The sequence below is a fragment of the Dermochelys coriacea genome, chromosome 9 (genome assembly GCF_009764565.3).
Source record: "Dermochelys coriacea isolate rDerCor1 chromosome 9, rDerCor1.pri.v4, whole genome shotgun sequence".
Lineage (NCBI taxonomy): Eukaryota > Metazoa > Chordata > Testudines > Dermochelyidae > Dermochelys > Dermochelys coriacea.
The window spans coordinates 78,009,643-78,132,775 of NC_050076.1; the positions used below are offsets into that span (position 1 = coordinate 78,009,643).

Below are 123,133 nucleotides of genomic sequence, written 5' to 3' on the forward strand. Positions count from 1 at the left end.
TGTATGATAAACCCATTGTTTCATGTTCTCTCTGTGTGTGTGTGTGTATATAAATCTCTCCTCTGTTTTTTCCACCAAATGCATCCGATGAAGTGAGCTGTAGCTCACGAAAGCTTATGCTCTAATAAATTTGTTAGTCTCTAAGGTGCCACAAGTACTCCTTTTCTTTTTGCGAATACAGACTAACACGGCTGCTACTCTGAAACCTACTTTATATCAAGGTGACCAAAATGGAATAAATATTCCAGCTTTGCTTCATGAATTCCATATACAATGATATGTGTGATTTGTGTTCATGTGTCTCTTGATGTCTTAAAGCATTCCGTTACTAGTAAATATAGGGAAATTTAAGTAATGTGTATGGAAAGGTGAGTATGAGAACCAATCAAGTGTCCAAGTCAGGAAAACCCTAGAGTTAAAGTTTCAATTACAGAATTAATGCAATTGTATAGAACATATGTAATATTTTCTATCTCTGGTTCAATTGTTACATTTAAACTTTTACACACTATTAGTTCCTTAATCTAGATCATAAAACATACTGGGGCTATGCAGAGTGGCTCTGTCAATATGAATCTTACTGTGACTAGGTGAACTCACGCCACACTGGACAGGAATGGGTTAACTCCTCCTTGCTGGCTGAGGAAGCCCCGCCCCCAAATCCCTACTGAGCATGCCCCAACTCCAGTACCAGTATAACAGTGAGCAGCTTAGCTCAGTCTGGGCTGACTATCAGAGAGGAAGGATGACCATTGCAGGCTCTAGAGCCATGGCATCCCCCAACAGGAGGAGCCAAGACCCCAGCAGAGATCCAAATACCTGTGGACATGCTAGGGACTTCGGAGCCACTGGAAACAGCCTAGGCAGAGGATCCTGGGAACCCTAAAGCCACCAAGGTCACAGATGCAGGAGTCGAAGTAGGCTGGGGAGGGACTAGCCATAGTTCCAAGTATGGTCAGTGTGTTGCAGCTGGATCCCAGCTGACTCAGTGGTAACATCACTTGCTGCTGCCAGGAACCTGGGCTGGGATTCAGTGGGATCCCCCTACTCCAGCTGCCACCCATCTCCCAGGTGGTGGCCCACTGCCCTGCAAATCAGGGTAACTCTGACTCTGGCCTCAAGCCTTGCTGCCTGGTGAACCAGGGTAATCCTATCAACTTTAGTCCTTAAGTCTCACTGCCTCATGGTACCTTTGAGGGGCAATGGGCTGCTGTCAGGGGTCCTCTGCTTGGTGTCACCATCCAGTATCCTTGTTTTGAACCTGTGACCATCACTCTGATCCCTGTTTTCCTGTTAGTTGCCTCAAGTATTCAGTTGGAACCTGGGTCCAGTGGTCCCTTCCACTAGGCTGAGGGAGGTGCCTTTAGAACACCTCCCACGTTTTTCCAATAAGGCCTTGTAGTAAAGGGCAGCTTGAGGGACAGGGTGAATTCACCCTGCACTGGATGGAGACCTCCCACCCCATCACACTTACATTTTGGAATTTCCTGGCTTTTGAGCCTTTCTCATTGGTTCTATCGTGGCTCTGCAAAGCAGAGCACTACAACTCCCATCTGTCTCCTCTCCACCGCACTTCCCTTTTCCCTGGCCAGGGAAAGGTCCTGAACCCGGTAGTAGCTTGGGAAGGCCCTAGGAGCCATAACTGAAGCTGCCTGTGGAGCAGGCTGTGACTGTTGGACACCACAGCTGGGTGCAACGCTCTGTGTGGGATTTACGGGGGAGCAGCAGTGGCTGGCCAGGAAGCAAGTGCGTAGGGCCACAGTGGGTCTGGCTTGGAAACTTGTAGGCTCCTCATTGCTTGAATAGAGACTGGACTGGAGAGGGAAACCCAGGCACTAGGACTACCTCTTGATTGGACTGCCTCAACATTTACCACTATTGCTCACTTTCAACTGTAACCGTTTAAGCTTCTGTGCCTACAGTGTCTACAACCTTTCCCTTTCCTGATAGCCCTAGTAAAACACCCTTTCACTTACCCATGTATCTGAAAGTATGTCTACACTTGTCATAAATATACAGCAATGGGTAGCATAAAATCTCTCCTTACATGTAAACGGTTAAGAAGCTCAGATAACCTGGCTGGCACCTGACCAGAAGGACCAATGGAGAAAGAAGATGCTTTCAAATCTGGGGGGGATGGGGGAAAGGCTTTCATTTGGTGCTCTGTGTGTGTGCTCCCCAGAGACAAAGGGAGAGATCAAGCAAGTAATCCAGCTCCCATATCTAATATTACAGAAATAGTAAGGAAATGTTAGAGCAGTGGTTCTCAAAGCCGGTCCGCCGCTTGGCCAGGGAAAGCCCCTGGCAGGCCGGACTGGTTTGTTTACCTGCTGTGTCCGCAGGTTCGGCCGATTGCGGCTCCCACTGGCCGCAGTTCGCCAGCTCCCAGCAAACTGTGGCCAGTGGGAGCCGCAATCAGCCGAGCCTGCAGACGCGGCAGGTAAACAAACCGGTCCGGCCCGCCAGGGGCTTTCCCTGAACAAGCGGCGGACCAGCTTTGAGAACCACTGAATTAACTTGTGAATTGCCCCTGTGCTAAGAGGAAGGTTTATCCCTGTTTTTGTAACTTTAAAGTTTTGCCTGGAGGGGAAATCCTCTGTGTTTTGAGGGGGGGTTTTTTGTTTTTTTGTTACCCTGTAAAGTTATCTTCCATCCTGATTTTACAGAGTTGATTCTTTTATCTTTTTTTTAAAATAAATTCTTCTTTTAAGAACCTGATTGATTTTTCTTTGTTCTTAAGATCCAAGGGTGGGTCTGTGTTCACCTGTACCAACTGCTGAGGATATTATTCTAAGTCTTCCCCAGGAAAAGGGGTGTAGGGCTTGGGGGAATAGGACTCTAGGTGGTCCTTTCCCTGATTCTTTGTCTAAATCACTTGGCAGCATACTGTTCAAGGACAAGGTGGAATTTGTGCCTTGGGAAAATTATTTTAACCTAAGCTGGTAAAAATAAGCTTATGGGGTCTTGCATGCAGGTTCCCACTTCTGTACCCCAGAGTTCAGAGTGGGGAAGGAACCCTGACAACACTACAATAGAAAAATTGTGGCACTGAGTCTCAAAGCCTGGGTCAGTTGACTTAGGTTTTCAGGCTGAAAATAGCGGTGTAGACATTCAGGCTCGGACTCTGAGACCCGCTTCCCTAGCTCCAGCCCTAGCACAAATGTCTATGCTGCAATTTTTAGTTCCCACAGCTCAAGCTCCGCTTGCCCAAATCAGCTGATCTGAGTCAACCCCGGGTATGCCACAGGTCTTTTATTGTAGTGTAGACATATCCTGAGTGGTTATTGGGACCCACCAAGGCTAGTGCCTATAAGGCATAGTTGCAAAAGCACCTACAGTGTTTGCCTCTGAGTTGCAGTACACTTGGTATGCTACTGGCCTCTGGTTTTGCATGTTTCATCTATAATTTTGTGGATTTTTTCCTTCATTTTTCCTCTTTAAATGGTGTGGTGTAGTGTTGCTTTTTAATATCCTAGTTAATGTAAACACACACCATTTAGGGTCCTTCTGGGTGAAGGGTTCTATATTTAAATCATGGTGTTATAGTTGTTTTGCTACAAAATTCTATATATAAATACAGAGCTATTTATCCAAGGACCATAGGGAGAAGGCAGCTACATTGTATCTGAACAATAGAAGCCAATGTTGGCAAGATATGTTTTATTTTTCATCCTCTCCAAATACACAAAAGGTCAGTGTTCATTTCATAACAGGTCCTCCTATTTAGGAATTATGGCCACTTTCTCTATCAGAACGAGGCTTTAAAAATAACTCCACTGTAACCTTATAATAAAGCCAGGGATTAACAGACCCTGTTGAATGACATTGTGAAAAAAGGCCAGACCTTCACATTTTTACCCCTGCCCACCTATCCTAATCTTTGCTAGATGTCATATCATCTTAGCCTGATGAGTGACACTGCTGTGAGATGTCACACAGGCAAGTAAAATTCTGCTGTAGTAACCCAAGTAACCACAAATAGAATAGTTGAAGGGAATACTGTATTAGTTTCATTAAACAAAATTCTGTATATCTTTTGCAAAACACATTTTGTGGGTTTGCTTGTTTAGTTTTGCTTTTTAGCATTTTTTGTCACTGGCTTCAGTTGAGTAGGATTAGGCCTTCACTGAGGAACCAGTCCTACAAATTTTGACACATGACATGAGTAACGTTATGCTTGTGAATAATCCCATTGAACCCACTCGTGTGTAAATATTTGCAGGATCAGGCCCACCATGTAAAAATATTGTTCAAATTTCACAGCTGCAAAGGACAGGAATCCTAATGGTCCCACAGAATATACCAGCCATCTTCTGTCTCTGAAACAGTTTGATTCAGTATTGCCAACCCCAAAAGTTCAAAACTCCTGAATCAGGCTCACCAAAAATCATGAGTGGCTTTAAAATCATGTGTAAAAAATAATAAATTTGGTGTCTTTTTATTTGCCTTCTGCTTTTTGAGCTTTTAGGTTGCACTGGGGTCACAGTTTGAAGCTTTCTCCACAGCCACAAGGTCTAGAACCGTACCTTTTCTCTAAGAATGAAGGCTGAAATCATTACATATCACTCGACTCCAGGAGCTGGGGCTTCAAGGAAAATAATAAAATAAGGAGACTCGTGACAAAATCATGAGTTGGCAAAATTGTTTTGAAGCTTTCTCTTCTTTAGAAAACGGCTACCTTTCCCTGCTGCTATCTCCCTTCTCTTTTCAAACATTGTTATGGCACAAGTTGAGCCATGAGGTAGGGCTATTGAGGGTATGTCTACACTGCAAATATAAACCCATGGCTGGCCTGTGCCAGCTGACTCAGACTTGCAGGTCTCAGGCTGAGGGTTTAATTGCACTGTAGGGGCTTGGGCTTGGGCTGGAGCCTGGGCTCTAGTACCTTGCAAGGTGGGAGGGTCCTAGAACTCAGGCGCAGCCAGAGCCTGAATAACATGGCAATTAAACAGCCCCTTAGCCTGAGCCCCATGAGCCCAAGCAGCTGGCATGGGCCAGCTGCAGGTTTTTAATTGCAGTGTAGATGTACCCTGCCTATCTGCTTTCTGTTTCTCTTCCCCATTCTTTTCATGAAATGAATCGTTGATTTGTCCATCTGCACTTTAAGCAATGTGGGGGAATGGATAGCTCAGGGGTTGGGAACTGGATATGCAGTCAAGCTATGAATCACTAGGTTGTCCGTTTAAATTTGGCCCTTATTGGTCCTGACCAAAATTTGCCACCATCTGATAGCTATGCAGCAGTGAGCATTAATTGAATTTGGTATATTTTGTTTAAAACATGCCCATCACTGTAGTTCTGGGGTCCCAATATCTGGAGTCTCAACCAGTTCTCATTGTAAGTGGTGTCCATGTCACAAAACTACCTAGCTGGCTTATGTATTTACATAGTCCACATTCCTGTAGTATTTGAGTGCCACACAACCTTCAACATACTTGTCCTCACAACACTGCGTGAGGCATGGAAGAACTATTCGTCCATTTTACAGATGCGGAAACTCGGGGCACAGAGGCTAAAGTGCTCCGAGTTGCAACGCCTAACTAATTTAGGAGACTAAATTGCAGTTTCAGAAGGAATTTAGGCACTAAGGTGTTGCAAAGCTGAGCTCAGCCATGCCTAAGTACCTTTAAAAATCTGGGCCTAAGTGACTTATCCTAAGTCACACTGAAATCTGTGGTAGAGCAGGAAACTGACCCTGGGCCTCCCAAGTTCTAAGCTAGTCTCCAAAACTTCTGCAACATCCTTCCTATCAATCCCACTTTCCAAACTGGTACCATTTTGGCAGTCTTATCAAGATAGCATGGCTATGGAAAATGAGTACCTCCTCAGCCCTTCAGGGGATCCATCTGATCAGGGTTGAGGCACAGTGGAAGGGCATTGTGGGGAAAGCTTTCACTTGTGTTTCTCATGCTTTGCTTTACTTTTACTATGCCAGAGCCTCAGCTGGTGCAAACTGGTGTGACTCCCTTGACTTAAATGGAATTACATCAGTTTACAGCAGCTGAGGTTCTGGCCCTCAGTCTCCAGCACAGTCACTTCAGCCTCTTTCATGAGCACTAAATTCACGTGAAAGTAAGAAAAGTAAACAATTGTGTATTTTCTAGAGAAACTTTATACAGTGTATATCAAAAACGTCATTTCCAGCAGCAGCACTTACAATATGCTCACAAGAGACACTCATAGGAAGGTAGCTCAAATGTTTTTATAGCAAACAAAGATAGGGAAGGCCAGATTTCTTCCCCCTTCCCCCTCCCGCCTTTCTTTCCCATACACAAAAGGGTCCTTATTCATGTTAATAACAGGGTCTCTCACATAGCAATCAACTCTATCAGCCAGACGGTGGAAGGAGACTACAGATTCCTCATGCAGAATATCACTGTTTGGACTTTTTCAGCTGCGTTCAAGCATGGTAAACCAGATTCATGATTCTCATATTATATCCCCATGCTAATTTTTCCCCTACTGTTACTCACACCTTCTTGTCAACTGTTTGAAATGGGCCATCTTGATTATCACTACAAAAGTGTTTTTTTTCCCTCCTGCTGATAATAGCCCACCTTAATTGATTAGTCTCGTTAGAGTTGGTATGGCAACCCCCATTTTTTCATGGGGGGTGTGTGTGTGCGCGCGCATGCGCACGCACACACACACACACACACACAATCTTCCTACTGTATTTTCCACTGCATGAATCTGATGAAGTGGGTTTTAGCCCACGCAAGCTTATGCCCAAATAAATGTGTTAGTCTCTAAGGTGCCACAAGTATTCCTCGTTCTTTTTGCTGGTACGGACTAACACGGCTGCTACTCTGAATGCTGCAGATGGTGAGGACTAAACAAATGAGTGGGCTGGTTATAATGGGTACACAGAATATAACTGGGCCAAACCACAGCAGCACTCTAGTACATTTTCCCCCATACCACTGCAATGAAGGAGATCCCAGACATCCCTCCTCTGACTATGAGTTTCCTTCTTTGTATTATTCACTGATATACCTTTTAGCCTGAAGTGCTCCCAGATTCTTTATGCTGTGTTGTGCTTTTTAACTGCATCAGAAGGCTTGCATTACTTTGGCCCTGAACTTTGTGTAGCGATATAGAGTAGTGCAAAGTGGATGTAAAATGCTATCCTGCTGATTTCTTTAACCCACTTTGCATTAATGCAAATAACTACACAAGGTGCAGGGCAATGGTCGAGAAGATCCAGACTCTTTTAGGACACTTTAGACAAAGCAGAACCCAGTTTGAACCCAAACAGAGTACTGGCCTCCAGGATTAGATCAATGGAAAGAATGAAAAAGGGATGGAGGCAATGGTGCAGAATGAGATTGTCACGGGAGAGACCACTGAGAAGGGGAAGTTGGTTGGGGACAGCAAAGAAAATACCAAACATGAAAGGAATATTACCCTGGAAAAGCATTAAAATAGAGAACTAGAGAGAGGCAAAAGAGGAGAAAGAGAGAGGAAATAGAACACAACAGTGAAAAACTAACATTAAAAAATGTCAGAGATCTGACACAGTGTTTAGGCTGATGGTATTTCACTAACGTATCCCACCTTTCTAGGTTTCTGAGGTATGGCGTTGTTGATGGGGTGTAAATCGAAAAATTTCCCTTCTCCTCTTGTTTAGGCGATTAAGTTAATATGGCAGCTTGAGGGGTTTTTAATTGAAATGACACAGGGGAAGTAGTTTTTCCTCCCTAAATTTTAAATGCGGGATGATTCAGAACAGGAAGTGGCCAGAACAATAGGGGAAACCTGAGTCACCTGACAAGGTAGAAAAACTGCACAAATACACAAAACAGGAAATAAAAGAATGGGGGGGGAAGGGAAGAGCATCACCTTTCGTTTAAAAAAAAAAAGGAGTACTTGTGGCACCTTAGAGACTAACAAATTTATTTGAGCATAAGCTTTCGTGAGCTACAGCTCACTTCATTGGATGCATTCAGTGGAAAATACAGTGGGGAGATTTATATACATAGAGAACATGAAACAATGGGTGTTACCATACACACTGTAACCAGAGTGATCAATTAAGGTGAGCTATTAATAAAGGTGGGCCATTTCCAGCAGTTGACAAGAACGTCTGAGGAACGGTGCAGGGTGGGATAAACATGGTGAAATAGTTTTACTTTGTGTAATGACCCATCCACTCCCAGTCTCTAGTCAAGCCTAAGTTAGTTGTATCCAATTTGCAAATTAATTCCAATTCAGCAGTCTCTTGTTGGAGTCTGTTTTTGAAGTTTTTTTGTTGAAGTATTGCCACTTTTAGGTCTGTAATCGAGTGACCAGAGAGATTGAAGTGTTCTCCAACTGGTTTTTGAATGTTATAATTCTTGATGTCTGATTTGTGTCCATTTATTCTTTTATGTAGAGAGACTCCAGTTTGACCAATGTACATGGCAGAGGGGCTAAAAAAGATTAACATGGCTGCTACTCTGAAACCTGTCATTAGGCTTCAATACAGACTGGGAGTGGATGGGTCATTACACAAAGTAAAACTATTTCCCCATGTTTATACCACTCCCCACTGTTCCTCAGACGTTCTTGTCAACTGCTGGAAATGGTCCACCTTGATTATCACTACAAAAGGTCCCTCCCCCCGCTCTCCTGCTGGTAATAGCTCACCTTAAGTGATCACTCTGGTTACTGTGTATGGTAACACCCATTGTTTCATGTTCTCTATGTATATAAATCTCCCCACTGTATTTTCCCCTGAATGCATCTGACGAAGTGAGCTGTAGCTCACGAAAGCTTATGCTCAAATAAATTTGTTAGGCTCTAAGGTGCCACAAGTACTCCTTTTCTTTTTGTGAATACAGACTAACATGGCTGCTACTCTGAAACCTTTTAGCAATGTATCACTGATGCAATTTCACTGGCAGTTCACCTAGATTTGAGATTTAGAGCTGGTTTGGAAAAAGGGACCCATTTTTCCACAAAAATTTTCATTACAAAAATTGACCTTTTTCTTGTCAAATTTCAAATGGTGGGATTTTTTTTTTCCAAGTAGCTCTATTGAGATTATAAATTTGAGTAAATTTCTCCTTTCTCCTTCCCCCATTTCAGAATCAGCTGTCGTACTTTACTCCATTTCTCCACAAGGGTGCTGCAATTGAGCTTCACATAAAGTACGTGTAACAGCAAACAAGCTTCAACCCTTGCCTGCCACTGGGCTCCTTTTATTTTGATTTGAACCAATCTGCTCTTTCAAAATTCTCATTATCCAGATTGGAGATACAGAGGGTTTGATTTTTCACTACCTTTCAATTTGTTTAGTCATTTACAGCTGTACAAAGTGAATAAAAAGTGTAAAACACTACCAGTCCACTTCAGTAGTATTTGATTCCCACTTTGTAAAAAGAAAAGGAGTACGTGTGGCACCTTAGAGACTAACAAATTTATTTGAGCATAAGCCTTTTCTTTTTTGCGAATACAGACTAACATGGCTGCTACTCTGAAACTTGCCACTTTGTAAAGTCATTATTTCTATGCAAGGAGCAAGGCAGTGGTGAATCAGGCCTGTGGTCTTCCTTGTTCAAGTCTCTGCTTTGATTCCAGAGCAAGTCAAAGGTCCTGATTCTGCTTTAAATCCAGGGACAAAGATGCCAATTCTGAGTTACATTCCTCCTGCCCCATGCCACTCTGGTGGAATAAGCAGAAAGAAGGTGGCTTAATCAGCTTCCTGCAAATTCCTTGTATAAGGAGCTTCCCCAGATGGTATAAAACCAACATAGCCAGCCCTATAATACTTCCTCACAGCTCCCAGTGCAAGAATGTGCCAGAGGGCAGTGACATGCAAACATGTATGCAAGCCCTGGGGAGAGTTAACTATCACATTTTTGGGAAGAAATCTGTATCTGAAAGAACCCACTGGAAATGGGCCATTTGTCAATAAAAGTCAGGCATCAGGAACAAGGAAATGGGGTGTTGGTGGAGATGGGTGAAATGAATACTCAGAAAATATTACTTCATGTCCCTGTGCATAGCAAAAACGAGCATCCGAAAGAAGTTTTGATGTTACTGTCAAAAAGCAGCTATCTCCACTGTTGGCGATGGGCTTTATATTTTAAGATGAGAGGCTACATACAGAGGATCAAATTAGGGATGATATAAATGTTAGTTTCACATCAGTAAGTGGGTGCCAGGGAATCCATGTTCATGCAACTTCAGGCAGAAGAGGGTGTAAGTCAGAATTGCAAGGCACCAGCTTTAATTTTCACCTTCTTACCCTCCCTCTTACTTGCTTTTCCTCCTATATCACTAAGTTCCAGCTCCTCTGCATCTACATTATACCCACTTAGATTCCCTAAGACTCAGAACTACTGACCAATGTGTAATTTATACCTCACTTGTGAATTTGGCTCACTAACCTAAATTCACTGCTGGAGTAAGCAAATGAGAATATATTGATTTCAGTATATTGCACCTATTTATGCCAGTGGTAACTCTGCCCCAAGCATTCTGGGCCTGATTCTGAGCTTATTTCCACCCATGTAAAATCAAAGTAATTCCATTGACTTTAATGGAGTTATTCTTGATTTACACCAGGAAAAAGAGCGATATTCTGACACTAGCATGCTACAGCTAGCTGGAAAGAAGTCTGTGAGGTATGATTTTACTCTGTACAAAAAAGTGCAGTGCAAAGTTAGCCATGCTTTCTATAGGATTTGCCATAGCCAGTCTGTTTGTTTTTTCATTTGACTTGTATTGTTTTTCTTTGTCGTAAAATTACCAATAAACACTGGCTGTGTTGGAATTAAGCTGTATCTGACTCTTATGTGGGGCAGTTGCTGGCTGACACTTTGGGAAGTGGTTTGCCTGTCCTGCCAAAAATGTTGAGATTTCAAAAACTCTTGCTGCCTGAATCGGGACAAAAATTTGAGATGTCAAATGTTCTTACAACCAATAGTCTGGAAAAAAAAAATTCAGTTTGGGTCAATCAACATTTTTCATTTCATTAATTTGAAAATGGTTCATTTCAGTGCTGACCGTTTTTACTCCCTCTGCACCCCCGCCTATAATTAGCTTACATTTCAAAACAAAAAGTACCAGAAACAGGATTATTTTCATTCCCATAGCTTCATTCTGAGAGCTTCAAAACTTGTTAAAAGAAATGTTTTAAGTTGAGAAATTCATCAAGACCACACCTTTCCTGCAAAAAGTTTTGGTTTCAACGAATAAACATTTTCCAATGAAAAAAAACATTTAATTGAAAAATTTCCAACCAGCATTACTCTAGAGTGCGCCATTATATTTGGCCAAAAGTCTGAACAGTTTGTAGCATTTCTTTATTTAAGTATATACACATTCAAGGATCTGCAAAGACAGAAGAACTGGTTATGAGTTCTCTCACAAAAAGCACTGTCCTCTGGATTCTGGTAGGCCTTTTCAGATAAAAACAAAAAAAAGTTATTTGAGCATAAGCTTTCGTGTAAATTTCCGATGTAAATGCATCCGATGAAGTGAGCTGTAGCTCATGAAAGCTTATGCTCAAATAAATTTGTTAGTCATTAAGGTGCCACAAGTACTCCTTTTCTTTTGCGAATACAGACTAACACGGCTGCTACTCTGAAAAAAAAAGTTAGTGTTTTAATTTATAGGGCTTTATTTTGGTCAGAAGTCAGATTGGCTGCTAAGTATCTGCAGCTGGTCATTCAGATGAATAGCTCCTGTTAGCCAAACACTTGCAAATATTCAAAAACAAACAAACACTCTACCTTGATCTCATAGGGATCCTTTCAGTTGTGTGAAGGGCTTCAATCCACCTTTCTTCCTTCATTTTAAAAGCTGCTGTGGTTTAATTTGTTTTCTGTGACTGATTGGCAGATCTGTGTCTGAAACTTCAGAGGAGTCACTCTGCCTTAAGCATGCTCAGCAGAGTTGTCCATCATTGTTAAAAGGGCATATGCCCTATGTGAGGTAGAAGCTTTGACAGTTCCAACCTCTGTAGTTTCAAAGGTCTGTCCTAAAGAGTGACAAGATTTAGCTTTTGCTTCTCATGCTTCCTTGGGCAAGGATGGAGCTGCTGCAAAGAGCCAAGGCTTAATTTACCAAATGGATTTCTTGGACAGAGCCCGACTAAAAAACTACAGCTTTTCAGTGGGACTCATTTAAGCTTGAAGTTCCAAAATAAATAACATTGGGGGTGTAAAAAGAAAAGGAGTACTTGTGGCACCTTAGAGACTAACAAATTTATTAGAGCTTAAGCTTTCGTGAGCTACAGCTCACTTCATCGGATGCATTTGGTGGAAAAAACAGAGGAGAGATTTATATACACACACAGAGAACATGAAACAATGGGTTTATCATACACACTGTAAGGAGAGTGATCACTTAAGATAAGCCATCACCAGCAGCGGGGGGGGGGGGGGGGGAACCTTTCATGGTGACAAGCAAGGTAGGCTAATTCTTGTTAACTGCTGGAATTAGCCTACCTTGCTTGTCACCATGAAAGGTTTTCCTCCTTTCCCCCCCCTGCTGCTGGTGATGGCTTATCTTAAATGATCACTCTCCTTACAGTGTGTATGATAAACCCATTGTTTCATGTTCTCTGTGTGTGTATATAAATCTCTCCTGTTTTTTCCACCAAATGCATCCGATGAAGTGAGCTGTAGCTCACGAAAGCTTATGCTCTAATAAATTTGTTAGTTTCTAAGGTGCCACAAGTACTCCTTTTCTTTTTGCGAATACAGACTAACACGGCTGCTACTCTGAAACCTGTCATTATTGGGGGTGTATTTATATTTTAAAACTATTTGCAGCATATAGATTCAAAATCTAGTCTATATAATAAACTAGTTAAAGAACAATAAAGCAGATGCTGTATGCCATGTTCAAAAGTTGAACTTTGTTCTTTTCCATTTAGAATAGTCATAAATGTCTGAATGTGTCATTCATATGGTGGCTAGCTTTAGTGCAGCTAGAAGTTTTAGAACAAACGAATAAACTGAACAGTACTAAGTCACAAGGACCAGATGGTATTCACCCAAGAGTTCTGAAGGAACTCAAATCTGAAACTGTAGCACTACTAACTGTAGTATCTTAGAGACTAACAAATTTATTAGAGCATAAGCTTTCGTGAGCTACAGCTCACTTCATCGGATGCATCATCGGAGCTGTAGCTCACGAAAGCTTATGCTCTAATAAATTTGTTAGTCTCTAAGGTGCCACCGGTACTCCTTTTCTTTTTGCGAATACAGACTAACACGGCCGCTACTGTGAAACCTGTAACTGTAGTATGTAACTTTTTGCTAAAACCAGCCTCTGTACCAGATGTTTGAAAGGTAGTTAATGTTACACTGCTTTATAAAAGGGACTCCAGAGGCAATCCTGGCAATTACAGGCCAGTGAGCCTAACTTCAATATCAGGCAAATTGGTAGAAACCATAGTAAACAACAGAATTCCAACTCCATGCATCACAAGTCTATTAGAATTCTTTGAGAGAGTCAGCAAGCATGTGGATAAGGGTGATCTGGTGGATGCAGTGTGCTTGGATTTTCAGAAAGCTTTTGACAAGGTCCCTCACCAAAGACTCTTAAGGAAACTAAGTAGTCATGGGATAACAGGGAAAGACCTCTTATGGATCAGTAACTGGTTAAAAGATAGGAATAAATGATCAGTTTTCACAACGGAGAGACGTAAACCATAGGGTCCCCCAAGGATCTGTACTGGAACCTGTGCAGTTCAACATATTCATTAATGATCTGGAAAAAGAAAAGGAGTTCTTGTGGCACCTTAGAGACTAACACAATTATTTGAGCATAAGCTTTTGTGAGCTACAGTTCATGGTCAGGGTCAGAACCCCATGCTTCAATTTAGAAAAGGGATGACTAAGGGGTATATGATAGAGATCTATAAAATCAGGAATGGTGTGGAAAAAGTGAATAGAGAAGTGTTGTATATCCTTCCACAAAAACCAGGGGCACCCAATGAAATTAATAGGCAGTGGGTATGATACAAACAAAAGGAAGTACTTTTTCCACACAAGATACAAACTGTGGAACTCATTGCCATGGGATGTTGTGATGGTGAAACTGATAACATGGTCAGGGTCAGAACCCCATGCTTAGGGCAGCGCTAAACCTCTGACTGACAGAAACTGGGAGTGAAAGATGGGGTGTATCACTCCAACTGCCCTGTTCTATACACTTCCTCTGAAACTTTGATTCTGGCTACTGTCAAAGACAGGATATGGGCTAGATTGTAAGAACTGCTATGCTAGGTTACACCATTCTTATAATTTTGCCTTGAAAGCTTTATTGAATAAATGTACTGTTTACCTTCTATAAGTAGCTTTATACAAAAATGGAAGCTAAACTAAGAGAACTTCACAGAGAGTCTTGTCTTAGGACTTCACATAGGACACTCGTGGGGAAAATCCTCCAAAGAGTGAGAGAGGGACCAGGAAACCATACAAGCTGAACCTTGTGGAGTTTCTGCAAATGTTCCATCAAAGAGAGGGTTTTGGGTGCTCTGGAACTGTGCTTGCAGCCCTCAAGGACTCTGGGAATCTTCAGTGAAAGGAAGCTCTAACCCTTTGGAGGGGATGCATCTCTGTATTACTCTGTGTAGCCCACTCCACCTAGGACCATGAGTCCCTGAAGACACATACTGCCACTGGCACTCCGCCCTCTGCTAGGGAACAGCAGGAAGTAGGATTTAGCATTGCTCCTAGGCACATTCATTTCCAGGCAGATATCTACTCTGAATGGTTGGTTTACAGGAGAATTGCTTCAGATGGGCTTATGTGCACTACTAGAGAGGGGCAGTCAGGCAGCTGCACCTCTGCTTCCTCACCCCACACTCACTGCCATGCCTCTGACCCATTTGCACCCTTCTACCCATATTGATGACAAGAGCCTCCATTACTTCTCCTTAGGATTCTTCTCCTTTTCCCTTATCAATAAAAGTAATTGCCAACTATATCAGGATGTAACATCACTCAGATGTAACCAAGAGCACAGCTTATAGCACCAGGAAGGGTAGCAAATGTTAAATATCAGTTCCTGAACTCAGACAGATCACTGTACTTGCATATAACCATTTCATTAAAGATTATATTACTGGACAGTGACACACTGGCCAAGTCCCTGTCCCCATATTGACAAGAATTGGAATGATTTGCCAGGCCTCTGATGCAGTCACCTCTTTCTCCCTGGTTAGTGTTAAATGATGTAGAGATGACTTACCTCTAGGGTCCATTAATATGTGAATAGAAAATTGTTTGTCTTTGGAATAGATCAGAGTGCACTCAATGGTAGGCATGTTTCAAAAAGAATTTAGCTGTGAAGCAAACTCCTAGGCGTTCGTCCAGGTCTTTAGCCTCTTGTGCTCCTTTCAACTTACACAGGATGAACATTATTTTTTGTATCACTAAGCTAGAGCCTCAGCTCGTGTAAACATGTTAGCTCCATTGAGATCAATGGAACAATGCTTATTGATACCTGCTGATGATCTGACCCAATGTATACAATCAGTTTATTTTAAGGATCCAGGCATCCACAGTGTGGATTAATATAAGTGCTGTTGCCTCCTGCATTTCTTATGGATGGTTTATGAATGAGTATTTTTATGTAGGTGTGCACTACACACAGCCCTGATACACAAGTTCTATCACAGACCCAAGAGAGGGGGAAATTTTGTTAGAGATCCTTGTTAAAATATTGGCATCACCATGAAGCTATGCAAGTGTTGAAAAATGTTAGTGCCATGTGCCCAGTTCCTAAGGCTTGAAATTCAAAGAAGATACCAGCCAGCATGACAAGTGATTTTTTGGAAATGTGTACCTTCCAAACCGAGTTAGTTATGCCCAAGAATGAATGTAAGTAGCAGTTTTTAATCAAGTCCCATCAGCACAATATCTAGCTATGCCTTTCTGTTCCCCCTTCTCTTTCCCAGAAATATAGAGTTGTGCCCTGGCTTCCAAGAAAATGCTAAGAAATGCAGAAAGCAACATGCATTAATGATTTACTTAATGCAAATCTTATTCCACTTTCTTTTTTCCCATTTTCTTGTTCATTTCTTTATTTTATTTTCACTCCTTTTTCCCCTGCTCTTCTTTCTGTTCTGATTGGGTTTTTTAAACACACCTTTAATCTTTCATTAAATATTAATACTACAGCTTGTAAGATATTTTCAAATTTCAAAATTTGCTGATGAAGAAAGGCGACACTTTTTTTTTCAAAACCTTTTTCCATTTTTGACTATCTGTAAATAACACCCACCCTTCCCACCCACCCCCATCCTCCTCCTTTTACAGGCCCAGCCCTCCTCTTGCTTTTTCTTCCTTTTCCTCCCAAGCCCTGTTTCCCCATTCCCCCTGTTTATTGTTTTCTTCTTTTTCTCCTTTACCTTTTCTGAGTTATGTCTCTCCTCCCCCATCATTGTTCTGATCTTAATTCTGCTCCTTTCAACTTATCCTCCCATCCACAGATCCACTTCTGGATCCAATATACCGGTTTTAATGCCCCCCTGTGGTTCTGCCTTCATTCTGAAGTACCAGAAAATGCTCTGTGCATCTGAATACTCCCACGGTGCCTTGGAAGCTTGAGAAACATGCCATGGAAGAATTCCAATTACAGTAGGCATCAGGGTACAGTATCAGCAAAACTATGAAGGACATAAGAGCCAAGTACTGGCACCAGGAAGGGTTGCATGGCTTATGGATGGAGAAGTGAGATAACTACCGGTTTTTAAATTGGAATCGTGGTGCTCAACCCAGATAAAAGAGATGGGTGTCACTCCTGTTCCTGTAATCTATGTCTTTGATGCTCAAGTACAGCAAGTCAGTAACCCTCAGATTCTTATGCATATCTTCATCTCCTCTCATCTTGACTAAAAAGCAGTGTCTTAGGCTATAATTTCCCTAAATTCCATCTCTTCAGATTCCATAGACTGGTGTTTCCTGCCTTTTCATGTTCAAAGAAACCTGATCATCAGTCCTATACTCACACAATTCCACTGGCTCCCCATTAATTTCAAAATCCAGTTCTCCTTCCTTGTTTTCAAAACCTGCCATATACTTTTCCATCCTATCTTATGATTCTTGTCCCATCAACCTTATATCTAGCACCGGCCTCCTCTCTGTCCCTCAATGGAGACATGCCACTGTTGGTGCCAAACCTGGCTTCTGTGCAGCTCTTGCCATCTGGAATAGACTTCCTGTAGACTCAACCTCACTGACTCTCGGTATCATTTCCAATCTCGGCTGAAAACTTGTCTTTTTGTCCCTTGCCATTACCCCATAAAAGTTTGCATACAAGATGCTAGGCAGCAAATATGCAATCATTTGATTTCTGCAGAAATCATTTGATTTCTGTTAGCTCTCATACTCGAAGCAATTTGAATTCTAAAGGAAGTCTGGAGCTTGTGGAATGTTGGCAGGTTTTTAGGCCTTTAATCGTAAGGCTCACAAGCAAATGGCAGTGATTTTTGTAAGCTTTTCTGTGAGTGATGTTGTTTGCTAGAGTTTGAATTACCAGAGAACACCTTGCTATGGTATAACCCACATAAAATGCATTTAAGGAGGTAAATTAAGACAAAAAATAATTTAACCCAACAACAACAAAAATGAAAAAGGAATTTCCACCCCCGCTAAAGGATAGGCTTATTATCTATCTACAAGAGGATCCAATTCCTTTTCCTAATCAGGGCGGAGCTCCGAGACCATGCAGCTTTCAGTGCAAAGAATGTCAAGTATTCACCTCTAGAGAACTTTTGTATTCTGCATATCATAACTTTTATGCTCATGATGAGGAATAAGACATAACACCAGTAGCCATCCCTTTTCATGTCAAGCAGGTAAAAACTAAAAAGTTGGATCTTGGGAAATACTTACTGTGCATTCAAAATAAAGTACTGTAGGTTCTTGCTTGAAATTGCAAAATTTATTTTATACAATACATTTTTCTCATTAACATTCTTAAATTTTAAAATATCTTGATGTACCTTTTTCAGAGAGTCTCCTAAAAATTAAGGGGATATCTTTCACTTAAGAAAATAAAATCCTTAGGGCAGCAGATATGCTTCACTGTAGATGAGTTAGAGCCTGTGAAGTAATAAGATTCCTGAGACTGAGTGCTGAAGATTCCAGGAATTCTCTCAAAGCCGATATGATTAACCAGTCTTTTGTTCCTAGTCAACAAACACATCATGAAAGCAAGGCTGTTTTCACTGGATGCTGTGACTCTCTCACTATCTTTCTGAAGTATATGAAGGGCTTAAATTTGTATAGATTTATGGCTGCTCTTCTGGATATTAGAATTGCCAGTGAAATAAATAAGTTCTACATAAGATATGATTCAACATTCAATAGTAGTCACTTTCCCTCCAAATCCTTTTAATTGATATTTTAATATAGATATAAATGTAAGTACCTTTTAAATGGTATGATAGTGAGAGGTGTTGAACACAGCTACTCCAGCTGACAAAAACAGGAACAGCCAGTACTCAGCACCTCTCAGGATCAGGCCATTAATTTAGAGAGAGAGAGTCAAAACCATGGACAATGTGTAAGTGGGAGGAAAGCACTGTATGGGATTTATCCAGCATCGCTCTATCAAAAGTCAAAATTTTTCCCATTTCGTCCCCACGTAGAATGTGCTATGGGTCCAGGTACCAAATCCCATGGGTTTCTTGGCGTCCATCAGAGGCCAGGACATCCATTAGACTGAGGACAAGGCATCCAGATCTACACCACAGAGAGATAAGTAGTTCTGTAGGTAACCAAGTTCTAAGGAACCAGGTCCTTAAATTACAACTCAAAATTAATAGGAAGGCCGACAAAGATCACCACAAGTACTCCTTTTCTTTTTGCGGATACAGACTAACACGGCTGCTACTCGAAAAAAGATCACAAAGTGTTCCTTGAGTAATGTGTTCCTTGCAAAAATCACCCTTTAAACATGCAGGCAGCTTCATTCTGCAGCAGCTGCAGTTTCTCAATTGTGTTTAGGAATAAAAAATAGCATCAATAAATTAAAGGGAAGTCACAAATTCACCCCAAACTTCTACTGAAGTCTTTCAGTACCTACTTATGTACATGCAAACACACACAGAGAAAAGGGTAACACTTTAACAACTTTCCAAATGTGCCCCATCATGCATAAATTTACAGGAGATTGTATCCATTCTTTCACGGCTTTCTATCACAACATTAACGGTTTTTAAATGCAGTTTTTAGTGGAAAGTTATTAATCATTATTCAAAGGACCAATATGACTAGAATTATTTGTAATGCTGTTTTTTTCTGGTGGACTCTGCATGTTGAAATAATTAATTAGTTACTTACTGATTCAGCAATCAATAAGACCAACCCTGATCTTCCTTCACCCTGACTGGCTATTTGAAAGGCATCTGGCTAGGGTAGCTTATTTTAGTGTTGATAGCTTAGTATACCAAGCTAATCACTTCAGACAATAGTGAGAGTCCCTCTGTACAGGGGTTCCTAACACACAGGAAAATTTTCCTCATTCATTAAAACAGAGATCGTTGATCTAAGCTTAATATAGTGGAAAACACATTAATTCACTTGTCAAGTGCTGCTTATACATAATAGACTTCACAGCTATCTATGGATACTCAAGTTACAGGGGAAAAAATCAGGATATATGTGCAGATTTGCATAGAACCTTGTCTCATGTACAATGGAATAGCAGATAGAACTTCACCTACATATTTTTATTTTTTGCATAAGCCTCTGATCACTGCTGCACAAAATGTACCTTGAATGTGTCTATGATTTGGAAGTGTGAGCTGTCAAGTGGAAGTAAGTAGGAGAGAGCAAAAATCATTGCTGCAATGTTTGTGAAGTAAATGAGATGCTGAATAATTTCCTTCTAACAATAAGAAAAGGAGTACTTGTGGCACCTTAGAGACTAACAAATTTATTAGAGCATAAGCTTTCATGAGCTACAGCTCACTTCATCGGATGCATTTCAGGAAAGCTTATGCTCTAATAAATTTGTTAGTCTCTAAGGTGCCACAAGTACTCCTTTTCTTTTTGCGAATACAGACTAACACCTTCTAACAATGACTCTTTCAGAAGAGAACTTGCTGTATAGTTTTTCCTGACATGACAAGACTGGGGACAAATCGCTGGTGGTCTTCATCAGAGCTCCAACTGAATGAGGATGGGCATGAGTATGATTAGAACATGGGTCTGGAAGCCAGAACACCTGGGTTCTATTAATAACTTCCTCACTATCTTACTGTGTGACTTGGACAAGTCATAGCACTTCCCTTTGCCTCAGTTTACCCAATTGTAAAATGAATGTAATACTAATGAGCCCTTTTAGGTAATAATATTATGACTGCTTATTCCTGTTAGAGAGCTTTACAGTGTTAAACTCTTTTGACTTTTTTATGTGCTAATGTAACCCACATATCCACGTAAGTGGTGGAGAAGATAAAATATACTGAATCCCATTCCTGTTCATCATCTTGATCAGCTGTGACAGGCAGAAAAGAACTGATATGTTCTCTGTCGGTCAGTGGTTAGAGTCTATAATAAGTGCCAGATTATGTATATATTTTACATCCATCTGAATTTAGGGAGTGCTGTCTGGCAAAACATCAGGCGAGTTGGGAATTTGACTATCTAACCGGCTCTGCCTTCTGGAATTATGTCTCTCAGGGCTTGTACTTGTACACACTAGCACTTATGTCGGTATAAAGTATGTCATTCAGAGGTATGAAAAAAACACCCTCCTCCCCCCGCATCATAAATTACATCAACCTAAGTGCCAATGTGGACAGAACTATATCAGCAGGAGAATGTCTCCTGCTGACATAGCTACTGCCCCCCGCAGAAGTGGATTTATTATGCCGACGGGAGAGCTCTCTCCTGTTGGCATAGAGTGTCTGCAGTAGCACAGCTGCAGCAGTGCAGCTGCACCACTGCAGCAGTTCTAGTGTAGACTAGCCCTCAGTGAAAGTACCTCCCAGCAAAGTATGAAATGCAATATCATAGAGTCCTAGCTCTTTTTTTCTTACAGTGTTAACTAGTCCTAATAAAAAGCCACACATCTCACAAGGGTAGTAAAGAATGAAGAGAACTGTAAATTGGCCTGCCAGGTAAGCAACAAAAACAAAGTGTTTTCTTTCCTCAGGTGAACAAGTTGTCAAAGACAGGTGGTTAAATTACATGTTGTCAAGGCCAGCTCCAATTTTCATACTCTTCACTTTCTCCCCATTGTATTAGACAGATACTGTACTCGAGCTTCCCTGCCTTCTTAGGCACTGCAGTCTTATTCATCTGCTGCTGCTACACTACTCCTACCTAAGCACATGTATAGTAGAGTTCAACAGGACTACTCATGGATTCATAGTCTTTAAGGGCCAGACTCTCACCTGAGTATTTGCAGAATTGGGCTTTAGACCACTATGTCCTAACAACTCCACATGGAAAGACTCGCATGTGGGGACCAATTTTAACCACATATTGGGCTCCACATGGGCATAGGGGCCCACACTTGCAGAGCAGTTTGCAGAATAGTCTCTGGTGCTTCCTTTGTAAATTCTTCGGGGCTGGCACCCCAACTTCATTTGTCTATAAAGTGCCTACTCAAGGTGACCAGGTGTCTGGTTTTCAAGCAGGCATGAATCCTGGCAGCTCTGCTCAGAACTGCTGACCGGGCCACTGACTATCCGATTGGTGCTGCTGCACAGTAGGGCTGGCAGGCTCCCTGCTAGCCTCCATGCCGTGCAGCTCCCAGGAAGCAGATGGCACGTCTCACCTCTGGCTCCTACGCGTCGGAGCAGCCAGGGGGCTCCGCACACTGCCCGTGCCCCAAGCGCTACCCCCACAGCTCCCATTGGCTGGGAACCATGGTCAATGGGAGCTGCAGGGGCAGCGCCTGCAGATGGGGCAGCGTGCAGAGCCACTTGAAAGTGCCTCCGCGTAGGAGCCAGAGGGGGGGCATGCTGCTGCTTCGGAGAGCTGCTTGAGGTAAGCGCCACCCAGAGCCTGTACCCCTGACCCCTTCCTGGGCCCCAACTCCTGCTTGAGCCCCCTCCCGCACCCTGAACCCCTCATTTCTGGCCCTACCCCGGACCCTGCCTCCCCAGCCCAGAGCCCATACCTCCTCTCACACCCCAACCCCCCCCCCCCAACCCTCTGCTGCTTCCGAGAGCTGCTTGAGGTAAGTGCCACCCAGTGTCTGTACCCCTGCCCCCTTCCTTGGCCCCAACCTCCTGCCCCATCCTCGAGCCCCCTCCCGCACCCTGAACCCCTCATTTCTGGCCCCCACCCTGGACTCTGCACTCCCAGCCCAGAGCCCCGTCCTATACTCCGAACCCCTCAGTTCCACCCTCCCCGCCCCCAGCCCGGGGTCCCCTCCTGCACCCCAAACCACGCCTCCCTGGCCCCACCCACTCCTACCCCCTCACTCCTTGAGCCATCCAGGGGAAAATGAGCGAGTGAGGGAGCAAGAGCGGGGAGAGTGAGCGACAGAGGGAGGGGGATAGAGCGAGCGGGGGCAGGGCCTCAGAGGAGGAGTGGGATGGGGGCGGGGCCAGGGCGTTCGGCTTTGTGTGCGTAGAAAGTTGGCAGCCCTATGCCTACTGCACTGTGGGAGCTATACAAATAATGAACACCAGTCTGTCAACCGGGTCTTATTGCAGACCTCCATCTTCCTCTGTCCTTCAGTAATCTTATTTTAGGGTTGCTCTTAGTTTTGTAATACTATGCCTCTGAATGTACAATTATGTATCATCACAGTCTCTGATTATACTTTCATCTACCTTCTCATTATAATTTCAGGGTTGTTGTGTTTTTTTTTTTTTTAATTATAATCTTACTTGAATTAACGGGTCCCAGAAAGAAGTTGTTCTCATTTGGAACGTCCTCCTCCCGAGTCCTTTTTGCCGGATTGAACGGCTCAGACTGGAATGCGGGTATCATTATATTGGTTGTCGCGCCCGGCCGCCCCTCCTTCTTGTTGTCACGCCTCGAGCCGCCTGTACCAGCTGCGCATGCGCAGTGCCCGCATTCCATCATGGCGGAGCCGTTTAGTGGCGTCTGTGGGCCTTGGCGGCGCTGAGGTTGGGCAGTGGTTACGCTCGCGTCGCGTCCCGCCTGGTGAGTGGCGTTACCCCAGCCCGCCGGCCGGAGGGACTCCCTGCCGGGCACTGGGGAAGCCGGGCGGCTGGGGCAGAGTGGGCGCTCCCCAGCCGGGGCGGTGCGTGCGTGCGGGGCCAGGATCCCGGGGGAGGGCGCCATGGGGCCTGCTGGGGAGGGGGCGTGCGAGGGGGGTGGGGCGCTTACTGGGAAGCTCGTGGGGGCAGGGAGCGCACCGTGGGGGTGTGGGGGCAGAAGGGTGCGGGGAGGGCAGAAGAGGGATGGGGGGCAGGGAGCGCACCATGGGGGGACAGAAGGGTGCAGAGGGCACCGGGAATGGGGGGGGTAGGGTGTGGACCGTGGGAGGTGGGGGGCAGGCTGGTTGGGAGCCCACACGGGGGAGCGGTTACTGACATTTCTCTCTTGTTGCGGATATCTGTCTCCTCCCCCTTTTCCGTGGGGCAGGCAGGTGGGGTGCTGGACTGAGGCCATAGTGAGGTCCCCCCTTTTGAGAAGGGGGTTTACTCCCACGAGCCCGCCCCCATCTCCTCCGCAATGTGTCCCATACGGAGCCAGCTGGAACATAGATAGCCTTCCTGTTGCCTCCCCTTTGATATCTCCGGCGAGTCCCCCATACTTCTCCCCTGCTACTTTCCGTTTATTTATGTGCGGGGGGGGGAGGGGGAATGTCAGGGTCTGGAGTCCCTCTCTTTCCTCATCTCATCCCCACCCCCCACCCCTCTCCGGCAGCCGGCGCTGCTGCCTGCAAATGCCACGTCGCCTTCTCTACTTGTTCCCCTTGACTGGAGTGATCAGCAAATAGAGACTGAACACCTCCCTCAACCTCTCTCCTCTGGGTGGGAGGTGGGCAGGTCGGTTCTCCCATCTGATCTATGGCTAGTATCGACCGTGTTTTACCCCTGCCCTGTACCCCTCCAGCTAGGGGCAGCCGTGAAGGTGGGTATCCTACTGTGGCTACTTTTCAGTGTGATCCTATTATTGGCCTTTTAACAAAAGGCCATTGCTATTACTTTAGTGTGTAGTGCTGGTGCTTGGGATTGGGGGCCTCCAGGGACCCCTGTCCCTGCATTATGGCAACTTTCCTTCCTAACCTTTTGCAGCAGGCGCTTTATGAAGTGAGTATAGTTATAATCTTTTCAACTAATCCTGGGTGATACATAGCTGGCAGGTGTATTTAGCTCAAACTCAGAATTTATTTCCTGTTTATAACCATTCTTTGTCTGTCTGCTAGCTGACTTCTTATTCCTGGATGATTTTAAAACTAAAGATAGGTTCATCTTTTGTTTTTAAGCTTACTATTGAGACTCCTATCTCTGAATGATGGAAATATTATGTGAAGTCAGTGTATGTTGTATTTTTTAAAAGAACTAGAATTTTTCAATTTCCAGCCAGTTTCTTTGTGTTTTAAAATCCTTTTCTTTCTAGGGCATTTAGATTTTACTTATATCAGAAATCATTGCAAGCTTTGCCCAAAGCCTAAGTATTAACATTGACACAGAAAATAATGAAATTTGCAGTAGAACTACAAGGTTGTGTATATCTTAGGTATTTATGTAAGTCTGCAATATCAGAGTGCCTCGCAATCTTTTAATGTATTTGTCCATGCAACATTCTGTGAGGTAGGGAAGTGCTGTTATCCCTATTTTACAGATGTGGGGGGTATGAGGCACACAGATATTGGCCCAAGATCATGCATTAAGTCTGTGGTGGAGTATGGAATTCAGGTTTCCTGAGTTCCAGAGTAGTGCCCTAATCATTGAACCATCCTTTCTGTATTTTAAACCAATAAAATATCTTTGGATTTATGTACTAAAATTGACAAAATAGTAGTAGTTTATATGCTGTCCAGTGTCTTGATCAGAAAAAAAAAATTCCCTATCCCTGCCTTCCAAACGCCTCAAGTAAAAGGCAGAAAGGGCATGTTGGTAAAGGGATAAATATGAACAACAGGAAAAATGGTTGTATTTCTTGAGACCTAAAATTATAATATATGAATTTTTGTGCCTGTTGGAAAATAGCTAGCTGGTATGCTCTCTTCCCTTCCAAGACTTTGCCTCACTGTGTTCCAAGTCTTGCAGTCTGTGGAATCCTTGCATTGCATTGTGATCTCTTGTCATTAGATTGGGTCAAATTAGTCTGATATTTCATAATGCAGAGTTGAAAGGTCTCCCACCAGTTTGGCCCTTCCAGTAGGGTAGAGGAAAGTGTAGTGAACATTTTCCCTTGTATTTTAACCTGTAATTTTTAATTACAAGATTCTGTGAAAAGATCCCTTGTATTGACCATCTTAAAGTTTCTTGGAACAAGCTATTACAAGTAGATCACTCACTTGTTGGTTCAGGATTGTTGCAACAAGATTTTCTTTTTCAAAAACTTGGCCTGGGCTGCAGTTAGGCTGCACCTTGGCAATGAATCTGAATAATTATAACTTTCAGTAAATCTGTAGATGATATGCATATTTCAAAGTAGTTTTCATCTTTAAAGTAATATTAAAATAGCTTATTTCTTGTCATGCCCAGCAATTAATTGTACTAAAGCATTATACCTAACAATATTTTCAAAGAATTGACTGTTGGAATTACTTGGAACAGTAACTCAATGTGCACACTTTTTTAGAAAGAATAAAGATAACTCTGTCTACACAAATGTGTTTCCTGCTCTAGTCCTTGATCACACTCTACGTCCCTCTTGAGGTTAATTTGAAACCAACTTTGCCACAAAGTCAAGCAGAATATTTTAGGACATTTTAAAGTGGTTTGGGGGTTTTTTGTTTTGTTTTTTTGGAGGGGGTAACATTTTGTATTCTGTTGACTGTGTGTGGGTCTGTCAATATTAATACCACTCTTTATCTATTTTTTGGAAAAGTTTTGATGAGACCTTTAAAACCCAAATCCTTTCTGCACTATGTAGACAGTAAAAATTCCAGTGCACTTTTCATAAGAGAATTTGTCCTGTTGGCCTTGGCAATGCTCTCCCCCCGCTCCCGCGGTAAACTCCCACCTATTTTGTACAGTCACTGCATTTCAGTTGTACTATGTGTTCCTATAGCATATGGTTGTCTGTATACACATTGCTTGAAAAATATTTTGGAATTCTTCTTGATAAAACATTGTATCTAAACAAAAATATGCATTTGTTTTAAGTTCAGAAAACTGGAACTCTAATACAACCATTATTTAGTGACCCTGTGATTCATGAACTTAGAAAACTTAAAGTCAACTACAAAAAATACATTTGGAATGAAAAGTTCTGGGGATACTTTTCTGTAACATAAATACTTAATTCCACGTAATTAAGGGAGACTTAAAAATATGCCTCTGAAAGGAGGTGTGTGTCCTCATATTAATAAGGTTATGATGTAATCTTAGAGACTTCAGAAGGGAATCTTTATTTTAATGATTATGAATACCAATACCAGGTCTCTGAATCAAATTATTGCTACTAGAAAATATAATGTAATTGTTGCAAAATTCCAAGTCCTGTTAATACTAGCAAAATAACTTCAGATTTTTCCTTTCACTTGTTTTCTAGTATGCAATATAAGGCAAATTCTGATTAAGTTTGCCCAGGTCAAGATGGTTAGTTTTCAGCTGTTATCTTTACTGCAAGCCAGATCTTAACTGAAAAGTTTTGGATTCCTGAGTGAGGAGCACACACTGAACTCTTTATTACATTCTTGAAGAGCTTATTGTAAAAGCAGCGATAATTTATTCTTTCAGTGGTGCTAACACAATCCTTTCTGTGTATCGACCAGCATAGACAGACCACTGGCTCGGAGCCCTTAGTCTATTTCCAGTCTTAATGTAAATCTACTATTGTTCTGTCTCTCTTGGATTGATATAGAAGCTGCCTCAGTTTTCTGAGGATTCATTTTTTTCAGTATTTAGATCTGGATCTTAATCAGTATATCTGACTAAAATTAACTTTTTTTTAGAAAATCATATTAGTAATCCAGCATTTGCAAAGACCTTGAAGTGCTTTGACTCTCATCATATACATAAGGGCAAGGAAGTTTTAATCTTTTAACATACATACTCTTTGGAGGTTGGAACTTGCTGCCAGATCCATCGCTTTATTTTATTCCAAGTAAGAAGCAGTTTCTTGTTTTGTAGACTAACCTGAGTTAGATAGTTTTAAATTTAAAAGGACTTGGTTAGACTTCATTAGATACTTCTGAAAGGGCACTGTCAACTTTGGTATAGTACTTAATTTTGGTTCTATTTTTCTTAACAACTGTATCCATTGACATTTGTTGAATACTCTTCCCCTATCTTGAATGTAACATGTCTGCTTTTAAAAGCTTCAATGAATGCAGTACCTTCTATTGGAAAGCTTTTAGTAGAGTAATTTTTGTAGTTATATTTTAGTTTGTAGCTATTGAGCTAGCACAAAGAACACATTTTCTAGGCCACACAAGTAGAGAAATAGTTGATTTTTCTTTACATTCCCTATCAGATAAAATATTTTCAAGGTAATTCAAATTTGAAGAAATTTGCTTTTACTTTATCAATTGATTTTTAATCTTTTCCAGTTTTTTAATAATCGGACAGCATCTTTAATGACTGGGGCCTTAATTTCCAAAGAATACATTATTCACTAGAACATCTTAATTACTTGGAAGTTATTTTTTAATACTTACATAATACTGAAACTCTTAGCTTCATAATTGAGCTCTTAACATGGACACTATGCTATTAAATGTATGTTATGTATTTTTATATATACACAAACACAAGGTTGTAGTGTCATTCTGTAACTAAATATAACTTATACTCCCGTGGGAATTCTGTGCCAAAAAAATTAAAAATTCTGTGCACGATATTTTAAAATTCTGCATATTTTATTTGTCAAAATAACACGATATAATCATGCCACTTTCAGTTATTTTGATAATTAATTTCAAAATACCTGTCAGCAAGTGTATGTGTAACAATACAGATAACAAACAAGATTCAGGAAATGTGGTTTGACAAATAGATTCCTTACTAGGCGTATTAGTACATCTATATGGCTCCACAGAACACATGGCAATATTCATATTTCCATTATGTCAAGCACAAAAAACTTTAAGGGTGTGTCTACACAGCAAATAAAATAATGTCTGGCCTGTGCTAGCCGACTTGGGGCTCGAGATGCGGGGTTGTTTCATTGCTGTGCAGACATATGGGCTCAGACTAGAAACAGAGCTTTGGGACTTTCCCACTCTGCAGGGCCCTAGAGCCTGAGCTCCAGCCCAGTACAGTCTGGGTGCAGCTGGTTGGGGCTTGGTGGGGTGGGGGGTTTGACTGCAAGGGTAAAGGTCCAGATGTAGGGGGCTAGGAGTTAATGGGAAGGTCTGGATGTATGGAGATTGGGCAGATGCGGGGACAGCTCCCTACACAGTGATTCCATCCTCCCATGGCTGGGGAGTGAGGGTGGCAGGAAGCAGGATGTGTGTGTATGCAGGTATGCGGTGCTTTCTGCAGCCATTGGAGGTTCCTCGGTGTGGGTTTGACCCACCCCGGGGAAGAGGAAGCCCCATCCCCCCCTCCAGCCAGCCAGGACTAGCAGCTGGAGCCTGGCGCAGGGTAGGAACCACCAGGTGAAACATGCCCTGCCATTCCACAGCTCCAAGTGCAACTCAGTAGCGAACGAGGGACAAAGTTTCGCACACATGTCCAGCCCCACCCCCCGAGGAGGTGATTTACGTCTCCCATAGCTGCTCTTGACGTGCCTGCTCAGGACCGCTGCCCAGAATGGGTGTTTAAATCAATTATTCTGCAGGGAAAGAGTAAAATCTGAGGGGGACATTCATTCTGCGCTTGTGCAGTGGTGCAGAATTTCCCCAAGAGTAAACTTAAGACTGCCTGGGTACTGAGCGTCATACACAATTTGGCTGGCCTTGGAATTTATTTGCTGGTCTTAATAGAGTTGATCATTGGGTGCTCTGTGATGCCTTTCACCTGTTCTACCAAATGTGTGCAATGTTTCATGTCCTTTTTTGATGTCAGGAAGTCTTCAGAGGGCTACTTTCATCTTAATTTTACGTAAGGAAAACCTGAAGTACATTATAGTTGTGAGTTGCCCAGTTGAGCTTGCACTGTTAAAATCAATAGGCACAAGACCAAGTCAATGGTGAATTAATGGTAATCGGAAATAGGACCCTTCTAGTCTTATGCCCTGTTCTGTTCTGTGAATCTTAGTCTTCCTGATCATATGGAGCTGACAGTTTTCTTCTTCAAGTTGTTTAGTAACATTTTAAAGTGAAAGAATGTAAATGAGTGTCAAAATTTTTAAATTTGGGACTTGAATATTTCTTATTTGGAAGAAACTTGGATGAGTTATGATCCAACGAGTATATAGAAAAAAACATAACATTAAACACTGATAAATGGAGAAGATGAAAGAAAAGGGCATTAAATGTTTCTATGTAAACATTGATTCAATAGTTAATAAGTTTAGAAACTGTTTTAATAGACTTTTTTTCAATCAGCATTGTGACTGACAGAATAGATATCAACGGTTTAATTAGGAGCAGTGTGGACTTACCTTGTTTATGTTGGCATTAGGTTCACACGCTTTCTTTGCTACCTGGTGTTATCTTACTGGAGACTTGCATAAGTGGCATGTGGATACAAAAAAAAAGTTAATATACAGCAAAAACTATTTACCTGCCTAAAACAGAATATGTGCTGACACACAACAAGGAAATATTTAGTCCTAATCAATAATAATATATCGATCAAATAACTAACTAGGTGACATTTCAGATTAAAAAAAATATATATTTCTAAATAGCTTTGAGATTGAAGGTTCCGATCAAGTTTAAAAATAAAGATGAATCTGCATAAACTGAATTCTGTTTTATGTCCAGTTTTTCTACCTGCAGCAGGGTTTCTTTATTAAAACAGTCCAAACAATGAAAAGCTAAAGATTCTCATGGGTTGCTTTCTCTTATTTATAACTCCATAAGATCCCTGAAGAAATTACAATAATTGTTTCATGAAAAATCTGTAGTATTGGAAAAGTATTTAGAGATTTTTCTGTCTCTTTTAATTTTAGCTTGAGATGAGGATAAGCTGTATGGGCCACAGTTCTGGGAACCAGTGAGCTAGAGTAATTTTTTTTTTTTAATGGGTGGAAAATAAGTGCAGCATAAAACGTTTTTGTGAAATGCAGAAGAGCTTTCTGATGTATAGATGTACACTGTGTAATTTCTTAACTCTTCCTGGAAAGTTGAAAGGAGTATGTCTTGAATCTGTCATCTAATGTTTGCTGTGGGGTCTGAATCTAATTAACTGTTCTAATAATTATAAGCACAGAAATGGATAATGATGGGAGAAGAAGACACTTGTAGAAATGCTATACAAATTAACATCCACCAAAAAGCCATAGAGCTATATGCTCTTATGTATCACCACTTGTAAACACTCTACCCTTTGATATGTTTTCAAGCACTTTTATTTGGTATATAGTGTTGGCTGCAAACAGCATACAGTGATGCATTTTATTCTCTTGGCTAGTACAATTGTATGATTTTCCTCCTCTCCCCAGCTCCAGACACACACTTTTTTTCTTGCATACAATGAACTTGCATCTTTCAGTAAGGTATAACAGCTACTACATGCTGTTTGTTAAAGTGAAATACCGGCAAACAAAGTTGCTGTTGTGATAGTCAAAGTATGATAGTCTTTTTGTTTCATTTTCAGTTCTTGATACATATTTGTGTTTTTGCTGAGTTAGTATTTCTTGAGACTTGTAGAATGGCTACACATCAAAGCCACATTTCATACTTTGTGACATGCCATTTTGATCTTTGTAAAGTGCTACTGCTCTGGGAAGATTCAATGAGCAATCAGTATAATTTGTTTCATTACCTTCCAAAGCAGTAGATGGAACTGGAGAGAGAACACAAGTTGGCTCATGGAGGAAGAGAGTGGTAGGTTGCAGGAAAACTGGAAGATAAATAAAAAGCAGACATCTGGGAAGGGGTACTTCTGTTATAGAGAATAGTTAACTTCTCCCATAAAATGAATAGGTGGTTGTATAGGGAGAGGGCCATCTTGAAACACCCACAAAAGAGATTTTTGTATGCTAAGAACTCTTTGGTAGCCATGCCTTGGTATGCTGTCCTTGAACTAGGTAGTTATTACTTCGTCAGGCGAAAGACATTTGTTAAACCAGATGTTAAGCTGACTGTTATAAATAAAGTAACATAATGATTATACGTATCTACTGCTATTTAATGCCCTACAGCAAATATCTTCAACACTGATAGCTCTATAAAAGGGGTTTGTTTGTTTGTCTCTGCCTTGTGGAGGTTTAAGTGAAGTCAGCTACTTCCTTAATCTGTACTGTAAATGTATTGCTCTAATTAGGATTACTGAAGGACTGTGTTACTGTAGTTATTTGAAAGAACAGGAATCAGGTAGCATTTAATATTTACAAAGATATAAGGCTATAAAGGTTGTGGTTTTTTATTTGTTTTACCAACCAGAGATTCTAAATATTAAGTAGAGTGGATTTAAAAAAAAGTACAAAAGTGTGAATTCAAATCTATTTATTTATGTTACTAATTCTTTCCTTTCTTCCCATTGATAGTCTTAAATGGTTGTGCACTGACATTATCTAAAAGGTTTCTCCAGCCATGGAAATTGTTAAAACATGGAACATCTATGAAAATGAACTTGTATGGGTACAACAACAAATAGTAATACTTTTGCTATCTGAGGCATAGGTATCTTAAATACAGATTTAAGATTTTGTATAACTAACCTATTAAACATTAGGTTTGAACCGCAGCAACCCCAATTTTTCTGCACAACACTCTCGATTCCTAGCACTCAATCTTTACCAGAGTGGAAAGAGAAACAAAAATCAGTCATTGCTAAGGATAAGATTTTGTCATGAAGGTCACAGAAGTTATGGATTCCGTGACTTTGAGACCTCCGTGACGTGTTCAGCTGGGACTGGAGCTGTCAGCCAGTGGGAGCCCAAGAGCTCCGAGCTACTGGCCCCAGGGCTCTCAGCCAATGTGGGTGGCGGGGGCCCTGGAGCTGTCATCCATTGTGTCAACCTCCCTTACCCCACCCTTAGCAGGACTCTGGCTCTCAGTCCCCCCCACCACACCACCCCTGCAGGGCTCCTCCTTCCCCTCCCTCTCCCGTTACCTTTTAGTAAGAGTCCACAATCAGGTTGCAGGCTTCTGTGAATTTTTGTTCATTGCCCATGACCTGTCTGTGACTTTTACTAAAAATAACTGACTTAATCTTGGTCATTGTCAAGAATATTTTCCCTTTCTGGTGATTTTAAGAAAAGCGGATAAAGAATAGAGGTTTCAAGTGGGACATACTCAATCAAAATTGGGAAAGCTTTCACACTTCATAAATCTGTCCTATGTACTGTTAGATTTAGGGCTTCCCTTCACACAAAGTTGCACTGATTTAACTAAAGTTATGACTACATGATGTGAGAGCATCCACAAACAAAGCTGAACCAGTTTAACTAAGTCATTTTAACATTATACCTTTTAGTTATTGTGTGTGTAGACAAGTGGTTCCCAAACTTGTTCCACTGCTTGTGCAGGGAAAGCCCCTGGCAGGCCAGGCCGGTTTGTTTACCTGCCGTGTCTGCAGGTTCGGCCGATCATGGCTCCCAGTGGCCGCGGTTCGCTGCTCCAGGACGATGGGAGCTGCTGGAAGCAGTGCAGGCCGAGGGATGTACAGGCTGCCACTTCCAGCTGCTCCCGTTGGCCTGGAGTAGCAAACTGCGCCCCCTGGGAGCCGTGATTGGCCGAACCTGTGGACGTGGCAGGTAAACAAACAGGCCCGCCCCGCCCCGGGCTTTCTCAGCACAAGCAGCGGAACAAATTTGGGAACCACTGGTGTAGAGAGCAAGCCTTAAACTGACTTGCTGGGCAATCAAACTGGGACATGATAGTTTAAATATCCTTTGGAGGTTTAGTAAAAAGGTGTGTTTTTGTTTTTTCCTTGTTTTGGTGTAGCAAGGCAGTAAACACTAAGATTTCTCTTAATTTGCACCAAGGCCTGTAATTTTTTTTATTTGAAGCATGAAACTAAAGCAAAGCATGCTTTGTAAATGAGTTCTTACACTGGAAAAGTTTGCATCTGAATCATAAATTGACAGTCTAGACAAAGCACATTTCTGATTCCCATAAGCAGACTGACTCAGAGCTAGCGGAAAACAACTTTTGCTTTTTTAGTGCAGATGGAGGCCTGAAAACAAACTCCTGATTGTATTAAAGCTGTGAAGCCCTGTATTTACTACTGTTTTGTTGGGTTGGAAAAGAAGTGACTGGTCTCACCAGTTTCTTAATAGAGAACCTTTCCTGGGATATGATTTTTAATGATCTGTATGTTTCATTGTTCCCTATTAGACTGCTGCTTCTCTTTGTTCACTTTTTATTGAGTTAACATATTTGACAGTTTCATCTGAAAGCATTTTCAAAAGTTTCTTGTCCTGTAACTTTTTAATCCTCAAATACTCAACCCAAATTAATATCCTCCTTAAAGTAGACTTAAATCAGCTACTTTGTGGACTTGAATGTGTTACCTTGCCACTTGGGTTTTCAAATTAACCACTCATTAGTGCAGGAGAAACCCTCAGAAGCACTTCCATGTCTTTTCTGTACAATGGGCTAGTCTGAATAGACATACTCATTACCTTGAGACTGTTTCCAGGCTTAATAAGCAATATATTGGGTTGTTTAGTTTCAGACAAAAGACTACCTCTTCCCCAGGTACTAAAGAAAGAACTGGTAGCTCTCTGAGTGAGCAGCACTTGGTTCTTCTGAATGCAAATTACCTTAGAAAGGATTCAGTTTTACCTGTGTTTCTAATGAAAAAATTCACTCTTTTTCCCATTTAAGGTCAAATTTTTCAAACATGGGTGTTTAAAGTTAGTTACCTATGTTAGTATCCTGGAGTTCAGAAATTCTAAGCACATGCAGCTCCTATTGAGATCTCATAAGGGATCAGCATTCATCCAAACATTTTGCTTTTGCTGCAGAAACCTGTAGCCTCTGGAAGAGGTTAAAAACCTGCTGCTTTTTTGGTGACTGAATAAGGTCTGACGTGTTACTGTTGTTTGTATTGGGATAGCAGTCATGGACTGAGATCCTCTTGTGCTAGGCACTGTAGAAACACATGACAAAAAGACTGTCCTTACCCCAAAGAGCTTACAGTCTTGTCTGTCTAGAGTTGCTTTAATTTTAGGTGCAAAGCATTCAGCCTAACAGTTTTCTAAGTGTTCTCAGCCAATGCTGTGTTCATGGTTTCAGCTGTTGTGGAAGTCTTTTACAGACATTTTCACAGTCTTTGTTCCCTATTTGCTGGGTTCTTCATTCTCACCTTCTGTCTCTAGCAATGGCTCTGTCTTTGTGACGTAAATCTGCAGTTTTCTAGCCCAAGTCATTCATTTGCTTATCTTTGGACAGTTTTGTCTGTTTTTCCTGCAATTCTTAAGGCCATTTTTTCAGATTTAGATATGAGATATATATGTAGGATTTCAAAGTACAGTGTTAACATACAAATAAAATGGATTCCTTCAGGCCCTAAACATCCAGAGCAATGCTTTGAGATCTAATTAGCCTATTTTTACATAAGAAATTACCTTTAATTGTGTTAAATAAGTTTAATGTACTAAGTGTTAAAGAATTCATGCTTTATAGCTTCAGGACAGCATTAACTGAACAAGTTAGCTGATGCCAAAACACCTTGTATTTCCAGCAAGTGGAAAGAAACAGACTATTGTGCATTCATCTGTTTAAACACACACACACACACACACACACACCCCCCCCCCAACAAAAAACACCTGTAGGTGGAACACATCTTAATCCCATTGCTCCTTGTAGCTGGAGAATTAAACACTCTAAGAGCCCAATTCTTCAAGGAGTAGGGTATCCTTAATTCCTGTTGACCTAAGTGGGAATAGTGCATTTCAGAAGCCACTTGGCTCCTTCATAGTATTGTGCTCTAAGGATGGGCTCCACAAAGGTACTTAAGGACCTAAATCCCATTTTCAGATACCACTACGACCCATAAAATTCCCTCTTGGCTGCCTCCTAACCCTACAAGTACCTAAAGTCTCTTGGTGCCTAATTTTTTTCCTCTGGGCATCCATGCTGCAGTCGGGGTGAAAGTAAGTCTAGGGACTTACCGGTACAGGGCTGGGCTGGGGCTGGCTTTGGGCCCCGGAAGGGGCAGGGCAGGGGGAGGTCAGAGCCAGCCCCGGCCCACCCTGTACCAGCAAAGTGCCTCCTTCCTCCTCCCTGGGGTAACAGTGGCAGCAAGGGGCTCTGGCAGTGGTTTAAAGGGCCCTGGGTGGTAGCGGCGGCCGAGCCCTTGACCCTTTTAAATCATCCCCGGAGCCCTGCCGTCGTTTGCCCCAGGCCCTTTAAATCGTCCCCAGAGCCTGCCAGAGCCCTGGGGAAGCAGCGGTGGGGCTCCGGGGATGATTTAAAGGGCCCAGGGAGCCGCTGCTGGGAACTGCAGGCCCTTTAAATTGCGCCTGGGGAAGCTGTTCCACCCCGGTACGGCACACTGGCTCTTGGTGGTACGCCGTACCGGGGTATACCGGTTTACTTTCACCTCTGGCTGCAGTCTCACTATAGGTGCCTGGGCACCTATCTCCTGCCTAAACCCCAGAGCGATTCATAAACTGGGAAAGATAGGCGTTTGGCTGCCCAAGTCTTGTGCAGGGGCCTGATCCGGTAGGCAGCCTCTGAGTATGCCTAGCAGATTGGACTCCTCAGACAAAGTCATACAAAACAGGTGGAGGCGGAGGACAGAGGAGGAGCTCCCATATAATGTTTAGCCTAGTGGATAAGATTCCCACCTAGGATGTGGGAGACTCCTAGTTCAAGTTTCTTCTCCTCCTGAGAAGAAGGGATTTGAACAGGGATCTGCTATCTTTCAGATGAGTGCTCTAACCACTAGACTAGTCATTCTAACTCTTTCTCTGGCCTAAATAATACTTAAGTATTCCATTGTTCAATAAAGTGGAACAACTTCAATAGAAGAGAGGGACCTCAGAGAAGTCACATCAGAGTACTCCATAGCCTAATGCAGAGGTTCCCAAACTTGTTCCATCGCATGTGTGGGGAAAGCCCCTGGTGGGCTGGGCCGGTTTGTTTACCTGCTGCGTCCGCAGGTTTGGCTGATTGCAGCTCCCAGTGGCCGCGTTCGCTGCTCCAGGCCAATGGGAGCTGCCAGAAGCGGTGCAGGCCGAGGGATGTGCTGGCCACTGCTTCCAGTTAGGAAGTTAGGTGCATGCAATATAATAGATGTTCGTATTATATAAGTTGTATATATGAGCCTGATGCTAAGTAAATAACCATTTAGTTAAAATATAACTAATGGGGATGATCCTTGATGTTGCAAAGGTATGGCCAGTCAACTGACCACCTAAATCTAACTTAAAAAAAAAATCTAATAAGCTTCCGGCATCAGCTTGCATCTGTGCCTCATTTCCCCATCTGTTGATGGTACTTCCATTGTAAATCACTTTGAGATCTACTGGTCAAAAGCAATGTTAACTAGCTTTTATTTACTTAATCCCTGCATAGGTTTATAAATTGCTTCAGTAAAAGGATTACCCTTTGAATCCATATGATTGAAAATTAATTTCCTTGGATTGGAGCTCTCAAAGTGTCAAGGACATATTATAAATGCAAGGGAGTCTTCCTAGTACCAAAGCCATTGCTGATGTTGTTTCTCTGGTCCTGTCTACGCTATAGGGAAATCAAGTTAACGAAAACAGCTTTTAAACATATTTCTTTCCAGAACGGTGCCAACACAACTTTTATTTTTGTACAAAGTCTGGAACATGGCCCATGAAAGGATTTGTAACACAATCCTTCTTTTTGTATATTACCTGGGGAAACTGTTTTTTGGAAGAACCATTAAAAAGCAACAACAGAAGTTTCTCTATGCTGTTGTGGTTTTCTGCATCTCCAGGTACTCTATTTGTTTAAAAGCCTCCAACAAAAGAATGTTCATAATTGCTATCTTGGATATGCTTCTGAGCAGTAGCACTTCCTATATGACTGCAGCAGCAGTAGAACTCTCAAACTATGGCCAGCATGTGTTTCATATAGCTTCTGGTACTGTCGCATGGAAAGTAATTCTGCACAGGAGCATCTTGCAGGTAGTACTAACATAAATCACTGTGGCATTCTGCTGCTTATTTGGGTATTAAAGGAGGATGAGAATAAGTTAAACAGCAGGGTTCCTACGAGAATGTACTTAATATAAAGCTGTGTAGTCTCTTTTGTAAAGAATCTTATATTCTGTCTCTGGAGTTAACTTTTTCCTTTTTTCCTAACACTGAGGTCTCCCAGCCTGAGAACACAGGCCTAAATTATACAGTATTTTTTCCAGTTGTAAATATAGAAAATGTTTGACTGTACCTACTTGTTGGGTAAGCCCTAAAGAATATTTTCTTTGTCTGTCAATTCAACTTGTGGTGCCTTTTTGGCTAGAAGCCAAACTTTATACAAGACAGGGTATAGAAAAATTCACTTTGGTATCATTCTGAATTATTTCCAAAGATTTAGTAAAAACATAAGAGCTTTGAACAAATTAGTGTTATGGAGAGGTGGTGGTTTCTTCAGAACTAAAATTGTAACTAAGCTTCTGTTAAAAGCCTGATTTTTAACACCCTCTCTAATTTTGCCATAAATAAACCAATCTGCCTAAAACTTCTCATGTGTGGTCTTGTGGCACAGGAGAAATATTTTAAAATTGGAATGATACAACAGAGTGTCTGAGATCTGACTGATGATTGAAAAACTGGGAATGTATTGCAGTTTGTGAAATGTTTTCTATCTCAAAATAGCCAGCTCTGTAGTAACTCTGAATTTCTTCTTTTGTTCTCACTGAAGACTGATTTTTGCCTTTTTTTTTTTTTCTTCTTTTTTTTAAGTTTGGAGTTGTTCCATGGCTTGGACAGGTGTGGGGTGTTTGAACCTGTAAACTCCAGAGGTCATAAACTCTGCTGGCAGGTAATACTAGATTTAAGGTATTCAGAAGTCAGGACGCCTCAGTAGAAATTGGCAGGGTGTCCTGTAGAGTCCCAAAGCAAGTCAGGAAACCCCAGCTCTTTGTCTGCCTCAAATGTAGCAATTTCATCTACATAAAATTTTCACATGTCAAAGTTTATAAGAAGCTTTTATCCAAAAAAAAAAATAAAAAGCTCTAACAGTCTTTAAATTCGTTCTAATATACATGATAAATTATTGGGAATGGAGGAAACACATTGGAAAATCAGAAATATAAAATATTGCACACCAAAAAATCAGAAATATCTAGAAAATCTGGAAGTATTTGAGGTACCAATCCCAGGTATCTCTGACCCCTTAGAAAATTTGGCCTTTTGATTTTTTTCATCCAGATTCCAGCTACCTAAGAAACTCTACTATCTAAATGTAAATTGTAGTTTCCCTGCTTTTAATTAAGGATTGCAGACGTTATTTTCCTCACCCCTGTTGCAGCCCAGAGACCGCATCCTGCTTATTCCCATCCACCCGTGATCCATGCAAGACCCAGTCCATGTCCTCCACTACTCAAGGAGCTAGATACTTCATTAGCCTCCCAATAGGTTAGAGTTGCCACATTACAAATAAAGACTGGAGTTTAAACTCCATTCTCACAGCTATCTGGATGTAAAAGTGACAGATTTTCTTTCTTTCCTTCTCACCATAACTTTACTCAAGACAAAGCGGAGATAAATACCATATCATTATTTAAATCAAGATCTGATGTCTGTTTAAAAGCTAGGTTCTTGTTCCATCTGAAATTAAGGGCGTGGTGAAAGAATTACTGGATGAAATTCTATGGCCTGTTACTCGAGATCAAACTAGATGATCATAATGGCCTCATCTAGCCTTAATCTATGAATTCATATGCACAACATGAAAGAATTAGTGTCTCACTTAGTGGGGCTGTTCTGCAGGGAAATGGAAGACAAGTGGCAATGAAAGGGCAGAGTTATTGTTGGTGGGTGAATTCAAATGAGTATTTCTTGGTTGGCACATTTGAAGTACATTTAAATTGCTCTTCTTTTTTTTTTTTTTTTTTTTTTTTAAAAGACAGGAAATTCAAAGTTAGGGATAAAAACAAAACGTATTAACTATAATCTAAGATGTATACAGATCACTCTAGCAATCTATGTAGTATTGTAATTAATTTTTCACTGTTTATGCATCCTGTTTAGCTTCTGCTCATTGCTTTATTTGCATAGTTAAATTTGATTTGTTTAATCATGCTCATTTCTTGAGACTTATGCTTTAATAGGAAATCTCTTTACTTTTTCAGAAATTTGTTTTTAGTGTTTGTGAAAAATCTTCTGCAGATCCTAAATGTTGGGTCTGAATTATCTAGCATCTCATTTTAAATATAATTTGAAGTGCTTGAAAAGTTTGACACCTATTAGACAGAGCCAACATGAAAGATTTGAGGGTGGCCTTTTATTAGTGAGGTCCTGGGCCAACATTGTTGTTTCTTTACAAAATAAAAATCACAATGGATCACATGAGACTATGTATATGTGTGTAGAATTGTATTGCTTATTGCCAATAACGTTAAGTCTGCTGAGACCCACTGGAACACAGTTCCATGGTTTTCTCAAGGACATGTGGTGCCCTTCTGGGGAGACTTTTGGGTATTGGGAAAATATTTTGATGTGAGTCCTAGTCACTGGGTCTAAAATGTATTAAATCCAGAAATAAATACTGATATAGCATCTGAGTCCAACAAAAGGCAATTTATATTTTTTTGTTTATACAAGACTAGAGGAAAAAAATCCATACAGACATTGAGTATAAACAACCTTTTTTCCTTGGAATATGCTAATTTGCTTTCTCTTCCTTCCCTGTCCAATTACATTAAAGTAAATACTGTTACTAATTAAGAGCCTTGTACATGCTGAATTCTTACTTCAGGTGTTAAGATAAAAGTAGACTACTCAAAAGTAGCATGAATGTTCATAAAAATTAGTAAAATTATTTCTATCAGGAAAAATCTGATTCAAAATACAGTACCAGCCCTGATAAAACAGCTGTCAAAAAAAGCACTGCTGCTTTTCTGTGGAGTGTTTTTCCCAATTTGTTTTATTAGTTGTCACTTCTTTTCATGCAAAACTGACTGTTCTACTTTCTTTAGACCATTAAGCTGTGAATATAAATGACTGGATTTTCTCTGCTTTTACAAGTCTGCCTATGATTTTATAATATCCACATTGCTTTTCCTAGGAGATTTATTTCACTATAAACTTGTTAATTGTTGTAAATTGTTGCCATGCTGTTGGTGTGTTATACCAGTTGTGAACTTTTTTATATGTTGAAAACAAATACAAGTTTTTGCATAAAATAAGAGGTGTAATATCTTGTCAAGGAAAACTAATAATGACTTCATATCTTAGCTTCTTGTTTTGATGGCATTTCCATTATACAATCCCAATGGATATAGTTTTAACAACTTACTTGGCAAAAGACTGATTTTTTTTTTCCCCTTAATCTTAAACACTACCTATTAAGCTTAGATACCATCTGTTAACTGATATTTACCATTTCCTGTATATTAATATTGCATATACATTTTTTACTTTTTGATTGAAGTAAAATATATTTAAAAACTTTTTTTTAATTTTTTTTACAAAATGTTCTTAAGTAAAGAATTCCATAGTTGAGGAAATAATATCTAGTGTAGGGGTTCTCAAACTTCATTGCACTGGAACACCCTTCTGACAATGAAAATTACTACATGACCCCAGGCCGGCGGACCAAAGTCTGAGCCCTGCTGCCGGGCTGGCGGGTCGGGACACAAAGCTAAAGCCCTAGAGCTTCAGCCCTGGTGGGAGGCCTGTAACCTGAGCCTCAGCACCCGGGGCTGAAGCCCTTGGGCTTCGGCTTCAGGCCTGGGTAGTGGGGCTTGGGCTTTGGTCCCGAGGCCCAACTAGTCCTAAATGCTAGCTCTGGCGACACCATTAAAATGGGGTCCTGACCCAGTTTGAGAACCGCTGATCTAGTGTCACTTCACTGCTATCCATTTCTTGTTATCTGTGTGGTTGCTACATTTTCCTGTTTATATAGCCCCCCCTCACTCCCACCTCGCGCACACACTTTCGGACTCCTTGTGTTCATTAAAGCATTTGGTAATACTGAGCCAGAGTCGGTGGGAATCCATAATAATTGTAGCAGCGTGTTAGAGGGAGCAAGAGAGAAGGGAAGGCTGGTGTTTCAGCCGTCACAGTCTCTGCATTTTCCCTATATCTGGAAGTGAGGTCAGTCACAATGCTACATGCATCCAATGAAGTGGGTTGTAACCCATGAAAGCTTATGCCCAAATAAATTTTAGTCTCTAAAGTGCCACAAGTACTCCTCGTTCTTAATGTTATATACCGTATTTGTTTTGTGGGAAGCTAGTCATATAGACTTCTCTCTGTTTTTCTTAGAAGACTTTGTAATAGAGACTGCCTATGGAAAATGTTGCTTTCTTTTGTAACTTTTCTTTTTAAATATGATTACCTGAATTATACCATCAGAATATTGAATTCCTCAAGTGTACTTCTGAGGGAAAGTTTAAATATGAAACATTTTTTACCTACTTACTTTTTACCTGATCTTCTAGTAGAGTGAGTCTTTATGTATCGTTATATATTATTCATACAACACATAGGATATCTAAGCATAGCTGCTTCAATTCTGTGTAAACAGTAATCCAGTATTCTAGAATTCAGCTCTTGGGAGGCTGTAGGAGAATCTTCCTAAGTGTTAATTTGGCTGGCAGTCTCAAAAATGCCAGTGTTCAAAGGGACTGAAAACTATCTTAGAACAAAGCAGCATAATACAGAAGTAAATGTGTGATCATAACACGTACGTATTATAGTGCACTTAATCCGTGTAGTTAAATGAACTACTACACAAAGTTGAAACAAAAATGTGAGGCTTGCTGATGCTTGTTAAAGTATTGTTGAATGCAAACATAATCAAATTTCTTCAGTTGTTTTATCTTCAATAATAAAGTCTACTAGAACCAAAGATACTCAGATACAAAAGTTAGAATATTTGATTTAATTGCATTTTACTATTTTTCACTTTTCAAGCACAGTTGCTAAATTTTAGATGCAATTAACTTCAGCTACTAAAGTTAAAAAAGAATATGTACTGAAAATAACTTGAGTAACTACTTTTAGGGATGAATAACGCATTTTGATGTCTTACTGATTTTAAGATTCTGTTACCAAAACAGTACTGTTGATGGCTTGTTTGTGGGAAGCACTGCAGATTGGCAGACTAAATCAAAACTCTGTATTTCTTATGGGTATCAAAAGAATATAGAAGCCTTGTTTCTTATTTTAAAAAATAGTAGAGTGCATCTTATACCAGACTTTTAAACCATACTCCAACTAAACAAAGGTTTGGAAACAGATCCTCCAATTAGTACATCATTTGGAAACCTCTATGGAGAAATGAATCTGGCTAGAATTACATTTGTAAAATCTAATTTTACTAAAATTAACAGGTTAAATTGCATACTGACTTGAAAACCTACACTGTACGGTGACAAAGTCCTCGAAAATGTAGCTACTGCCCATGGATTAATTCTCAGAATATGCTTGTGACATTCCCTAGGGTACAATCTGGACTGTTGAACAACTGTCTCCTCAATTTTCCAAAATGAGGTGCCTTTTACACTGCTTCGCTATGAGAGCAACCACTCCTGGTGTGCTCTCACACAGCCTCTAGCATGTAAATTACTCACAGCAGTGGTATTTGAGTGCTCTAGCCAGCCACTCCTGAATTATATTACAGAGCTACACTAGCAAATTCCAAGTCCCAGACTTCTCCCCAGAAACGTGCTTCTTGTGCTGCCCATTACCCTCCTGGACAATACAAGCCCCTAAAAAATCCATTAAGAGAAAATGATCTGCACAAACCTTGTTATCGCAAATGGAGTTTCCCAACCAACTTCAATCCAAACACACACTGTTTAAGACAAAACAAGTTTATTAACTACAGGAAGATTAGATTAAGTGATTACTAGTAATGTGGCATTAAAGTCCGAATTGGTAACAAAGAAATAAAAAGGTAAAACGCAAACTAATAACTAACTTAACAAGCTAAGTGACTTCTAAGTGAAAGTCTATCTTACCACACATTCTAGGTGTTTTACTGGCTGAATCTTCCAGCCAGGATCTCTCCCCAACCTGTTTCCTATGTACCTCAGGTGTTGTGGTTGCTGTGAGTAGACATAAAGGGAGAGATGATTTGTGTCCTCTGTTCTCACCTTTTATAATTATTTTCCTCTTTGAAAATCATCTCCAGCTGAGGTTCAGGACACAGTCTGTTTGCATGAGAACCTCCAGCTGTTCCATTGCCAAAATGTAAATTTCTCACTTACACCCTTCTGCCACAGAATGGCTGCTTAACTGGGTGATAGTCCATTTGATTATGCTGAGACCTGGCTGGTGTCCATTTGCCTTTTGTCTTTGAGGAACTGTGTTTGTGCCTGCTTTTCTAAACTTGGAATATGTCTCAATAATGTCTTTTACGTGCAGTGTTGCCACACCTATTTTATCAGAACAATAATGATCAACACATAGTTTTTCAAATGATCCCTCACAAGGCATACTTTGTACAAAATCAGTTGTTTTGTTGTAAAAAGGGTGAATTTAGGGATACAGACTGTCACAATGCTTTTGCAACTCAGAAAACTACAAAATAGTGCAATCCATTATGCTTTCAGATGGAGTTAGTTTCCTGCTTCAGGTCGACTTAAATCATAATTTTGGAATTTGTGTATTAGTTCATCTTTTACTAATAGTAAAAGGGTGGCATGTGGATTTATTCAGTGAAAATAGCTATCCCAAGCCTTACAAAAACTAATTTTTACTGAACCAAAACTTGGATTATTAAGATAATAATTTATCAAGTTAAATTATTGCACTATTTCATTGCAGTATTGGCCAACAGACTAAGCTAGACTTATTTAACAAATTTTGTTAAAATAGCATATCCCACCAATGACACATGGGGTTGAAGTTTTGGAAAGTAAAGTTTCTTCTTTGAGTGATGGTCCTTGTTGGTGCGCATCATGCGCCTAGAACCACTGAACTTGAAAGCATTGTTCATTGGTCTATGCATGCACCCTGGCTCACATCATGCCTCTGACCAAGGGGATAAGAGCAGGATTGACGGACTGCCTCTCCAGTTCCTTCTCACCACTGCATGGTCTGGGTCGGAATCTTTAGTGTCTGCAGCTTTGACTTCATTTTACTAAATAAGAATCATCTAGTTCGTAAATAATTTTTCCTGTTTAGTATTAGATTAGTCATGCAGGGAGTCATGGCTTTATGCATCGGGGTTCCCTAGGGAGGTCCAGAATACCATCGAGGACCTCCTCTTCGATTAATCGTACCTCTTCAATAAAAGACGGATGAGTCCCTCCATACCTTGAAGGATTCCAGGACTACCCTCTGCTTGCCGCACGTGTGCCCTTAAGAGGAAGTTTCACCACCACTCTGTCAAATCTAGACACATGGATCAGCAGTACTATTGCTGCCCTTTTCCAGTCCTCTGGGACATTAACTATCCCCATAAGTTCTTGAAGATAATTGCTAACAGTTCCAAGATTGTTTTCACTGGTTCCTTAATTACCCTGTGGTGATTTTCATCAGGCCAAGCCCATTGGCATACATCTAACTTATCTAAATATATTTCTTTTCCTATTCTGATGTGTTCCTTCCCTAGCGTAAGCTTTGTTCCAAACTGTTAATGTAAGAAATACAAAGTTGCAGCACTTAGTACATGGGGTCTTGATTATAACTGGTGCCTCTAAACACCACTGTAATAGAAGTAATAGGGCTGTGAATTCTTACTATATACAGTATATAATCAGAAAAATTGATTTGGGACACCACAGGACATGAGGGATTAAAGGCTGAAAACTTGTATTTTACTACGCTGATTACTTTCATGCTGCAATAATGTAGCATTTTAAAAATAGAAGCACACCTTCAAACTTAAGAGCATTCTGAATTAAGGCTGCCACAACACAGTAATATTTATATCTGAAATTTCCTTGAGGTTGCAGTATTCCCCTAGATACATTATTTTATGTTAGAAGTTTGAGATTGAGATAGAAACTTTAAATATTTATTTGAAGTTGCAGGTGTTAGGATAATTTGTATACAGATTTTTTGCAATTTGATATTTTTATTAATTATTTGAATGCTGTTTCCTTAAGGGTTTTTTCTTAAGTATTTATTTCCATCTTCTGAGATGACTGATTCTTAGATCAAGGACAGTCTTGCAAAATTTTGGATGACTCATGTATGCTAAATTCATGCTATGGATAATTTTAATGACTTAGCTTTAAACCACTAAAAACAGGAATTGTACAGTGTAAGCCATGTGACTTTCTTACTTTAAGGATTGCTAATGGCGACATTAAAATAGTTATTTTAAGTGGAATAATGATATGCAATCAGATATCAATACATTTTTGTTTGCAGCAGATCAAAAATATCACTGAGTGAATGATTTATTTTATTCAGGAAGCAAGTAACTTACTAATGTAGGCATGCTTAAAATAAACTTTGTGGGACAATTTCTGCCCTCACACCTGTGCAGTCCCATTTGTTCTCTTAAAATTCCCTTGCTAAAAGCACAACTAAAAGATGTTTGGTGTCCTGTGACATTATTTTTTTGTATTTGGTAGTGTTTGATATTTCATAATATGCTGTGAGAAGTTTAAAGTAGCTTTGAACTAAAACTACTACTATGTCAATTATCATGAGAATGTTTTCAGTTAGATGCTGTAGGTCTCTTTGACCTTGTCTACACCAAGGATTTCAGGGATTTCTCCCACTTTCACTGTAAAGCTGCTCTGAACAGGGTTAGATGTCATGGTGAAAAAAACTATATCAGTCACTCTACTTTAGTGCTCCCACCATTGCTACTGTGGTGTAAATGCATTAAGTCCTGAAATAATCACAGGAATCATTTTTCCCCAATATGGAGTGTGATGCAGCAGACTAAAAGAGAATTTACTATCGTACCCTGAGTTAACTCGGTCTATGCAAGATTGCTAATTTAATAAACTGAAATACTCAAGTCCGCATTGTAGTAATCTGTCTAAATTGTAGAAGATGGAGAGGGAGAAAGAAATGTTAGCTAAATGTAATACAGCATTTCCTGTATCCTGTTATCCTATGAAGCACATTAGACTTCATAAATATACAGTAGAGACCCCAGAACTGTACAGCACTCCTCTTCTCTTCTCTAATGTGGCCACCCCAGTCCAGTCAGTAGTCTTTCTTGCTATTAATTTTGATATTAACTTTTTGATTTATTTTATACTGCCCCAAACTTTACATTTTCAATGTGTGGCAGACATTTCTATTGATAACAGGCAACTGCATTGTAAAAACTCCTAGAGGTTTGTACCACCCTGTGAGCTAAACTGGCAGCTTAGCTCCCCCTCCCAACACACACAGCAAGCAGGAGTCTGGGGGAGCAGCTCCAAGGCAGAGGGCAGGAGCAGCACATGGCAGTGGGACAGCTGAACTGCTGGCAGTTGATAACCTGCTGGGCAGCTGCTGCACGGGGAACTTAGGGGAGCAGGGAGCTGATGGGGGGGGGGGAGCTGCTAGGGGGGCTGCTGGTCCACCCTGGTTCCAACCACCCACCAGCTAGCTGCAATGGGCTGCTCTTCCTGCAAGCAGTGGACAAAGCAGGTGGCTGCCAAACAACATTAGAAGGAAGCATTGCACAACTTTACACGAGCATGTTCCCTAATTGATCAGCAATGAAACAACATTAACTGGGATGACTTTAAGTGAGGAGTTCTTGTATTTACTTCTGATTTCTACGTGATAGTGCTCTTTCAGTTTAAAGATGCATACAATGAATTTCAGGATCTTACTTGCAGAAGTAAGGTTCTGTATGGCACAAGTCTGTTCCTTAGCATCACGCGCAAGAAAATGTTTTGGGCTTTTAGTGTGTCTAATATAGTGGGCCTACAGATACACCCAATAAATATTGCTTCAGATTAAAAACTACTAAATATCCTTGGAATTACCAATAATTTGTGTCTTGTGGTTTTTTTTTTGTTTGTGTTTGTTTTTAAAGTTGCAGTGATTTTAAAAGTGGCTCTTCTAGTAACTTTTGTCTCAAATTGAAATGACTTTAACATCTTTGGGATATTTGCTTTTTTGTGGAGTAAGGAAGTCTGATATTTTGTTCTTGGGACTTTAAAATGTTAGTGAGTTGATATGAGCGGTGTCAGTAAAGGAACCAATTCATATAAAATCTTCTTCTGAAGAGAATCTACGCTGCTATAAAGCTACTATATTTTTCTTTTCAAAGTTTTGATAGACCCTTCATGTGAAGGGCAAACGTCTATAAAAGTGAGGCTAAGAAGAAAGTTATTAAAATAAAAATAGCACTCTAATCTTGATTCTATGTTTTCATTCAGCAGGTGGTTGATGTGCAACACTGTCAACGAATGGTCATTTTAGCCATGATGGCCGACCAGCCACCGCCATTAGAAGCCACACCTATAATGAATGAAGTCCCACTTCTACCTCATATGGTTAATGGGGACAGCATACAACAGGCAAGTACACCTGTAAAACTAGAATGCATAACAGTCAGTTCAGACTTTGCCTACTATGACATTAATTGCCTAACAAGCTAATCGGAGTGATGCATATTTCAACACTGCCCATAAATGGGCTATGTGCTTTATAGAGCAAGTAGAGAAATTTAGTTCTTGTACTGACAATTTTGTTTGAAATCTCCTTGAAAATTGGGGCATTAACAGGAAATGGAAGGAAAGTCAGAGTAGTACTGATACTCAAAATTAGAGTTTTTCTGTTGCTGTCTTCAGTCTAACTTCAGACGCAAATATGGAGAATGGAAAAAAATCACTAAGCAGCTAGAAGGTTATGGAATCATGAAAATAAGAATTGTTAGCATTTAATTTCAGAAAGGGAAACCACAAAAATGAGGTTAGTGAAACAGAAATTAAAAGGTACTGTGCCAAAAGTAAAATCCCTGCAAGCTGCGTGAAACTTTTTAAAGACACCATAACAGAGGCTGAACTTAAATGTATACCCCAATTTAAAAAACATAGTAAGAGAACCAAAAAAAGAGCCACCGTGGTTAAACAACAAAGTAAAAGAAGCAGTGAGAGGCAAAAAGGCATCCTTTAAAAAGTGGAAGATAGAAAAGAGCATAAACTCTGGCAAATGAAGTGTAAAAATATAATTAGAAAGACCAAAAAAGAATTTGAAGAACAGCTAGCAAAAGACTCCAAAAGGAATAGCAACATTTTTTTAAAATACATCAGAAGCAGGAAGCCTGCTAAATAACCAGTGGTGCCACTGGACGATCGAGATGCTAAAGGAGCAGACAAAGATAAAGCCATTGCGGAGAAACTAAATGAATTCTTTGCATTGGTCTTCACTGTTGAGGATGTGAGGGAGATACCCGAGCCATTCTTTTTGAGCGACAGATCTGAGGAACTGTCTCCAAATTGAGGTGTCATTTGAGGAGGTTTTGGAACAAATTGATAAACTAAACAATAAGTTTCCAGGACCTGATGGTATTCACCCAAGAGTTCTGAAGGAACTCAAATGTGGAATTACAGGACTTCTGTCATTTAAATCAGCTTCTGTACCAAATGTCTGGAGGATAGCTCATGTGACGCCAGTTTTTAAAAAGGGCTCCAGAGGTGACCCTGGCAACTTCAGGCCAGTAAGTCTCACTTCAGTACCAGGAAAATTGGTTGAAATTATCAAAAAGAACAAAATTGTCAGACCCATAGATGAACATAATTTGTTGGGAAATAGTCAACATGGTTTTTGTAAAGGGAAATCATGTCTCACCAAGCTACTAGAATTCTTTGAGGGTGGTCAACAAACATGCAGACAAAGGAGATCCAGTGGATATAGTGTATTTAGATTTTCAACAAGCCTTTGATAAGGTTCCTCACCAAAGGCTCTTAAGCAAAATAAGCAGTCATGGAATAAGAGGGAAGGTTCTCTCATGGATTGGTAACTGTTTAAAAGATAGGAAACAAAGGGTAGGAATAAATGGTCAGTTTTCAGAATGGAGAGAGGTAAATAGTGGTGCCCCCCAGGGATCTGTACTGGGTCCAGTCCTATTCAACATATTCATAAATGATCTGGAAAAAGGGGTAAACAGTGAGGTGGCAAAATTTGGAGATGATACAAAACTACTCAAGATAGTTAAGTCCAAGGCAGACTGTGAAGAGCTACAAAAGGATCTCACAAACTGGGTGACTGGGCAACAAAATGGCAGATAAAATTTAATGTTGATAAATGCAAAATAATGCACATTGGAAAACATAATCCTAACTATACATATACAAAGATGGGGTCTAAATTAGCTGTTACCACTCAAGAAAGAGATCTTGGAGTCATTGTGGTTAGTTCTCTGAAATCATCCACTCAATGTGCAGCAGCAGTCAAAGTGAACAGAATGTTGGGAATCATCAAGAAAGGGATAGCTAATATGACAGAAAATATCATATTGCCTCTATATAAATCCATGGTATGCTCACACCGTGAATACTGTGTGCAGATGTGGTTGCCACATCTCAAAAAAGATATATTGGAATTGGAAAAGGTTCAGAAAAGGACAACAAAAATGATTAGGGGTATAGAATGGCTTCCGTATGAGGAGAGATTAATAAGACTGGGACTTTTCATCTTGGAAAAGAGGTGATTGGGGGGATGTGATAGAGATCTATAAAATCATGAGTGGTATAGAGAAAGTAAATAAGGAAGTGTTATTTACTCATTCTCATAATACAAGAACAAGGGGCCACCAAATGACATTAATAGGTAGCGGGTCTAAAACAAACACAAAGTATTTTTTCACACAACTTACTGTCAGCCTCTGGAACTCCTTGCCAGAGGGTGTTGTGCAGGCCAGTGCTATAATGGGGTTCAAAAGGGAGCTAGATAGATTCATGGAGGATAGGTCCATCAATGACTATTAGTCAAGATGGGCAGGAATGGTGTCCCTATCCTCTGTTTGCCAGAAGCTGGGAATGGGTGACAGGGCATGGATCACTTGATGGTAACCTGTCTGTTCATTCCCCTTGGGACACCTGCCATTGGCCACTGTAAGAGGGCAGGATACTGTGCTTGATGGACCTTTGGTCTGACCCAGTATGGCCATTCTTATGTTCTTAATAAGCAGTAAAGCTTAGAGAGAATATTTTTCACTAGACAAAATTGATTGCTTTATTGTAGAATTACAAAATCAATGGAAGAAAAGTGTGTGTTTGGATTTAATAAAGCATTTGATTATAACAAACTGTCTTAAATATAAATACCAGTCTGGATTAGAAATTGGTTGCATTACCATAAAGAAACAATAATGTTGGAAGGAGGTGTAGTAGGATATAGCAAGGACCAGTTAGGTTGGTGATATTTAATATCTTCGTTAATAATCTACAAAAAGGAGTTCATAGCACACTAATGAAAATTGTTCATGCTAATTTGGAAGGAGATCAGAATATCAGTGAAGACATAAGAATAACACGAGTGCTTACTGAGATTAGAACTGTAGGCAAAAAAATGATATTCAGCTTGGTAAAGTGTAAGCTAGTACATCTAGGGAACACTAAACTAGAAGTGAGTTTGCAATTGGATATGGCATTCTAAAGGTTACTGCATTGTATTAAATATAGTGGTAGTGTTATGTGACCTAGAGATTAGTCTTTGTACACTTTTAGTGTGACCACACTGGGAAATGCTATATTAGGTTCTGGACATCTCATTATTTTAAAGATATTGATAAACTAGAAAGTGTTCAGAGAAGGAACAAGCAAAGGAGTATGTTATACTTTTACCAGCAGAATTTAAATAGGGGGTGTGGATTTGGGGAAATTTTAAGAGTTTATATCACACAATAAACAAAAACTAAAAGCAGATGAACTAGCCTACCCTAGCATTTTAGCAAGGTGAAATCCCTCTTTCTAGACGCTCATCAGCTGAGAGAATATTCAAATAGCTGATGCATCATGTTACACCAAGAAAATAGTAAATTGAAAGTTAGTGACCAATTGGGTTTCAGGAAGACCACCAAGAAAGGGAGATTCCAGTAATTAAAGTGAGATGGTTTTCTGTGTGAGCAGGGAAGAGTGGGATTTTGGAGGTGCTGAAAGGAAGAAACGAATGATACGATTTGAACACAGCCTGACTGAAGAATAGAAGAGTGAAAGATAATTACCAAGCTCTGGCCTTATGTGACTTGTAGGATGGTGGTTGTTTCAGCAATAGTGAATAGGAGAGTGGGAAATGTTTTGGAGGAGGAATAACTTGTTCCGTTTGCGCCATGTCAGGTTCAAGTTGACAGCAAGCTTTTCAGAAGGAAGCAGAGAGATATGTGAGTTGTCAACACAAAGTTGGTAGTTGAAGCTCTTAGTGGATGAGATCACCTAAAACAGAGATGCCATCGTTGTTGGATTTAAAGCAGCCCAGCATCATGTCTTAAATTATGTAGCGATCCCTGAGGCAAAAGGTAGGTAGGACCGGGTGCTGCAGAGAAATCCTACTGCTGTAAAAGCTGTAGTAGCTGTTGTTCCCTAATTTGTGGCAACTGTTTTCCTCAGCCGAGTCTTCATGCAGCAGCGAGCCATCAGGAAAATAAAGAACTCTAGTAGGTTCAAGAGCTTTATCCAGCTGGAATTTTAACTTCATCTACAGAGTTATAAAAAAGATAATCAGATCATTGGGGAACTTCATCTCTGCTTCTCATTGGTTGAGGAACCCATGGTACTTGAAACTAAAAAGTTTCATTCTACCTGTCCATTTTGGAGGACTTGCTGACTGTCTGATTTACTAAGATCTGGCATGTTTTACATCATAGCCATTATGTGGGCGAATGTCAAGAATGGATTCTCAGAGTTGCTTTAGCAATGACTTATTTAGCATCTGCACTATATTTAGGAGGAAAATATTTTTTGGATAATGTTGCAAGATTAGTGTTTAACTATTCCAGCAGCAACTGACATCTGGTGTGTCTTAAACTGGGCTAGGCAAGAGGCAGAATGCTAGTTATTAAAAGTCTAGTCTGTACTGATTGGACCCTACAGAGAAGTATGTCCTTGTGGGAGCTGCTGCATGGATTATCCCAGGTTCCAGAAACCACTTGGTATATAGAAACCAGTTTAGTTTAATCCTGAACACTGTCATAATCCTCTCTGTGTAGGATATCAAAAACTTATTCTGAAGGTGTTCCTGGCAGCCACTTGCTTTGAAGAGTGAATGGGAAAACTGAGTGCTGATTCCTGCAAAGAGCCTTAAGCTTATATTTTAATGTTACAGTTGTTCTCTGGACATTATCATCTTCCTTTTCCCATAATAATTGATGCAAATGAGAGCAGATTATACTACTTAGTGCATCACAGATTTGTGTTATAAGGACTTGAGGTTTTAGAATCCTGGTATCCATTCCCTCTGCATCGAAGGCTTAAGAGGGCAGACATCATCCATCTAGAGAGTGTAGAGTTGGAGAAAGTCACTCATTGGGGAGAATTCTTTTTAACAGCGGTAAAGTTCTAAATTCACTTAAACAACTAATTTTGCAATGTGCTTTCACTTTGAGCAGCAGGGGTGATTTCACTTCTGAAAATTTTGAAGACAATATGCCATTTTACTTACATACATTAAAATAACATATGGCACAGTGTTGGGCTGTTGCAGCATTTGGCAGAATGATCGTTAACAGAAGGCAATTGGGTATTTCCAAAGTCCTTCATGTCTGGACTTCTTTTGAGAATGAAGAATTTTCTGTAGCTAATTCTATAAGTGCAGTGATACCTTTCTGTATGCTTCCTCGAATTTTAGCATACAATATTGTGGAGAGGTTGTTATAAAGTTACTGTTTGAGTTATTGATTTCAGTTTCAACTGTGACCTATGATCCTACAGTTCTCTTAATTTATAGGACAATCTCTTCAAAAGAACACCACCTCCTCTTTAGATTTAGAGACAAACTTTACAGCCCAGGCCCATATCTAACTCAGTTGTCATCTGCCAGAAGGTTTGAACTACACTTCAACAGCACAACCTGTTGTGCATATGAGACTAGCCATAGTGTAGGAACGATTACCCCCACCCCCTTACATCTGAACAGGCCATAGCTGAAATTGTTTAAAACATTAATATTTAGCTAATCAAAACAATACTTGTTATAATTAAAAATTAAATCTCCAAATTACTTTCTGTAATGGATCATAAAACCAATGCTGTAGCTCAGATACGTTGATGATGTTTTCATCCTCTGGACAGACAACTTCAGCTCCCTCATAGATTTCCACCACAGCTTCAGCAACCACTATCCATCCATTAAACTCTCTCTGGAACATTCCCACACTAGCATCGTCTTCCTGGACACCACGATCAGCTTCAACAATAGAACCCTACAGACAACTCTATATAAGAAACCCACTGATCACCATACCTACCATCATAGATCCACTCACCACACCAAGAAATCTGATCTCTACAGCCAGGCATTCAGAGACCACATAGTGTGCTCCAAGGAGAGAGTCTGGGATATACATCATAACACACTCAAAACCACCATCGCCAAATAAAAACACTCAACCAGAGAAGTAGATCACATCGTTGGACAGGCCAGTCCAGTACCTCGAGACAATCTGCACCAGCATCTGCTTACCTTATGTTTAGGCTTGGAAGGATTAGGTTTTAATTGGTAAATGTTGATGATTTTCATACACTCTCAAACCAATGAAAAAATACTTGCATAGATGAATATCTAAATTTACAATTAGACAAAGTAAGAAATCCGCTTGAACTTATGAGAGTTTGATTTAAGCATATTGACTTGTGATGCAGACTTTTTTTTGTAATGGCTGCAAACGGTTATAAAGGTTTAACTTTTTGAATCTTTGAAATTATCTTCAGTCTCCCCATTGCTTGCTCCCTCACAGTTTCCCATAACTGTGGAAATGTGCATCAATAAAATAGGGAAAAAAAATGCCTAAAACCCATAATTTTGTGTAAACTGAAAAATTTAAATGGATAAAAATAAAAGTTTAAAAATAAACACTAATATTATCCAAAAGCCTTTAAAAAAAAAAAATCAAATGCTAATAATCTTTCTTATGTTGCACGGCAAGAGTCTGTAAATCCATGTGTGCCTTTTAAGTAATGAGAGGTTCAAGGTGGGTTACTGCACAGTGTGAGAGGTATGCAGCTGGGAGAACGCTCTAATACATTCTGCTGTGGCTTTTCTGCCTTCCTAATAAGCCTCATGGCAGACATTGAGGATTTAACTATTTGAACCATTTAATATAGACAGTTTTTAGGATCCCTGTGGCTTTAGCTGTTGTAAACCTAGCATTCTCTTGTGGTTATACTATGTATACTCTGCTCCTATAACCAACTGAAAATGTAGTTTGAGATGTATGTTGAACCACAGGCAAAACTTTCATACATGGTTTAAATTGTCCCCCAGCCATTCTGGTTCCTGGATGAATTGGCAGGGTATCAAGAATATAAGATTAGTTGGATGTGATACCATTTATTTTAAGGCAAATTATAGCTCATTGTTCAAAGTAAACATTAGTTAAATCTGTGTGGTGGTGTTTTGTTTTTTAATTCTTGACTAACATCAGCAGTAAATAATCCCTGAAGCCTTTTTACTTTCCTTCATTCTTTAAAGGAGGCAAAGATTAAATGTCCATAGAAAAAACACCAATATACAAAGTAAATATGCTTTAGTTTTTTAATGTAGTGAGGTTTTCCTGTATTACATAATATAACTACAATATTGAGTCAGACCAACTGTCCATCGAGCCCCTTATGCAGTCTGACAGTGGATACTATCAGAGCTTCAGGAGGAGTGTACAGAACAGGGCAGTTGGATTGATCTGCTTCTGGCACTCGGAGATACGGGGTTGCATCTATGATCATTTGGCTAATATTCATGGACTTAAGATGGACCAATCCACAATGAACTTAGCTCGTTCCTTTTTTTTAATCCAGTTATACTTTTGGCCATCATAACATCCCACGGCAGAGCATTCCACAGGTTAATTGTGCATTGTATGAAAAGGTGCTTCCTCTTCGTATTAAACCTTCTGCCTATTAACTTCATCAGGTGACCTCTGATTTTTGTGTTGTGGAAAAGGATAAATAACAATTTTCTAGTCACTTTATCCACATAATTCATGATTTATAGACATCGATCAGTTTTTCTCCCCTTTAGTTACCTCTTTTCTAAACTGAACAGCGCTAACTCTCCTCATATGGAAGCCTTTCCATAACCTTGATCATCTTTACTGCCCTTCTCTGAACCTTTTCCAGGTCTGCTATATCCTTCTTGAGATGAGGCAACCCGAACCGGACACAGTATTCAAGCTGTGGGCATACCAAGGATTTATATGGTGGCATTATGATATTTTCTGTCCCATTTTCGAACCATTTCCTAATAGTTCTAACGTTGTTAACCTTAACAGTAGGGTGTAAAAGGTAAACACAAAGTAGAAAACAAGACAAGTTATCCTCAGTGAGCTCCCTCAGGTTTTAAATTGAGTAGCTTCTGCATGCAAACAAGCCAGGCACTTAAAATTTTGTGTGTATTCTGTTGGGCTGTTAATTGGAACAACTTTGATCTTGACACTTAGCAGCACAGGTAGGCAAAAATCTGGCACATATCCATTTTGAACTGACTAAAATCTTGTTTGTTAATCCCTGGTTAAATGTGTTTGTCTTATCCTTTAAGACTTTACTTAATATTGATTAAATAAGCTTGTGTCAAAAGCAAGGAAATTAGTGAATAAGGCTTCCAGAGTTTTGTTTTGGGAATAACATAGAAACCTTTTTGTGTGAATTGGAGGGTCTGTATTTATCCGTATTTACTTTACAGCTGTGGTAATGTTAACTTGCCAACAGTTCCTGTCCCTGCACAGCTGATCAAAAGGTTTTAATAAACAATTGTCATGTTGCCACTGTTTGAGTATGTAACTTGCTATCCTCATCCCTTCTGCTGCAGCTCCTCCAAAGAGAAGCTATTACAAGCCATAGAGCAAAACACACAATTGTAAAAACTGAGAATTAACTTAAAGCTTAAGGCAATTTTTAATGTTTAATTGTTTTGCTGTACAGAGGTACAAATAATGGATTGTAAACATATTTTCAATATAAAATATAATGCACAAGGGTTTTGTCTTCAGAAATAAGACTGACAGACTATAACCAGAGGCTTTATCTATTTCAAACAGTCAGATACAACAGTCAATACATTATATCTATTTGATTATAAAGCAAAATTTTAAGTAGGTTGAATGAGTTTAGGAAAATTATAGGCTGCTTGTCCTCAAAAAGAGAAGGCATGGAAAATATTAATGACCAAGTTCAGAAATAATTTTATGAAGAAAAATTAATTGATCTTTGGAGAACTCATCGTCAAACTATATATTTTAACCTGTTTTCAGTGTGGAAACTCTTGAGTAAAATATCCTCCTGGGTAAAACATCTTTTATAAATACTCTCTCTAGATACCCGATCTTGTCAATCTAATTCTGAGATTGTTGAAGCGGTGTCATAGAGAAGACTGTAAAGCAAAATGTATTGACTTTGCATAAAGTATTTTTTTCTTAGATCATGTGGTGGTGGTATTTAAGTAAAAAAAGGGAGATGGCATGGAAAACAAAGTTGACAAAGAAAAGTAAAGTATATCTTACGTTTCATCTGTAACTAGGGAGGAAATGACTGGTAGATATTATCGGAACAATTTTGAATGTTTCAGAATAAAGGATAACTATATAATTTATTGAGACTGTTGGGAATTCAGTCCACGTTATCAGTATTTCTAAACTTGCCCTATTTGCGTCTATAAGAAATTTTGTAAGACGAGACTGGAAAGGAATTTTTTTTTTAAAATCTCTAAAATATTTTAAATGACGTTTATTGAAATTACTGTGTGTTTTGTTTTCAGGTTATACTTGTGCAGGTAAACCCAGGAGAAACTTTCACAATTAGAACGGAAGATGGACATGTCCAGTGTATCCAAGGTAAAAGAAAATTCCACTGAGTTCAATCAAATGTGTTAAACAGGAAAAAAAAAAATTAAGATTCTTCATAAAACTGCCATAAGGCTTCCACTACATAGACATAGGTATGTTTACATGTTTTCAGTCATACAGTGAATGAGTCTGTTCAGTCTGTACTGTAAGTATGAATAGGAATCCATTGGAAGATAAATGTTAAGCTTGAAGAGAATTAAATATCTTGGATGTATTACAGCTTAACAAACTTCACTGGTTATTTATAAAATATAGTGCAGGTTAATTTGAATCTTGTCTTAATTAGATAACACTATTGACTTGTAATGATTGTGTCAGGATTTTAATGCTTCAGTTTACTGAGGGTTTTAGCTACCTAACTCCAAATTACTTTAATAGGTATTGTATGGCAAAATCTCTGTGCAATCTCTGGGTAAGGAATTGTGTCCATAGCCTCTGTTTGTCAGAGGGTGGAGATGGATGGTAGGAGAGAGATCACCTGTTAAGTTCACTCCCTCTGGGGCACCTGGCATTGGCCGCTGTCGGCAGACAGGATACTGGGCTGGATGGACCTTTGGTCTGACATAGTATGGCCATTTTTATGTTCTAACACTGTGGTATTTGTAGTCTGTTGCTATTCAGGAGTAAATACTAATATCCATGTAGTTACGGAGAGCTTGTTCCATAGTAGCAAATGGCAAGTCTGCAGATTTAAACATTGGTTTAAAAATGTGCTTCATATGATTATATTATATAGCACAATACTTCCAAGATCAGCTTTCTGAAAATAATTGTTGTATTCTCTTAGCAAAAATGGTTACTGTTTTTTACAAGTGCAGACAGCCAGAATAATAAGTAATGTTACTGCATATTTTAATTCTACTCATCAAAAAGATAAGAAAACCAGCATTATCCTATACAGATATTTAAGTAATATCTAGTATGTGAGAGCATAAAGCGGTTATGATGATTTCCTATCCACAGGTGTGTTTTTAATAAACCCAAGTAGTATACATACAAGTGGAGTATTTATATGGGGCAGTATGACAGAAAAGTTTCCAAACGCTTTAGTGAGACATTAAAATTGTATTCCATGTACTGTTTTGAGTGAACGCAAATCACTCCTGCGAACAGCAGTGACTTTATATCTGCTGTTGAACACTTAAATATTTTTGGGGCTTTTTAATGGAAAAAATACACAGTAAGATTTGCTTACCATTTTCCTAACTTTTAAGTCCAGTTTTTAAATTCAGTTGTCTAAAGATGGTTGGATAAATATGGATTGGTAGCCTAAGTAACTTAGCCACGTTTTTTTAAATGAATGAGTGCTTACCTTTAGGCCATCAAATAAAAGTGGGGAGGGGTGGGAAGATTTCTGACTGTATAAAATTTGGAATACCCATTGTGGTAAAAAGTGCTTACACTTCTAAATCTTAAACTTTTTTTCCTTTTCAGGTCCGGCACATGTTCCTATGGTGTCACCAAATGGTTCTGTGCCTCCAATATTTGTGCCTCCTGGTTATGTATCTCAGGTAAGAATTAATTTACAGTTTTTTGTGCTTTTGCATCAGAAGTTGCTGCTTATCACATCCCTAATAAAAAATAAAAGACAATTTCTAAAGCTGTTTGACTGTAGAAATCATGGTTTCCTTCACAAGACAGATCTAGTATATCAGGTGTCTGATTTGTGCACAAAGGCTGAGATTTTCAAAAATGCCTATTGACTTGGGTATCCAATTCCAGTACAAATGGGGATTGCCTGACCAGTTCCCTTTGATGGCTTTGAAAACCTTAGCAATATTTGTCTTTTATTGACAGTAGGAAAACCTAATGTAAGTTGCAGAGAATTCTTTCAGTACCAGTCTGATTGATGAGTTTGATAGTCATATTCCACAAGTGCTGCCACTATTCAGTAAGATCAATAGTTGCTTCCAGACATTCCAGTTGTATGATCATGGATATACGTAGTGGAATACAGAGCCTTTCACCCTTTAGCTCACAGATTTGATTTACTCCCAAGTCAGTCACTACCAAAGTAGTTATAATCTGACTGTTTGGGATCTGTGTTGACATGTGAAAAATCTTAGTTTTCTATGGCACTTCTCACTGTAGTATCTAATCCCAGCACAAGTAATTCAGGTCCATAATCTAAATCAGGGCCACATCTGGGTATGGAAATTGGTGGTCCATGAATGCTTACAAAATTGGGGGTTGCGGTGTAGGAGGGGGTGAGGGATCCAGCTGGGGGTGAAAGCTCTGAAATGGGGCTGGGGATGAAGGGTTGGGGGTGCAGGAGGGTGCTCTGTGCTGAGACGGAGGGGTTCAAGAGCAGGAGGGGGATCAGGGCTGGGGTTGGGGTATGGGAGGAGGTCAGGGATGCATGCTTCGGGCAGTGCTTATCTCAAGCAGCTCCCAGAAGCAGCAGCATGGCGGTCAGGCAACTCTGTGCGCTGCCCCCTCCACAGGCGCCGCCCCTGCAGTTCCCAGCCAATGGGAGCTGCAGAGACAGTGTGCAGCATAGGAGCCAGAGGGGGGACATGCAGCTGGTTCCAGGAGCTGCATGGAGCAGAGCAAGCCCCCGACCCTGCTCCCTGGCGGAAGCTCAAGGATTGGATTAAAACATCTAGAGGGACAGATGCGGCCCCCAGGCCGTAGTTTGCCCACCCCTGATCTAAATCATAGAGAAATCTGTTCTTTGCCCTTCCCAGATTCTAGCAAGTTCTATTTGGAGAATGTGGATTTTTGTTTGTATGTTTAAGTATTAAAGCTCTCCAGATATGTGAAAAAGTTTTATTAAAAAGAAGAATTTTGCAGCATGTTCAAAAATTGGTAGTCTGGTTTTAAATTAATTGAATCTCCTTTTGGAGCTCATTCCATTGCCAGACTCCCTCAAACAAAACACTAACTGTGAGACCTAATTTATGCATCACCTCCAGACTAGATAACAAAACTCAGGACATTACCTGTTTAACTGCATTATCCCAGAGCTGCCCTGGGTCATGGGTTGACCTACTTGGATGGCTTTGAAAAATCAGAAACAAAATCTTACACTGATAATGCAAGTGACTTGGGAGCTAGCAATGGTTATAGGTAGAAGAGTCGTATGCTTTCGATTGTATGTCTGCATTGATTAAACCTTTAGACCAAGATATAGTAGATTGATTTTCTGTTTCTAGGAAATTGTGAATGAATGGTTCACGACCAGATTCTTGTAGGAAACTTCATCTATTCCTCTCATAAATTAAAGGTGGAGAAGAAGGCATTTCTTTATACTATTGCTATATTGTCATCCAGGATTAATGATTAGCCTGATAGGACCCCAAGGTGTTACATAACTGATTTAATGCGGGGGGGGGGAACGGAACGGAGGGGAGGGGAGGTCAGTGTTCCAGCTTGGTTTTCACAACTTTTGCCTCTCCCAGCCAACATGATTTTGGTCTTGCCCAGGTTTCATTTGAGCCATCCAAATTCTTATCTCTTGTAAGCATTGGGGTGTCCAATATTGGCACCTGTATGGAACTATATACAGCTGGATGTCATCAATGTATTGTTGCCAATGAAATCCATGTTGCTTACCACCTCTCCAAGAGCTCTATGTAGGACAAGATAGATCCCTCTGGGATTACACTAGTGAGGGCTTTAGGGAGCAAGTAGTTTCCCATCAGTTCTTCGGTTCTGGAAAGGAATTATCAAAGCAATTGAATTGCAATTGTCTAGTTCAGCTAAGTGATGTAAGCAGGTCAGTAGTACCTTGTGACTGACTGACTAACAAAAGCTGCAACTGTGTAGAATGATGGAGATATGGAATCTGTCAATTGTTAGGAGGAGGTTATCTTTTAGTTGGCCTATTTGTCCCCATGCCATGAGTCTGCTTTAGTCGTAGTTCTAGGTGGTAATAGATGTCCAGGTGATGTAAACAATCACAATAGGCACTAGATGACAGAGTCAAAAGACTTGATAAGCATGCTCTGCTATTCCTTGAGGGGATCCCTCTGAAATATAGCTGAAGCACATTGTTTGCAGCACTATATTTAAACTTGATAAATGTTTAAACTTGATAGTGAAGATAAATGAGACTTCTGACTCCCATACTTTCTTCTTTTATATCAGTCTGTGATGTCATCCTCTCATCCTCATGTTTTTTTTTTTTCTCTTTTCCTGGCCAATGTAAATTCTCCCTAGATCTTTCCTCAGGTTATGTCTTATGCACTTTTATAGTACCTCTCAAAGGATTTCAAAGTCTTTCTCTTTATCAACATTTATCCTCTTAACACTTCAGTATAATAGTTAAATATTTTATTCTTTTTGCTAAAGTGTAAACTGAGACAAAATGCTAGTGATTTGTGTAAGACTGCTTGGTAAGAAAGTAGTAGGAGTCTTTACTCCTCCTTTTGCTTTCTTTTTTTCCTCTTTTAGGCCTTCTGTCTTGCACTTTTCTGTGTTCTTCCTAAACTGTGGAGATTAGAACTGCCTACAATATTTGAAGTAACACCAAAGCTATTCAAATGAACATAATTTTTTTTAATTTTTATTTTCAAACTGACTAATTTCAAAAATCAATTTTTCTTTGAATAGCATGTCTGGAAACATTTTTCAAAGGCATTTTTAAAAGGAGGAGGTTTGGTTCTTTGAGTGCTTGCTCATATTGATTCCAATTAGGTGGGCGCGTGCTGTGTGCTCAGCCATCGGAGAATTTTTACCCTAGCAACACTCGGTGGGTCGGCTGTGGAGCGCCTTGGAGCGGCAACTTCATGGCGCTGGATTTATACCCCAGCCGACCCAATGCCCCCTCAGTTCCTTCTTACCACCCATGATGGTCGTTGGAACTGTAGAGCTTGGCTTTGCTACTCTCCACTCTCCCTAGTGTTCACTCTACAGTTTGTTTATAGTTTGTTGTTGTTATTGCTATAGATTAATAGTTGTAGTTTTAGTTATAATGTAGTAGTTTGTATTGGTGGGGGGGAAGGGGGTTTCCCCTGCTCACCGTACTTGATTGGGCTCATGCCCAAAGCTCCGGGCTTTAAGCCCTGCAGATTCTGCTCCAAGCCCATGCCAACGGGTGACCCCCTCGACTCTTTCCCCCAGACACTTCAGGCATCTCACAAGGCGGAGAAGTGCAGGTTTTGCAAGAGCTTTCGTCCCCAGACTAGGGAGGAGCAGGACTTTCGTTTGAAACAGCTCCTTATGGAGGCAACTCTTAGTCCTCAGCCTCCAGCGGCATGGCAAGACCTGGTGCCAACCGCTTTGGTACGCAGCACCCCGGCTTCAGCTACAGGAATGGTACCGCGGTCAGACTCTGATAGAGAGCCACGGCACCAAGGTTCCCCGGCACTACAACCAACATCTTCAGTCCGGCACTGCTCTCACTCACCTGGTCAGAAGTGGCACCAGAAGCAGGAAAGGCTGACCCACCTCAGCAGGCACCACCCTTTCCGGATCCAGAACCTTGTTCCGCAGCAGTGTGTCTGGGGACACAGGTGACTGCCTCAGCACTGTTGACTCCAGCACTGAGGATGGAGCTGTTTTAGTCCGGTGTGTCTGGACTCCCCAACTCACAGCATGGTTGAGGTCCAGTTGCCATCTACACCAGGTACCTTTGCGGCGTCAAGGGATCTGATTGCCTTGATTGATCAGCATCCCCTCAACAGACCAAGGCACCGCCACCTGTCGGCGTGGCACCATCTAGGGGCATGCCAACTCTTATTCACCCGCTGGTACTGTCAGTTGAGCCTTGGCACCATTCCCAGTCCCGGCACCACTCTCCATCGTGGCGGCTGTCGTACTCGCGGCACCACTCCGACTCCTGGCACCGGTCTCGACACCACTCCGGTCGCCATCCAGGAGTAGATGCCGGTCCCAACGCCTGTCATCATCGTTGAGACCCAGGTCCAGGTCCATATCCAGGTGTCGGTCCAGGTCCCGGCACCGATCTAGGTCCAGACACCACTCCCCAGCGTCACGGCACCGTTCCTCTCCATTTTGGCACCAATCTCCAGCTTTGCAGTACCGATCAACTTTGTCTCATCGACGTGATTCAGCCGCAGACTCACTCAGCACCACTGTGGCCATCACTTTCCGCCTCTCACTCATCAGGGTCTGAGGCAGGGTCATGCTTCTCAGACTGCCATCACTCGGATCATGGCCGCCTGGACTCGGAGCAGATAGGTGGCAAGCGCAAGAACAGGGGCCTGCTCAAGGGTCCACCCAGTAGCCCTTTTGGACACCCTGGGCATACCACCAGGCCCAGGGTGTTCCCTATGGTGGCCCTGTCCGAGCCGCGAGTGCCTGAGGCTTCTTCCAGCCGTCCTGCTCCTGGAGGCATGGAGATGGTGGCGTTTTCCTTACAGGCGCCAGCTCCTCTTCCTCCAACTCCAGCTCCCGGCCCAAACACTGACATCGCGGGACCAGAGCAGCGGGACACAGCTCAGCAAGAGGCCCCGGATGATCCTATCCCTCTTGTGGTGGCATCCTCATCTTTGCCCGATGAGACTGTGGCGGGGACTGCTATATTGGGCCCACCCCCGATAGACCTCTGCGCCCACCAAGGAACTCTTGCGCAGGGTGGCGTAGAACATGAACCTGCAAGCAGAGGAAGTGGTAAGGGGGGTGGAGCAGAAGTGTTTCGTTCCCTCCAAAGGATATGATTATCTCTACACTCACCCACAGCCCTGTTCACTGGTGGTGGCCTCAGTGAATGAGAAGGAGCATCTTGGTCAGCAAGCCCCGACACCTAAATTGAAAGAGGCCAAGCGCCTCGATTTATTTGGGCGCAAGGTCTACTCCTCGGGGGGCTCCAGCTCCGGATTGCAAACCAGCAGGCTCTCCTGAGCCGATACAATTTTAATTCTTGGAACTCCATGATGAACTTCAAGGAACTGGTTCCTCTAGAGTCTAGAGAAGAGTTTGGGGCTCTGGTAGAGGAGGGCAAAATGGTTGCACGAACCGCTTTACAGGCCACATTGGATACCATGGACTCTGCCGCTCTGACCTTCTCTTCAGGGATAGCAATGAGGCGCATTTCTTGGCTGCAAGCTTCAGCCTTACCACCAGAGCTTCAGCGAACTTTGCAGGATCTTCCCTTTGATGGAGAGGGCCTGTTCTCAGACAAGACAGACTCGGGGCTTCAAAGACTTTAGGGCCATAATACATTCGCTGGGGATGCACACACCATCTACCCTGCGGAAACCATTTAAACCGCAGCCTCAACGCTCCTACCCTCCTCCTCAGCCAAGGCAGGACTTCCACAGGAGACGGGCACAGTAGCAGGAGAAAATCCTCCAACCACCAATCCGGCCAGGCCCAAGGTCCTTCCAAGCCCTCGGCAGGTCCCAAACAAAACTTCTGAAGGGACGCTCCTTGCGCACAATTATATCTTCCCTGGATCCTGGAAACTGATACACCGCCCTCAACATGAAGGACAAGTATTTCCACATTGCGATTCATCCGGCTCACAGATGCTTCTTCCATTTTGTTGTCAACCACGAACATTATCAGTTCACTGTCCTTCCCTTCGGCCTCTCCAAGGCCCCCCGGGTGTTCACTAAATTTATGGCGATAGTGGCAGCTTTCCTTCATCGACGACAGATACAGGTATACCTGTATCTCGGCAACTGGCTCATCCGAGGCCTCACCAAAGAGCAGGTGCAGGCTCACCTTCAATTCATCAGACACGTTTCAACGGTTAGGCCTCCTGCTTGATGTGGTGAAGTCAATGCTAGAGCCGACCCAGAGGATAGAATTTATCGGGGTGGTCCTAGACTCCATGCGGGCTCGAGTCCTCCTTCTGGATGCTCACTTCCAAGCCTTGTCAGGCCTCATCAGGAGCCTTCAAAGCTTCCCAACTTCGACGGCAAGAATGTGCTTGAGTCTTCTAGGACACATGGCTTCCTGCACATACTTGACCAGACTGGCTCCGCCCTCTTCAAGCCTGGATGGCATCAGTCTACCTACCGCCCAGGTCGAGACGGCCTGAACCTGGTGGTCACTGTTCCGGAGGGGGACCTGGCCTCCCTCCAGTGGTGGCTAGACCCAAGGGAAGTATGTGGAGGAGTACCCTTCCAGACCCCTCAGCCTTCCTTGTCCCTCGTCACAGATGCGTCAGCCCCTGGATGGGGCACCCACTTCGGGGACATCCAGATGCAAGGTCTATGGGCCCCATCCAATCTCTTTCTCCATATCAACGTTCGGGAGCTGATGGTGGTGCGTCTTGCGTGCCAAGCCCTCCGGGAGAGGTTGCATGGTCGTTGCATGGCGGTCCTCACAGACAACACCACAGCCATGTTCTATATCAACAAGCAAGGGGGGGCTCGTTCCTCCCCTCTCTGTGAAGAGGCCATTTGACTGGGAATTCTGCATAGCCCACTCCATTCAGCTGGTGGCGTCGTTTCTCCCAGGGATCCAGAACACGTTGGTGGACCACCTCAGCAGGTCCTTCCAATCCTAAGAGTGGTCGCTCCATCCCGATGTCATCCACTCAGTCTTCCTAAAGTGGGGGTTTCCCCAGATCGACCTGTTTGCCCTATGCAACAACCAGAAATGCCCGGCATTTTGCTCCCTCCGGGGCCGCTCCCCAGACTTTCTCAGACACCTTCCTACTCCCGTGGACAAGCAGGTTGTTTTATGCCTTCCCGCTGTTTTCCCTTGTACACAAGGTCCTGCTCAAGGTGCGCAGGGACAGATCAAGACTGATTCTGATTGCCCCAGCGTGGCCCAGACAGCATTGGTACACCATGCTGTTGGAGATCTCGGTGGACGCCCCAGTTCACCTGCCTCTTTTTTTCCAGATTTATTCACTCAGAATCACGGCAGCCTCTGTCACCCCGACCTACGATCCTTCAACCTCACGGGATGGATGCTGCATGGCTGAGCCACTCTGAGCTACTCTGTTCTCGTTTAGTACAGCAGGTTTTGTTGGGAAGCAGGAAACCTTCCACTCAGGCCACATATATGGCTAAATGGAAGCAATTCTCATGCTGGTGCACTCACCGCAGCACGCCCTCCCTCCCCCCGGGCGTCCGTGCCTCTCATTTTGGACTATCTCCTGAGCCTGAAACAGCAGGGCCTGATGATATCATCCATCAGGGTTCACCTGGTGGCCATTTCGGCTTTCCGCCCAGGAGCAAATGGCTGATCTATCTTTGCCAACCCCATGGTCAGTAGGTTCCTTAAGGGTCTGGACTGTCTGTACCCACAGGTACGACAGCCAGTCCCCACATGGGACCTGAACCTGGTCCTCTCCAGGCTTATCGGGGCCCCATTTGAGCCACTGGCCACCTGTTCCCTCCTATACCTCTCTTGGAAAATGGTTTTCCTCATCGCTATCACGTCAGCAAGGCGTGTATCCAAGCTTAGCGCTCTTACCTCAGAACCACCATACATGATCTTCCATAAGGACACAGTGCAGCTACGACCTGACCCAGCCTTTCTTCCCAAGGTGGTATTGACGTTTCATATCAAACAGGACATTTTCCTCCTGGCTTTTACGCACGCTACTTATCGGGAACAATTGCTACACTCCCTAGATGTTTGTAGGGCTCTGGCCTTCTACACTGAGCATACAAAGCTGTTCAGGAAAATGACCCAGCTCTTCGTCGCTGTGGTGGAATGGATGAAGGGCCTCCCAGTCTCATCCCAGCAGATCTCCTCTTGGATCACTTCCTGTATCCGTGCTTGCTATGATCTGGCCATTGTTCCAGCCCCACCGCTCACCTCTACAAGGGCCCAGGCCTCATCGGCGGCTTTCCTGGCCCAGGTCCCAATCCAGGAGATCTGCAGAGCCGCTATTTAGCCTTCAGTACATACTTTTACCTTTCACTATGCCATTGTCTGACAAGTCAGAGATGATGCGGCATTTGGTAGACAATCCTACAATCCACGGTACTTCACTCCGACCCCACCGTCTAGGTAAGGCTTGAGAGTCACCTAATTGGAATCGATATGAGCAAGCGCTCAAAGAAGAAAAGACGGTTACTTACCTTTGTAACTATTCTTTGAGATGTGTTGCTTATATCCATTCCAAACCTGCCCTCCTTCCCCTCTGTTGGAGTAGCCGGCAAGAAGGAACTGAGGGAGCGCTGGGTCGGCTGGGGTATATATCTAGTGCCATGAAGGCGCCACTCCAGGGGGCTCCACAGCTGACCCAACGGGTGTTGCTAGGGTAAAAATCCTCAGACGGCCATGCACACGGCACGCGCACACCTAATTGGAATGGATATGAGCAACACATCTTGAAGAACAACAGTTACAAAGGTGAGTAACCGTCTTTTTTTTTTTTTTTTCAGCTACTCAGGGATGCATAAAAAAGTTTTTCTGAGCAAGCCTTGAGAACCCCTCATCCTGCATGCTCAGGTCCCCCTTCCCATTGTGTCTGTGCACACACTTGCCTAATGCCTCTTTTAGTTTCAGTTTGCTTATGCTGTTACAGCAGAAGACACTCTTGCAAGACCTGGAGGGGAAATGTATTTTTAGCTCCCCCAGATCACTTCATAAGTGATGTTGGTGCATGGGACTTACAGTGCATATTACTACGTAAAGCACTGGCAAATACACAGCGTGAATAAACTGGAAAAAAAATTACTTGTTTTCAATTATAGTTCTCTTGGAACAATAGTAAAGAAAAAATTATCAGATGTAAAGGGGATTCTGTTTGCTGAGACCCAAAACTTTACTGATGGTGACTTTTTAAAAAAAAAATCTGGTGAATGTTCATTCTAAAGCTTTCAGAACTAAAACTCCTTGTTTAGTGTCATGAAATTAGTATATTTGGACCAAAAAGTAATATCTGAGATAAACAGCTCCTACACTATAGAGAACTTATGCCTTGACCCTAGTGGAGTGGGAACATTGTGGAAATGGTATTTAAGTACTGTCCAACTCAACTGATTTGGGTGGCCACTGTGGAAGGCCTAAATAATGGTAGAAACCAAGTTTGAAACAAAATTTGGGGTTTCTGATCTTTTTCTCAGCCCAGTAAAGATGAGGACTCAACTTGCAATTCTGAAAGATGTACAAAAGTAAACAAATGGTGGTAATGTTGGTCTCTACATTAGTACAATGGAATAATGGGCCTTGACTTGTACCAATGCCAAACTATATAAAATTGTAGCTGAAACTCTTATTGTATTCATTAATCTCCTTTGTCAAACTGAGTGTTTTCCTAAATTAAGTTCAATAGATCCATGAAACTTTGCCATGACTTTTAGATTTATTTACCTTTAGTGAATATAGTTTATTCATTTGATGTAGAAAACTTATTTTTAGAGAAAAATTCACTCATATTTTAAACAAAAATTAAATACACAAATGACAAGTTTTTTCATTATGTTCTTTTAAATTGAAGAAGGTAATCTATATTTTTTTTCCCAAAAAATCCTAATAGTCAAATGGCAATATAATTACAACTGATTTAGAGGTCACATCACAGCAGATTTTTGTTGTAATAATCCATGAGTTGACACATTCTCGTTCTCTTGAAAAAATACTTGGTCAGTTTGCTTTATCTTCTGTTGAGGAACCTTTCAAAATATTTTTGGTATAAGTAACTAACAAATCTGCAGCCACAATTTCTGCTTAGCAAATTATGAAATGCTGTGATGACTTCTAATAGCCAGCTCTTCTAGTAGAGGATTTGAAAGAACTAGCAGGATAAAACATACTGTCCTCTTCTGTGAAACTGCTTAACTGTAAACTGTAAAAAATTTTTATACAATAATATTGATGTGTTTTATTCCTTCTCATGCATTAGGTGTTAACAGGAGCAACTTAATTTAATTTTGTACGGGGCTTAGAATTTGAGAGAGGTTTACAGTCTAGTACGTTGATTTCTGTAGGTTAATATGTAATGTGCAAATGTCTATAAGTACATGAGTGTTATATATTAATATATTTTTAGTAACGTGGTTTAGTTAGAAATTATTGGTGTTTTTAAAAGCAGTGTTAATTTTGTATGATTTACTTTGAGGACTGTATATAAGAAGCAAATCAGTTAATGTCTCAATTTTATCTTTGCCAGTGTAAGTCTAGGTTTCAGAGTAGCAGCCGTGTTAGTCTGTATTCGCAAAAAGAAAAGGAGTACTTGTGGCACCTTAGAGACTAACAAATTTATTAGAGCATAAGCTTTCGTGAGCTACAGCTCACTTCATCGGATGCATTTGGTGGAAAAAACAGAGGAGAGATTTATATACACACTCACACACACACACACACACACACACAGAGAACATGAAACAATGGGTTTATCATACACACCCATTGTTTCATGTTCTGTGTGTGTGTGTGTGTATATATATATAAATCTCTCCTCTGTTTTTTCCACCAAATGCATCCGATGAAGTGAGCTGTAGCTCACGAAAGCTTATGCTCTAATAAATTTGTTAGTCTCTAAGGTGCCACAAGTACTCCTTTTCTTTTAGTGTAAGTCTCTAGTGTGGGCTTTTCTCCTTGAGTCCATTGATAATCAATATGTTATCATTATTTTATCGCACCAGTGTTTTGTAAACTAAATTTTTGGTGTAACACTATGATTGGAGGTGGCAGTCAAAGGGGATGCGGTTATAGACGAATCTAATTTTAAACCAGTTTAAGTCCTCTGAGAATTCTAAGGAATTCTGTTTACTTCTCAAGTACCTGTTTTGCCTCTTTCATCAGAACATATAGTCTGTCATCTAGTGTCTCTTCTGTTGTATCACTCAGCAGCTAGTGAAGCTCTTCATGAGGGGGTGGGGAAGAGGGAAAAGGAAGGTAGTTGATTGTTCTTTGACTTGAATGGGGTTTCAGGACATCCACCTCATCTCTTTAACTTCTGACTAGATGCAATCTTAATCTAGAATTAGGGATATCTTGTTTTTGATGGTAGGAAAACAACTTTACTACCAACACAATTCATGTGACAGTAATAATTTCAGAGGCTTTTGGACCAACCAGAAGAGTGGATACTGAAAAGTTTAGTCCCTTGGATAACATTTCCATGGAGCCTAGGAGATATTGGATTCATTTACCTCCAGATACAACAAGAAGGCTATAGGTGTTCTGCATCCATTATCAGCTAGGATCTTTCCCTGTGGATAAATCACAAATTTTAGCTTATGCTTGCCTCTGGCAGATGGCCTGAAGATCCAGCAGGATAGGGCATTGCTTATTGTTTCACAGTTGGTCCTAATTGTCTGATGTAGTTCTTTGAGTCCTCCTTTATGTTCCTGCTTATATATGTGCTCTCCTAAAACCTTTGTTTCATCCTAAATTCTTGCCTAAATTAGCATTTAAAGGTGTGTTAACTAACGTGCACATTTTAAGTCTGGCATAGGCAAGGCAATATATATATTTCAGCATGTGCTAAAACAATCAAATTAGAGCCTAAAGGGAGCCAAGATTTCAATTCAATCAGATTAGGATATGTTAAAGTATATGATACATTGTCTACACCATTAGTTAGTTTATATTAGCTAAAGTGCTGTCACATCTCTTTATCCCTAGTCTAGACAAGACCTAAGGCAGGTCATATGTCACTTTCGACATCTATTTCCCCATGTTAAGTATCCTCACACCTTCTTGTCAACTATCTAAATGGGCCATCTTGATTATCACTACAAAAGTTTTTTTTTTTTTCTCCTACTGATAATAGCTCATCTTAATTAGCCTCTTACAGTTTGTATGGCAACTTCCGCCTTCTCTGTGTGTATCTATCTATGTATCTTACTATATGTTCCATTCTATGCATCCGATGAAGTGGGCTGTAGCCCACAAAAGCGCTTATTCTGATAAATTTGTTAGTCTCTCTGAGGTGCCACAAGTACTCCTGTTCTTTTTGTTGAAAGAGGTAGGGGTGACATTTATGGTCAGTTCAAGTTTACTTGTAACCAGGAATATGTTCTGGATATTTTCTGGGTTACTTACATCTCTGCCAGTTTTTTTAAATGGGCATGTTAAGAAATTTGGGATTTCTTGCAGAAGAGTTTGAATTTATTGAGGTCCATCACAGTGGGGATTTTTCTCCCAAAGCAATACAGGTCAGTATCTGCTTAAGAATATCAATTTATTTTAAAATGGAATCTAATCTTAAACATTAAGGAATGTAGATTATACAAAATTATTTTTACTGACTTTTTCTGTATTTTTCATTGCATCACAGATGGTAGAAGAAAATGGAGTTCGTAAAGTGGTGGTATTACCACGTTCGTCTGAATTCCATCCTTCCATGCATCCCCCTCCACCACATGTGCCACATTACATGCATCCTCACCCTGCTTTGCTTCCCCACCCACCGCATCCAGTGTACTCTCCAGTTCCAGGAACAGGAGAAATACCACCGCAGTTCATTCACCAGCCTCCTCCACCAACACATGTTTATCAAGAACAAGGTAAGACTTGCTAATACTGTGCTTTAACTGACAAAGGGGCTTAGTCTCCTGCTTAAGGCACCAGGTCCAGAAGTAAAGAAACCTGCATTATGTTTGCCACTCTCAGACTTATTATGTGACCTTGCATAAGTCACTTAGAGCTAGAACCACAAAGGGACTTAGGCATCTAAAGCCCAGATTTAGGTATCAATGCAAAGTACAAAACCCTCACTCAGCTGTCGCTGCCTAGCCCTTTAGGTGCCCAAACTCAGAACCTACATTTTCACTGTAGAAGTTCCATGGTTACCTAACTTTTTGCCTCTGGGCAAGCACACTGCTGCCTCAGGCAGGCATCTGGATGCCTGTCGCACACCGAAGTCCTAGAGCAATCCTTAAACCAGGGAGAGAGAAGTAGGGCCTGCAGGACTGATCCAGTAGGGGTGCTCTGACCTAACTCCACACACAATGGCTGGTGATATTTTGAGAGATTATGGGATATTCTAATGTTAAAGCCGTTCCAATTTAATTAAAATCAAATATTAATTGGGCCAGATACAGCAGGAGAATCACTCTATAGTCCAGTGGTTAGGGCACTGACTTGACAGGTGGGAGATCCCTTCTCATCAGGCAGAAGGGATAATTGAACCGGGGTCTCCCACATCCCAGATGAGTACCCTAACCCTTGGGTTATAAGTGGGGGGGCCCTCCCCACCTTGCCGTTTTGTGTTAGGTAGGAGCCTAAGCGGTCTGGCTCCAGGGTTCCCGGCTGTGGTTTGTAAGGAGAGGTAGGCGCCTCCCTGCAACCTAGACTAAGGTTACTGAACTCCATGGGAGGGCTGTACTTAAGAAACATCCCTCTTGGTAAGAATTTCTGAATGACTAGCTTAGGTTGCTCTCTGCCTAGCATGCTGGCTTTTGTGGATACAATTCTTAGGTGCCTGTCTCTTCCCCCTTCATAGTATAGGGAACCTAGGTGTCTAATTCAGGCTTTGTGGGTGCAGGCCATAGCCTCTTCAAATCTTAGTTTCTCTATTTGTAAGTGGTGGAAATATTTGCCTTAGAGGGATGTTGTATGCCTAAATTCATTAAAGTGTTCGGAAATCCTCAAATGAAAGATGTTATGGATGTGCAGGCTCATAAACTAAATTTATTTTAATTCTTTCGAGTGAATATAGTAGAAATGTAGAAATTTTACTTACCTTAGAATTTTTCTAATACCTTATATTTTAGATTTAATATCTTTAAATCTTAGTCTTTGCTATGCAGATTCAATAATGATCCCATTTTAGAAATTGCTTCTAACTTTCTGAAAATTTCTGCTGATGTGAAAACTCTTCATACTTGGTCTCAACCTAAAGGTGAATTTTTTTGGGAAGTTTGAGGAAATTTTCAACTGCTTTTATCTTATGGGGAGATTTTATTCAGGATTTGTTTTTTCCTAACAAAGTCAGGTATGGCTTAAATTTAAAAAAACACAAACCTTGGCGCGCACAACTGGTCCTCCAGGTTGAGGGTGGCAGGAGTAGCTATACGTATTGAAAGGTTACTTGTGAACACTCCGTTAAAAAGCCTACTGACATAACCTTTTGTAACATAGCAGGCTTACATAGTTTTCCTTTTATGAACAATAATAGAAAAGAGGATATTTAACAAGATGGGGCTATGCAAGAGTACCCACTGTCAAACTGTGTGGGGAGCTTGATCAATGATAGTAGTGGTGGCAACTTCTTGGGGAGAAAAGCTTAGAGAAAATTTTAAAAAAGCACTTAAATCTGATTTTCCAAAATGATAAGGGACTTAGGATTCTTAAGGATCCTTAAACAAGCTTAAAAAAGTTACTTCTGCTGTTTGCACTGCTATGTCATAGAAAGGAGGACAGCTCTAATCAAGAGGCATAGTTTTGGAGGTGGGGGATATTAGGTAAAGACTAGCAAAAAGGAAAGATTTAACTATTGGGAATATGAAGGACTAAAAACGGAGAAAATAGGAAAAGTTTTAAAAAGAGCTAATGAGAGGATTTAAAAATAGTAAGGTTACAGTTCAGAACTAACTCACTGGGTATGGATTAAATACAACAAAAAAAGGAAATGGGCATAAACTAAAGGCAAGGGCTACATTTAAAACAAATATGAGCAAAATTAGCAATACAGTAGAACCTCAGATTTATGAACACCAGAGTTACGAACTTGCCAGTCAACCACACACTTCATTTGGAACCAGAAATACAGAATTAGGCAGCAGCAGAGACCCCCAAAATGCAAATACAGTACAGTACTGTGTTAAATGTAAACTACCAAAAAAATAAAGGGAAAGCAGCATTTTTCTTCAGCCTAGTAAAGTTTCAAAGCTGTATTAAGTCAATGTTCAGATATGAACTTTTGACAGAGCAACAATAACATTTTGTTCAGAGTTGCAAACATTTCAGAGTTACAAACTACCTCCATTCCTGAGGTGTTCATAACTCTGAGATTCTAATGTAGTATAAAACCAAAATAAACTTTAAGCTGTCTACTTTTACCGCCACCTCCCTCTTATTTAGACACCATTGATCCTAAAATTCTGGGTGTATTGCCTGGAACTATAGGAAGCCCCTGCCAATCAGCAGCATGAAATTCTTATCCGTTCCACTGGTGCCTGCGCCCATCTGAGTAACAGTGTGAAAATTGTCAAGACTTTGGTCTTCATTTGCATGCAGTTTGTCACAGCTATGAGCAGCACCAGATCTGTCCTACAGACTCAGTCAGATAGCATTGCACTTTAAATTGGCAAGGTTTTATCAACTCCTGGCTATGTTGCAGTTACTTTTTAACTTCTGGAGTGTTTCTCAATTGCCAGCTAAGCAAATTCTACTGAATAATAAAACATACAAATGTTGTCTTTTAGAATCTCGTTCCCATGGAAGGACAAATTTTATTCAGCGAGATGAAAGGACTGTCAAAATGCAAGAACATTTGAAGAAAAGACTTAAGGAGAGACAAGCTAGTGGTCATACTAATAATAAACTTAACAGCCCTCCTTCACCGCATAAAGTTCACAATTCTTCCAATACAAATGTTCAGAATGGATATGGAAATGGAAAGGGACAGCAAGCAGCATGCGGGGTAATAAAGCAAAAACAAATAGGAAAAACAAGAGCAAGCCCACCAGCAGATTCAGAGATGGGAGGTAAGTAGTAGTTTGTCACTTTTGTCATGTAGGCTTTTTGATAGAAATACCTAAAGTATCTTACAGTTCTGCTCCTAGGGGCTTGGGGGGAATTTTGTGCAATTGCACATGCACAGAATTCATGTCCCCTGCAGAATTTTTTTTCACCCAAAGAAAATGCATTCTGCCAGGAAGGCACTTCAGTTACACCTTTCACCCACCAGGGGTTGCTGTGGTGCCAGAACAGAGGGCAGGGGAGCGGCTGTCTTCCTCACAGTGCCCTGCTCGCAGGGCCAGGTGAGGAGGCATGGGATATGAGAGGACAGAGTGGGGCACACAGGGCTGCTGGGAAGTCAAGGAATCTGGGGTTCAGAGAGATTAGTAAGGGAGACCTACTGGGGCAGGGGCACAGAGCTAGTGGCCTGAGCCAGCAGCTGAATGGGAATGGGGGTGCAGGGACACATGGGAACAGGCGGAAGGAGGGTGGCTGAATGGTAGTGCAGAGGTGCAGGGACACATTGGAATGGGGGAGGAGAGGTGGCTGAGCAGGGATGGAGGGGAGGAGTGCAGGGAAACACTGGGATGGTGCAGATGTGCCTGACTGAATGGGAGAGACTAGAGGTCAGCCCAAGGTCTGCATGGGGGTGGCTCCCTAACAATCCCTCTCTCACTTCCCCTTCTCCTCCTCCCGCCCTCCAAAAATCCCCTGTTCCATACTTTTCCCACCCACACCCAACAGAATTCCTAGTTCATACACAGGCTCCTGCCCAGCAATTACTTCCCTCTCCCTCAGTTTCTCCGTTACCCCTGACTCCCCCTCCACTTTTGAGGGGTGCAGGAAATACATTTCTTTATTGTAGTTTAAATGAATTATTACTCAGTTCTGTATCAAAATGCCTAGTAAGAAATTCGTTTGTCAAAAAAAATTAATTCCTGAATCTTTTTGTTGTCTGTATCATTACAGACATACTTGCTGACAGGTATTTTGAAATAAATTTACCAAAATAATTGAAACTGGCGTGATTATATTGTTTTGACAATAAAATATGCAGAATCTTTAATTTTTTGGTGCAGAATTCCCCCAGGAGTAAGATCTCTTGCAGTTACTTGAAAAATAAAATAAAAATTTAAATTTCTTTTGCCTTTTTTTTGGATTTATAGAGAAGGCCTGAAATGTTTTCAATTGGGGTGGTGTTGGTTTTTTTTTTTTTTTCTTCCCCTTCAGCTTAGAGATATAGGGAATGTCAAGTCTGGTGTTCCCTGGTTTTTTTGCTGGAGTACCTCTTGGGAGAATCTGGAAGCATGTTTGTTATAACCTCAAATTACTTAATTGAAGTGGAAGGGTGTTGAATCTTGCACAAAGATCCTTTCTCCAAAATTTCAGTTAGTCATTGAAATTCAAGTGGTATTAAACAGTTTATGCACCCCTGAGTAAAAAAATCTGTTTTGTCAGTTGCTCAACTTTGAGAGAGATTTTTTTTTGCTAGTTTTCCATATATCATCATCTTCCAAGCAGACAAGATCTCAGTTTCTAATATAAACCAAAAAAATAATTTTTTGCTTGAAAACAAAAATCCTTTCAGGCTTTATACATCAAAGAAACACTCGTCAAGTTCAAACTTTTTTCCTAATGTTTTTCTCATCACTTTCGCTACAGCTATCCCTTCATAGTTTATGCATGGGTTTGAAAAAAATTAACCATTTGATTACATAATTTTTGAAGTGTGTTGTGAGACATTCACTCTTTATCGCTTGCCATGATTGCTGATTTAGAATGTGCATCTCTTAGCCATGTATTTGGAAAATTGCTTACTTCTGCAGGGTATTTGACTGTTTTCAAGCTTCTAATTTGTGGGCTAGTTTCATGATAGGCTGTATTATTTCTCAGTTATTAATCTTGCTCCTTTGAATAGCAACATAGAACTGCCATACCAGATCAGACCAGTGGCTCATCTACTCTGGTATACTACCAATGCTAGACACTTCAGAGAAAGGTACTCAAAACTGCATAGTTCATTTACGGAATGACTAACCCATAGAAAAAGTTTGTTCAAACCCTCCAGCTACCGGTTAATGCCTTGAAACATGGGGATTTCTTTTTCCCTAACTTTTAAAATAGTCTTCTGTAAATGTGGATATATTCCCACTAGGCAGATAAATTCTAATTCTCGTTTGGAATCTGCTAAACTCTTGTCCTTCATCTTGTGACAGAGTTTCACAGCTTAATTGTTCATTGTGTAAAGTGTTTCTTCTCATTTGTTGCCTTTCAATTTCGTTGAATGTCCCCTTGTTCTTGTATTATGAGAGAAGATAAACATGAGTGTTTTACTTACCTTCTGCATACCAGTCAATAGATTTATGCCTCTACCATATTGTCTCATCTCATCTAAACTAACCAATCTCACTCTTTTCATTTTTTTTAATATGGAAGTGCCTCTATTTTATCTTCCTTCACTGAACTTTCTTCTATTACTGCCATATCTTTCCAGAGATAGTGGTTACCAGATCTCAAAACCGTATTCCATGTTGGGGTATACCATAAATGTGTATAACAGCATCAGGAATCTCTCTCATTCTAATGTTTCATGCGAGTCTCGGTTATTATAAATCTTCATGAAATTTCAATGGAAAAGTTTGTCTGAGCAGTAAACAGCATTTTAAAATGAAATTACTTAGTCTCTTTAAATGTTTTCAAATACCCCTTTGAGCACAGTGATGGACTAAATGCCGATAATTTTTCAAAAATTTAACTATGCAACTGAAAAATCAGCTTTCTGCCTGAGCACTTGAGATACTACTGTATCTTGGTCTATCACACTGGTTTGAAGGAAGGAATGAAATGTAAATTATTTGATCTCAGTTCATTAAAGGAGTGCATGTGTAAGCTTGTCGTAAAAATACCCAGGTTTTTTAAAGGTGAAGTGAAAGACTTTACCTTTTAGAATTCAAATTGCAATACTCGGAGATCTGTTTCTCTGCTGTAGTTGACAAACTTAGCACTTCAATAGTGGAGTAAAACAGATACCTGAATTTGGGTCTTAGCAGATAAGTAAAGGAGGAACTAACTTTTACTGGTGTGTCTAAACATATGTTTTGGTAAAGATTTGGCCTTGAAAAAAGTTGTTACATTTTTATCTTTTAAAAACATTTCAGTTTTCCTTTAAGGGTGCAATTTCAGCCTGAACTCTTGAATGTACAGGCTTCGATTAAATACATGTTTTAAATGAAATATTTTTTACAAACATATGGCTGACTAGAACAACTCTGGGTGGAAATGTGTTCTGCTGTATGTATTTTTACTATGTAATTTAAAAATCTCAAACGCATCTTCCAAATTTATATCCATGGAGAAATTTGGTTTACAAAGGAAATGCAGCATTAACTACATCACCAGCACATACAGCTAGTGACAAAATCATATTGTTAATTTTTAACGTTTTATTTTTATATAAGGATTTTTGTTCAAAATAAACAAAGATATGCTAAGATTAGGGAAATGTATCCTTTGTTCACCCTGTGCAGGATGTGCTAAACGGGGTTTGTGTAACGTTGTTAGTTTTGGACAATTCTGCAAATCTCACAGCCAAAACAAATAGGGGAAATGAGCTTTACATAATATATATTATTGTTAATCTCTTAGTGAAACTAACTCCATCTTGTGGTTGCATTTAGATAAGCATGTCTTATCTGCTGGTTTGGGGTTGTTTTTTATTCTATTTTATTTTTTTTTAACTGTAATGAACTTTTACATTTGGCTTTTCAGAGTCTGACACAGAATCCAAAGAGTTGGACAATCTCCACTTAAGCATTGGTAAACCTGTAGTAAGTATTGTCTTTGAAATGTTATGTATAATCCTCTGATTGTATACTTTCTCTTGATAAATAACAAATATTAAAAACCGTATTAAAGCATTTTCTTCAATCATCTTTTATTTGAAATGCTTTCCTTGTTTTAAATTGAGAATACATGCTTTAGTGGTCGGAGCTTGAGGCCAAGCATCAGGAGCTCTGTTTTTCATGCCCAACTCTGCAATTCACTTGCTGAGACATCTGGAGCAATTTATTTAATCTCTGGATGCCTCAATTTCCCAGTCTGTAAAATGGGGATAGTACCTGCCTCTGAGATTATTTAATGGTTGTAAATGCTTTGAGATCCTGTGATGAAAGGCACTCTGGGTCTGATGCAGTCTGTCCATTGACTTCACTGGGTTTTGGACTGAGTTCAGTTGAGTGCAAAGTATTTAAGAATATAGAGCTACTTACAAAAAGTAGTGCATCATTTTCTGTTTTATTTAAAATCAAATTGGAGCATAGATTTGAGTATTTTCAGAGTGTTTGGGATGTTGGAATCTTATGGTGATATTTTAAATAGATTATAGATTAAAATTGCAGTCTAGTACATGTAACTCCTTTTGTGCATCAGTTATACAGAGTGTAATCTGCATTCTTTTGCTCCAGCTTTCCCACCGTTCATTATGTTATGGTAACATTGCTACTGCTACTGATTCCCTGTGGGTTTAGTTCCAGAAAAAACTGTGCAAACCTTATTTTGGAGGAAATTCAGAGTGCTATGAAGAACTAAAACCAAATGGCAAAAAAGGCTTTTTAGTACTTGGACCAAATCTTTTAGATTTGAGCACCTTAAAAAAATCTGTACTGAGAAATTTAGACAAGTGGTCAAATTTTCAGAGGTGCTGTAGTCAGTGGGAACTGTGGGTACTCAGCTAGAAAATTGAGCCATTTTTCTGTGCGTAAACACACATCTGATTGCCTGGGTATGGGTTTTTTTGTGGGTTTTTTTTTGTTTTTTTTTTTGTTTTTTTTTTTTTAGGGTTCCAAATCTGAAAACTTTGGCCTAAGTACTTAATGCAAACACTGCAAATGAAATAGAAATGTCACTTCACACCTCAAGACCATTTAAATATGCCCTTGGTCTATTTACATAGTGCCCTTGATATGAGCACTCTAGAATGATTAATAATAAAAATTGAAATTAAAGCTCAGTAAAGTCCTAACTTAAAAAAGACTCAGCACTTCTACTAACTAAAAGTAAAGAATTCCTCCAGTGAGAAATGAGCAAGTACCATGTTAATGACTAATATACCTTTATTATAGCAAGCAAACCTATTTGCGTTATTTGTGGTTTTAAAAGGTTTCTGATATACAAGCAAGATCAGCAGTTCTGTCCTGGAATCTCCCAGTTAGTTCACAGAATGGAGAAAGTCATAGTCTCACTCCAGCAACATTTATATTTGAAGTAGCAGTATCTAACAGCGGTAAAAATGGAAAATTTAAATCTGTCTATATGTAAGTCTGGTTTCTTAATTTAAGCACAATACATATGTTCAAATACACTGACATATATCAGCAATGTTTTTATCAGGTGTATGTTGTCTTGAAGACCTTTTTTTCACATGCAAATCATTTTAAGTAATATCAATAGGCCTTATGTATAAAAGGGATAATGGGCACTTTGACACTAAATGTACATTATATAGTTTTATTTTGCAATAAGCCTATGTTTTGAAGTACATGGGAGAGCTATCACTTTCTGTTCCTACAGAGGAGAAGAAACAACAATTACTCTTCCTGAACTCGGACCAGCAACAGATTACCATATCAGGTATGTACTGGGAACTTCCCTAACAGTGTTGGAATACCCATTACCATTATAAATTAGAATTATTATATGATTTCTTCCTTCTTGAGATGAATGGGATTATGAACCAGGGTTCTACGTAAAATGTAATTATGTCCATGCACTGTTGTTGTTGCCGCTTGTGTATAATATTGTCCTATTTGTAATGCCTAAATTGATAAATATCCTGCCTTTGCTGGTTAGCATTTTTGCCTACCGTTGTCCCTCTGCCTGTCTCCTCTCAGCAAAAAAGGAGGAGTTAAGTGGATTTCCTGTAGCTCCATGCTAGTGCTCTCAAGTGTAGAGCAGGAATCAGCAAGAGGGAGATTCTTCTAGACTATGGACAGCAGCAAAGAAAAGAATAATCATCAGCCCTCCTGGATCTTTTCATATGTCTAGGGGGAGCAGAAGGAGTCTGAGCTAATCTGTTAAGGTGAGGGAAGGCTTCCAAACTGTTCTCCTATGAACCTTAATAGTACTAGAGGAGGGGAAACTGAGGCTGGTTGGAGTAGTGGGGTAGCAGACCCCTCAGTGGCAGAAGAGAGAATGGCGTATTTGTGGAGAGAAGAGGCTTGCAAGAATCCGCAGCTGCCATCCAGAGCTCTTAAGGCCCATCAGAGCAAACAAATCCTTGCCCCTGCAGCGCCTCATTATGCAGGAAAGGAAACTGGCTGGAGTAGTGAGTTTGGGGGCATCCAACAGCAGAAGAGAGGTCCAATATAGGGTCCTGTGCGGGACTAGCATAGAGCCCTGCAACGGGATTGGAATCCCATGGGTCCCGCAGGACCTGCTGCCATAATAGCGGGCGCAGGACAGGAGAGGGATTAAAAATAGTCCCATGCAGGGCTCTACTCCAATATTTGTTGGATACAGGATAAGACAACTCTTAAATCCTACTGTACGAGAAACACCACTCCTATAAATTGCAGAATGGTTTCCAGTGTGCTGCATAATTCAGTGCAGTCCTATTGCATAGTTTAGGTCTAATGTGCTGCATAGATCACGAGGGCCACCTCCAATCTAAGCAATATGAAACATGCATACATGGTGGAAGACACATGGGTCTGGGGCCATCGTTCTGCATTTACTTAACTCTACTCTTGAACAAGACTAGAAATTATCTTGGAATTCTTTCTTTCTGATTTTCAGATGAGCTACAGTGTTCTTGAATTATTTCCCTTGCAGTTCTAAATATATTGGTTAACCTCCCTCCTCCGCCATGTTTTGGATGGTTGACAGCAGCGATTTTAGTATAGCCATGATTTTAAGTCTGGCAGCTTTATCATCTTTCATGTGACATTGTGGCCCTCCAAGAAACCACTGTGATGGTCTTTGAGGGTTCTTGAGAGGTAATCCAGTTTTTTCCTGGACATCCCTTCTACGTTAAGTTGGTATACTCAGAGGACTGGCTCAACTGTTCTTTTTTTTTGGTCCTGGAAAGGGCGGTTTGAGGAAGTATAATCGTTGTTACGTTCACTGGGAGGTCGGCAGCCACACACAACTCCTTGATACTCAACTCAGTAATGCTATGCGCATAGTGTTGGGGACACTCAAATCTACTCCAGTTGACTGGCTCCCAGTCCTATCGCACATCCAGCCTCCACATATTAGACGATCTGCTCAGACATCTCGCTTTCTTAATCGTGTCCATGCAAATACAGGGATCCCACTGCACCATGACCTGCAGAACCTGCCAAAGACAAGATTAAAATCCCACAACCCTCTATGGAACTGTATCAAGACCCTTACACCCAATTTTGATCCTGAGGCTCAATGGAGAATTGCATGGAGCATTTTAACCACTCAAAACAAATAGCTCATTGTTGATCTTGTTGAGGAACCACCGGGTTTTGATTTATTTCGGAAAGACTGGTGCAGATTGAATCGCATCAGGACATTTCATGGGAGATGTGGACAAACCCTAAATGGAAAATGAGGCAAACACCTGTATGCAACTGTGGTCACCAGGCACAAACGATAGAGCACATATATGAATGTTCCCTTTGTTCTTTTGCTGGGAGCTAGAAGGACATTCACCAGCTCACTGCTGTGGCAATGTGCTGGCTATCAAACTTAGATATAAATTTGTAGTTGTTGCTACCTACCCAAGCCATACGAAAGAAGTAGTAGTAGTTAACCTCCATTTAAGTTAGTAGTTTGTGCGATATATATAATACAAATTTACCTGGAAGACTTGTACCTGAATAATTTGAAAGTTTCATTTAATTTATTCATTTTCTATAACCTTGAGTCTCAAGGCCTTCTAGCATATTTGAATATAAAGTAATCCTCTTCTGCCATCTCATCCATCTGGTAACGTTCTTTTAATATAGTTTTGATCATGAATCCGATATGCATTTCATAGTTTTACTTTAGCATAAGCTTTCGTGAGCTACAGCTCATTTCATCGGAGTGAGCTGTAGCTCACGAAAGCTTATGCTCAAATAAATTAGTTAGTCTCTAAGGTGCCACAAGTACTCCTTTTCTTTTTGAGAATACAGACTAACAGGGCTGCTACTCTGAAACCTGCCATAGTTTACTTTGTCATAATGGTGACATCCTGACAGTCTGCTAACTGGGCTCATGTTAAATGTGCTCCTTGAAAAAGGGAATTCGTTTGAAAATGGTTTAACATGAAGTTGTTTACCTTTTCTCAAAGGTCTATAGCAGGTTTAAAATTGACTTTAGCTTCTAGCTTTAAAGATGAAACTTGTTAACTGTAAGCCCCAGAAATGCTGAATTGTTTCATTTAGAGGAACATAAGTTAGAATTGATTCTTCAGTGCTTTTCATGTTTAAAAACATAAATGTAGAGCTCATGAACAGTGCCAGATTGACAGCCCTCAAGACTGAGCTCCTCTGTCCACATAATGGTTAAATCCAAAGAAACTGCATTGTGAGCATTTCCATGTTGCTCTTCCAACATGCCTTTATCTTCCTGACCCTGGCAACGACAGTGGCATTTGTGGTGGTGATTTTTGAGATATGAATACCAGTCCATTAGGAACTGGAATGAGATCATAAACTCACTTCATTAGCCCTCTCTTGGACAGTTACGATGCTAACAGTGTGAGCTATACTTGAACCAGTGGTTTGGGGGAAGAAAGGCTCTGTGTTAACACTTCTAATAGCTTGTTGTATCTACTCTCTTTTCTTTACCTTCTGCCTCTGATTAAGTGCATTTCTTAAATTGATTCTCTGTTCTAAATTTTAGGATATTCATGTGATGATGATCTTGGGACACTTCATTAATTGCCTTTTGTCATTCAGAGTTTCAGCAACAAGCAGTTCCATAAAAGAATCTGTTTCCGAATTGGTGAGTTTTACTACAGAAAGCTGTGAACCAGACCCTCCAGCTGCACCTAAACTAATCAACAGAACGAAAAACAGCTTGAGTTTACAGTGGAAGGTAAATAACTTGGCAGGGATATTTAAAATCTTGAAAAAGCAAAACATACAATTTCTCTTTTTAAAGTTGGATTTTAAGTTGCTCAGTGAAGATTGTTTCTCTACCATATAGCTGAAATCATATCACTTCTCCATCTCCAGGACATCCTGTTTTCTTCTGTTACTTATTCAATATCCTTTGTATCCCATTAATATGTGAGTTGGTAGAATGCTTTTTTCAGCATAAAATACATGTATTTTTACACTGACAAAAGACATATATGACCTAGAATATTTGGAAAAATTCTCTACTGAAATGATTGCATGTGAGAGAGGGGAGCATCAACACTTCTAATGCTTAGGGTCCCAGTGTGGTAGATTAAATAGCATAGAATGTCGAAGTTAACTCTGAAGCCAAATTCTGCTGTTTTAGCTTGGTTTATGCATCATGATCTGTCCCGCCCGCCCAGGCTAACTCTTGAATAGACCATGCAATGTATTCTATATAGAAATGTTACAATACATTGTGTGTGTGTTAGGCTGTTGAGTTTTGTAAGGCTATCCCTGTTCATGTACTTGACTGAAAAATGTCTTTGCAATTACATATGGCTCTCTGGTTAATGTAGATTCACGCTCAATAAACATATAGTGTCAACCTGATTTTCAAAAATACATACAAGTGCATAACTCTATTGCAGTTACATATGCTGTCATCACATGAGCAGATGCCCAGTTTGTGAGCACAATTGTGGTAATGTGTAAAGTAAGCAAGTAAAAATCAGAAAATCAGTGTCACAACTCTAGATGAGTTCCCTCTCCTAGATTCATAGATACTAAGGTCAGAAGGGACCATTCTGATCATGTAGTCTGACCTCCTGCACAGCGCAGGCCACAGAATCTCACCCACCCACTCCTACAAAAAACCTCACCTATGTCTGAGCTATTGAAGTCCTTAAATCATGGTTTAAAGACTTCAAGGAGCAGAGAAGCCTCCCTCAAGTCACCCATGCCCCATGCTACAGAGGAAGGCGAAAAACCTCCAGGGCCTCTCCAATCTGCCCTGGAGGAAAATTCCTTCCTGACCCCAAATATGGCGATTAGCTAAACCCTGAGCATATGGGCAAGATTCACCAGCCAGATACCCAGGAAAGAATTTTCTGTAGTAACTCAGATCCCATCCATCTAATATCCCATCTCAGGGGATTAGTCCTATTTACCCTGAATATTTAAAGATCAATTACTTACCTAAATCCCATTATCCCATCATACCATCTCCTCCATAAACTTATCGAGTAGAATCTTAAAACCAGATAGATCTTTTGCCCCCACTGCTTCCCTTGGAAGGCTATTCCAAAACTTCACTCCTCTGATGGTTAGAAACCTTTGTCTAATTTCAAATCTAAACTTCCTGGTGGCCAGTTTATACCCATTTGTTCTTGTGTCCACATTGGTGCTGAGCTGAAATAATTCCTCTCCCTCTCCTGTATTTATCCCTCTGATATATTTATAGAGAGCAATCATATCTCCCCTCAACCTTCTTTTAGTTAGGCTAAACAAGCCAAGCTCCTGAAGTCTCCTTTCATAAGACAAGTTTTCCATTCGTCGGATCATCCTAATAGCCCTTCTCTGTACCTGCTCCAGTTTGAATTCATCCTTTTTAAACATGGGAGACCAGAACTGCACACAGTATTCTAGGTGAGGTCTCACCAGTGCCTTGTATAATGGTACTAAAACCTCCTTATCCCTACTGGAAATGCCTCTCCTGATGCATCCCAAAACCACGTTAGCTTTTTTCACAGCCATATCACATTGGCAGCTCATAATCATCCTATGATCAACCAATACTCCAAGGTCCTTCTCCTCTTCTGTGACTTCTAATTGATGCGTCCCCAGCTTATAACTAAAATTCTTGTTATTAATCCCTAAATGCATAACCTTACACTTCTCACTATTAAATTTCATCCTATTACTATTACTCCAGTTTACAAGGTCATCCAGATCCTCCTGTATAATAGCCCGATCCTTCTCTGAATTGGCAATACCTCCCAGCTTTGTATCATCTGCAAACTTTATTAGCACACTCCCACTTTTTGTGCCAAGGTCAGTAACAAAAAGATTAAATAAGATTGGTCCCAAAACCGATCCCTGAGGAACTCCACTGGTAACCTCCCTCCAACCTGACAGTTCTCCTTTCAGTAGGACCTGTTGCAGTCTCCCCTTTAACCAATTCCTTATCCACCTTTTGATGTTCATATTGATCCCCATCCTCTCCAATTTAACTAATTCCCCATGTGGCACGGTATCAAATGCCTTACTGAAATCTAGGTAAATTAGATCCACTGCATTTCCTTTATCTAAAAAATCTGTTACTTTTTCAAAAAAGGAGATTAGGTTGATTTGGCACGATCTACCTTTTGTAAAACCATGTTGTATTTTGTCCCATTTACCATTGACTTCAATGTCCTTAACTAATTTCTCCTTCAAAATTTTTTCCAGGACCTTGCATACTACAGATGTCAAACTAACTGGCCTGTAGTTACCCGGATCACTTTTTTTTCCTTTCTTAAAAATAGGAACTATATTAGCAATTCTCCAATCATTCGGTACTACTCCTGAGTTTACAGATTCATTAAAAATTCTTGCTAATGGGCTTGCAATTTCAGGTGCCAATTCCTTTAATATTCTTGGATGAAGATTATCTGGGCCCCCCGATTTAGTCCCATTAAGCTGTTTCAGTTTCGCTTCTACCTCCAATATGGGAATATCTACCTCCATATCCTCCTTCCCATTTGTCATGCTACCATTATCCCTAAGATCCTCTTTAGCCTTATTAAAGACTGAGGCAAAGTATTTGTTTAGCTATTGGGCCATGCCTAGATTATCTTTAACCTCCACTTAGTTTTCTTCTTATTTATATGGCTATAGAACCTTTTACTATTGGTTTTAATTCCCTTTGCAAGGTCCAACTCTACTCGACTTTTAGCCTGTCTCACTTGATCCCTACATGTTCTGACCTCAATTAGGTAGCTTTCCTTGCTGATTCCTCCCATCTTCCTCTCCCTGTATGCTTTTTGCTTCTTCTTAATCACCTCTCTAAGATGCTTGGTCTACAACTCCTTCCTATGAAGGACCCAAACAGAACCTTTGGTCCCTCATGCTCTTGGCTTCCTGGGGATGGGCAGAAATGATGCAGTATGTCTCTGGTTCTGGGCATCTAGGCCCACTCTCCAAGTGCAGAATCAAAGAATCAAATTGGACCCTACAGACCAATTGCATTAGGGCCTATGCTCTCCAAAGCTTCCCCAGTAGCTGTTGGGTGGTCCAGAGTTCCACCAAAGCTGTGGACTTTCTGGTTTACCGTTACTCTCTTTGGAAAGTACATGATGTAACACAATAACATAGACTCTGCAAAAGAATTTCTAAACCGACACACATGAGATCTTAGAAAAATAGCACATACCCTTGCATGCAACACCCTGCCTCAGTTTATTCACCCTTCTGAAAGTCCTTTGGGTCCTAGTGTTTTCCAGGGAGTTCAGGATTCTTTTGCACCATTCCTCCTTCTGCCCAGTCTTATCTTCTGGTTTTGGTCTTTCTGTGCATGCTCAAAAGTCCTCCAGCTTATAAGCACGGTTTTGGTCATGAGTTCCAGCAGGAGACCTCGTGCCCCAGTGTTGCTACATTCATGTCTCAGAGGAGGTAATGATGTGATAGGAGTCATTAGCAGAGCAGTAGTCCTTCCAGGGAGGCTCCATTGTCCTGCTAGTGCAAATGTCATCAATTCATGTGGGCATTAATATCTGTCACATTGAATGGCAGAAACCAAATGCCAGTACCCCTCTCCGTAACACAAAAGGTATGATGCAAGTAGATAGTGAAAGACATCCAAAAGTATATAAGCAGAGTTCATAAATCAAACTGGAATTCATACATTCCCAGACTGTCACAATAAGGTCTGAAATGATCCCTGAAAGGGTGCTTAAATACAAGAGTAGTGCGAGGAAAAAGATGATATAGTGTGGACTGTACAGTTAAAATTAGCTTGCATTGTCTTTACTTAGTTATGTCTAAGTAACACAGTTGGAAACCTTATCCTCGGTATTAAAACCTTTCAGTTCAACATCCAAGTGTCTGTGTAAAATGAAACTCTACTTTTAAACCTTTGATCTTCTCTTGTTTTTTTTTTTCTTTATTTCAGTCTTCAAATGATAATGGTTCCAAAATAACTAATTTTCTCTTAGAATGGGATGAGGTAAGCCCTTTATTTTTATGATGGAAAAGTTTGCTTGCAAACATGATTGCTTTGCAGATATGAATGAATATGTGTATTGCTTAAGTAGATACACGCTTTTTTATTGTGCCAATCAATGTATTTTTTTGTGGCTAGCCAACTTTAAAATAACAAACAAAACTTGGGCCAGATCTATAGTACTACAGCTATTTCAAACAGATTCCATTAAATTACTCTGAGAATACACTGTTAAATTGTAAACTGTTGGATTTATTTTATTTTTTTTGCCATCCTAAGTAAAGTTCATAATATATCCATTATTAGTGAACAGAGCATGATGGGTCCATTTCATGAAGACGATCATAAACGTCACTTAAAATTTTGAGAAGTTCTTACTAAAAATGTGTTCTGTAATGACTGGACAAAACGTCAAAGGATTAACATCTTAGTTTGTGTAGGTATCCAAGGGAGTTTGGATGCTTATTGCAACCTTAACTAAGGTTATGTCTACGCTAGAAACAGCTCCTGCTGTGTAATTGACAAGACAGCCAATAGCCAGTGTAAGTAACGCAGACACACTGCATCACCCTAACTACACTGACATAAGCCTTGTGCCTCTGGTGGAGGTGTTTTTTTTATGTCAGTGTAGTAGGGCACTTACATCAACAGGAGGAAGGCTGCAGTGTAGACATTGACATAATTAGGTCAGTGTAAAGCAACTTATGTCAACCTAACTGTGTAGTGTAGACCAGTTCTAAGTCTCAAATTTTTGAGTAGCCCTTCCTGTAATCCTTTAGGTTATTTTCCTCTGCATTCCAAACCCTCTTACCTTGGTCTTTCTAGCTCTAATGACCATCCTTCCACTCCAGGACTTCTGCTATATTGTAGTCTGTCTCCCCTCCTTTCCCCATTAGTGAGACATCTTCAGTTGTAAGTCATTTGTTTCCCTGTTTGGCTGGTATCCATTATTGAAAATGTCAGGCCACTGGCCTTCTGATTTGAAAAGTGGTCTAATGTAAAAAATAAACAGCTTGGATAAGATCACAACCTGCCCATGTGTAATATTTAGGTTTAATGCTTTTATTAAAATTTTGAATTAGTGGAGTAACAGAGGAAGGTGGAGAGCGGAGGAGAGTAAATTTAACCTTAAAAATAGTCCCTATGTAAAAGTTACTTAAGTCTGTTTTTATTTTATTTGTTTAAAGGGAAAGAGTGGAGCCTTCAAAGAATGCTACTATGGGAATCTAAAGCAATACAAACTAACCAAACTTTCTCCTTCTACAAAATACTTGCTCAGATTAGCTGCTAAAAATGACATCGGAATGAGGTAAAATGTGGTGGTGGTTTCTCATTTTAATTTCTCAACAGTCCAAGCTAATGTTACTAACCTTGAAATTTAACTTTTCAGTGGGTTTAGTGAGACAGTGATATATTATACAGCAGGAGTCGTTCCTTCACCACCACTGCCCCCTGAGTTAACTGAAGCAGGAGTAACATGGCTATCATTAAAATGGAGCCCACCTAATGGCATGTTATCAGATGACTCTCTGACTTACACTTTAGATATGGAAGAAGATGATTCTGTAAGTTGGGTTTTCTTAATGTTTTGATGAGTAGTCTGTAATTTTAAGTGTAAATGTAACTCATTAAGATTATCCCAAGTGTAATAATACAAAACATTGCACTACAATTAACAGTTCATAAACACGGTATAATTAATAAAACAGCGTTTCATAAAGTGGAAATGCTGAACTATGTAAAGGCCTATGCTATCTAATGACAAAAAAAAAATCAAGCATAATTGCTGAAGTTGCCATCCTCTTCTGTTTAAGATGTAATTCACCTTATTAGAGACACTTTATATAGTGTAGAACCATATAGACTTGGTAAGAAGTGTCCAAGGGAAATTCAACTGTTTTAATGCTTGAGAAATTGTGGGGACCAATTGCTGCTCTTGTTTTACCAGGAGAGGTTTTTAGTGACTGTATGCCTGTTCTTAATTTCTGTGCTTTACAGGGTTATGGTTTTCAGCCAAAATATAATGGAGAAGAACTCTCATGCACTTTACAAAATCTAAGGAGGAGTACTCCTCATAAGTTTAGGGTATGTGCTAAATTACCTATTTGATTTCCTTTTATTTTTTTTCTGACCAATATTGTATTTCTGAAGCTATTTGCTTGTAGCACTTGTTTGGTGTTTCCTAACCATATACAATAGAAGGCTAACCTAGCTGTAGTAATTTTTCAGTGGGATTACATTTTTATTTTATTATGGTGTCAGAGATGTTTTAAAATAATTGCCTTTCTCTTTGGTCTCTGTTTGCAAATTAGTCTGATATTGTCCATAGCAATCAATATATTGTATTGATTCTTAACAGCTCTGTGCCTGCAACAATGAAGGGAAAAGTATCCCAAGTGAGGTAGTAGAATATAGCACAATTCCTGATAAACCTGGACCACCAAGTAAACCAAGTGTAAAGGGAAAGATCCATTCACACAATGTGAAAGTTACATGGGGTAAGTCAGCTTGTGTTAATTTTGTCTTCCCTTGCTCCTCGGAAGAGAAATGAGCCTATAAGGCAGGGGTGGACAAACTACGGCCCGGGGGCCGCATCTGGCCCACCAGACGTTTTAATCTGGCCCTCGAGCTCTTGCTGGGGAATGGGGTTCGGGGCTTGTCCCGTTCCAGTGCTCCATCCGGGGAGTGGGATCGGGGATTTGTCCTGCTCCACACGGCTCCCAGAAGCAGCAGCATGTCCTCCCTCTGGCTCCTACATGTAGGATCAGCCAGGGGACTCCACACGCTGCCCCCACCCCAAGTGCTTACCCTGCAGCTCCCATTGGTCAGGAACTGTGACCAATGGGAGCTGCAGGGGTGGCGCCTGTGGACAGGCAGTCTGCAGAGCTGCCTGGCTGTGCCTCCACGTAGGAGCCGGGGGGGGGGGGGGCGGGATGCCACTGCTTCTGGGAGCTGCTTGAGGTAAGCGCTGCCCGGAGCCTGTACCCCTGACCTCCTCCCGCACCCCAACCCCCTGCCCCAGCCTGGAGCAACCTCCTGCACCCCCAATGTTGCACCCCCAGCTCCACTCCAGAGCCCACACCCCCTAGCTGGAGCCCTCCTCATCTCTGGCCCCACCCTAGAGCCTGCACCCCCAGCAGAGACCTCCCCACCCCAAACCCCAATTTCATTAGCATTCATGGCCCACCATACAATTTCCATCCCCAGATGTGGCCCTTGGGCCAAAAAGTTTGCCCACCCCTGCTATAAGGTATCAGTAAAACAAATTTAAAATAGCATAGTGAACTGGTCTAAAAATAGACTATAGTCTGTCTCCATGCAGTTCTTTTCTTCAGAGAAACTTTTAGCCTAAATGTAATCTCCTTAAAAATACAAATCTTTCTCCCAATCCCATCTCTTTTCAAAATGCACTAATGACCAGCTATTCCTTCAGAATATATTTACCAACTGAGAGATTATTTGATTACCCTACTCTTAACTTTGAGTGTGACTTCCAAGAAAAGTTGAAATTTACACATTAAAACTTAGTCTTCATATAATATACAAGTAGCAAAAATATTTATTTCATTCAAAAAAGAGTAGCAGAACTTTAGCAGCTGGCCTCTATATCCTCATACTCTTACTGTGGAGCCCAACCCACTTTATTGCTGTTTTAAAATGTGTATAATATTTCATAAAAACAGATTGATAGGACCCTTATATTTTATGCTTTGTCTGAACATGAAGCTTTCATATTTCATCTTTTATTGCAGTATTATTGCAATTCCAGTTTAACTTCCCATATGAGTATATTCCACAATGAAAAATACTCTTCTGAATAGTTGATTAAAAGATGGTACATGAACCTCATGGTTTTTTCTAAACTTTTTTGAAATTCATTGTAACTAAAATGTAACTTTCTTTCAGATCCACCAAAGGATAATGGAGGATCAGACATTTCTAAGTACTTCCTAGAAATTTCAGAAACTTTAATTGGTAAGCAATCATTGAAAAGGCCTAATTCAATTTATTGTTCACTTCTATTTACATGCAAGTGTGAATTGTCATTACTGTAGCAATTAGAATGTTCATTTTGTTATAGATAGGAGTAGTAATTAATTACAGTAAATGCTGTTTATATGCATAATTGAACCAATCCAGGATTCAGTTTTTGTTCTGTGATGTGTGCGCCTTAAATTAATGTATTTGGGGAAAAGTTTAATGTTTTAATGTAACAAAACCTTCCCCATGGATTGTAAATTGATATTTTTTCCTTTTCCCGCAGGAACTAAATGGGAAGTAGTGTATAGTGGTTCCATGAGAGAACATGTGTGTGATCATCTCAAGCCTGGTACTTCATACAAACTGAGAGTTTACTGTGTCAGTAAGGGAGGTGAAAGCCCGGTGAGCCAAAAAGTCACTTGAAAAGAATAAACACACTAGGCCTTGAAAGTAGTTTTATTTCTCCTTTAGTAAAATAATGTTGTGCAGTGTTTCACAACTGTAACTTTAAAATAATATATGTACACTTTTTGCTAGGCTTCTGATGTTCTGACTGTACAAACATCAGCTGTTCCTCCTGGACCTTGCCATGCTCCATGCCTGGTTAGCAAAGCTAAGCCCAGAGAAATAACTCTACAATGGGGTAAGGACCAATGTTTCTGTAGATAGACACTTTCCAGGTTTTGAACATTATAAAAATAGAAGGCTAAAAACAAAAATTATCCCACAAAACTAAAATTGAAATATCAGGAGACACATTCAAAAACTTGAAAGCTTATGTAATTAAACTCAGTCAAAAGGAAAAACTAATGCACAGCTCTTCAGTTATACTTTGTATAGCTTGTGGGGCAGTTGGTATATTACTAAAAGAACTTTAAGGAGCAGCCAGCACAGAAGTTAGGGAACAGTATGCAGTGGTTAGTCTTTACCCTTTACCCGTTTGTAACTGGCAATTGAAAGCAAAAACAAGTTGTTGCTTTTTTATTTTTAGCCCTGTAAAGGGGAGAAGTAAGAGATAGTATGCATAAATGCCCAATCAAAAAGATTGATATGAATCTTTTACTAACTGACAGCTGTGTTTTTTAAAAGGATTAGAGGCTTATGAATTGTTGCAGCTCAGATAGATGCTGAGACCAAACATCTGCAAATTTTTTTTTAGAATTAATCTAACTTATGGTTTCATACAGGCCACCTTGAAACTGTTGTTAAAATAAGAACTGTTTTCTGAAAATAATTACCTGGGTTTTGTATTAATGCAACTTTATATTTCATAGATCCCCCTTCCACAGATGGGGGTTCAGAAGTAATAGAGTATGTTGTAGAAATGGCAAACTCTGAACAAGATGAACACAGACAAGTGTATCAGGGTCAGACGACAGAATGCACAGTGAACAGTCTACTTCCTGGGAGAATGTACTGCTTCTGGATAAGAGCAGGAAATAAAACTGGGGTAATCAATCTCTTTATATAATCAGTTTTTGTTTTGCAAGTAACTATACAGGTACTACAACTAATAAGATAGCTATATATTAGGATCCTGGTGGTGTTTGCAGCATCTCTGTGGCTTTCCATATTAGTCCTATTGAAGGACCAGTTTGCAAAAGCCCTTCTGGCAAAGAGAAGACAGTGAAATTTATGTGCAAGATCATCAGTAGCTCAGAGAATAGTTAGGAGCCCAACAGTCCTTTATGCCTTCCAAAAGTTTCCCCTTATTTTGCAGTTGGAGTTTCATCCCCGTGAACCGATTTCTGTTATGTCCCATCTGGATTTTGCAGATCACTTTAAATTTACAGCATGTGATAGGTAGGGTCAGGGTAGGATAGTGGTAGTGTTGGGCAGAGAGGATTCCTCCAAGCTATACTGGGTTGGAACAAGGGATGGGAGCAATGTTCGTCACAGAAGAGTCCCTCTAGAGCAATGCCACTTGCTTTTGGAAGCAAGGTGTGACTGCAAGGAAAGGAAGATGGGGGGGATGGGGAGGGGAGCCATGCATACACACAAAGTTGAGAGGCTTACCACTGTGCAGAACCCTATGAGTGGGAGCTTTTTGGAGGTTCTGTGTGCACAAAACAAGTTCCGTGTAGCAGCTGCCCGAAAAGCTCCAGTAGGAGTTATGAAGTTAGGTATTGTGATGCAAAATCTTAGTACTATCAAAATAAAATGGCATCTTTTATTTTCTCCAAGCTATCACTGTGCAAATGTGCATTTGTCCTATTTTTCTGTCATTGCTACACTCTTGCAATTGTATTTCCTTCTAGTTTGGCCCTCTCTCTGAAAAAGCAGAGATTTCTACAGCTGCAGGACCTCCTGATCAGTGTAGTACACCTTTGTTAACCTGTAAGGCTGCCACCTGTGTAGTGGTCACTTGGGAGGTAGGTTTTTTAAATTTTTATTATTAAAGCTTTAGAATTTCATGCATCATATGTAGCACAAGTAAATTCACAAAGAGAAGAATTGAGTATATTGATGGAATATTTCAAATGCTTCCCCCATTTCACCAGTACTCAGGCAGAAGTCAGCTTTGAATAATTTTGTTTTGTAAATGTTTTCAGCTACAGAGTTTGTTCTTGTATTGAGAAAATTGAGTGATATTTAAGCCCTTCTCATGGTGTGGGTGACTATTTGCTGTTAGCACATTTTCCTTAAGTAGTGTGAACACCACTGTTACAACTAGTTACTGGAAAACTATGAGACCAGATGGGAATTGCAATCTTTGTGAAGAATGTTCCTGTTTCAGTCAAATGGTGTACTTATAGCCATGCTATTGACTACCTGGAAGGTCTGGGTGTTTATGGAATGGTTTTCAAACTGAAAAACCTCCATTTTGCATGCTACTTATAATAAGTGTTCTGACACCATTGTTTACTAGCATAGTTTCAACAGTAGTGCCTTATGTAAAAAAGCACTACTGACCAAAGTCAGGTGTGCTATAGGGTAGATATGTGCAAACATCTCAGTGCAGTTTTGTCAAATTACTCCTGTTTAATACTTGTATTCCCTGTAGCCAGGAGTGTCATTTGTGTAGTGGTTTGAGGAGGACATATACCCTTTTGGGACTAGGTAGAAACCAGCCAACTCATTTCACTGATAAATTTAGTGAATCCACACTCTTCACTACCCATTCCCCATTGATATAATCTTAAATATATATTTATAATTACAAATCATGAGCTATCTGAAAGCTAATCTTTCACTGACTTGAATTTCCCAGAGTCCTGCATGCAATGGTGCTGAAATTTGTGAATATAGGCTGGACTGGGGACAAATGGAAGGATCAATGCGTATCATATACACTGGCCCTTGTCTGAGCTATGAAGTGAAAGGTCTTACACCTGCAACCACATATTATTGCAGAGTACAGGTATGAGAGGCTTGCTTTTGTATGTCACTTTAAAAATCAAAACCTAAAGATAATTAGCATCTGAATAAGTACTTCAGCTAGAAACTAAGGACAAAGTTCTGGTCCAACTTGTACAGATGCACTGGACGAAGAAAGGATTTGGAGAGCATCTTCTGTCACTCCAACCAAAGTGTGTACACCTAGGAATAGGATACTGTTCGATTAAACACTAGACTAATGTCTTCTGCATCTCTTCAAAGTCCCAGATGGTTGTGGCCAGCCATCTTGGGAACATGTCCAGGCCTGTTACACCCTTATGCCAGATGTCCTTATTGGAAGATGCTCAAGATCTGCAAGCTATTGCTTACTATATTTTTAAGGAACACAACAAAAAATGTTTCAGAACAGAATAATCTGAGTTATCATGAAAGACAGAATGGGATAAACCCATTGTTTCATGTTATCTGTGTGTGTATATAAATCTCCCCTCTGTTTTTTCCACCAAATGCATCTGATGACGTGAGCTGTAGCTCACGAAAGCTTATGCTCTAATAAATTTGTTAGTCTCTAAGGTGCCACAAGTGCTCCTTTTCTTTTTGAGAATACAGACTAACACGGCTGCTACTCTGAACCTGTCAGAATGGTTAAGGACATTCTGTTGCTGTTCTCATTTCTCTTAACCTCTATGTGAGCTGCAAGTACTAAAGTGGAATTTTGCCTTTAGTTCTGGACTGATAAGTTTTCATTATGTTTAGGAAAATGCCATCCTCTTGCAAATTTCTTTAATGAAGCACAAAATCAAAGCAGTTCTCAAAGACAAGATAGAAAAATGTGGACTCCTTGAACACAACAAAATCTCTCTTTCAGGCTGTGAATATAGCTGGAGTTGGATTGTTTGGAGATATTGGTGTGGTAACAACACCAGCATCGGTGCCTGCAGCAGTGTCTGTACTACATCTGCTTGAAGAAGATCAGATGGAAATTCCTTGTCCCTTGTCAACGTGCCTTGCCATTCAGTGGGAGGAACCATGTTGTCATGGGTCAGATGTCATTGGATATAATATAGAATATGGGGAAAAGCAACTTGTAAGTGTTGGTAGAGTTACAAGCCATATTCTGGAGAATCTGCACCCTGACACTTTATACAGGTGATTATTCCTTATTTTATTCTGAAACCAGTCTTGTAGCTATTTAACATACAATGTTCAGGACTATTTTTTCCCTCCAGGTTTTTTGGTCTCCTAGTCCACTTCATTAAGGTGAACACGCTGTAAGCCAGTGTGTGCATTTATGTAATGGGTTGTTTTTAGAGTGGTTGACTTTTTAAGAAAAAAAAAAAACAAAAAAAAAAACCCAGAAAGTGAAGACACTGAGTCCAGGAGCCCTAAAATACAGCATATATTGAATTGGTATGTTGCTGAGGTCACAGCAGAATGAAAAGAGACAGGCAAATATCTAGATTTTTTTTTTCTATTTTTCTACAACTTTATTAGTAAACACAAAATGCAGAAGCCTGATAAAGTGAGTCTTTTTAACCTATTCCCTCCTGTGATGGAATCCATTCTAGCTACTTTCTCTAATGTTATGGGGGATCCTGGGATTCTACCCCAACAAACTAAATCAGGACAATTGAAGAGGTCGCCAGGTCCACTGGTTTTAAGGAAACCAGTGTGTAAGTGATTTCCTCTTTTATGCCAAGAGCAGCATTTTCCTGTATTTAGCAGAGCCCTGTGGTTAATTATCTAGAAATCGGTTAAGTAACTCCAAACACCAGATTTGAATATCTAATTTTCATATATTTGTCCCCTTAACTACGTTCTTGTCACACTAATGCCACCCTCCTCCACCAGCTCATACCCCACTGCCTCAGAAGTTGACAATATAATTGCAGAAAGAAAAAGAAAGAAAGAGAAAGAAAGAAAGAAAAACTTCACAGAAAATCAGGGCAGAAACAAATGGAACATGATTGCGGGTTGAACCCAACATGCAAATATAGCAGTGAAGATTAAATTCATAACTTTGATAGATACTAATAATCATGGACTGATTAGAAAACCTGGATTTATGTCTTATAACAATCCATAACCCATTAATAACCCCTCCTAGCTGCCTTCTCTCCTGCCCTTCCTCCAGCTCCCCAGTGACTGGAGGGGTATTAACGGGCCACTTAACACATATTGCAAGGGATCATTCAAAATTAACTACTTACGCTAAACAAGCTTTTCCACCTTCTGTTTAGCTGTGACACTCCTAGGGCATGGCTACGCTTGCAGATGTAGAGCGCTGAGAGTTAAACCAGCCCTCGGAGACCGCAGCAGAGAAAGCGCTGCCTGTCAGCTGCAAGCACACTGGTGTGGCCACATTTGTGGCTCTTGCAGCAGCATTGGGAGCAGTGCATTTTGGGCAGCTATCCCACAGAGCACCTCTTCCCATTCTGGCGCTATGGTTTGTGGGAAGGTGGTGTGGGGTGCAGTGCATTCTGGGTCCTGCAGATGCATCTCTTTGCATCCCAGCAATCCCTGTGCTTCCATCCACATTTGGTGCCATCTTTCCACATTTTTTGTTCTGCGTGCTCTGTCTTCCTTTTCGGTCTGCGGGAATGATAACTTGTGAGGAATATGCCAATGGGTCTCGCCAGCATGTCATGAATTGCAGACGAATTACTCGTTAAGCTAGTACATGTCACAGACCTGAAGAAGAGCTCTGTGTAGCTTGAAAGTTTGTCTGTCTCTCCAATAAAAGATATGACCTCCCTTGTGTCTCTTATACCTGGGACTGACATGGCTACAGCAACACTGCATCCAGTTGTTCTGTCATTCATCTCTATTACCCATGTACCAGCTGCAGCTACAATCAAATGGATCCTGAGAACTCTTTAAGCTCCTGGGAGGGCAAAAAGCCATCTTTGGTATGATTGCCACTGTGATGATCAGCTAATCAGTGAAGATGGCCTGTGTACCCAGTTACTATGGCATCCTCAACCAGGCAGTGGCAGTCCATTGCCATTGTAGTCCCCTCCTCATAAGATCCACCACCTGCACCTGGAGAACTGGAAGCTAGTGAGATTGGCCTAAATTCTTATTTACTGCTACAACCCAGCCATTTTGTCTTATTCAGTTGCAAGACTGAGCTGAACTCTTACACTGAGTGTGGTCCGTTTTTCAGTTTACTGATTTCCCCATCCCCCAATCCTTACAGTGCTGAATAACTTTTAAAAAATATCAGAGCTGTGATAGTGGACAGCATGGTAACATTGTTTTAATTGAACTTTAATTTAATTTGGCCATTAGCATTCCAGATACAAGGAAATGTTACCAAGTGCAAACTGTACTCTGGCTATTAAAGAAACAGTATGGATCCCTTGATCAAACTAGTAGTCCCCATCTAGCCCTGTTTGGCTCATGACAGCAGCCAGTAGCAAATGTTTCAGAGGAAGGTGGACGATTATGGAATTGCCTGCCAATGATGGAGTTTCTTCCTAACTCCATGAGTTTAGTGTTTTGATTTGTGCCCTAAAACATCTTTAAAAACAGAAACCCCCTCTTTTGAATCTGACTAAGCACTTTAGCATCCATGATATTTGGTAACAATGAATTTTAAAAGCTAATTTGGATTTCCTTCAAATCAGCTTTAAATCTGTTGCCTCTTCTGTTAATGAAATAGCGAACAGGAGCAACTGAGTGACCTTCTATATACTATGATTTGTGTGTTCATCTGTCATGTCCCATCTGTCATTTCTAAACAGTACCAGTCTGTTCAAGTTCTCTTAATATGAAAGTCTTTCCATGCCCCTAATCTTTTTGTCACCCTTCCCTGAACTTTATTTCTACTGTCTTTTTGAGGTAGGTGTGTAGAACTGGGGATCCTAAGTGCTACAATACAAATAGAGCTGAACAGGGCATTCTAGGTGAAGGCATACCACTGACTTCACAAAGGTATCATAATGTCATCTTTTTTTGTCCCATTCCTTGTGTATCCTTCGTTTACTTTTTTGGTTGCCAGGAGACAAGTGGCAGAGGCTTCAATGAGCTGTCCATAGGACATCAGGTAGCTTTCGTGAGAGGTTGCAGTTAAGTCCAGCAAAGTCTACCACTAGTTCAAATTCTGCCTTTCAGGATTGAAGCGCTTTAAATAACCCTTTGTGGTTTCAGTTAGCTGGTTTTATTTTTTTTTATAAATTAGTTTTTCCTTCTTGGTAAAGAATGCATTGAAAATCTGTATTAAAATATTTAAGTCCATCTTCAATTATAGTGCAAAATATCATTGATTTGGTTATATAGTTTTTCTATTATTGGTAGTGTTTCCAGAATGCCAGAAGTATGGTAGGTGTTTCTACAACGCTGGTCGTGGACCTTGGCCTGAAAAGCTTGGACACCTTAAAAACCAAGATGTTTCCTTTTTTGTTTTGTCCGTATAATTATGTACTTCTGTCTTAACAATAAAACAAATAACACTTTGAATTCTGGAACTGATCTTTCATAACTGTGGCTTTATTAGTCACAAAATATCTGTGTTTTTGCTAGAAGCTTCCACAGAATGCTAAGAAATGTCCACATATAAGTAGTAAATCTCTGCCACAAAGAGCTCACAATCAAAGAAGACAAGCAACATCTCAAGAATAAATCATGCCAAACCAAACTAATTTCCTTCTTTGACAGGATTACTAACCTAGTAGATGGGCCGGGGGGAGACGACAGCAGACGTGATATATCTTGATTTTTAGTAGGCTTTTGAGACACTTCCATGTGACATTCTCATAAGCAAATTAGGGAAATGTGGCCTAGATGAAATTACAATAAAGTGGGTGCACAACTAATTGAAAGACTGTACTCAGAGTAGTTATCAATGGTTTGCTGTCAAAGTGGGAGGGTATATCTAATAGGGCTCCAAGGGGTCGCTCCTGTGTGAGATACCATTCAATATTTTCATTAATGACTTGAATAATGGAGTGGAGATTATGCTTTTTAAATTTGCTGGTGACACCAAGCAGGAGGGGTTTAAGGACAAGATTAGAATTCAAAATGACTTTGACAAATTGAAGAGCTGATCTGAAATCAGCAAGATGATATTCAGTAAACACAGGTGCAGAGTGCTTCACTTAGGAAGGAAAAATCAAATGCACACCTACAAAACAAGGAATAAGTGTCTATGGTAGTAGCACTGCTGAGAAGAATCGGGATTATGAAAGATCACAAACTGAGTATGAGCCAACAATGTGATGCAATTGCAAAAAAGCTAATATTCTGGAATGCATTAACAGGAGTGTCAGATGTAAGACGCAGGAGGTAATTGTTCTGTTCTACTTATCACTGGTGAGGTCTCAGCTGGAGTACTCTGTCCAGTTTTGGGCACCACATTTTAAGAAATATGCGGCCAAAGTAGAGAGAGCACAGGAGAGCAACAAAAATGATAAAAGGTTTAGAAGACCTGACCTATGAAGAAAGGTTAAAAAAAAAAAATTGGGTATTTTTAGTCTTGAGAAAAGAAGACTGAGCGGGGGACCTGATGACAGACCTCAAATGTTAAGGGCTATTATAAATAGGACAGTGATCAATTGTTCTCCATGTCCTACTGAAGGTAGCACAAGAAGTAATGGTCTTAATCTGCAGCAAGGGAGATTTAGGTTTAATATTTGGGAAATACTTTCTAACTATAAGGATAGTTAAGTACTGAAATAGGCTTCCAAAGGAGATTGTGGAATTCTTGTCATTGGAGTGTTTTAAGAACAGGTTAGATAAACACCTGTCAAGGATGGTCTCAGGGGTTGGACTTAGAGAATCTCTCGGTCTCTTCCAGCCCTATATTTCTGTGATTCTATATGAAGGGATAAAATTAAATTCTGTATACTTTGTGCATTGTAAACGTAAATTCTGTTTTTTTTAAATACACATCTATATGTAACTGCCCTTCAATCTATTTTAAAAATTAATAGGCTAATAAAGGTTAAAATATCACATCTGTAGGTTAACCTGTAAAACTCAAATGGGGGAGGGGAGGGAATATCATAGTCACGGCTATCATTCTGTCCTTAGTCATCAGATTGTGCCTATGTTTTACAGTTTATTAGATGCTTTACTAGAGAGGGAAGGAAAATTGCCAGCTGAACTGAAATAGGGTGAATTAAGGCAAATTTCCTTGCTTTTTGTTTTAAGATTACATCATAACCTGCTTTAACTCTGAACTCTTAAAAATATTGTAACTTGCATGGTTTACCTTCATGAACAGCAGCAACTGTGCTTCCATTCTGCACTACTTCTCAGTATTATTTATGCATTATTCAGCCTTATTCTATGCAAAATCCCACTGAAAACCTTGTAGTATTTGTCTCACTTGTATTCCAAATATAAGCTCAACTTGAAAGAGATCTTAACTCTTAAACTCCCCCCCCCCCCATCAACTCTGAAATCTCTAACTGTAGCTTTATACCTTTTGTGGTGTTTGGTTCTTTGCAGATGACAATTGACATTTTGCTTCATTGCAAAATATTATCAGGGGCTTGTATAAGATTATTTCAGTACATCAGTAATTGAAATTTACAATCAGTAAAATATTGTATTTTAGTATATTATTTAACCTAGTCGTTGTAAATTAACAAACCTTTTTTCCTCCTCTCTCGCTTGAAGAATTAGAATACAGGCCATAAACAACTTTGGAGTTGGTCCTTTCAATCATTCCATTAAAGCCAAAACAAAACCACTACCTCCTGACCCGCCTCATCTTGAATGTGTGGTCTTCAGCTACCAGAGCCTTAAACTGAAATGGGGTGAAGGTCTTGGTAGAGCTTTAATTACCAATCCTATGCAGTTCAACTTGCAGATGGAGGATAGGTTTGGCAGGTGAGATCATTACTCTACAATTTGGAACATTCAGAAGCCTGCTAATGTTTTACGGCTTCATGTCCTGTTTTGTAGTCCACTGTGATCTTATCAAGTTAATGGGTATGAAATCAGGTAATCTTATTCGGATGTATATCATAAAACTATTCATTTCCTCAGTTCTGTTAGTGGATATGGTTTATTGGATGACAAAAAATGGAAAGATGATCAAGAGTGTTAAGGCCCCCCCCCCGTGCTTTATAAATTGCATTTGTATGTTTCCTTAAAACTCTTTATGGTGGAATCAGATATTCAGTTTCATTTTCCAGTGGAAAAGCTAAATTGGGTGTATCTGATTCATTGTATGGCATGAGAAATTAATACTTAGCACTTGCGTAACATCTTTATTCAAGAACAGTGGTTCTCAAACTTTTGTACTGGTAACCCCTTTCATATAGCAAGCCTCTGTGTGACACCCTCCCCCATAAATTAAAAACACTTTAAAAATATATTTAACACCATTATAAAGCCTGGAGGCAAAGTAAAGTTTGGGTGGAGGCAGACAGTTCGTGCCCTCCCCCCCATGTAATAACCTCGTAACCCCCTGAGGGATCCCAACTACCAGTTTGAGAACCCCAATCAAGAAAGTTATGAATTGTTACATTGTAATAACGTAATACATTAACCTATAAGTATACTGTCAGTTTTCTGTATTTAAAAATATCTCTTCTAATATTAAAGGTTTAGTGTACGTAATCGACAAATAGGGTGAACAATTCTTTTTTAATTCTAAGATTATAAAAGTGTATGAACCTTTCTCCCCCCACCTCCAGAAGTTCTCAGTTCCTCTAACTTAAAATTTTGAGAGTTTGGGAAAGAGAGTGCATGACTAACCATGTGTAACAAACTTCCTGTGTAATGTTCCAGCCTAGTGCAAATCTAGATTTAATGATAATTCCCATAAAATGAGTGGGGGGAAAAAGGTATTGGCACTCCCTGGTGCTGACAACTCAGTGTTGTTGTTATGAATGACACTAATACACATAATGAACTCTTTATTGCAATAAAAGAGGTCTGTTTGGTCTAACATTTGTGTAACAAACTTAAGGTAAAAGTCACCATTTTTGTAATAAAATTTTACAAAAGTCTTTCACCCATCACACACTTTTCAGTGTTAAAACATTAACATAAATTAGTTTGTGTAGTTCTAACGTGTACTTATTTAAAAAAAAAATTTTTTTTTTTTTTAGATTTGTTACTGTTTATAGTGGACCTTGTCATACGTACAAGGTGCAGCGACTCAGTGAATCCACTACATACTATTTTAAAATCCAGGCATACAATGATGCTGGAGAAGGGGAGTTTTCTGAAGTTTATGCTTTCACTACAACCAAATCTCCACCAGCATCTCTTAAAGGTGAGCATACAGCATCCTAAGAGGAGCTGTTGTTCTAGTGTGTAAAAATCAACAGTAGCATACCTGTTCTGTATATTCCCTCTGAAGCACTTGATGTTGGCCACTGTCGGAAGACAGGATACTGGGCTATATGGACCTTTGGTCTCACCCAATATGGCCCTTCTTATATTTGATATTAAAAGCAGATTCTTTCCCCTATCTAGCCTCTTTGTCAAACACAGGCAGTACAGATGGGCTGGATACTGTGACTGTATCTGGCCAGCTAAGAATTCCCCTACTGGGACGAAGCATTCTGTAGGTATAAAACCAGTGTAGCCAGCTCCTGCACCACCATCCTCCCAGCCCTGGCATTGAGGGCATGCTCCTCCAATTCTCTGCTGGTATATAGTTTCCTGGGGACCATTGCCAGCTGATATAGGTTAGAGTGGCCCATTGGAAAGTGAGAAGAGAAAATAAACACATCAAATATTCTTCACTCTAAATGAGAACTTTAAAGGGCCACACAAAAGCAGCTCAGTCTGACAGTCAGAATATTACCTATCTTGTAGGAAAGAATACAATTATGAAGACTTGTTTGACTATATATAACTCCCAACTGGGAGATGCGAGGACCTACATACTGTTCCTCCCTAGTTACTTGAAGGTAATTACTGAATAATTCTCTGACCAGAAAGACATTAGTTTTGGAATCCACCATTTCAGCATAACAAGCAATTTTGAAGTCCTCCTCAGATCTGTTTACAGAAATGTAACCTAAATGAGAAGAGAATATTTGACATAAACAAAACTCTAGAAAAGTAGAATCTTATAACTACTTTGCACATAAAAGTAAGCGTCATCTGATTTAGGGCTGGTCTACTCTGAAAACTTACATTGACATAGCTGTTTGTCTCAGGGGTGTGAAAATTATCTATGCCAACCTAAACCCTGGTGTAGACAGTACTAGTGCTTCTGTCAACCTAGCTACCCCCTCTTGGGAAGGTGGATTAATTCCAGCAATGAGAACCCCTCCTGTTGCTGTAGTGAGTGTCTGTCTATACTGAAGCGCTATAGCTGTACCTCTGTAGCATTTTGTGTGTAGACATACTCTTAGTGGAAAAAAAAATATGAACAAAGTATAAGATATGAGGACCTATATCCTCTAGATTGCTTTGACTAACTCTTTTGACTTTTTAAGAGTTTTCAAGAGTACATTTGAAAAGGAGAAAGCATTTTTAGTTTGAAAGTAAAGCAGTTGCCTGAGTTCTGCCTGAAAGACACTAGGTGCCCACTTGTTTAAATGGTTCAGAGGCTGCTTACTTAGAAATTTCTAAGTATGTAAATTACAGTGACTCAGGTTCACAACTCACTCGCACTTTTGTCCATCCTAACTGGATATCACTCAAAAACAAGAATGTTATTGAAAGAATAGTTCTCTATTCCCAAAGGTACTAATACAATCAGTTTGCAAGTAAAAAGTTTTTTAAAGTGCTAGTTCTACAAACTCGCCCTCTTCCCAAAGCTTTGTCCATATTAATGTGAGAGTTGCAATGTGACTAAAGGTGTGTGGTTTTTTTTTTAGCTGACACAAACTTGTGTGGACACTTATTTCATTTTACATTATGCTTATTTTGATTTAGGTTAAACATTATATAAAACCAGTTTAAAGTAAACCAAAATAAGCCATTTTAAAATAAAGTAAGCGTGTCTGCACAGGTGTTTGCAGCAGTTTAAAACAGTTTTACAAAAGATCTAAGTGAGACAGGTGCAACTTTCCCATGTAGATGATGCCTAGGATAACTTCACACCTATTAATGCATTAGCGAATACATGTTAACACCACTGAAAAGTACACTGCCTGATCTACACTAGACTTTTGAAATGTGTATGTTGGAGTATTTTTGCTAACACAAGGTAACATCACACTTTTAAATGCTGGTCTAGAGACAGTTTGTTTAATCTGGCACATCACCAATGATTAAAGATTGTTCAGGCCAAATTATGTTTTCAGAAGCACCTTTGCATCCCCCTTAAGTCTTGCAACAGAGTTGCACAGTATCTGAGAGCATAATTTGGCCTGCAAAACCTTTCATTGTTGAGATATGCAAAATGGAAAGGATCCTGACCTCAGCCTCAGTTTTGGGGCTAACAGTTTAAAAAAAAAAAAAAATCTTTCACTACCAAATTGTAAGGAAGTTGTATGTGGAAAAATTGACACAAAGCATAATGGGCTTCCGTATTAAATCTTTACTAAGATACTTGGAGAGTACCACAGATCTGAATATCCCTCCTGAGCCTGTTTAACAGCCCCATTGAGAATCACTTCTTCATTAGTGGGGTGGCTGGGTTACTAAAGCCATGTCCTTAGTCATGTAAAAAAGGGATTACAGTGTTTTCAGGTTAACCATGAAAAAATAAGTTTTTTTTTTTTTTCTTTAAAAAAAAAAATACAAAAAAAAATGAAGAAAAATTTTTTGAAAGCATGTGCATGGTTTCTTTTCTTTTTTTTCCCCAGCACCCAAAGTAAATCAGGTGGGCGAAAACATCTGTGAAATCACATGGGAGCCTCTACAGTCAATGAAAGGAGATTCCATTGTTTACATTCTTCAACTTGCCAGTGGGAGGGAGGTTGATCAGGTAACTTTAAAATTTCATTTGCTATTTTTAAAAAAATTATTGTAAGGAATTTTTTGTTTTTTAGATCAAGTCTCTGAATGTTACTAAAGCCATGTCTACATTTGCGAGCTTGCAGCGGCATCAATGCAGCTGTGCTGCTGTAAGATAGCTCATGTAGCTGCTCTGTGCTGACCTCATAAAACCATCTCAATGAGTGGCGGTAGCAGCTCTCCTACTCACATAGTACTGTGCACACTACCACTTATGCCAGCGAAATGTATGTCACTCGGGTGTGGATTTTTTTGCACCCCGAGCGTCGTAGATTTTGCCGACATAAGTAGTGTAGACATGGCCTTAGGCTGATTAGATTTTAAATTGTTCTAATACATACTGCCTTTGCTCAGCTATCTTCAAATTGAATGCACTCAAAGTAATAAATTTGAATCAGTTACTCTAATTTGTAAATTTTTAATGAGACCATAAGAGGCACAGAATTAAAGCAGTGTATTTCACCTAGGAGGTTAGACAGAAATGATACGGGTTTTTTCCCAGAGGGAGGGGGTGGAACATGACGAGTTCTGTTTACACAGTTGTGAACATAGTGGTTTGTAAGTACCAATTCTGAAATGACAAACTTAAGACTCTTGGTTTTTAGACTTGCCCAACTCTCTTGTGCACACTTTCTTGACCACTATTAAAACCAGGCTCTATAAACCATCCTCCGTCCCTCAGTATGGATTTTTAACCTGGAAAAAGTCTGCGTTGCATTTTATTTTTAAACAAACTGCCTCAAACTTTTAAACTGTTGTGAACAGTTTTAACGATTACAACTGGGGCAGCTCGGCCTCAAAAGGCTCTTTCCAATTTTTATGCATATCTTCATGTATCACTGTCATGCATGAAGCTTTATGATAGTAGTAGTGACACCATTGTAAATGCTGAATGCCTTATGTCACTGAAAACCTCAAATAGGTTTTGAACAGGGTAATTTTCAAAAAACTAGAATTGTTTCTGCTCCATCTCATATGTAAAGAACCTCCTATCGACCTGAGTGTACCACCATGCACAGGAGCAGCCTCGTTATTTGGGATAAGGTTAATGAGATTTTTTAGCATATGTGCCAATCTTAACAGGCCCTTCACAAATCTGGCCCCCCCTCCTTATCCCAGTGTAAACTGGCTGGCTCTCACTCCTTACCCGTCTGTCCACTTTTTCGGCAAACAACTTTGTGCTTTCTTGTACTCTATCCCTTAGGTAGGAGCACTCTGTCAGCACTGATTTGTAAAGCCACTGCCATAATCTCCTCCCAAACTCCACTTGTACTATGAAATGAGTCAAATAGTAGAGGCAAGGTTGAAGAACAGTTGGGGATTTGATGTTTATGTGGGAGAGGGATAACTGTTTTATTCCCCTACCTATCCCCAGCACTTCATTTGTTGCTTATCTTAAATTGTAAACTCTGGGACAGGTGCTGTCTTCGTTTAGGATGGTCCTAGTGCACTGTCGGCACTACCTATGGTTGTAGTTTTTTCAGAGGCCAGGCTTGCAGGGACAGCAAATAATTTGTCATCTGTAGGGGAACATTCGTGGCAAGTTTTCACTCCTAGTTCTTTCTCACATTTTAAAGACTGTTCGCTAGGAAACACTTTAGAAATAAAAGCAGAGATTCTTTTATTTCTGGGACCCTCAAATTGGATGCATGGGGAGGGCTTCCCAGACCCTTGCAGGCCTTCTCTGCTTGCACTGACTATTGTGTCTATTGCTAGATACTGGGAAAGTGAAATAGATGAGCAATTTGTTTGCTCTTTATTATTTAGGTATACAAGGGATCAGAGACTTCATTCCGTTTCACAAACTTTCAGACAAACTGTGAATATCGGTTCAGAGTCTGTGCTGGCCGCCAGTATCAAGATTCTACTGGATTACAAGAACTGTATGGACCTTACAGTCCCAGTACAGTATTCTCATCTCAAAAACAAGAGTTGGTTCCCCAGTGTACTGATTCTACAGCTAAATTTGCAAAGATTAAGAAGACATTAAGTGATGAGCAGTTTGCTTTTCTTCTTCTTGTGGGATTTGCAATGGTTGCTATTTTGTTTGCTTTTGTTATTCAGTACTTTGTAATCAAGTAGATTGTTTAAAGCCTAGTCGCTATTCAGCTTTTTATGACAGTTATTCTGGGTATTTATGTTGGTTAATTCTAAATAACATCCTAGCTGGAAATGATTGTATAAGACATACACACGTTTCCATCTTTGCTGCTGACTGACATTGAGACTGGGTTGGCAGAACCTTTCCAAATAAAGAACACAAAACTGACATAGAAGGGGTAATCCTGGGTCTTCTGTAATCGGGGTTAGCTGTTAATAAAACAGCAAATAACTGCCTTACAGCACAGTCTCTCTCTATCAAAGCATAGGCCCTTTGGCCAGTTAGAGAAAAGGTGTTATAAAAGTCTTTTGAAGTACAACTAAGCAAGTGGTAGTGGATCAGCAACTTTTAATCAAGTATTGTTATAGTTTGGTATACATGAAATACAGCAGCAAAAATGCTTGAGCTTAGAACAGTACTGTACTGCAGAACATTGCTAGAGCAAACCACATTTAATATACTGTAGAAGGAAAACAAAATATGATATTACTACTTTACAGTTATTTTAATGTTTGGGTTTCAAGTGTTACAGTAGAGGTGCCAGCATTTTTAGAATTTTAATTAAAAATGCTAGAGGAATGTAATGTACATACAGAGTGACTGCATTTGTATGTAATATTGCAAATTGGTCCTCTTTTGTACTTTATATTTCTGAATGAAATGCTTTCAGCAGTTGGTAAACAACTGTTGGCCCAATCCACATTTTCATTCTCAGTGCCTGAGAGAACAGTAATTTCCTGTGCATCTGATTAAATCTTTTCAGCATTTTCAGAGAAGGCACAGATTTTGTCTTTAAGGAGAAAGAGAGTGCATTTATGATAAATGTTTCACTATTGGCTCAAACTGAGCAAATGTTTTTGTACTATTCTTAACCTAAAAATAAAAAAGTTCAGACTGCTTTTGGATGCTCTTCTATCCTTATCTGAATTATCAAACAACTATACATGAAATATTTGTAGGCAACATTTATACAATGTTTTAAATTAATTGCTATCACAATTGTGGCAGTTCACATTCCATTGTGGTGATGGTGAGAATTTTCAGTTTGCTTTGAAACTTTTCCAAAACTTGTCATGCATGTCTTGACTGTGCGTTGAGGAATATTTTTGGTGGATACTATGCACTACATATGACTGTTCCTTGTCAAACATATTATTTAGATATCTGAAGAGAAGTCTGACAGCTATTTTCTTTACATCAACTGTTTTGAAAGCTGGAAGCCACAAATTTAGACATTTGTTTCAGAATGGGTTGTCTTATTAATTTTGGCATTAAAAACATGCTATAGAATGTTACAGATTTAACACACTTTGCAAACGCTACAGCTACATTTCATGTACATCGGGACAGTGCACTTGCATGTGGGATAGTACTGTTGGGTACAAGCTAATTCTTTCAAAGAATAAAACATCTTAAGGATGTTTCTCCTATGGCTGTTAATAAGTTAGTTTGAGGCATTGTGTTGCATTTCAAATGTGGAAATCCTAAATTATGACATAGTATCAGTTAATATTCTTAAAAATAGATCTATGGTGCAATCTGAAATTAACCTTTTCAAAAATGTACTCTTCATTTTGTACTCTATTTATTTTGATTAAAAAATCCTGGAAAATGTATGTCTGAATGTATTGTTCTACTTGTAGCAGAACTTTAAGTTAATCATTTATATCATGGAAGTCTCTCTCTTCAGTGTTGGAAAGAGTTTTATACAGATATTAGTGTCTTTAGTTTGCCCAAGTTTACAAATATGCCTTCATTTCCTTTCATATTTTACTTTTAGAAAACAATAGACTGCCTTCAGCAAATTTCTTTTGCCAAGGGATTTTTTTGTTTAACTCTTAGATAAACAGAGCAAATCATTTAGTGATTTATTTGGCAATAGCATTTCTGATATATTTTTAAAATAATAAAGTAGGCTTTCAGAATAAATATTAACCAAAATCATGACTTCCTAGAAAATTAAAATAAAATGCTTCTGAATTGCCACAAAATGTTCATATTTCCAGGAAATATACTGGAAAGTATAGTGTAATGTAGATTTTATATTGACGGTTATACATTCCAGATTGATGTACCCTAGTGGCATTAACAAATTAGGTATCTTCATTTTTCTTGCATTGTAATTTTGAGATATTTCAAACTTGTTAAAGCTGCATTACATTACTAAATTGTAACTATGAAATAGATAATATATTTAATACAGCCAATAAAAATACAAGTTTTCAAATTTGATTATATGTATTTGTGTGTTTGTGAAGAAGAAAATAACTTCCTTCTGGGGCAATCCTGTTATCTGTATAGTATGTAGTTTAGGATGAAGGAAAAGGCAACATGGAATTAGGGTTGCTTTATAGCATTAGTGGGGCTATATCATCTTAAACCTACAGATGAGAAGGGTGCTCAGGAAGTTCCAAGATGAAACTTGTGTGCTTCCAAAGGTGCTGTCTCCATGTGGGAGGAGGTTTGTGGAGGGGATGTAGTTTCCTACAGCACAGATTTCCCAAGTTCCACAGGCAATGACCAGTCCTTCTGTACTGCTAACCATGCCCTCCTCTATTGCTTTAGTAGGGATTGTGCTGCCATTTGTTGCCCTCCCTTCTTCCAGTGCAGTGGAAAGAGCGGGACTCCAGTAGTTAATTCCAGTGGGTTCATTAACTCCTGGGAATCATCTAAAGGAAACTCATTGAAATTGTGTAGATCAACTGTTCCCTAGCTCTGCCCAGCCACGATATGTCCAGGAAGGGAGACAGGATTATACCAGATTGCCTCACTTCCTTTCGCTCAAACTATTTTTGGCCCAATTGCAATGGAATTTCCACTGCTTTGATTTCAGTGTTCCATCCAGTGGAGAATACAGCCTTAAAGAATTAGCCCTCCACCCCTTTTCCTATGCAAGGTTACAGGACATGCATGAAGGACAAAAAATAAACCTTACAATCTATTAATGAAATGAGTGAACTCGGGGATGCTGTTCTGTTTGCTATAAGCCAATGGAGACCCTCCTTTGGAACCACTGTGTACTAGTCTTCATAACGCCATTTCTAGTTATTCAGATGAGAAGAAGCATGTATGACTAACAGTGGTGATTGAAAATGGTCTCATTGAGATCAACATTTTGAAAAGGAAAGTGGCATTGAGCGATGTGATCTAGAACCACGCCAGTGGTGTGTGAAGTGACATGGCCTGTTTTTCCCTGGTAGGTGGTTGTGCTCTGTGTCACAACAACATAAACAACTTCTCGTGAAATGGTGACAGAGCAACAAAGCAGGATTGCTTGATTGTTTGACATAACCCTGATTTCCACCAGGGAAAATAGACTCCATCCTCTCTCTACCCATCAAAGTCCTTTGCCTTTAATGCAAGTGCAGTAATCTGGCTGTCCAAACAGTATAATTTCATTAGCCCCTACTTGAGGATGGCCTTGAGGTTAAGGAACTGGTGCGAGAGTTGGGTTCCATCCCTATCTGTCACAAACTTCTTATGGAAGTTGAGCAAGTAACTTTCTCTCTCTACCCCTTCCCCAATCTGTAGCTTACTTTCTTGCTTCCCTTTGTCAGCCTTTGTAATGGACATGTAGCTTTCACAATCACAACAGCTTAATATTTTTCTTTCCCTTTCCTTTAAGATTTTCCCAGTTATTAAATATATTAAAATGAAGAGAACAAAAGTAGTTTCATTCAATCCAGCTGGTCTGTTTTTGATTAGTTTTCATACATCAAACAAATACTAAGAACTTGAATAAGGTTATTGAATAGATTCTGTATCAACCATAATAAGCAAAAGCTGTGATCTTATAGGGCTTGGGACAAATCCACTGGCGGATGACTGCTTTGTGGCTTGTTGGAACTGCACAGAGATACATTGCAAGGCAATTGACTGAAGCCATTGACACTCAGAGTGTTTGAATCACTACTGGCTTCTGCATATAGTTTTGACTTGATCCTGACACTGCTAAAACTTCATAAACGCTGCAGGAAATACTAGTGACATCACCCTGAAGCAGAAGGAGTGACAATGGTTAAGGGAGAATTTTGTATGCACAGATGGAAGCAGCAAACTTTTTCCATCCTGAGAGTGAATAAAATCCCCCCTTCACCCACAACATGCCTTAGTGCCATGGCTTGATATTAACATATAGTTCACAAGTACAGTGGACGGCTGTAATCTGTATTTAAATCAGTGCTGAACTGTTTACATGACAGAACTGACTTCTGTACCTTCAAGAGAAGTCCTTTCGCTCCTTGTCAAGTTTCTGGATTGCCAGACTTGACTGTAGTTCAGGATTCTGCTCATTGCTTTTCTGTATTTTTGTGACATGACATTGTAAAGTATTGGGTTTATAGATGCTCCAAGGTAAAAGAAAAGCATGGCGATGAGATTGAAGTACTGAGTGATGTCATACAGGATGGTTTTGGTCTGGGCAAAGAGGATTCGGCCGATGTGGAATGGTAGCCAGCACAACACGAAGGCCAGGACCACTACTGCTAAAAAGGAAGGGAATATATTTTAGTACAGTAATTTTGAAGTACTATTTGTTGTCTCTTTAAACTACATTGTGGCTGAGACCTCAGACTACTACTCTGAATACGGCATGTACTGTAACATGCTACCACCTGACTTGTGCAGCCATTTTTGCTTCTTGTTGATAGGTAGATATAAGCATTGGGGATTTGTTTGCCTGCTGCACTGTTCAAGTAAAAGACCCTTTTAAATGTATGTAGTACAGTGGCAAGAAAGGAATAAAACCAGGCTAGGTTACAGCAGCATCAGTACTTTAGTGTTATTTCTTGCTGTTACATTGTTATCCAGAAATCTACCTCTCTTGTCAGTGAAATATTTACCAGGGGAGTGGGGCAGGGTCAGCAGTTGGGAAGTGAGTGGGATCAGAAGAGGAACAAAATGTCTGGGTGGGCCCAAACAGAAGGGGATAGTGAGGAGATGGAAAAGAGGAGTGAAAGAAATCTGGGAGATGAATGGAACAATAAAAAAGATAGAGGAAGAAGTGGGAAGAGGGAAAGACAGGGAAGGAAAACTGAAAAAGAGGACAGAAATTATTAGAAGCCATAATAGACAGGGAAACAAAAGTTGGGGACAATAACAGTTGATGGAAGGAGAAAATGCACAGCTCTGAAGTTAGTACATTCTACCACATGGATCCATGGTCCTGCATTTCACTGTGTGTTTCCTGCAGAAAGTGGGGGAGCTGAAAAGAGGCAAGATTCCACTTTGAGCCTTGGAAAAGGAGGCAATGTTGGGGCCATTCACAGCTACGGGGGGATGATAGAGGATCTATGAACAGACTGAGGCCAGGGCCATCAATGCTTTTGCCTCCACTGTGAGCACAGAGAGTTCATATCTGCACCCACTGAATTTTGCTGACAGCAACAAGCAGTGGCTATTTTGCTCACCTGAGATGAATGAACAGGCTGAGTGAAGCTTTAAATGTTATTAACCCAAATAAATCCTTTGTTTTATCAAATCATGATGACTGCTTGTTATGACTGGGGATTGAACCAGAGACCTTCAGAGCTTCAAGGATGAGTCACTACAGCTGGAACTAAAGTAGTAAATGCTGCTGTGGGTTCAGACGCTTAGCCCCTATTCCTGAGCCACTGAGGGTAACACACCACATGCTGACCAGTGGGTTCTGTAATGAGTCTACTAAAATGTTAAACATGATTTAAATGGAAAGAAAACCAATGTTTAACTACGCCTGGACATATGATTTTGCTTAGATTGTGGCCCAAAGTTTAATTGCTAAGACACATGAAACTTTCCATGGGAGAAGTGAGAGTGGCTGGCTTGAAAAACTACCTGTCAGACCATGACTGCTGAGCACAGGCCCCTCTGGACGCACCAAAATCAAGGTTGATCAGATTTGCTTTAAAAAAAAAAAAAAAAAAAAAAGTCTCAGCAACATCCTACGTTTCTTTTCGCTGCTAGTCTGCCTTTGCATCAGTCCAGAGCAAACGATGAGTTCAACTCTTTCTATGGCCAACCTACACACCATTCAAACTGGGGCCCTGTATCTCAGTAAAACCCAGGAACATGACTAAACGAAGTAAAATGTACTAGCCTTTAATCTGTAAGGGCCTTTCCTTTCCTTTTGTCTCACCTCCCCCTTTCTACCTTTAATTTGTGTCTGACCTATTGTTATAAATACAGATGTTTAGCCTGGTCTCAAGCCAGATCCTTACCTAGCATTTTGACAGTTTGTTTGTGGTACTTTTCTCTGCTTGCGGCCTGAGGTCCTCTCAGCTTGTGCCTGGTTCGCCAGAGCTTTCCACAGATGAGTCCATAGAGCAGAGTCAGGCAAAGCACCGGTAGGAAAAAATAAATGGTTGAGACCCAAGTCATTGTTTCTAAAAGCCCTGTGCGGGCTGAGTGTTCTATGTAATTGCACTCCTTGGCTTCATCAGGCAGGCTTCCATTGCGGTGTTCCACGCCAAACAGGAACAGAATTGGGCTGGCAGTGAGGAGAGCCCACACCCATAAAGAAAGGATGACTCTTTTCACCCTGCATTTAGTGATGGTGGTTTTGGCTTTCAAGGGAAAGCATATTGCAAAATACCGCTCAACACTCAAAGTGGTGATATGCAAGATGGTACAGTATGTGCAGGTTTCACTGAGGTAAAATAAAAATTTGCAGAGAAAGTCTCCAAATATGTATGGTTTGTATTTCCAAATCCTGTACAAATCGGAAGGCAGACCAAGGAAAATCAGAATGTCAGACAACGCCATGCTGGATAAATACATGTTAACTGTAGTCCTCATTTCCTTGTATCTTTTGAAAATTAATAGTGTTAGCAAATTCCCAGTGATACCCAAGAAAAACAAGATGCTGGAAATTATAGTCACAGGCACCAGGATATGAATGTCAAATAAAGAAAAAGACTGCTCTTCATAGTAATCTGTATCATTTTGGAAATAGCTGTAATTTGAGAAGGAATCCATGTCGGGTCTCAAAAGAAACGGTAGTGTTGGCTGCAGATCATTTGATATCATGAGAGTGATATCAGGCGTGTCATCTCCTTTAAAGATGAATTTTTAAAAAAAACTCAAAACAATTATCTTCAAAATATTGGTTGGATATAACTAAATAAGGAAATAGCCACTGGTCTGTTGCGAGAGAGAGGCTATTGCTTTCTATACCAAACATTTGGGAATTTAAAAAAAAAAATAGAAAATGTACATTTTTACTGTTTGCTTTACACTGCTTCAAAATAGCATTTTGTATCTTGACAAGTCCACCAGGGGTATTTCTTGAAAGATGAAGATGGAGCCAATGTGGATGCAAATAGATACAATCCATTTTAACAGGCAGAGAGACATGGACTGAGAAAATCACCGTTTACCTCTGCGAAAGTTTGCCATATTTTAAGAATTTGCAAGTTACAAAAGTTCAGACCCTTTCTTGACAAAGAAGCTCTCCTTTCTAAAGAATCCTCCAAAGCAGTTGGATTTACAGGTGGTCTTTGCCCTAGGCAGAGAGAAGATATGCTTCACTTGCAATATGGAACATCAACCTGACGCAGAATCTGAGCTAAACATGTTCTTTGTACTAGCATGTCCCCAGCCAAGTGTAGACTTCTGACATGTCACAATTTCTGAAGAAAGCATTTAGGGTAGGTACTTTGATTTTTTTTTTTTTTTTTTTTTAGTGCACTTCCTGTGGAGCATGGACATTGCACAGACTTTCATAATAATCTAGCTTCCTCCTCTTCTATCTACATACAGTTAATGATAAATCATTTTATACTTAGGCTTCACTCTATTTTTCTCCCTAACTTGTGGAAAGTAGTCACAGCTAACAGGGAGGTTAAAGAGCTCTTTGATACTGGAAACTTAATGACCACTCAGGATAATTATGTATTTTTTCCATTGGCCTGTATATAGGGCTGCTGTGTTTATTTAGTGCCTTTTCCCCTACATCTCCTCCATAACATATGCTGCAGGGTGAGAGGTCTGGACTGAACGTGTCTTAATAAGATAATCAAGTTAGGTGGAAACATGTTTGTTTGGACATCAGTTTAAAAAATTAGACAGTGTCACTTTGATTTACTTTTAACTTCAGAAGATCAGTAATTATTTACTAAATGATTGGGGTGGGGGGTTGTTGGTGCTGTACAAAACATAAAGGAAGCCATTAGCAGCTGACTCAGGGAAACTTTTAAAGCGGTTTCATTCTTCGCAGCTAGAAGAGAGCCATTATGCTAAATATCAGAGCTATAGTACTCTCCATATGAAAACAGAGTGCTTCACTGAGTAATCTGAGGGAACTTCTATATTCCCTGTAAATTCAAGATCAGAGAGCAGGGAAACAGGGATCCCAGAAGAGAATAAATCTGTTACGTTCATTTTCTTCAGAGTTGTACTGTTTTTTGTTTGTTCTTGTCATAAAGCCTATTCAAGGGGTGCTGTTGAAATGTACTGCACAGTAGTTCAGTATTTGGGGTGAAAAGTGCATGTCCAGCACAGCTAATTCCTTAAACTCCAGAGCTGTGGGTTTGCTTACAGTGAAGCATTCCAGTGTGACTTCAACAGGAGTAGGCACAAAGGGCCAAATTGTTAAAGGCATTTAGGTGCCTAAAGATGCATATAGGCAACTAGTGGGATTTTCAAAAGTGTAGATAGGCACCTCACTTCCACTGCTTTCAATGGCAGTTAGATGCCTAAATAGTTTTGAGGAGTTGGGTCTAGGTAACAAATGTCCTTTTAAATCAATGGGCATTAGACAGGGCACTACTGAAAACCCTGCTAGGTTTTCTGCTCCTTTAGGCATCTAAATACCTTTAAAAATCTGTCCCCAAAGTCCTCACTTCTTGTGCTGCATGTACAACACTCGTGAACAGATGTTCTAAAAATAAGCCACCCTAAATCCTGCGGGATGCATCATTATCAACACTGCTAAGAGCATCTTATTGGACAAGGAACAACTTATGTTCCAAAAAGTGATCTTTTGACTGTAGAGTTGTGCTGACTGGACAGTGTTCACTACCTGATCAGTGCTATGCACTGTGAATGTTCCTTTCTTCTTCCAAAACTTACAGAACCTCCAACTTAGCCAAACATTCATTTATAGAATGATCAGGAGGACTGGGTGGGTAATGGCTACTCTCCACCCTTCCTGTCTAGGCAGTCAGTCTGAATCCAGATCAAGCCTGAGGAATCAAAAGGTATCAGCTGAGGGATGCTTGGTTGCTTATGTAAAAGGAGTTTGTCTGTCCCAGTGGACCATTGTGAAAAACATTCCCAAACTCTGTCCCTGTTGTTAGTCTCCACAGAGAGGAACCAGGCTGATGGAAAAGTGAACTAATTGTGCATGCTTAAAAATGTTTTTTCCAAAACAGGATTGCCCTCCTACTGTCTGTGGATAAACAGAGGACTTCAGTTTTCAGGGTTCTTAATGTATCCCTTTTCACCAGTACAAGATGCATGATATCAGTCCTTATTCATAAGCTGTCAGCAATGTATTTCCTTCTTATACAGTATGGCAGGAGTGAAGGCAACATGGCAGATGTCCTGATTTTGTCTGCTTTTGATTTAATCCATTGTCTGAGGCTGTGTAAAAACTTTGCTCAGTTTTTGGTGGAATAGACCCCCTTTCCTGCCAGAAACATGCTGGTTTTAGTTCAATGTCTGGTATTAATCTTTAGAATCATAGGGTCAGAAGGGACAACAAGGATCATCTAGTCTAACCCCCTACCAAGATGCAGGATTTGTTGCGTCTAAACCAGGGGTGGCCAACCTGTAGCTCCGGAGCCTCATGCGGCTCTTCAGAAGTTAATATGTGGCTCCTTGTATAGGCACTGACTCCGGGGCTGGAGCTACAGGCGCCAACTTTCCAATGTGTCAGGGGGTGCTCACTGCTCAACCCCAGGGCCTGCCCACACTCCACCCCTTACCGCCCCCTCCCCTGAGCTTGCCATGCCTTCACTCCTCTCCTCCCTCCCCCCCCCCCCCCCGAGCTTCCTACATGCCACGAAACTGACGTATTACTGTGGCTCTTTGGCAAAGTACATTGGTAAATTCTGGCTCCTTCTCAGGCTCAAGTTGGCCACCCCTGGTCTAAACCATACAAGACAGATGGCTATCCAGCCTCTTTTTGAAAGCCTCCACTGAAGGCATTTCCATGACTTCCCTTATCAGCCTGTTCCATTGTCTTACTGTTCTTACAGTTAAGAAGTTTTGCCTGAGATTTAATCTAAATCTGCTATGTTGTAGTTTGAATCCATTGCCTCTTGTCCTGCCCCTTGTGGCAAAAGAGAAAAACTTTTCTCCATCTTTTTTATGGCAGTCTTTCAAGTACTTAAAGATCACGATCATGTCCCCCCTTAAATGCCTCTTTTACAAACTAAACATACTCAGTTTCTTCAGCCTTTGTTCGTATGGTTTGCCTTACGATCATCCTTTTCAGTTTCTCCACATCTTTTCTATATATTTGTGACCAAAACTGGACACAGTACTCCAGCTGAGGCCTAATCAACGACGTGTACAGTGGTACTATCATCTTCCATGACTTGCATGCTATGCCTCTGTTAATGCAACCTAAAATTGCATTTGCTTTTTTGGCAACACCATCATGTTGAGGTTGCAATCCACCACAATTCCTAGATCCTTCTCAGCAGCCAGTTATCCCTCAATATGCATTTGTGCATTTGTTTTTTCTTCCCTAAGTATAACACCTTACATTTATCTTTGTTGAATTTTGTTTTGTTGTCTATAGCCTTTGTTGTCTTTCCTCCCATCCTAGCAGGATGTTTTTGTGTAATAAGATTTGTGAAATTTAAATTTCTTGGACTACAGTGATATAATGCAGCAACCCAAAGAATCTCAGCAGCTGCATTTTCTGTTCATCCAGAACTAATGCAGGCATATATTGGATACAGGGCTGGCCCTGGAGCTTCTTGTGTCCCCACATGAGACTAGACTGCAGTGCCCTTGCTCCTATGGGACAAGCAGAGGCAGGAGTGCAAGTAGGGTGGTACCCTCCAGTACGCAGTACCGCCAAGAGATTTTTAGTGGGTACAGGTATTGGAAAGTGTTGGGGCTAGCCTCCCCCCCAGAGGGGGGTTGGGGCTGTGCTCTGCTCCTTAAAGGAGGAGAACTGGCTAGGGAGGGCATTCATTCTTTAAATGGCTTTAACAGCACCATGCATATGCTAACAAACTTAAACAAAGGCTTTGTTTAAGTTTGTTAGCATATGTATTGTGCTGTTATGTTGGTCAGGAGTTCTGGGGGGGATGGGCATTGGGGTGGAACGGAAGGTGTTTAAACAGTGTTTTTGATTCTGTTTTGCCCTATTTGTCTGAATTATCCATGACATTCATACTGCATCACATCAAGTCCAAATCATTAGAGGAATGCCTCTGCTTGCACTGACCAGAGGATGTTTGGATTCTGATGGCAGCCCAATTCTGCAGCCTGATAGGAATCAGGTGTTGTCCCCAGTAGACATAGAATTCTTCTTTGCAGCCAAACTAGTCTAACATGCATTTTGTTAACTGGAACTGGAGCAGCAAAACATAGAAAACAAATGCCTCATTTTCCAGCTTTGTGGGTGAGAGAACTATAAGTAAAGATTATAATGCTGGACACTGATGCCAAGAACTTTGCTGAAAATATGTTCCTCATCTTAGTAATGGAGCTAGGACTTATCACACATTTGCCCACTTTTATTTGAAAGAAGCTCCTTCTGATCTGACCGCTCAGGCATTGTCAGTTTCATCCAGAACAATTTCCAAATTTGGAACCTAATCCTATAAATCCTTAATCATTTGATCAATCCCATTGAAGACAATGGGACTATTTGCATAACTATGGACCACTTTTGTGGACTGGTAAGAGTTTCAGGGGTCTGTTCCTATAAAGGAAGTTAAATCCCCCATTGAAATGAAATGTTTGGGTACAATGCCATAAAGCAGTTTAGGATACAGTTCTACTTACAATTTGTCTTTTAATAAGTCAAATGTATGCTGAAATGGCTCCTCATCCAACTCCCATATTCCATATAAACAGACTGAGTACTACATATGTGGGGGAAAGTAAGCAGTTAAGCATGTTGTTTGTATATACAAAGAGGGGTGTCAGAGGGGATGGGGGGGCAGGGTGGGGTGGAGTCACATGAAGGGTCATGTGGGGAGGTCACGTCCCCTCCCTGGTGTCCCTCCCATGAGTGCGGTATCGTCAAGAAATGATTTCTACTTGCACCACTGATGCAGAGGACAGATATTGATAGACATTTTCATTGACAAACTTAAAACAACAGCTCCCAGTTGTACCATCTCCCATGCTGATTTCCATGCAGAAATCTGGGCATGGAGCACCCCGAGCTGCTCTCTCTACTTGGAGCTCCAATGGAGGAGTGTCTGTATGGGGTTAAGGAGGCAATGGGAGAGAATAGATGCAGTATGAGAGCCAGATGGCTAGAAGAGCTGCACTTGTGTGGTTGCTCATCAGGTGCTTGTTTCCATGCTTTGAAAAGTCACACATCATTATCACATATGAGAACATTCATTTTGCATTGAAATTAAAATGATGGCCACACGTGAGTGTTTTGACTCTTGGTGATGACTTAAATTCCTTCCTTCCTACCTACCTTACAAGCAATGTACATGCTAATCCACATCCTCTGAAGTTCAGTTCCTTGCTTTAACTTGGTTTTCAATGTCAAGAATACATTCCATAGCAAAAAAAAAAACTGTCGTTAAGGCAGAACATTGTAAGGCTGTGAGTGCCAGTATCCTTTCATCTAGTGCAGGGGATGAAATGACGTGAGCCCAGGGCACAGGGATCTAACTGTAGATTGGTTTGCAAGATCAGGAACTATGGGTTTAATTCTACTTCCACTGAAATAATTGGGAGTTGTTACATTGACGTCAATGAGAGTTGATGGTTTCAAACACTGGCTGGGAGAGGAAAAAGAGGATGAGGGTAACAGCAATAAGATCATGATGTGGCTTTTGCTGCTAATGCTCATGGCATGGGATTACGAACACAAAAATGTAAAGTAATGCCTTCAGTACAGCTGCATTTTTCTCCTGTATAGCTGTTACAAACAAACACCCCTCAACATTTAATTTCAACATTTACAGTTGTTGCTGTTATTAATAATAACATATCATGTACTTCTGTAACATAGTGAAGACGAGAGAAGACAAGTGGAGGGTCACTACAAAAACTAAAAACTAATTTCCCCATGCTAATTTCCCCCTACTGTTACTCACACCTTCTTGTCAACTGTTTGAAATGAGCCACCCTGATTACCACGACAAAAGTGATTTTTTGTCCGGTTGATAATAGCCCACTTTAATTAAAGTGTCTCATTAGAACTGACCCCCCACTTGGTAAGACAACTCCCATCTTTTCATGTACTGTTATATGTATCTTCCTACTGTGTTTTCGACTCCATGCATCTGAAGTGGGTTTTAGCACGCAAAAGCTTATGCCCAAATAAATGTGTTAGTCTCTAAGGTGCCACAAGTACTCCTTGTTTTTGCTGATACAGACTAACACGGCTACCACTCTGAAACCTGTCACAAGTGATCCTGCAGTTAATGTGCTCGCCTGGAACATTGGAGACTTGCTGTGTTCAAGTCCTTGCCTGCCCCAGGCTGGCCTGTGTGACCTCAGGCTAGTTAACTAGTCTCTCTGTGCCTCATTCCCCTCCGTAAGAATCATAAGGCTGGAAGGGACCTTGTGAGGTCAATTAATCCAGCTCCTGTGCTGAGATACAGCAGAGTAAACCTAGACTTTCCCAGACAGCTGTTTGTCTACCTTGTTCTTAAAAACCTCATCACAGGGATTCAACAACCTCCCTCAGAAGCCTATTCCAGTACTTAACTATCCTTACAGTTAGAAAGTTTTCCCTAAAATCTAACCTAAATCTACTTCACTGCAGATTAAATTGATTACTGTTTGTTCTGCATTCAGTGCTGTGTAGAACAATTGATCACCGTCCTCTTTACAACAGCCCTTAACATAGGTGAAGATTATTAACACGTTCCTCCTCACTCTTTTATCATTTTTGTTGCTCTCCCCGGGCTCTCTCCAATTTGGTCACATGTTGCCTAAAGTATGGTGCCCAGAATTGGAGACAGTATTTCAGATGAGGCCTCGCCAATGCTGAACAGACCATACAATACGCCTGTTAATACAGCGCAAAATGATACTAGCCTTTTTCGTAGCTGCATCACATGGTAGTCTCATAATCCATTTGTGAGCCACTCTAACCCCCAGATCCTTTTCTGCACTATTTCTGCCTAGGCAGTTATTCCCCAGATATGAGGATAATAGTATTTCCCTACCTGATAGGGATGTTGTGAGTTGCTCAAATGCTACAGTAATGAGGTCAAATAAGTACCTAAGAGAGTACAGAAATGAGACATCCAGCGAGTTAATAGGAAAACGTCTTCCTCAAAGTAAAGAAAAAAGCAAGCTGAGACGGGCTGATCTATGGGAAAAATTGCTAATGCACTCCATTTAGGGGAAATGTGTCCCCAACCCTTCTTCCTGTTCAGAATCCTTATCTGTGCTTCCCAGCAGACCGTGGCTTCAACTTGTGCTGAAATTTCACATGCTTGTTTGCTTTAGTATATAAATGAACAGACAGCAAGAGCTACATTATACAATATTCATGCTGTCTCCAGGATACAGCCTCTCTTTTTGTACCACTCACATCATTTTCCACAGCTCGTACATAATGTAAGTGGTAAAGGTGACTTTCATGGAAAATTAGAAGATATATAAAACAGTTTTGGCTCATTTCTTCCATGGTGGTTCTTGCTTTCTTTCTTGTTGTATTAGTTCATTTCTCATGTATTAATTTAACTAAGGGGCTGCAAATTCTATGAGATGGCCCTGTGCAGAGCGCCACAATGGTGTGCATGGCATCCCTCATCTTTAATATAGAGAGCTGCCTGCTCCACT

At 40.4% G+C, this 123,133-nt stretch overlaps 2 protein-coding genes and 1 long non-coding RNA gene across 11 annotated transcripts; 2 read left to right on the forward strand and 1 right to left on the reverse strand.

Moving 5' to 3' along the window:
- The first annotated feature begins 521 nt into the window (after positions 1–521).
- Positions 522–9,338, forward strand: LOC122455822. Its single transcript, XR_006274312.1, has 3 exons — positions 522–917; positions 6,317–6,409; positions 9,070–9,338. It is a non-coding gene; the product is annotated as an uncharacterized LOC122455822 (long non-coding RNA).
- A 13,594-nt stretch (positions 9,339–22,932) lies between these two features.
- LOC119861011 (fibronectin type-III domain-containing protein 3A-like) lies at positions 22,933–110,437 on the forward strand. 9 transcript variants are annotated; one of them, XM_038415341.2, is made up of 27 exons: positions 22,996–23,081; positions 38,007–38,085; positions 47,561–47,701; positions 57,090–57,165; positions 58,612–58,688; positions 71,282–71,510; positions 74,373–74,654; positions 78,397–78,455; positions 79,786–79,940; positions 80,197–80,256; positions 83,541–83,679; positions 87,856–87,909; positions 89,094–89,215; positions 89,297–89,471; positions 89,905–89,991; positions 90,266–90,404; positions 91,813–91,881; positions 92,171–92,289; positions 92,425–92,530; positions 93,162–93,337; positions 94,146–94,259; positions 95,099–95,248; positions 96,095–96,375; positions 101,851–102,063; positions 103,293–103,459; positions 105,954–106,075; positions 107,872–110,437. In XM_038415341.2, the coding sequence occupies exons 3-27, from the start codon at positions 47,591–47,593 to the stop codon at positions 108,184–108,186; spliced, it is 3,597 nt and encodes a 1,198-aa protein (XP_038271269.1). In that variant the 5' UTR covers positions 22,996–23,081; positions 38,007–38,085; positions 47,561–47,590; the 3' UTR covers positions 108,187–110,437. The 9 variants fall into 9 exon arrangements, with proteins under 9 accessions (XP_038271268.1, XP_038271271.1, XP_043348617.1 ...); XM_038415342.2 differs by having other exon boundaries at positions 23,044–23,081; positions 47,564–47,701; XM_038415340.2 differs by lacking the exon at positions 38,007–38,085 and having other exon boundaries at positions 22,933–23,081.
- Positions 110,438–113,024: 2,587 nt separating this feature from the next.
- On the reverse strand, positions 113,025–115,368 carry LOC119861401 (growth hormone secretagogue receptor type 1-like). Its single transcript, XM_038416493.2, has one exon. It carries the CDS (start codon positions 115,208–115,210, stop codon positions 114,386–114,388), a length of 825 nt encoding a protein of 274 aa, XP_038272421.2. The 5' UTR covers positions 115,211–115,368; the 3' UTR covers positions 113,025–114,385.
- Between the last annotated feature and the right edge of the window lie 7,765 nt (positions 115,369–123,133).

Excerpts from the sequence above, each read along its gene's own strand:
- LOC119861011 (XM_043492679.1), top strand. The coding sequence starts at position 24,152 with ATGGCAACTTTCCTTCCTAACCTTTTGCAGCAGGCGCTTTATGAA. Across the intron at positions 58,689-71,281 it reads CTCCTGGTTATGTATCTCAG|ATGGTAGAAGAAAATGGAGT; the intron begins GTAAGAATTAAT and ends ATTGCATCACAG. Across the intron at positions 89,472-89,904 it reads ATATGGAAGAAGATGATTCT|GGTTATGGTTTTCAGCCAAA; the intron begins GTAAGTTGGGTT and ends TGTGCTTTACAG.
- LOC119861401 (XM_038416493.2), bottom strand. The coding sequence starts at position 115,210 with ATGATATCAAATGATCTGCAGCCAACACTACCGTTTCTTTTGAGACCC.